This window comes from Panthera pardus, unplaced genomic scaffold, assembly GCF_024362965.1.
Source record: "Panthera pardus isolate Hobbes unplaced genomic scaffold, ASM2436296v1 HiC_scaffold_26, whole genome shotgun sequence".
NCBI classification, from domain to species: domain Eukaryota; kingdom Metazoa; phylum Chordata; class Mammalia; order Carnivora; family Felidae; genus Panthera; species Panthera pardus.
In genome coordinates, this window is record NW_026526832.1 from 2654268 (window position 1) to 2764824 (window position 110557).

General features: G+C 42.4%; 1 protein-coding gene, 1 long non-coding RNA gene and 1 pseudogene across 3 annotated transcripts; 1 reads left to right on the plus strand and 2 right to left on the minus strand.

Moving 5' to 3' along the window:
• Positions 1-3592: 3592 nt before the first annotated feature.
• On the minus strand, positions 3593-71750 carry EIF2AK3 (eukaryotic translation initiation factor 2 alpha kinase 3). Of its 2 annotated transcripts, XM_053890931.1 has the most exons (17): positions 71209-71749; positions 59146-59275; positions 40618-40812; positions 38766-38896; positions 36530-36764; positions 35204-35366; positions 33736-33876; positions 32923-33045; positions 31379-31599; positions 30924-31036; positions 27390-27512; positions 23408-23557; positions 21635-22412; positions 17452-17619; positions 11771-11872; positions 7854-7916; positions 3593-4817 (listed from the first exon to the last, which is right to left on the minus strand). In XM_053890931.1, exons 1-17 carry the CDS (start codon positions 71718-71720, stop codon positions 4617-4619), a joined length of 3549 nt encoding a protein of 1182 aa, XP_053746906.1. In that variant the 5' UTR covers positions 71721-71749; the 3' UTR covers positions 3593-4616. The 2 variants fall into 2 exon arrangements, with proteins under 2 accessions (XP_053746906.1, XP_053746907.1); XM_053890932.1 differs by lacking the exon at positions 11771-11872 and having other exon boundaries at positions 71209-71750.
• Positions 45403-53935, minus strand: LOC128773651 (uncharacterized). The gene is made up of 2 exons (XR_008418002.1): positions 50070-53935; positions 45403-49824 (listed from the first exon to the last, which is right to left on the minus strand). It is a non-coding gene; the product is annotated as an uncharacterized LOC128773651 (long non-coding RNA).
• A 391-nt stretch (positions 71751-72141) lies between the features above and the next one.
• LOC109254731 (eukaryotic translation initiation factor 4B-like) lies at positions 72142-82530 on the plus strand (annotated as a pseudogene).
• The last annotated feature ends 28027 nt before the right edge of the window (positions 82531-110557 follow it).

The following is a 110557-nucleotide window of genomic DNA, read 5'->3' on the forward strand; positions in this document are numbered from 1 at the left end:
TTGTGACCTTTCTGGATAGTGAGAATTTTCCCAGGATCCCCCCGGAGGCACCTGAGCTCTGGGCCTGCAAACTCTCCGTTGTTCTTTAACCTTTTCCTACCCACATTTTTCCTGCCAGCAAGACAGGAGTCGAGCCTGAAGTCGCTGTCATCCTGACGATGTTCTCTGGGTGCTCTCTAAAAGCTCATGGCATTTCAGATGAAGGCAGATAGGAAGCCAGGCACTGAAACACCCCCTTTGGAGAAATCCTTCAGAAGGCAACAGCACAGAGCAGTGGCAGAGGTCCTCCCCTGGGCTATTGGGGGCCAGCACCGCTGTAATGGCCGGACAAGGGATGTCTTTCAGCTCCCACTGACCTGGCTCAGGGCCTCTGACTCTTGCTGGATGAAGGCATCCTGCCTGGTTCTTTCTCCAGCCCCTTCTCCCTCCAGTCAACCCTCTTCCTCACTTGCCACGACGATCTTAAAATTTCAGCAGCTTCTTTTTCAGCCCAGCAACTTTCAACGGTTTCACATTTTCTCCGGAATAAGCCCCAAATTTTTAGCATTGACTCCTGGGAAACTCATCATTTTTCAAAGAGCACATCTGTCCCCAAACCACGCCCTTGTTCTTCTGGATTCTATCCAAGTTCCTGCACCTGAAATCTGGGAGCCATCTACTCCTTCATCTGTATTCATTTAAATTCCAGTGTCCTGGCCTTCCTGCCTCAAAAACAGTCCTCAAATTCATCTATTTTCTCCACTACCATGATTGAGAGCTCTCTTATTCCTCCCCTTCCCCACAAGTCTTCCCCTGGGCTGTTTCTGCTGCCTTCTTCAGTCTTTTCTTAGTGCAATCCCGGGGCGCAGAGCAACCAGAGGAAGCCACTCTGCTGCTCCAAAGAGAGGGTGCTCATGGAGGGATTAGGGATGCCAGGACTGTTGCAAGAAGTCGGCACATATTGTCCCGTTTATTGTTTTAAGTCATCGTGCACTTGAATTTAAAGGCAGTTCGTGGCAAAAGCATTATGAGACATGCAGTGGTTGAACTTTACCATATCTGGTATGTTCTTGTCGGTCATGCGTGGACATGCATGCTATGCTGTTCTTGTAATGTGTTGTCTCTTTGGGGGGGGGGGGGGGGTGATACCCTTACAGGTGCAAGAATGTGTTTTATCCCCACCCTCAACAATTTGCTTCCTGTGGGGGAAAAAGGTGAAAACGAGCCCCCTAGTGGCAGCTACTGTAGTTGCATGGGTAGAATCTGGAGGAGGACGTCTCCTTAAGCAGTGCCTCGCAAATCTAGTTGTGGAAGGAGCAAATGTCCCCAGAGGTGGACTAGAAAACATCCAGCGTTTCTGCTTACTCTTTGACTTCTCCAGGAGTAAGGCCGAGTCACTCTATGGCCCATGGTTGGATTGGAAACTTGTTCTGTCTCCACTTTGTTGTAGAAATAGATGCTTTTGGTGCAAAAGCATCCAGGGAGAAGGGATCAGTAAGCAACAACAGGGAAAAGGCAAACCACCCCAAACATCATCAATGTCTGCTTTCTAGTGGACCACTGGGAGGCAGAGGGCAGAGTAGGTGGCTCGTTGATGAAGTTCTCACATCCTCCCCACCTCTGGACCAGCACTCACTGGAGTACTGCTGCCTTCGGGGAGGGCAGAGCCTGAAAGATGTGCGTGAGCTTCCTCCTGGCTCCGTGTCAGTAGGCATGCGTGGCTCTCCCACCGGAATCTGTCCCATGCAGGCTTGGCTGGAGGTGGTGGGTGCACTCTAGTGACAGCTGAGGAAGGAGCCAACTGGGACAGCATCGGACAGAGCCACAAGGTGCCAAGTGTCCCAGCCCATTTCTCCTCTCATTTAAAGCATAGGGCCCCCCTTCTTTTCAGAAACTTCCAGCAACTGAGACTTCTGTCTTTAGCATTAGGATTGTTCCGCCATCACGTCTCCATTTTTACCAAGTATTTATTGCAGTGACTGGTACGTTTCTTTGCCTCCTCATTTGGCCACTTCCCGAGGGCTGCAGCTATGCCTGTCATCCCCTTACATCCTCCAAATTCAGCGCCACAACTGTGTGACCAAGTGCCGAGCTTTGTGCCAGATGTTGCTGGGGTGGCGGGGAGGTGCGCCCCTACCCGTGGGGACCTTAGCTACCAAAGAAGCCAGATTTGCACCCGAGAACTGGCTCATCTGCGGCCTGACAACGACAAAGTGCTGGAGGGAGAGGCGAGTGTGGAGGGAGGGGCCCAGAAAAGCACCAGAAAACACCAGAAGCAACAACTTGAAGGGAGAGGTAGGGTGTGGAGTCAGGACAAAGGGCTCTGGGTGAGGACGCGGGAGACTCTGTTCTGGCTACGCTGAGGACTTGCCAGGAGCCGCTGGCCCAGCCCCTAAACCCCCCATGCCTGCTTTCCTGCTGGTGGCCAGCGAAGGCACGCGCAGAACGAAAATGGAAGAAGGCCTGATTCTATCATAAAAGAAGTGTGCAAATCCTCAGACAGCTCGGTACAAGGGAGTAGACAAAACCCTGACTAGAAACCGTAATGCCTGTGTTTGGTTCCCGGGCACCTAGGTCCAGCACCTGTCTGGGACCTGAGCGTCACCAGGAGAGGGCACCGATGACAGCCGCCACGGCCAGCTCTCAGGGCTGTGAGGGAGGGAGGGTCCGCAGCTGGGACTGAGCGGCGTGCTGGGAGGATCTCAACAGGATCCCTCTCTGGGGTGAAGAGGCAAGAGGTAAGGGGACAACTAGGCCGGCCAAGAGACGAAGAAGCAAGAGGGCGGCGGGCTGGCCAGGGGCCAAGCGGAACCCAGGAAGGACGGTGATGTTCGAGCTGCAGCGTGAAGCGCAGAGGGTTGAGGAGACACACAGATGCCCGTGACGCGCTTTTCCAGCTTACAGATGGCCCCGAACTTTGTGGGGCAGACATTATTTGCATGCAAAACGGAAGTAATCCTGCATTTTGGCCCCTGAAAGTTGTGCCTGGCTGGCCGGCGCCTCATCCGCCCAGCATGCCATGCGCCTCCCCCTGGAACGTGCCGGACGGACATCCTGTGCCGCCAGCACAGCCGGCGTCTCCCGGCCCTGGTCTCTGCGACGGCTCCCTTCAGGGCGGGGTCCTCTTTCTGTTCCCAGTCCCTGGCACAGGGTAGGCCCCGAGCAGACGTCTCCTAGTTATGAGTCCAGTGATTTCTGAAAAAGACTAGGTTTTGTCAAGTCTTTGGGAAAGAAGAGAGAAAACACCGTTTGAAAAAGGTTAGAGAAAGTTTTCTTTCTTTTTTTTTTTTTTAACATTTATTTATTTTTGAGACAGAGAGAGACAGAGCATGAACGGGGCAGGGGCAGAGAGAGAGGGAGACACAGAATGGGAAGCAGGCTCCAGGCTCTGAGCCATCAGCCCAGAGCCCGACGCGGGGCTCGAACTCACGGACCGCGAGATCGTGACCTGAGACGAAGTCGGACGCTCAACCGACTGAGCCACACAGGCGCCCCCTAGAGAAAGTTTTCTTGAGAGTAGGGTTATGACCCTTCCTAGACCTAAGATCCTGTTTTATAAATTTGCAAAACTACCATTGGGAGCCAATTCCCCCCAAGAAGAGCCAACTGTAAATAAGTCTTTAAAGTTTTATTAAATCATTTAGACTTGAAAGAAGTCACAATACTTAACACACTTAAGTGCGTTCTGTACACCACCAACCCAAATGGATTGAGTTCAGAATTTTTATAAATAAAAAATAAACATATTTACAGTGAAAAATAAAAACATGTTAGCTAGTTAGATGATGAAACTGTTATCTATAATCAGTTTGGGGAAAGTACCAGCCTACAGGATTACACATAAAACATTTAAGATTTCATTAGGTTTAAAAAGTCCATCATTGAAGAAGTTAGTCGTCACATACGATTCATGTCTCACTACAGCTTTTTCCTTCCCCAAACCAGAACTTGTGGCCAATTTACACAAAAAGCTTCATTTTCCCTTTATTGGAGGTAAAAGTACAAAAAGCTCTTAAACTCTCCCTAGAACCATCTAAGGAATAAAGCTATTCAATACTACAAATGTCACTATAAAACTAGCTATGGACATAAACCATTATTATACAATTTGTGCCACTTGTCCTCCAAAATAGTGCAGATTCTCCATCCACCCACCAGGTCAAAAACGGAGTCAGCTTTTTTGGAAATTAGTTTCAAAATCACCACTGTGTCTCTAGAAAGCATATTTCTAGAACAATATAATTACCACATGTAGGAACTGTCATTCTTCTGAACTATAAAAATATTTCCCTTTAATTCTCTCTTTATATTTTAGGGATTGCTTCTACCCGCCCCCCCCCCCACCCCCAGCCCCCAGACAAAGATGAGGGCTATAAAGCTTGGCCAGCCAGTTTCAAGAGACCCACGAAGAACAAGGACCACACGTGATTTAGTGAGAGCCCTCTTCTGGACTATAGCAGTATAGAGTTGGCTCAAATTAGGTTATGCCCCCAAATCCAGTTTAAATATGACGTAGAAAGAGTAGTCCAAAATAAGACTGAGCGAAGAACAAAATTTTCAAGTTCACAATTTCGGAAAGCCACATTCCTAAGAGGCCATTCTGTGTCACCTGTTAGGGGTGTGAACATAAGTTAAGGCTAATTGCTTGGTAAAGGGCTCCAGGAGCTGCTGCAGTGTCTTGAATGTTTTGTTCCTGATGAACTCATGGAGCGAGACCTCTGTCTGAGTACAGTTTTTCCTAGAAATTCCAAGTCTTCAAATACAGCGTTTTCAATAATGTTGGTAGCTTCAGGCCGTTCCATGGGGGATGGAGAGAGCATGTCTTGAACCATCACATACTGAAATATAAAAATTGTCTTGTAACGAAGGGCCAGGTTTAGACCATGAAATAGTCTGCTAAATCAGGAATCAGAAAATTTTTTCTGTAAATATATTAAGTTTGTGGGCTAGATTCTGACGCAACTTCTCAACTTTGCCAGGAAAGTACAAAAGCAGCCACAGATCTTAAGTAAATAAATGGGCATGGCTGTGGCCCAATAAAACTTTATTATAAAATTAGACAGAAAGCTGCATTTGGCCTGTGGGACATAGGTTGCTAATCCCTGGTCCAAATAAACACGGACCATTTCATGGTAATTGAATTGATTGTTTTCTAACATATAATAAAGGGTCTTAAATCATATCCTTGAAACACAGACATAACCTGTCTTTAAAAATAATTCTATCTTGGGGCATCTGGGTGGCTCAGTTGGTTAAGTGACTGACTTCAGTTCAGGTCATGATCTCGTGGTTCATGAGTTCAAGCCCCGCATCGGGCTCCGTGCTGACAGCTTGGAGCCTGGAGCCTGCTTCAGATCCTGTGTCTCCCTTGTTCACTGCCCCTCCCCTGCTCATGCTCTCTCTCTCTCTCTCTCTCTCCCTCTCTCTCTCTCTCAAATAAACATTAAAAAAAAAAAATTCCATCTAGGGGTGCCTGGGTGGCTTAGTCAGTTAAGCGACCAACTGCTGATTCCAGCTCAGGTCATGATGTCGGGTTTTGTGAGACTGAGCCCCACACTGAGCTCCATGCTTACAGCTCCGTGCTGATAGCACAGAGCCTGCTTGGGATTCTCTCTCCCTCTCCCTTGCTCATGCTCACTCCCTTTCTCAAGCTAAACATTACAAAAATAATTCCATCTTATAACTGCATATGAATGTACAATTATCTCAATAAAAATTTCAATTAAAAACAATCACACCAGAGGGGCACCTGGGTGGCTCAGTCCGTTGAGCATCCGACTTCGGCTCGGGTCATGATCTCGTGGTTCGTGAGTTTGAGCCCCGCGTCAGGCTCTGTGCTGACAGCTCGGAGCCTGGAGCCTGCTTTGGATTTTGTGTCTCCCTCTCTCTCTCTGCCCCAACCCACTCACATTCTGTCTCTGTCTCTCTCAAAAATAAATAAAACATTTAAAAAAAAAATTTAAAAAAATCACACCAGAGATCAGTACCTAACCCCTTTCCTTGATTTTTTTGAGCTCCCTTAATGTGATATATATATATATATATATATATATATATATATATGTCTATCTTATAACACTTGTTAGTGTGGGTCCTTTTCTTTTTCTTTTTTTCCTAAAGTTTATTTATTTTGAGAGAGAGAGAAAGTGAGCGAGCAGGGGAGGCAGAGAGGGAGGGAAAGAGAGAGAATCCCAAGCAGGCTCTGCACTGTCAGTACAGAGCCCGATGCAGGGTTGGAACTCATGAACCGGGAGATCGTGACCCGAGCTGAAACCAAGAGTTAGATGCTTAACCGACGGAGTCACCCAGGTGTCCCAATGTAACATGTATTTTTCCAGGTGCCCCAATGTAATATATATTCTTATAAGCCACCTTGGAAATTGAATCATCAACTTTGAAAAATATATAACAAAGTAATTTTTAGTAAAATATATTTCATTTTAGCTTAGTGTATCTCTATATTATAAAGATCATTTTTTTTAAGTTTATTTTGAGAGAGAGAGAGAGAGAGCGGGAGAGAGCACACGAGCAGGAAGGGGCAGAGAGAGAGGGAGTGACAATCCCAAGCAGGCTCCACGTTGCCAGCAGAGAGTATGACCTGGGGCTTGATCCCACAAATTATGAGATCACTACTTAAGCCGAAATCAAGAGGCAGTCAGTTGCTTAACTGACGGAGCCACCCAGACACCCCTATAAAGGTCATTTTTAAAAATTTACTTACTGGGGCACCTGGGTGGCTCAGTCGGTTAAGCGTCCGACTCGGCTCAGGTCATGATCTCACGGTTTGTGAGTTTGAGCGCATATCCAGCTCTGTGCTGACAGCTGGGAGCCTGGAGTCTGCTTCGGATTCTGTGTCTCCCTTTCTCTCTGTTCCTCCCCTGCTCACACTCTCTTTCTCTCTCAAAAAATAGAGATTAAAAACAAAATTTTTTTTTAATTTACTTATTATTTATGAGAGAGAGAGAGCACAAGTGAGTGAAGGGCAGAGAGAGAGGGAGACAGAGTGTGGAGCCCAGAGTGGGGCTCGAGTTCACCCGAGAGGGGCTTGAACTCACAGACGTCGAGATCATGCCCTGAGCCAAAGTGGAACACTCAACTAAGCCACCCAGGCACCCCTATAAAGATAATTTTTTAATGCAGTTCTTCACTGACCGATAAATTTGGACTTTTTTCTAATTTGATAATTAACACCCAGTCTGATTTACTTCAGTTTAATTATTTAAGAAAATTCAAGATTTATAAAATGATGTGTGTGTGGACCAAATATATTATGAAATACAAATAACAAAAGTAGCAAAAACAAACTTCAAAGGTGCATTACATACAATTTCTTCCATCAAGACCAGCTTAATTTTCCCTCCCACTCTGCTGAACCATTTTACAGTGTTGCTCTGAGTGCTTTCACTCCAACACACATAATCAATGGAAATTAGTGACCCCCCGCCCCGCCCCCCCCCCCCCCCCCCCCCCCCCCCCCCGCTGCCCTGCTTTTTAAAGAAATCAGCCAGTTTTTAAGGTCCCTCCCAAATTCACTGAAATAAAGAGATTAATGGCACGGTCCCAGGAGCAGCTCTATGCCCGTGAGTGAGCTAGGAGTTCAGCCTTACTCAAGCCAAAGGACACACAGGATGCACACATAGGACATCACCCAGCAGGGAACACAGAACACGGGGCTGAGGGCCCCACCAAGGACCCCAGACCCAAGTTCAGTCTGTGATTTTAACAAGTTGTGTACGCTTGGGATCAGGTCCCTTTCTTCTCTAGACCTCTGGCTTCCTCATCTGTAAAATGGGAAACTGATGAATTAATGGCTCAAGACCCTTTAAGTTCTGAATTTGATTCACAAGAAAATAAAAGATTAGAATTATACAAACCTCACGAGGATATTTCTGAGTAAACAGTGATGGAAATTTGAGATTTCTTACATCAGTTAAGATCTATAAAGAAAGAAAAGTGTTACTGGTTTTTAAATCGGTTTTGACATATGAATTTATTTGTTTAAACGTATTTTTTGATACTCTCACAGAGTGACTAAGAAGAAAATTGAGTATTAAACAGACAGAAAATTTATCAATAGCTTTTCCTGACCTGACAATCTACAAAGAAGTGCTTCCAGAGCACAGATCTTACATGCCATCAAATCATCAAAATCTAGAAAATAATTCAGATATAATTATGCTTGAATTGTACATATTATACTGACACCTCGATTTTAACTGAAAACACATTGATTTGTGTAAAAAAACCCTCAATCATTCATGAATAAATATTTGTGACCTTACGTGGGTAACTTTTTCTATTTGTATCTAGCCTTTGTATTTGATATGAAAGAGTACATTCTTTCTTCCTCTCTCTCTCTCTTTTTTTTTAGTTATCTCTATCCCCAACGTGGAGCTCAACCTCATGACTTTTGAGATCAAATGTTTCACGCTCTGCTGACTGAGCCAGCCAGGTACCCCTGTTTTTCTTCTTCTTATTTTTTTTTTTGAGTGAAAACAAAACAAAACAAACAAACAAACAGTTAATTGTGCTAAATCCTGAGTATAAAACGAAGCTTTTCAAAGTTCATTGGGAAATTTTCATACATGTTATCACTCTCTTTATGTTCCAGAGAAAGACATAATAGAGAACAAAACTTTTAAAATAAGATTCTCAGATTTAAGAGAAGATAGTGAATCCACGTAAAAAGAATGGAATGTTCTAAAAAGGAACAATCTTGGACATTAAAAATTGGATTGTCAAAATAAAAACTTAGGAAATTGGAATAACGAGTTAAGGAACTCTTACAAAAGAACCGTACAAACAAATGGGAAATAGGAGGGAAAAAATTAGCCAATTATAGGATTAAGTCAGGAGTTATAGAAAAACAGAAAAGTGGAGAAGAATTTCTAAAGAACTAGCACAAGAAATTTTCTAGAACTGAAGGAGTCACATCTTCTAACTGAAAGGACCTACCGGTGTTAAGTACATTAAGTGAGGGGAAAAGAGATCAATGAAAGGACTGAATTTCGTAAGAGCTTCCAGAAAGGAAAACAAAACGGTTCCAAAGATTCCACATAAAAGAATCAGGTATCAGAGAGGCACCAGCTCTGCAGCACTGGAAACTGTAAGGCGGAGTCAATGCCCTCAAGGTTCTGAGGAAAATTATTTCCAATCCAGGATTAGAAGCTGGCCAATTCATCAATTACATTTAAAGATGGGAAAAATATTTTTTAGAAACGTGGAGACTCTAAAATTTCTCTCTCATACACTCTTTTTGAGGAATTGGCTGCAGAATGTGCTCTAGCAAAATAAGGGAGTAGTGCAAGGAAGAGGGGAAACGTGGAATCTGGGAGACAGGGAGGGACCCAGGCGGGGAAGGGCAAGTGTGCCCTGGGTGACACCTTATAGAAAGTCCAGGGGGTATTCAGTTCAGATGGGAGGACAAAAGCTTTGAGAAGAAAGACTCCAAGAAAAGGCAAACAAAACAAAACAAAACCCCCCAAAACCAGACAGATAAGCTATACTGAGCACTGAGAAAATACTGTGTGATAGATATACAAAATACTGTGTGCAGATTTTGAACACGTTAAAAATGACAATAAAGGTTCACAGAAAACGAAACAATTGAGAAAAGGCCATTCTGGGGGGAAAAAGTATCAGAAAGAAAACAAAGAGTATGTTATTTGGTGTAGCCCATAGAACAATTTTTCACGGTCAAGATAAATTCTGGCTTCATTTAACTCATTTTTTTTACATAACTACATTTTAAAAATATTTCTTATCGAAATAAAATGTAGTTTTAACCGCTTAAAAGTGCCTTCGGTGGTTCTTATTCTGTCCACAATGTTGTACAACTATCACCACTATCTAATTGGAGAACGTTTTCATCACCCCAAAAAGCAGCCCATTAAACAGCCCCTCTCCATCCCCATCCACCCCCAGGTCCTGACAACTACGGATATGCTTTGTCTCTATAGATTTACATATTCTAGATATTTCACATCAGTGGAATCCTACAACAGGTGGCCTTTTGTGTCTGGCTTTTCACTCAGTGTAACACTTTCGAGGGTCATCGGTGTTGTAGCATTCGTCAGTGTTTCATTTCCTTTCGTGGCTGAATAACATTCCATAGCACAGGCACACCACATCATTTTGTTTTTCATCAGCTGACTCACATTTGGGTTGTCTCTCCTTTTTGGCTACTATGAAGATGCTACTGTGAACACTTGCATACAAGTCTGTCTGTGGACCTATGTTTTCATTGCTTTTGGGGAAATACCTAGTGTGGGACTGTTGAGTCACGTGTAACTCTATGCTTAATTTTCTGAGTAACTGACAAACTGCTTTCCCCAGTGGCTGTACCGTTTTTCATTCCTACCAGCAAAAGTATGGGACTTCTAATTTCTCTATATCCTTTCTAACATTTGTTATTTTGTTTTGTTTTATTACAGTTGTCATAGATGGTGTGAAGTAGTATCTCATTGTGATTTTGATTTGTCCTTGTTTGTTGCATTTGATTTGTATTAACTTGTATTATTTGTATCCCTTCTTTGGCGAAATGTCTATTCGAGTCCTTTGCTCATTTTTTAATTGAGTTGTCTTTTTGTTCTTGAGTTGTAATAGTTCTTTGTATATTCTGAACACTAGACCTTATCAGATCTATGGTTCACAAATATTTTCTCCCATTCTGTAGGGGATTTTCACTTTCTTGACAGAGTTCTTTGATATACTTGTAACAACATAAATTTTGATGCCGTATGATTCTGATTCTTTACATATGTTGGACCTGTTTCATATCTTTCTAGAAGTTTTTAGAGTGTTCTGAAATTTAGTCATTCCGGTTTTTTAATTTTCTTCTTTTTTTCCCATTTGTTATGCAGAGTACTTGGTAGGTCCTTTTGGTTAGAAAATATGAGCCCTTTGATACTATGTGAGAACTATATCCTTTTCTACCATGGACAGGAGTCAATAAATAAGATCTAAAACTGATACAGAAATGGTGATAAGAACAAACTTTAGAAATACGGAGGTAAGTACTGGGGATAGCAGTTAGAAAAGTTGAGGGTGACCACTTATGGACAATGGGGAAAAATGTGACAATGGCCTCCTTTTAAAAGACTTTCAGTGGTTGGGGCACCTGGTGGCTCAGCTGGTTAAGCATCTGACTCTTGATTTCGGGTCAGGTCATGATCCCAGGGTCGTGGGATGGAGCCCCTCGTAGGGCTCCGCGCTGAGCGTGGAGACTGCTTGGGATTTTCTCTCCCTCTTTCTCTCTCTCTCTCTCTCCCTCTCTCACTGCCCCTCCCCCACTCGTGCTTGCCTGCTCTCAATCTAAAGCTTAAAAAAATTTTAAAGACTTTCAGTAGTCTTTCTTAAAAGCCATGGTCATGGCTTATTTTCAGAGAAAAAAAAGCATTAATTATGCTTAATTTGCCAGTTTTTAAGTGTATGAGTATGTGGCCACTTGCCCTCAGAAAAACTCTTTTCTGACCAAAGACCACCGTCACTCCCTCTCCGCCCCCATTACTCACGGTCCCCCTAGCTTTGCACTTATTACAAATTGACTGAGTGTAGGATATTGTTAATGATGAATTTAAGCAACAAGGACTAATCAAATAATTTTTGAAAACTGAGCTTTAAATGGAAGTAAACAGTCTACAAATCATCCCTGTAAAGCTCATGTGACCTTTTCCACTTACAGTCAACTAGTCTGATGGTATCCAGAATAAGTTACTCTCCTTTTAAAATCCTTTCTTTTGTAAACTTGAGTATTTTCTTTTTGCATCTTTTCTGAGTAGGGGGAACTTACCCGGACTCTCTCCATCTGAGTGCCGAATGGGTACAGCAGTTCAAACAGAATGAGGCCTAAAGAAAAGATGTCCACTTTATGAGAGTAGTTGCTTCCATGAATCTGAAATCCCATATAAAGAAGAAATATTAGAAAAAAATTAACAGAGGTCGTACAAAATTAATATAGCCTTAGTGAATCCCAAAGTTGACCTAGTCACTTCTTGGTTTAAATGTAATCGTATGGGTAAAAACGTCAGCAAAGAGTTAATAATCACTCCCAGCCTCTTTTCTTCAACTCACCACAGCAAGAGTAATTAAACTACTCAGCATTACAGAAGGAAAGCCCAGGTATAGCTCTGAGATATGCATCAGTAAAATAGGCCCCGAAGAAACCTGGAGCCTTGCGGTGCTAAAAAAGTTGGTGGGAGCCAGTAAGAGCTGCTCAACTACCCTCGAGGTGAAGATTTTCAAAGCCAACACTATCTAAAGCAGATCTCTCATTTCTAATCATCTTAGACCTCACCCATTTTTATGAGAAAATCTTCATTACTCCAAACCACTAATCAACTGTGGTTAGCCCTCATTATGGTACTTAATTGTGGACTACTTTGCATTCTTAGTTGTGTTTTACATGCGTATATTTCTTATTGTTCACGACTAGATTATAAAGTCCTGGAGGGAAGGAAACTGCCGCTTTTGTGTTCTCACCATCAGGCACTGGGCTAAGTATAGAGAAGGCCCTCAATAAAAACTTATTTGTTAAAATGAACAGACGAATTACAGCCCAACTGCTCTATAAAACAAAGCCTCATTCAAATTAAAAGTGACCTCCCCGGACTTAGAAGAACCCTTTTATGTGTGAAAATTACTCTAGGCAGAGAACTTCACGTTTGGCAAACATTAGAGAAGGGCGTTACTCTGAAAGCACTCCATGGTGGCATTTTTAAATTTTTTTTATTTTTTAACGTTTTTTATTTATTTTTGAGACAGAGAGAGACAGAGCATGAACGGGGGAGGGGCAGAGAGAGAGGGAGACACAGAATGGGAAGCAGGCTCCAGGCTCCGAGCCATCAGCCCAGAGCCGACGCGGGGCTCGAACCCACGGACCGCGAGATCGTGACCTGAGCTGAAGTCAGACGCTCAACGGACTGAGCCACCCAGGCGCCCCCATGGTGGCATTTCTTAATGGGGGACTCGAAGCCCTCTCCCACCTCCTAAGTGGCAGCTGACACCAGCCTCCCAGGCTCCTTCTACCAGCCAGCCTGCCTCTGTGTGTAAAGAGTATCAGCTCGGGAGAGTGTCAGTGCCAACATTGGTGACATTACCTTTCCCTCTTATCTTTGGGGGTTGGGAAGTATTCCAAACTCCCCAAACTCTTCAAAAACAGAGCTTATAGGGCTACAGTGAAAAGGACATCCTCACACACTATTTGGAAAATAACACACCTTCATGAAAAGCAACTTGCAGTAAACACTGACTTCCATTTAATAGTCCTATTTTATTTCATCCACCCAAAGGTAAGTGGAAATGGGGAGATTTGTACGCAGGGATAGTTATTTAAGTAATACTCCTAATAGCAAAACTTGTAAGTAAGTAACTAAAATGCCCAAAACGAATATTGAATAAATTGCTTCACAGAGAGAAGACTATATACCCAAAGCTATTTTCTAAAAACATTCAATAATGTGGGAAATGCTTAATTTTAATATTTTATCCAAAATCTTATGGACTAGAATCCCAAGTTTCTTTTCCAAAATAAAGTATGTATAAATACGTGTTGTAAAGGGTGTATACATATACAGAAAAAAGAAATAAGAACCACTGTTAATGTTTTAGAGATTTTTTAGTAAGCGATTTTAAATTTTTCTTTATACATTCCTATATTTCCTACATACAGAATAGATCGATATAAAAGGAGGGGGAAAAAGTACGATTACGTACATTTAAAAAACAATGTAGCTTCGTGATCTCTACAAAAAGTGATCATACAAAGTGATCTCTACAAAATATCTAAAAATTAAGGAATTAAGTGTAAAATCTCAAGAGGGGGAGAATATAATATAAATATACCCTTTGAGAGTTTAAGTTGATTGTTTTATCACTGTGCAATATTAGAACTTGGACCATATTTCTTGGTAATTACAACCAAGAAAAAAGTAGCTGGTCTCTGCTCACTTATTTTCTCCTAGAAGGGCAAAAAAAATTGAAAGCTTTGATAAAATATATTTTAAAACAATTCTTAACACAGCTTCTGAAACTTGGTTAAGACAATTCATACAAAGTATTCTGAGAGACTTTTAAAGGGACATTTTTTGTTTTTAAATTTTTTTAGTAACATTTATTTTCTGAGAGACAGAGCATGAGCAGGGGAGGGGCAGAGAGAGGGAGACACAGAATCCGAAGCAGGTTCCAGGCTCTGAGCTGTCAGCACAGAGCCCGACGCGGGGCTAAAACCCACAAACTGTGAGATCATGACCTGAGCCGAAGTCAGACAGTTAACTGTTTTTTGTTTTTATATATATATAAAGGGACATTTTAGGAGCACCTGGGTGGTTCCGTGGGTTAAGCGTCTGACTCTTGTTTGGCTCAGGTCATGATCTTGCAGTTTGTGAGTTTGAGCCCCACACGGGGCTCTGTACTGACAGTGTGGAGCCTGCTTGGGATTCTCTTTCCTGCTCCCTCTCTCTGCCCCTCCCCTGCTCTCTCTCTCTCACTCTCTCTCACAATAAGTAAATGAACATGGTTAAAAAAAAATAAAGGGACATTTTATAAAGTGACAGTGTCTATATTGAAGAGTGTATAATATAGAATAACAACAGGGTAATTGTTAAGAGAATTAAGACTGTTTTTAACTACCATATTTTCACTGCAGTGTCAATGGCAAAATTTCTCCGGCTATCCTTGATTTCTAGTATCTTCAACAACAACAAATATGGTATCATTTATGGTTGATCTCTTCCTTTCTTAGATGGCAACCCTTTCCTCCAGCAAACACACACCCACATGTGCGCACGTGAGCACACACATCAGCCACAAGCCACAATCCAGTCACAGCACAGCAGCGTGGGGTTAGCTGAGTCCATCTAGTGTCTATGTTTCCACTGACATTCACACTCACTCATTCTATCACGGTTGTAGGTGTCCGGGATAAAGTAAAACAAGAGAAAAATTAGGTCTCTCTTCTGATAGCTCGTATTTTAGAGGGGAGGAAAAAATTTCAGAGAGTTAGAAATGCTGTGAGAAGCATAAACAGTATAATGGGATAGATCCTGACAAGGAGTGGAGGGACAGTCATCTATTTCAAAGGGTGTCTGGGGGCAGGGGTGGAATGGGATATTGTACAACAGTTAAATAAAGTCTTCCTTCTCAAAGGCAATTCCTATGACTGGTCTCTGATACAACCTTCCAAAGATCATCTAATCCACAGATTCTCAAAGTTTGGCTACGGATCCCTGAGGATCCCAACATCCTTTCAGGAGGCCTGCAAGGTCAGGACTACTTCCATACTCCTACTAAGGCATGATTTGTCTCCTCTCTATGTTGACATTTGCACTGTGGGAAGCTTAGCGTGAATCAAGGCAGCCACACCGAGCTGTACCAGTGGTAATGATATTCTTCGGTGCCACATACAGTTAAACAACAACAAAAAAGGCAGTTTCCCTTAGAATGTCTTTGCTGAAGCAGTAAAAATCCTTAATTTTATTACATCTTGACCCTTAGGTACCTATCTTTATAATGGTCTGCATGACAAAATGGGAAATATTCATAAAGCATTTCTGCTCCACACCCAGGCCTAGTGGTTGTCTCAAGAGAAAGCGACTGTGCAGTTGTTGGAGTTATAATATGAACTGGTTGCTTTTCACCTGCCTCCTTAGCACAGCAGGCAGCGCGTCAGCCTCATAAACTGGTTGCTTTTCCCATTTTTTCACCATTTTGACTTGAAGCAACAACTGGTCGACAAACTATGGTTATTCCAACTTGGTTACCTGACAGGCATTTTCTTTCTTTTTTTTTTAATTAAAAAAAAATGTTTATTTTTGAGAGAGAGAGACAGAGTGAGAGTGGGGGAGGAGCAGAGAGAGAAGGAGACACAGAATCCAAAGCAGGCTCCAGGCTCTGAGCTGTCAGCACAGAGCCCGACACGGGGCTCGAACTCACAAATGGTGAGATCATGACGTGAGCTGAAGTCTGATGCTTAACCGGCTGAGCCACCCAGACGCCCGAGACATTTTCTTACAGGTGAACAAAGTGAGATTGGCACTTCAAGGAAAACTGACAGTGTTTGTGGCTAATGATAAAAACTGAGCTTTGATATGAAATCAGAGTTTGGGAAAATTCATATTCACCATGGGGGCTTCTTAATGTCTAAAGCCTTTTCTAGTGAGACTGGTAGAGATATTAATCCAAGTGATTTTTTAAAATACTAGATAATGACTTGTGACAACTTTTGGAAAAGTTGCATAACTTAGGGAACCGACAGTTTTCAAGTTACCAACACACAATGTGACAAAATCATGCAACAGCGAAAGATCCTTTCAAAGTACAAAAAGGACCAAGGATGTTATAGTAACAGAATACAAACGTTTAGTGACACGGTTTTAGACTCCACAGGGCAGATGACTTTTAAGAAACTATTATTTACTAAGTTTTGATGCACTACCAAAGACAAACCCTCACAATTACCTGAAAATGCTATTAAATACTCCTCCCTTTCCAACTATGTATCCGTGTGAGGTCTGATTTTCATTTCCTTCAGCCAAAATAACACAGTGCAACAGATTAAATGCAAAAGCAGATGTGAGAATCTGGCTGTTTTATGTCCGATAAGATTTGCAAAAAATGTACACAAATGCCACTCTTCTTGCTAACTTGTTTTTGTTTTGGTAAATACTTATTTCTCACAGAAATGTCTTTGAGATGCGATGGGTTCAATATTGCTATTTTTAGCTAGTAAGATTTTTATGAATTTCTCAATATTAACCTCTAACTTGGCAAATATTGATAGGTAAGATCCCATAAGAAAAACTCTTGGGTTCTCAATCGCGTTTACAAGTATAAACAGGTATCGAGACCACAAAGTCCTAGATCGGCTGTCGCAGAAGCATCTGTAAGCCTGTGAGTATGGTTAGCCTGGTGGTGGCTGTGCATGCTTCTCTGATGCTCTCGGGATGCCCTGCTCCCACTACTCTTCTAGGCCCTGCCCGTTCTCAGTGCGTGTCCTTGGGAGACTAAGCATACCACAAGGCAACACATCCTAGCCCATCTACCACTAGTTCCTGCCCTGGTACATTCTAGAAGTTGCTTGTGAATTACTGGAATGAGCAGCCCAGTACAGTACTCTGGCTCTGGCTGGCTCTGAAACCAGTTTCTACATAGTTTACACAAGACGAACTGGAGTTACGTTTGGGAGAGGGGCATTCCAAGTCTTTTTCTAAATTTCCGGTTACGGTCAGGTTTTGGTGCAGGGGTGAGTGTGTTTTATGCGCTGTATTTTTCTTAATTCATCCCCAACTCAGGTTGTAGAAATGGCACCCTAGCTGTGCTGTCTGTGAATACTACTACCAGTTTCCATGATTTTCAGATTTTATTGTATTGGGTATTTTAAGGAGAATGTGGATGGAGATTCCTGGGGCTCATCTAGTTTGTGGCCATTCTAACTGAAAATCCATTTTCAATTCGGAAAGAAAACAAAAAACTTGCCTGCTCTGGGCTCATATACAGTTTGGTCCCTACTTGTCCTGTGTGTCTGGCACACGCTGGCATTGGGGTCAGAACCATCTGCTCTTCCTCATCCTGGTCCATTGCAGTCACTAATCCAAAGTCTCCGACCTTGACCACATCGTCCACTGTAAAGAATATGTTGGAAGGCTGGAAAAAATAAGACAGACAAAGGCATGGTGGGTGTATATGGAGAAGAAGAGAAATGAAGAGAATTATTTAAATGACTGTAGAAGATATATACAAGAAACTAGATAGTCTCAAACATGTTTCTCTTTAAAATGGACTAATATAGGGGCGCCTGGGTGGCGCAGTCGGTTAAGCGTCCGACTTCAGCCAGGTCACGATCTCGCGGTCCGTGAGTTCGAGCCCCACGTCAGGCTCTGGGCTGATGGCTCGGAGCCTGGAGCCTGTTTCCGATTCTGTGTCTCCCTCTCTCTCTGCCCCTCCCCCGTTCATGCTTTGTCTCTCTCTGTCCCAAAAATAAATAAAAAAAAAAAAAAGCTCTAAAAAAAAATGGACTAATATAAAAATAAAAGCAATCATCCAATGTTGAGTAAGGAAAAGGGAGGGGTGACAAAGGGAGCTGGCATTGATTGAACATCTATTTAAACTCTTAGAGATTCACATTCTCCAGGACCCAGTCCTCAATCTCAGTATTCTAGACTCTCCTTGGGCAGGCTTTTTATGTTTATGACTTAAGCCATGATAGTTAACAGTAATAATAACAGCAAAGGCATACATAACACTGGTAATGCACCAGTTCTAAAGCAGTTCACCACTACTGGGGCGCCTGGGTGGCTCAGTCAGTTAAGCGTCCGACTTCAGCTCAGGTCATGATCCCACAGTTTGTGAGTTCGAGCCCCGCATTGGGCTCTCTGCTCTCAGTGCAGCGCTCTCTGCTGTCCAGAGCCTGCTTTGGATCCTCTGTCCCCCCTCTCTCTGCCCACCCACCCTGCTCATGCTTTCTCTTTCTCAAAAATAAACAAAAATTAAAAAAAATAAAGCAGTCTACCACTATTAACTCATGTAATACTTACAACCGTATTAGTCCTTTTAGACCCCCATTTTACAGATATGAAAACTGAGGCCCAGAACAATTAAGTAAATTGCCCAAGGTTACCCATCTAGCAAGTGGTGGAGCAGGGATTCAAACCCAGGAAATTCAAGTTCAAGTTTCCCTAAGAAAAAGACTTCTGGTTCACTGCCACATGGCCAGCATTCAGGACAATCATTGCCCTACGGTAGCTCATCACTTCTATTTGATGAATGAATAAAACAGACTGACCTTTGGGTTTGTGTTTGAGAGGGGGAAGGAGGCTACCAAGGAGAATAAGAGCTCTTCACTACTACCTTGTGTTGCCTCTTCTAATACCCTAGGCTCCCATATACTCCCAGACCACTGTCCTGAGTTCTAAACCCTCACATACAATTATTTGTGGGATATATCCAACCAGATTTCTTGCGGGTTCCTCCAACTGCCCGCGTGAAATACATCATCGTTCCTTCAGCACCTGTGCTAACCCTGGCTAACATAAACACTGTCGTAGCCCTTGAAATAAGGAGAAAGGAAGTCATTTAGCTCATGACATTGAATGTCACTGGGCCTCCAATACTGCTAAATAACATTTTACTCCTAAACTGCAAAATACGCTTCTACAGTTTCGACTCTGAAGCAGTAAGTTATTGCACAAAACCGAAAGTCTACAGTAATGGCATCCTGCTCTCCCCCAAATGACCCCATGTGAGAGACAACAATAGACCGTGCTGCCATTCGTTTCATCTTTCTCCCTCCCTGCTTCTTTTCTGGGGTCAGTTGTTATTTACTAAACACTGTAATGGACTTTTTTTTTTTTTTTTTTTTTTGGTCTTCCAGCATCTCCCCCTGTGCTTCCACCAGAAATATCCTGACTTGCCCTGGGGAACTCCCTTCTTCCCAAGCGTGCAGCAACCCCGTGGTTCGTGTGGAAGTTGTCCTGAGGCTACTACCCCAGAGGTTATATAAGCCAGTCAGCATGGTTCCATCCCCTGGCTAGGAGACTGGGTTAGGGGTGGATATGTGTCCTTGGCTTATCAATTAGAAAGAAACCCAGGATTTCTGATCAATATTGGGGGAAAGAGATACTTTTGTTCCCATGCCCTATCCAACGACCCTCAAAGACTTACAACATGAAGCCCTGAGGACTGCTGATACCTATCCTGAGACCGTGAAGGGAGACCATGCCTGAAAATGGAAACACGAAATGGCGATGGGGTAGGGCCAGGTTCTGGCTATACATCTCTTGATCCTAGATCAAGCTTTACCTGAATCTTGGATAGTTCAGTTATATGGCCAATACATTTCCTTTTTGGTTAAATCGGTACAAATGCGTTTTTCCCATAAACAAAAGAATATTAAAAATAAAATGGTATGAGCATACAGAATGTGCCAGACATTGTACTAAGGAACTAACAAGTGAACAAAACAGACATGGAAACCAAAGGATAAATAATACAAGTGTGATGAGAATTTAAAGGAGAAATACCAGGTTCTATGAGGACACAGTATACCTGAGGAACTGCGAAAAGCCCAGTGTGAAGCCCCAGCTAGAGAGAAGAGACTAGAAGCCTGGAGAACTGGGGGATGGGGAGCGCCAATGACAAAAACTGGGCAAGGAACAAAAGCTGGGGAGTGGAAGGGCCACAAGGTTTAACATGGCTCAGAGCCTTGGGTCAGAATGAACAGAATGCAGACCTTTTTAAACTGGGAATAAAAATTGTGGGAGTAATTTTTCTGGCACACTGGAAGTCTTTAAAAACAATAGGTCTTTACAAAGGAACAAACTTTTTGATTTCTAGAAAAACTAAGGGGAAATTGGAATTTTTTTGGTGGATAGACAAACGCAGAAAAAACCTTTAGACAACACTGTGGCATTAAACAAATATTCACTAATATCTCATTAACATTATAAAATCGGCAGAAGGATACATCATCAGTGAAAGCACAATTACATTGCCTTTCAACTTGGAATCTTGTGTGTATAGTAAGTGCTGAGTACAAGAAGAATGTGTTTCTAACCAGATGATAAACGTTTACCGTATTCAAATAGCCAGCACCCTTTGGTTAAGGGGATCTGGCTTCCTGGAAGTTGTCTTCTCCCTTCCAATCAAAAGAAATCATCTCTGAACTTTTCCTACAGTGCAAAATAACTCCTGCTCATCAGTTTGGGCCCACCCTAAAAATCACTGAAGCACAGTGATTATATATACCTCAATAAGGATTACTTTGGAAAATAGGAACTATTCCTAACTCTGATCCCTGTTATTCCAAACTCTTAAAACATATTCAAGGATTAAAAAAACTACTGGTGATTTGAGAAAATAACTTGTCCAAGTAGCTACTTTGGTGCCTGAAACAAAAGTGTGTGGTCACGTGCAACAAAACTGAAAATGCCTGCAATCAATAATTTCAGCTACTTCGTCATCAGGAGAGTATTTATATATTCCCTACACATGTGCTGATGATCGCTATGAGCGTATGGAATACGGCCGAAATTAGCCAGGTAAAAGTTCCATATACTTATTTCAGAGACACACGTTGAAGAAATATTGAGTATTTTAGCAAGAATCTTATATAATTTAGCATATCATATTGCCACAATATTCAATACCGTATATACCAAAAATAGAATCAAAAGTTTTAGAGCTACAAACAATCATGTGGCTATTTCCTTTCTTTCCCCATCCAGCTTCTCACACCCTTCCCCAAATGGCTAATGCGGAACCTACGTCTGCCCTTCCTTCGTGGGTCCTTTCACCATGCTACTCTGGGGCCCTCTGGAACTTATGTCAGGGTTACCCAAAGCCATAGGAAAAACAGGGTATATCTGCTCAGGGTGGATTGGTCCTTTTCATCAGGAGGACCGGGAATACTTTTTACTGTAAAATGAACATAAGCACATTATAGAGGACAGGGTATGCTCTGCCCGAAGTTTTCAAAACACAAGACTTCTTTTTGCAGAGGTTCCTTCAGGCTATTTCCCCTGACCTCTGCTCCCTTCTCTGATGCCTTTACTCTCCTTTGCCCGAGGGCACTTCAGTTAGAGACCGACAAATATCGAAAGAACTGCTCTCAGTCACGGAATGTCAGACTGAAACCCCTGGGCGGTGTTCCCCGAATACAGACCTTGAGGTCCCTGTGCATGAGCCCTTTACTGTGCAGAAACTCTACCGCCTCTGCGATCTGCAGGAAGATGTGCAGACACACGCTCCTCTCTCTCTCCTCTATGGTGCACCGACTGTTCATCCAGTCTTTGAGGTTTTCCTTTCTGCACAGCTGCATCTGAATGTAAAGATATACCTTCGGTGAACTGGGCTGGAGCTTCTCTGCAGTGTTTTTAGTGAGATCTAAACTCAAAGTGGTCGGTCTTGGAGGAGAAATAGAGAAGGTAGGTTCGGAAGAAGATTTGCTACTGGAATGCTTGAAAGGAGTCAGTTTATTAGCACAATGGTTGCCAATATGCAGGCGGTTAGTTTTGTGCTCTTCTTTCCTGGATGCATTATCGCAGCCAGAATCTTCAAACACTATAGAAGAGGATGTTCGCTCCCTTGACCTTCCATAAAGAGAAGCTTCAGAAGGACAAAGTTCAAAGGAGTGCCCCTCCTCATTGCCGTCCATGGTACCGTCTTCCACATCACACTCTGTAAGGCAACTGTCCTGGAGGTTGTAGGCTGCATCCACTGACTCACTGGTATCTCCGTGGTTCGTTCCTGATAATTCCAGTGGAGAGAACTGGCTCTCAGATGAACTTGTCTGGCCACAGGAAATCCCTACTGAAAAAGACCTCCTTTGTGAAGAAGGAGCTATGATCTCAATATGTTCCTTTGTAGAGAAAGGGTCCATTCTGCATATTTTAACGGATGGTCCATCCACTGGACTAGGAGAGCTGAGTGGCCAGTCTGTGCTAAAAGTGGGAGAGATACAAAGGGAAGAGAGGGAGTATGTGCTGATTAAATTATGTGAACTATACTCTTTATTCTAAAAGCTTCGTCTGTAAGAAAGCCAGTTACCAAATGACAAACAACACACAGATTAAATAAAAACATGCTATATGTGACAAAGAACAGTCATATTCCATCCATTTCTTCTAAGAAATTTAAATTGGAAAGCTTCGTTTTATACTCGAAGCCATTATCTGTTGTGCCAGAGCAGCCAAGGCCTTTATGCAAAACACAAGGCACTGAGGGCCCACCAAAGACAGGATTCCTCAGCGGCCGTGATTCTGAATCCCTCGTCCACACTGGGGCAGCAGCTCCCAGGGCCTTGAGCTGAGGATCACCTCACTGGGTCCTTCCATGGTTTGGCTACTGACTGCGTCTATAACAAGTGCCACCTGAATAAATGGCTTCATGTGGATCTGGGGTTGTGTTTGGCACACGTAGGCTGGGATTTAATCTCAGCTATTTGGTAAACAGTCTGTCTGCAGCCTGCCTCTTCTTCGTTCTCATTTAATCCTTTTTACAAGAGCCTTCTTTCCCAAGATATAGGAATTATCTTCAGTAAGTTTAAGTATTTTTAGCTGCAAATACTTGTAACCTACCTTGAAAAAGAGTTGTGAATTGTTAACTACTGAGAAATTAAACATCTAAAATTAAAAAAAAAAAAGGAGACAAAAGCAGACAATCTCTCTTGATGAGAAAAGCCACTGTAAATCCCTCAGTGATTTACAATTTGTAGAGCCCTATCTACAAATAATTTCAAAAATTCAGGTTCTAAAAAATAAACTTTTCAATTAACAAGTGGCTAGAGAACGTTCTAAAACATGACAGAGAACAGCAGTTTTTCCTAAAACAAACAAGACACATCTCTAGTTACAGAAATGATATTTTGTTCACAGAAGGAAAAACTAGCCTAAAACTAGCCTAAAAGAAGTTTTTAAGTTCTGTCTAACCAAGTTACCTTTCATCTTTCAGCCAGATTTCATCCATTTTTTCTTGCCACTTCTCTGGTGGTGCCTCCAACCAAGCATTGAAATATCTCACAATTCCTGGATGGTCAAGCTTGGCTAAGGCTTTAACTTCTCGCATTACCTTTTCCCGAGCCAATTCCCTGAAATATAGAAAAAAGACAACACGGAAGGTTGCTCTTATCTGAAAAAGTAATCATATCTAATAGTAAAAAATAAGAAAATAAAAATCTCTCTTGAATGTAAAATTAGAAACAGAGGAGTTAGGGGCTCCTGTGTAGCTCGTCAGTTAAAAGTCTGACACTTTATTTCGGCTCAGGTCACAATCCCAGGGTCATGGGATGGAGCTCCATGCTCAGCACGGAGGCTGCTTAAAGATTCTCTCTCTCCGTGTCTCACCCTCTGCCCCTCTACCCCATTCATGCACTCTTTCTCTTAAAAAAAAAAGAAAAAGAAAAAGAAAGAAAGAAAGAAATGAGTTAGCCTAGTGGCACAATTCTAAAAATCCACGTGCTAGGTTTTGTATTTTAAAAAATACATGTATTTTATGGGCACCTGGGTGGCTCAGTCGGTTAAGTGCCTGACTTCATCTCAGGTCATGATCTCACAGTTTGTGAGTTCGAGCCCCACGTCGGGCTCTGCGCTGACAGCTCAGAGCTTGGAGGCTGGACCCAGCTTCAGATTCTGTGTCTCCCTCTCTCTCTGCCCCTACCCCTGCTCATGCCCTGCCTTTGTCTCTCAAAAATAAATAAACATTAAAAAAAATTTAAAAAATACATGTTTTTAGGTTTTTTTCTTCTAAAAATAAATGCTACAGACATATCTATTGTCTCTTGGATGACTAAAAATGAATGACTACAGACCGTTAAAGATTAATGTTTAATGTTTGTTAAATCAATAAAAAGAGGAATAGGTGTTAAGTATTCAGAAAAGGGAGCTCAGAATGGCAGCTCAGGAGGATGGAGAACAAACACACTGGTACATACATAATTGGCACAGCACATATTATAATGCAAAAAACCTGTATTAGCATGTTTGTTTGAGGCAAGTCTCACATACTGAATATCACAGGCAATGAAGTGTATTAGAAAAGCGTCTGGTGGGTCGCCTGGATGGCTCAGTTGGTTAAGTGTCTGACTCTTATCTTGGCTCAGGTCATGATCTCAAGGTTCGGGAGTTCAAGCTCCACATCAGGCTCTGTGCTGACAGTGCAGAGCCTGCTTGGGATTCTCCCTCTCCCTCTCCCTCTCCCCCTCCCCAGCTCATGCTGTCTCTGTCTCTCTCAAAATAAATAAATAAAAGTGTAAAAAAAATTTTTAAAAAGAAAAGCATCTGGATTCGATTTTCTGCTGTGACAGCTTTTCTGATGGATCTAATCTCACATATCTAGGGATCCCACTATCACCTGAAACAACATAACGAATGCAAGTGACGTCCTCCTCCCTCCCCAGGAGATGGATGGCCACTCCCACTCTGCCCTCTGTGCTTGGCTGTTGTCCTACTCTCCCAATCTGAGAATCCTGCTACATTTTTGAATTCTTCAACTTCTAGGTCCCCACCTTCAGTTACCAAGTCCTATCAGCTCTTCCTTTTCAATTCATTACACTCACTCGTTTCTCACCCGTCCCCACTACTGCGCACAAATGTTCCACATCTTAGGACTAAACTTACAAAAAAAAACCCCCAAAACACCCAAACCAAAAACCTAACAAACATTTATCTCTGACCCTTTCCTCATGTCAGCCACTTATACGTACCACCTCCAGAGCCACCTCCACTTTGATCGCGTCACCTCTCTACTCAAAGACCCAACTGTCTACGAAACAAAGTCTAACCCCCCTTGCTTGGCATGTAAGGTCCTGAAACCCACATCTTACATCTCCTCCACACTCCCCCATCCTTACCCTTTACTCCACCCACGCCAGAATGCTCACTGTTCTCTGTGCCACCTCCAAGTGCTTTCCCTAGAGCCCTTCTCGGGCCATCTGTGTAGTGAGACATCCCTCCCTCACACATCCGTCTACTGAGAGACAGGCTACTCTTGAACACGCAGCCCAGATGTCACCACCTCCATAAAGCTGGCCTTCCTTGATTTCAGCTACATCTGCACGTTTGTCATGGGAAGCTATTTACTAATCTAGGCCACCAGGTGACAGTCTTCCTTGTATTGTAATTATCTGTATATACACAAAATTATTTTGTATGTACACAAAAGCTTCAAAGAGTTATTGGTTCTCGGGGACAGAAGTTTTGCTTAATTTCATATCCTACGTGGTAACTTACACATATGAATATGCAAACTACTCAAAAATTATATATCAAAGAGAAGAATTAGTCACATAGTACACAAATCCATCCCAGTCCTGTGTCCCTATCTGTTGGACAGAATGTTTAACTACCAGTTACAAAGACACTGAGCAATCAGTGCACATTTAATCAAGAACCAATAGGAGCCTGCTAAAATAGATGGAAAAGAAGGCATTACTCAAAGGCAATCATCTTAAGCATGACACTGTTCTGAGTCAGAAATCCTACTTCCGGCAATCTATCCTAAGGAAGCAGATGTGGTAAAACATTTATATTAATGATGAACATGGGGCGCCTGGGTGGCTCAGTCGGTTAAGCGTCTGGCTTCGGCTCAGGTCATGATCTTGCGGTTCGTGAGTTCAAGCCCTATGTCGGGCTCTGTGCTGACAGCTCAGAGCCTGGAGCCTGCTTTGGATTCTGTGTCTCCCTCTCTCTCTGTCCCTCCCCCACTCACACTGTCTCTTTCTCTTTCTTTCTCTCAAAAATAAATAAACATTAAACAAATAAACATTTAAAAAGAAATAAATAAATAAAGATGAACACTGCAAAGCTGTTTTTAACTGCAACAAATTTGAAACCCAAATGTTTAAAAAAAAACCAAAAAAAGGAACAGTTAAAATATTTCACATGTATCAGTTGGACTATCATCCAGCCCTAAGATACTTTTAGTGTATTTTAGCATTTTAATAAAATACTCTTAATAACATGGAAAATACCACGAATTAAATGAAGGAAGCAACAGATAAAACTGTACTGTACTGGTAACTATGCTACTAAGAAAGTAAATTTATGATCAGACAAAAAAATCAAAAGGAAACACCCTAAAATGGTAATAATATTTCTGGGGAGAAAAGACACAGATGAGTTTTAATACTTTCTCTATTTCCCACAATAAATAGATTATTTCTAAATGGTGCTATGTAGTAAAGTCTATAGTCATCATAATTCACTGTGGGAAAGCCCTGAGTGGTTAAGAATCAAAAACAAGGGCAGATTTTCTAAGTAGAGACAAAGCAATCTCAATAGATCACCCCAGGGCGTCTGGGTGGCTCAGCGGATTGAATGTCCAACTCTTGGTTTTGGCTCAGGTCATTATCTCACAGTTTGGGGGATCGAGACCCACACTGGTCTCTGTGCTGAAGGTGCGAAGCCTGCTTGGGATCCTTTCTCTTTCTCTCCCTCTCTCTTGCTCATGCTCTCTCTCTCTCAAAATAAATAAACAAACATTAAAAAAATAAATAGATCACCCCTTTTATTAATTTTTTTAAAATTTTTTTATTTTAATGTTTTATTTATTTTTTTTTGAGACAGAGAGAGAGAGACAGAGCATGAGCAGGGGAGGGGCAGAGAGAGGGAGACACAGAATCGGAAGCAGGCTCCAGGCTCTGAGCTGTCAGCACAGAGCCCGACGCAGGGCTCGAACTCACGAACTGTGAGATCATGACCTGAGCCGAAGTCAGACGCTCAACCGACTGAGCCACCCAGGCACCCCTAGATCACCCCTTTTAGACAGCTGGTTACCTGGTAGCCCTCAGAAGCTAAGATTCAATGAAGGTCAGAAACTATGTTTCCTATAGGATCTATCGAGTATAGGAAGAAGGATGTATTGCCTGTGGGATGAGTAATATGGTCCTAGCTCCAGGTTCACTATCAGTGCCCCTCCCTTACCTGTTGGGGAGACGGATTCTCTTGATAGCATAATTGCAGTCATCAACTTTATTTCTGGCTTCAAAGACAACTCCAAACCCACCGCGTCCCAGGCACTGAACCGGCTCAAAATCGGTTAGATATCTTTAAAAAAAAAAAGAAATTTTTTTTTTTTTTTAAATAAATTTTAATAAGGTAATAGTTCAATCTTATTTTATGATGTATAAAAAGTGTCTAAACTCTGTTAAGTCTTATAGAACTTATCTTAATAGAAAGTGCAGGGTTTTTTTTTTTTTATTTTTAATTATTTATTTGAGTAAATGCTAACCCCAACGTGGGGCTTGAACTCATGACCCTAAGATCAAGAGTCACGTGCTCCACCAACTGACTCAGCCAGGTGCCCTCAGAGTGTAGTTTAAATTCTACTACTAGCATTCTTTGTTCTTCTGTTTATATAAATGAAGCAAACCCATTCTAATTTTTTCCAAGAAAATATATAAAAAATAAAAAAGCTCCTGTTTAGTTGGGAATCACCTGTTAATCACTTGTTTTTATAGCAACCACACTACTGATCTAACCTGTCTGATACTTTCCATCACCTACCAAAATATTCCATCCTTAATTCTCTAAACTTCTGCCTCCTGTGGCATTCTGCACTCAATGAGAAAAACACAGTTTAATCCTATGTCAGTGCATTTTTATGGCAAAAATGTAATCAATCCTCTTATATTTAAGTGTTTTTTTTGTTTTTTGGGGGTTTTTTTTGCCAGAAATCTTTCTAGGAACCAAAGATGTCTGCAATTGGCTGGGATGCCTCCTGAGTCAGTGTGCTCATCACCGGCTAACTCAGCATCTGTGACTTAAAGGCCGGGCTGCACACTGTAGTCTGGTCTCCCTTCTGCGCCCGACCTCACCGCTCTGTGCTGTGTTCCAGCCAGCCTGCACGAGGTCTCACAACTTCGGCACTTCTGCTTCTGCTGTTTGCTCTGTTGAGATGGCCTACTTCTTTGTACTTAATGAAACTCTTGTTTTTCCTTCATTCTGCTCATCTCGCCATTGCCGTAGGGCCTTCCTACACCCCTGTCTTCATGTTCTCATAGCACTGTTCACACAGTACTCTGAACTACTTAAACGTAATCTCGATATTTTGCAGTTATTCGTACTCAGCTCACTCTCCCCACTGCCACTCAACTGTGGCGGCCTTGAATGCAGAAAAGCATTCTTGTTTCTCTTTGTATTTCCAGAGGCTGAGCTTACCTGGCAAACAGAAGATCTAACAAATATCTATCGGACAATATATGAAAAAATAAATGAATGCATGCATGCCTGCTATGAAGTTGTTCTCCAGGCAGATGGGGAGTAGTTGAATTAGATTAGATTATCTTTAGTGTCTCTCATAAGGCTAAGTTTATTACTTTATGATTTGCACACTCCTATTAATTTAGTAGCTGGCTCAGCTGGCTAGAGCATGGAGTTAAGGAGGAGAGGCAATTGATCCAAATCCTCCACGGGCCAATTACCTTCACAGAGAATGAAGAACAATACTCTGTATCCCTAAAAATAGCTAGTCAAGGCACTTTGGTACAAATCCATCTCCCAGCTACAAAGCCCATGAAATCCATACCCTACTTCTGAAGGGCCAATTGAATTTTGCCCTATATTAAAGAAAACATCCATATGAAAATAAATATATCATCTGAAACGAGAGACATCTTATTTAAGATTATAGACTCTGTAAAGGTAAGTATCATCATGCCTAAGGTCCCAACTGATAAATCACAAAGTTGGGTATTGAACTCATGACTGGACCCAGAGCTCAGGTTCTTTATAATGCCTACAATATAGTAGGCATTCAATAAACATTAGGTATTATTATAGAGCTTATGTATTTGAAAAACAATCAGCTGTACTCTCCATATTGAATAAAGTTAAAGGAAAATAAAGTCTAATTCAATTTCAGAGTACATTATTCTAATTCTCTTCACAACAGCCTTACGGATATATGCTTATTCACTAATCCCCATTCCTCCCTGTGTTTACCTAATTCTTCCTTACTCACAATCTAAGGTTCAATGAAAATGTGACCATATGACATTTGGCCAATGAAAATGGTCGTTTATGACAACCTCTTCTCCACTCACAGAATCATCACAACCAGACTGAGTCACTTACAGTTCACGGCTTTTTTCTTGTATGTTTCCGTTTTGCCCCGTATTATCTTCTCTCATAGATTTTAAGCCCCTTCAGGATAGGACTAGTCTTTTTGTTTTTCCTAAAGCCTGGAATACTTTCCTGTGCTCAGTTGTTTAGAGTAAATGTTGAATGAACAATGAATGGCTTCAGTAGTGGACTCTACCCGATGAAGAGCTGTTGGGTCCCTAGTTCGCTCCCTCTCTCTACCTGCTGGTGTTGCTGTCCGCTGACATATTGGTTAGCATCTTTATTAGAAGGGTACTAAAGCCTTTGCCATTTCTTAGTCACCTAGTAAATTCTCCTTTGGGCAACTTGTACCTAAAACAAATTGATTATAGTCAATTCTCCATTTGTCATAATACAGTATGAATGTACCGTAGATCAATTAGGTCCACAGATAAAGTATCACATATTTTAGCTGTAATTTTCAATCTTTCTGTCATCAAATCATTACCCTAGGTATTGAACAGTGAGGTTCTGTATCTCTTCCTTGTTTCCATATTACCAAGTGTTAAGTATGATATCAAAACAAAGGGAAAACATAGAAATAAACCATGTAATTGAAAAATGAACCACAGTACCATTCCCTGTACCACAAAGCATAAAAAACTATATACCTAATAGATGCTAACAGATTCTCTTTTATTTTACTTTCAAATTATTTGAATTGCCTACTTTTTAGGTGACTCACCTCCCTCTTCTATTTTTAAAAATGACCTATTGGTGTTTTCCCCCCATTTTTCTATTTCTTATTCTAGACAGAATAAGGATGAAATAAATAATTGAGGATTAAGTAACATATAGAGATTTATACCATACTCTAATAACACAATAACAATTTGGTACTATTAATGACGAGCCCAGTACATGGTAGATCCTCAATAGCTAAGTTAAGTTCTGGTAAGAACTTAATTTGGCGGCTGAAATTCTGAACTTCTATAACACTCTATTTTTATCTTTCTTAGGGTACATACCACTTTGAATAAGTTTAAGTTACTTGAGGGTTAAATCTATGTTTTACTTACCTGGACATTTGTGCATTAAAAAAAAAAAGTGAGGGGCACCTGGGTGGCTCAGTGGGTTAAGTGGCTGACTTCGGCTCAGGTCATGATCTCCCCGTTTGTGAGTCTGAGCCCCGCATCAGGCTCTGTGCTGTCAATGCAGAGCCTGCTTCAGATCCTCTGTTCCCCTCTCTCTCTGCCCCTCCCTCCCTTGTTCTCATTTTCTCTCTCTCCCTCTCAAAATAAATAAACTAAAAAAAAGTTCAACAGGATCTTAGTTTAGAGGTCATTTCTTCTTTGATTCCAACAGTTGCCACCAGAAGCTGCAGCACACACACATATACTTTATGGTAAGACTTACCGCGATATATATCCAGAATTTTTTATGTCATTCCAGCTACTGTCCTTGGCGTCTCCACTTACAGAATCGTATTTACTTTCAGTTTGACACTGAGTTTCCGATTCCTTCCTTTGCTGATAAGGTGGGGAGAAAATCACTGTCAAAGCTGAACTGAGGTTAGCTGACTATCTTAAACTATAAGTAACATTAAAAAAATAAACAATATGGACAAAAATAAGCGTATTGTGAGAACACAAAATACAGCATTTCCTTGGTCAGTGGGAAGTGAAATGGTAGGGGTGCAAGACAGATTGCAATGGGTTGAGGAGCGAAGGGGTCGTAGGTCAGTGGACAGGAAGGGATGGGCAATAATGATTTCATGGTAAACCTAAGTAAATGTAGTACCCTCTTCCCCACCCCCACACATTATTTACCCCACACTTTGAGACACATTAGAATTCTAAAAAAGGTCTTACTCTGTGAGGATGAGGATGGAAAAGCCTACGCACGATAAAAGTTGTTGCTATGATACAAAATAGAATAGTTCCGACTATTTCTTTCCACCAGTGTAAGAGGAGAACAGGATCCTTTTTGCGAATGTTCTTGTTGTAATTTGGGTTATCGAGAAATCGGACTGTGATCTGTGTGCTCCGTTTGCTCCTCTCCCTCTTGTAGTATGGTAGGTAATAACCATTATCTTCAAAAACAAATGTTAAAAAGTTTTTTTTTTAAAGATAAACCAATATAGAGCCACCTTTAATTGCTAAAAAATTCTCTATTTTCCTGTCACTTCTATTACCAATTCCTTTTATTAAAGTTTCATCTCTTCTTTAACACATTTCAATAGCCTCCTTACCCTACTTTTTCTTTTTTCTTATACAAACCTATTTTCCTTTATTCCATAAGCATCACAGATCTTCTTTGTACTGAATAATAAGACTAGAAAGAAAACTTAAGGGCCACCCCATTCATTACCTCATTAAATAATTCAATTCTTTAAATTCGGGAAAGAGTTAGACAGTACTCAGTCTTCCTCCAAGGATTTTAAACTTTACTTCCATTTAGACATCAATGAAATACCATCAGTCATTCTTCTCAAACTGAAAAGAAAACATCTCCAACGCGCTCATTGGTTCCTTTCACGCTGTCAGAATGAGGTTGTCCTGGGAAGCAACCTGTCTTTTTGGCTTCTATTTTGTACCACGTGGACAGACTACACAATTCTCTCTTACCTTGTGTTCTGATCAGCATCAGATAAAGACTGATGTTTCTAGGTCAGAGCCTTCTGTTTTTGTCAATTTAAATTCTACAGTAACTTCCCAGTCCAGCATCTGGGGTGACTGATGAGGAATCTATGCTTTGGCCTAATGCAGATTTGAGAGTTTTTCTTAACATATAACTGTTGGGAATACTTTCATATCTAAATACATCCTAACTTTAAATACCCAGGAATGTATTTCATGTCAAATTTTACCTCCTCTTACTTTTGCGCTAATTTCCCGTCGAAGGACAAAATTAACATCACCTCGTTTTATAGCATTTCACACAGTATTATGGGAAACGCCTGTTTTCTTCATTATCCAGGCTGATATTATGTAGTTTATATTAAACAAGATTTTAACTAAATGAGAGCTAATCACCAGAATGAATGCTTATTGAATACTATTTGCAGGACACTGTGCTAAGACTGTATGTGTATTATCTATCTCATTTAGGCCTCTAACAGCCCAGTAGATAAATACTAGGATTACTATCCTCGCTTTACAGATGAAGGAATGAAGATGCAGATAAGCTGGGTGTGCCCAACCTGGTGTCAGGGGCAAAACTGGGATTTGAACCCTAACCATCTAACTACGGAACCCGCACCCTTGGCCACCATTCACACTATGCCTCCCAAGATATCTTATTTTCTACCTTCCAATGACTACCTTTCATTTGAATTGCAACCATTCATTTCAAAGGAATAAATAAATGCAAAGAAACACCTCAGCATTTTCAATGCAAGCTTCCTCACACTCACCATATGGGTATTGCAAGATTGAAAGCGCACCATTGCTGTACTCTTCATGAGAAAACTTATCGTTGCTAAGACATTTGTCGAATTCATCAGACCCTACCAAGACAGGAGTTCTGGACGGGGAATCTAAAAGAAAATGGTAAAATCTTACATGTTAAGGCTTCAGGGCAATTGCATGAACCTCATTCATTCCAAACACAGATATTCAGCCACAGTTCTGTTCAAATATGTTAAGTCACACAAATGGCTCAAAGGTCTTTCCCCCCGAAAAGCACAGCCTTGTAGAGAAGCTGAGTCATTTGAACAAGTAATTAAAATAGGACGTGATGTATGTGATAAAAAACTACACAGGCTACGGAAAGATAACTGAAGGAAATAGGTGGTCTAATATCTGCATTCAACTCATTTAAGCGTCTCATAGAATATGCTGTAATAACCAGTAATGTCTCATAAGTATTCTTCACTTGATCTTAGCCAAAAGGCCGAGAAGCAATTTTTCATAAATATTCTTTACGTAAATATGTTAAAAGCTAAATGATACTCAGTCACAGTCAGTGAACGGTTAAGAATATTTCTCTGTTGTCTGGAGAAATATCTTAGTAACAACTGATTTCTCTAGAAGCAGCTGTTATTTCAATGAAATCATGTAAAAGATAATTAAAATTCACTGACATCTCAAATGCCTTCCTAGTTTGTCAGAAAATAAAGAGTACCTATGAGTTGTAATCTCTGTGCTATTCAATACCAGGACAAAGACAGTCATGATTAGGCCTCTGAACACCTCACTAATATTATAAAAGTTCCTAATTCACTTACGAATTAAGGGCTTCCATTTGATTGTTGGCAAAGGAACAATTGCATATTCATTATTGACAGATTCCAAGGCCTTGGGACTTGTAGGAAACTTTTCTGAAATTCTGACTGATGACTGCAGATACAGCTGACCTCTGTACATTCCTGAGTCAATGAAAACAGTATCAATTATGTTTAGAATCAAGCACCAAGGATTTTTTTCAAAAAGGGTCATTTTGATTTAATAAAATTAGATTAATTCCAGGTATTTCTTTATGTGCTACAAAATGCTTTTCAAAGAAGGATCAAGCCCGAAGCACTCAAATGTGACCCAAACAAAAATAGGGGCGGAAAGTTATATATAAGTTACAATGTTTCTCACTGAATAATAATTTTCAGCAATTACTGGAAAACTCTTCTAGTAGGGAAGTTCAAAGCAATTAATCCAGATGCAAATACAAACGTAGAAAGTTTTAGACTCTGAGGATATATGAGTAATTCACAACATACTGTATGATGGCAACATTTCTTTCTTTTTTTAAAGTTTTTTTCTCTCTTTTTTTTAATGTTTATTTTTGAGAGAGCGAGCACATATGCACGCACACGTGCACTCGAACGGGGGAGAGGCAGAGAAAGAGAGGGACAGAGGATCCAAAGCAGGGTCTGTGCTGACAGCAGAGAGCCCAAGCCGGGGCTTGAACCCACGAACCATGAGATCATGACCTGAGTCAAAGTCAGACACTTAACCAACTGACCACCCAGGAGCCCCAGCAACATTTCTAAGCCTTTTTTTTTTTTTTTTTTAATGTTTATTTATTTTTGAGAGAGAGAGACAGAGTGCGAGCAGGGGAGGGGAAGAGAGACAGGGAGACACAGAATCTGAAGTAGGCTCCGGGCTCTGAGCTGTCAGCACAGAACTCAACATGGGGCTCAAACTCACAGACCGGACTGCGAGATCATGACCTGAGCCTAAGTCAGACGCTTAACTGACTGAGCTGCCCAGGTGCCCTTCTAAGCCTTTCTGATATAGGTCTCAGAGGAAAAGAATATGCCATGGCAATTGAAAGTTTCAGAATTGGATAAATGGATGGGGCACCTGTGGCTCGGTCAGTCCAACGTCTAACTTCGATTCAGGTCATGATCTCACGGTTCGTGAATTTGAGTCCCACATTGGGCTCTGTGCTGATAGTGTAGAGCCTGCTTGGATCATCTGTCTCCCTCTCTCTCTGCCCCTTCCCCACTCATGCTCACTCGCTCTCTCTCTCTCCCCCAAGAATAAATAAACATTAAAAAATTAAAAAAAAAAAAGAAGTGGATAAATGGAAAAAAACAGGAATGTAAATCAAAGTGTAAATCTTAAGGGCAACCTAAGCCAGAGACTATATTTAGGAATTACAACTACTCTAGGCACCACTGAAGTAGAAAGGAATGATGTAGGAATAAAACCTAAATGTCAGTATGTCCCGTCACTAGATAAGAGACATCTACTCACCCAAGTAAACGCTATTTTCTGTGGCTCCTCGAGCAGCTTCTACAATGTCTTCTTCATCTTCTAAAACTTCATCATTAGATGCATAACTTGTATCATCAAAAAGACTGATGGGAATGACTTTTCCGTCCTTAACCAACCAGGCAGATGCAATGGGAGTACAAAACTAAACAAAAATGGACAAGAAATTTTATACAATTTCAAGTAGTATTTCCATAATTCAACTCCTAAAATGACATTTAAAAATCACAATTGTAAAAATTTTTCCAGCTTAATGAGGTATAATTGACAAATAAAAAATGTATATATTTACAGTATACAATGCCATATTTTGATACAGTATATACACTGTGAGACGATTAGCACAATCAAGCTAATTAACATATCCATCGCCTCACATCATTATTTTCGCGTCAACGTTTGAAATCTACCCTCATTTCACAACATATACATATATCAAATCATCACACTGTATAGCTCAAATGTACATAGTTTTTATTCATCGATTATACCTCAAGAAAGAAAAAAATTTTTTTAATCTACCCTCAGCAAATTTCAAGTATATAGGACCATTAACTATAGTCACACACTGTACATTACATCCACAGAACTTACTCATCCTGCATAACCGAAACTTTGTACTCTTTGACCAACATCTCTCGATTTCTCCTGCTCCCCAGCCCCTGGCAACTACCATTCTACTCTCTGCTCTGTGTGTTCAGCTTTTAAAATTCCACATGCAAGAGATCATGCACTGTTTACCTTTCTGGGCCTGGCTTATTTCACTTAGCATAATGTCCCCCAGGTTCATCCACGATTTCACAAGTGACAGGATCTCCCCTCCTTAAGGCTGAATAATAGTTCACTGCGTATATACACGCACCCTATTTTCCTTACCCATGCCTTACTATGGACACTTAGACTGCGTCTCTATCTTGGTTATTGTGAATAATGGTGCGCTGAACATGGCAGTGCAGATATCTCTTCGAGATATTGATTTCACTTCCTTTGAATATATTGAGAAATAGGATTGTTGGATCATATTGTAGTTTTTAATTTTTCAAAGCACCTCCGTGCTGTCTTCCATACGGCTGTGCCCATTTACGCTCTCAGCAGCAGCGCACGAGACTGCAAACACCCTCACCAGCACTTGTTTTCTGTAGCCTTTTTCAGAGTAGCCATCCTAACGGGTGTAGAGCCGCACATTTCTTAGGGCATAGAGAACAGGCTGAGAATCTAAAATGAGAGATATTTCCCTCTACCCAACAAGTTTGGTCAAACTGGGAAAGGAAAACAACGTATTTATCAATTCTCGGTGGGTTTAGGTACCTGGTATTCCCATTCCAGATGTCCTCCCTTCTTATTAAACGCCATAACCTTCCAGTCTGCAACCGACACCTTTATCACTGTGTCCATCATGGCAGCTTCCTGTTCTTCCACATCTGAAATAATTTTAGACCCTTCTTTGTTCCCACTGGGCTTTAAGGTGCTTTCAATAAATCCGGCTCTAGTTTCCATGTCTGGAATATACCGAAGTTCAAAGTGGCCAACACTGAAATTCCACCTTAAATTTACAAAGGTTTGTTTTAGAAATTCACACTTAAGGAAAGGGATCAAATCATAAAGAACTGTTCCAGATTCAAGAAGCAAACACTAAAATTTTGTGAGGAGACAACGAATAACTCAACACAATTTTCTGGGAGTGCTTTGCTGACTTATGCCACAAGAGGGCATAACCTTGTCCTGATCTGTTAGAAACCTGGGATCTGAGTTGTAAACTGACAATGGCTATGGGACAGATTTTCTCTCAAAAATTAACAAATGCTCACATTTCCAAATCAGAGCGATTTTCTCAACACACACCAAAGTTACCTTCAAATGAGGCCAGCAGCAGTGTGCTTTGTCAATTAAATTAAAGCCTGGGCACATTTCATTCAAGTGCAGAGAAATTAATTCGTCCCAATAAATCAATGTACACAGCAAGATAAATGCATCGGTTTTGTATTTATATGAAAACATAGCCCCAAAAGGCAATGTAATTCAGTGTACCAAGACTGAAGGTCATACCACCTCAGCTCCAATCTCAAATCTCTCCCGAGATCTGTCAAGTCATTGAACCTTTCCTGAATTTCAGTGTCCTCATCCATAAAGTGGCAGTAACAATGTTTCTTCTACAATTAATACACAGATCACTTAACTTTTGACAGTATAATGACTTGTCACTGAGATAGAAAATGACCTAATAATCCTGACATCTATTAAAAAATAAACTTAAGGAACATGGATCTTAGACCCCAGACTCTTCTTATTTTGGGAACTCAAAATTCTGTTGAGATGGACATCTGTTCCTATTGGTGGCTGGACACCCAGCAAGCACTCAAACACTTAAGGAAACGAAATCCCAGGGGCGCCTGGGTGGCTGTCAGCACAGTCCGCTTTGGATCCTCTGTCTCCCTCTCCCTACCCCTCCTCTGCCTGCTCTCTCTCTCCCTCAAAAATAAATAAACATTAAAAACATTTTTTAAAAAAAGGAAACAAAATCCCATCAGGAAAAAGAAGGTCAGATTGCCAGCAGATGCAAAGCCCTACTCACAGTCCAGTGAACATAGAAATACATTCTTAACTGATTTTAAGAAAACAGGAAAGGAAGCTGAATTATACTGCATCACATTAGATAATATCTGAAAGTCTGGTTCACTTTCAAAAGATAAAGATGAGATCTCAAATTATTTTTACTACAGAGGCAAGTTAAAATTTAAATATTAGGTAGGTTAAAAAAAAAAATCAAGCATGTGATTTAGGACCAACATAAGTAATCCAACCATCTTGGTTTTTAATCCCATATTTAAATGTAAAAATTACATAAGGAACTCATTATTTGAAAAGGGAAACAAAAAGGCATTTGACCAAATGAATTATACTTCAACGCTTTAAGAAAATAGACAAAAACGTTATTTTAAAATTGGGTTGTCAAACACACTATGAAACTACTGACTAGAGAGAACTACAGGGTCAAAGAGGCCCAAGTTGAAATGAAGTGCATTAACTTTGTCTTAAGAGCTTTTCACTGATCTGTATGATCAGTGAGGTTGCTACATTCATTGTATGGGCTTTCCTCTGGTTATCATCTCCAGAAGCATATGGTGGGAGTCTCGATTCAGGATTTGTTAAAAACCATGAGACCATTTTCATTTATTTATTTATTTATTTTTAAATGTTTATTTTTGAGAGAGGGGGCACGTGTTTTGCGCACAGGGGAGGGCCAGAGAGAGAGGGGGACAGAGGATTGGAAGCAGGTTCTGCGCTGACAGCAGAGAGCCCGATGTGGGGCTCGAACCCACAAACCGTGAGATCATGCCTGAGCCGGAGTCAGATGCTTAACCGACCAAGCCACCCAGGTGGCCCCCATGAGGCCATTTTTAATTTAGGGCCTACATTTCTCTTAAAAGAGCTGTATGTTTTTCGGGCAAGAAAATAGTTCAGGAAATTTCCATAAAGAAAAAAATCTGATAAATTTGGGTTTTGCTGAACTAATGATCAACAGCCACATCATCTGAATACATACTTCTCATTGCCACTGCGAGGTCCAACAGCTCTAACAGTTTTCTGGGAGCGCTGCAGAAGCAGGATGTCTTCTTGTTCCATTTCATCATTATCCCACTGGCGACAACCCAAAGCTGAACAGATATACCTCACCTGAAAAGACAGATAGAAATTTTGTAAAGAATACATAAGTTACAGGAGATCGGAGATATTAAAAGAATCTATATAATTTATAAAAAAATTGTGGGGATCTGTAATACCCAAGTATTAAGAAACATCGGTTAGACTACCAATTCCAAAGATGAGTTACTTAGAACTACAAAAGAAACAATAAATATTTCTGGAATTATTAAGGGAAAATCCTTATTTTAAGGATTTAGATAATTTTAGTTTTATTTGGGGGATTTTCAAGGATGATACACGAGAAGACACAAACAGTTGTGATCTCTTAGCAAGAATTTCATTAATAAAAGTCCAGGTGTATTAAAAAAATTGGCCTCAGAGTTCCCATATGATGGAAGAATTTGGTTTTTAAAGACGTAAATCTCTTTTAGTAGCTATACTATTTAAAAGTACCTCCTTCAAACCTTCATTAGAAAAACAAAGAAGGACTCTTAGTATGATCTGAGCTAAAATCTTCACAGAAAGAAGCATACGTGCTAGAATACCCGAATTTTGCAGCAGCACATTAAATAGAGAACCAGATGATAGGGGTCAATTCCACTGTCTTAGAGATGAGAATACTGAAGGAGATAGAGGGTCACAAGGCCTCCTAGGTACAAAGCAGATGTGGGTAGTGGAGAAGGCAGAAAAGCATCTGCAAGAGCAAGAGGGGGCTATGGGCCTAACACTTAAATAAGGAATCGTTAACGTGTGAAAAAGTCAAGGGGCAAAAGATCATTTTTCTATTCTTCCTTGTTCTAGTCTTAAGTCTGTATACAAAATATTCACATATCAAGGTTAAGAGTTAAAAAAAAAAGATTTTTACCTTTCTTTAAAAATAAATTTTTTTAATGTTTATTTATTTTTGAAGGAAAGAGAGACAGAGCATAAGCCCGTAAGGGGCAGAGAGAGAGGGAGACACAGAATGCGAAACAGGCTCTAGGCTCTGAACTATCAGCACAAAGCCCAACGTGGGGCTCGAACTCACTAACTGTGAGATCATGACCTGAGCTGGAAGTCAGACGCTTAACTGACTGAGCCTCCCAGGCATCCCAAGACTTTTACCTTTCTAAAAAGGATGTATTTAATTAGTTACTCCTAATAAGAGATTTATATTGTAAGACCAATCTTAGAAGCAGATGATGGTTATATCCTGAAACCTAACATTAGAGAGAGTCTAGGTCTTAATGGTATAACTTTATCTGCACACAGACCTAAGTCAAATTGAACCTTGGAAATTTCTCAACTTTTAAAGTTTCAAGTTTTCTCATCTGTAAAATAAACACAACTTTCCTCTTGGATTACAGGATCAAACTAGATAAATAAGTAGCAATTATTCTTATTGGGATTATTATTAATATTTGGAGGGTTCTTCATCTGTCCAAATGGAAACAAGAATGTGTGACCTCTAGGAACATCATGAAGATTTCAATATAATGTATGAAAAACACAACTGACACACACTAGACCTTATTGATTCATTCTCTTCCTCCTGCTTTTCCTGGCTCTGCTGTTTATTCTGTTGTCTCAGATACATTTAGTTTTCTTAATAATATTTTGCCCTTTCTACTTTGTAATTCATTTATTCAAACAAATAATATCCTCAGGGAAAAATAATAAACCTCAGCCAGTAATAGTATAGCTTATTAAGTTATTTCCTCTCGCCCTATTTATTCTGATTCCTCCCCAAATAATCCAACATTTTCACTCACCTTTCCACTATATGCACTGAGTCCGTATGTAGTGAGAGACTTTCCTCCAACCAAAACAACGTCGTCTCCAAATTTATAAGAAGATTCAAGAAGTGATTCAACTGTAAAAGGAACAGTTTCCATGCTCTCACGGTCCCGGTCCCACTGAAAGAGGTCTCCATCCAGGGAAGGAATGATCATCTTATTCCCAAATACCTAAAACAGAAGGCAAAATTTTAAAAAATATTTTTTATTTTAATGTTTATTTATTTTTGAGAGAGAGAGAGTGCAAGCGAGGGAGGGACAAAGAGAGGGAGACACAGAATCCGAAGCAGGCTCCAGGCTCTGAGCTGTCAGCACGGAGCCCAATATGGGGCTCGAATGCACGAACTGCGAGATCATGACCTGAGCCGATGTCGGCCACTTAACCGACTGAGCCACCCAGGCGCCCCCAAAACAGAAGGTAAATTTTAAAAGGGATCATAACTTTACAAGTAGTGACAAAGAGCTGGAGTCTTGAGCCTGATGTTCTCTAGCCTCCTTCTGAGCAGCATGTGGAGAGGCACAATTTATCAACCAAGAGCAACGTAAAAAGAGCTGCCAATCTCTCCTGGGGTCTACGCGTGATACTCTAGCACGGTTTTCTCAAACTTTGCTTGTGATGGGTGTCCCATAATGATACATGAGCTACCAAAAGAGAGTTTTGTGATCAAGTGAATTCAAGGAGAGGTTACAGCAATCCATATGCTAATATACAATACGTTTTTCTAGCAAACAGATAGTATATGCAGTATTTTCCAGACCTGTTTCATCCAGGGCAATTACTATCATAGGCTCAGATCCATGAAACACAGGTCAATTCAAGCAGTATCCCATCTTTTATTTATGTTCTCAAATCTGCTATGAGCTGGAACCCTGGTAACAAAGCTTACTGATTTTATGCTCTTAGTTGTCCTTCCTTCTTTTAACAGTGTGTATCGAGAGCCTACTATGAGCTGGGCATGAGTATGTTGCTTGGGGAGAGACCGCTGAGCAAAACAAATTTAAAAAAAAAAAAAAAAAAATCACTGCCCTGTGGAGTTCAAACTCTGGTGTCAGGAGACAAACGACATAATGAATAGTCACAGTATATGAGGTGATAAATAACACAGGAAAAAATAGAACAAGATAAAGGGAGACTAGAAATGTGTGCGGGAGGGGAGGGGGACTGTCAACAGGGAGCACAGGGTAGACCCTACTGAGAAAGTAACATGTGAGCAAAATCTAAACTTGGGCCAGTTAACCATGCTGACATCTGGGGAATAGCCTTTGCAAAGGCCATAAGGTGGAAGCACGCCCTCCACTTTGGAGGAAGCACAAGGAAGATGGACAGGCTATAGCGGGAAGGGCCGAGGCATGGAGAGCAGGCCGAAGGCAAGAGATGTGATGGCTCCAATTAGGTTGATAGCACCAGAGGTACGGCAGGGTGTCAGATCTGGAAGGCCAAGCCCAGAGGAGCTCATGGGGGATTCCCTGTATAGTATAAGCAAAAGAAAAGAGTTCAGGGTAACTCTTAAAGGTTTTGGCTATGAACACCTTGTTTCTTGAGAATGGGTATTAGTGCATGGCTTTGTGACACTGACCTTTTGGTATTTAAAATATATACAATTTGACTTAACTTCAGCTAAGGACAACACTGTTTTCCTGATCATCCAGGCCCAAAACTTGAGAAAAAGAGAATATAAAAGAAGTATGGGTTTAATCAACAACAACAACAAAAAATTGCAAATAAAATGTTGACCTTAACTTTTTTCTAACAAAATTTCTCTTTGTATTTCTTTGTTCCTCAATCCTATCATTAAAGAGATACTTACTTGAAAATGCCCATACTGTCACTAAAAGTGCTCACACATCCTCCCTCCCTCTAGCTCGGCCCCACACCCTGGGATTCTAAAGGGCTGGTAGAAAACCACTATTCTAATCTACTTCTCTCTTTCGTTTCCTAGTTCAAATCCTTGTACCTCCTGCCTGAACTATTATAACAGCCTCTTTACAGTTCTTAACTGGCAATTTCCTCAATCCAAACTCTACCTATCTTCTAGATTAATCTCTGAGTCAGAGTTAAGCTTGTTATGACATTATTCAAAAATCTTCAACAGTTCTCTATTATCTTATAAAGACCCCAAATCCTAAATCTGATATTCAAAGTTCTCTAAACATGACCTCAAACAACCTTTTCTTCTTCCTTGTCTTCTACTATTCCCTACATGGGCAGAAATTGGGCATCACCACTTAAGTATATTTGTTACTGTTACTGTTTCAGTCATGTCATTGTCAATGTCATTTCTTCTTCCTGGAACACCTTCCTGTACCACAAATGCCCACTGAAATCCTATCTGGCCTTCAAGTTAGCTTCACTTATGTTTTTGCTTTGAAAACCAAGAAAATTTTAGCAGTGTAAGATCGCTGACAAAAAACTGCCCATTCCTTAGTACTGTACCTTGCTTTCCACTGTAACTATGAGCTGAGACAGCACTACATTCTCAAGAACTGTTTATTGTACCTCTAAGAAATACTTACCCCATATGCTAATGCTTCTACATTTATGTTTACAATGTGTATACAGTGGCTGTGAAAGCAATACACCCAAACCTAGTGCCTGGGTTGTGTTATCCAATTCTACTTCCCACCAAAGGAATCAAGGCTCCTCAGAGAAATGTCTGATTCCAAGGGCTGGGGCAGGGTAGGCACAAGATGAGACTTTAGAATCTTATTATTCTAGAGAGTAAGGATGTGTTCAAAACAGATAGAAGTATACCATTCACCAAATCTGGTCACTGAGCAATTTAAGGACCAAAATAATTGAGTACTGAATTATAATGTACTGAAGAAGAAAACAAAAAGAATTCGTGAGTCCATACTGATAGCAAATAGATAAATCATACATGGGGGAGAAGGGAGGGCTGTTACTGCAATAAAATGCTAAGTGTCTACTGGCAAATATGAAGGGAGGGGTGAAGTTAGAAAAGTTAGCATTTCGCAACCATCACAGTAAAGACTGCATCAAGCAAAATTCAGCAATGGTGTTAAGTCTAAGAAGGTGGAAATTTTGATGAGGAGTAGGAGATTTGCACGGTCTTAAAGTGTCTCCCCACGGACTGCTTATTAGTTACAAGAAACTAAACATAGAAACAAAAGCAAAAAAACTCCAATAATTATAGAGTGGAGAATTTAGATAATACCTTGACCAGATGATCAAAATTAACATCATCAATAAGTGACAGATGTGATTCCCTAGGAGAGGACACATCACCTACTCAGTATTCTAAGCCAAGAATGTACAATCTAAATAACCAGGAAGCACTGGATAAGCACAAAATGAAGAAATGTCTATTTTTTTTAAATAAAAGGGCAGAGAGACTGTATTCTTCAAAAATATCAATGTCAGAAAAGACAAAGTCTGTAGAAAAATCTAGATTAAGAAAGCCTAATGGGACAAATAAATGAACTACCTGACCCTAGACCAGAGGCTACCCTAGAGGTAAAGGACACTATAAAAGGCATCACAGGTATCTTTCGGAGATATTGTGGGTTTGATTCGACACCACCTCAATAAAACAAGTCAAATGAACTTTTGGTCTTTCAGTGCCAATAAAAGCTATGTTCACATTGTACTGTAGTTTACTAGGTATGCAATAACATTATGTCTAAAAAATAACATAATACCTTAATTAAAAAATACTTTATTGCTAAAAAATGCTAACCATCATATAAGCTTTCAGCTAGTCACAGTCACTGATCACAGAACACCATAACAAATACATGGCAACGTTTGAAATATTGCAAGAATTACCAGTGGTGACACAGAGACACGAAGTGAGCAAATGCTGTTGGAAAAACGGTGCCGACAGACTTGCTCAATGCGGGGTTGCCGTAAACCTGCGATGTGTAAAAACAGTATCTGTAAAACACAGTAAATGAGGTATGCCTGTACCAGGTCAACTGATAAAATTGAAAAATACAGACATTAGATTAAAGTATCGACATAACTTTACGAAGTTGATAACTATGCTGTGATTATGTAAGAGAATATCTCTATCAGGAATACAAGTGAAGCATTTAGAACAAAAGGCCATCATGGATAGCTGATTTATCTCTACACGTTTTAGGGGGAAAAAAGTGTGTAGGAGGGGTAGGGGGAGGAAAAAAGAGAGAAAGAGAGACAACTCAAATGATAAAGCAAACAAGATTTGGGGTAAGTAAATCTGGGTATATAAAGGCCCTTTCTTTTTATTGTTATCATTTTTATTCGTGCAACTTTTTGTAGTTGGAAATTATTTCTAAAGAAGAGGTCAAAAAGAAAAGAAAGGTAAAAAAAAGTCTTGCAGGAGCTCTATAATTAAACTCAGAAGGCGATCCCATTAGCAAAGGTTCATCTTGATTCTGGGTATTTAAAGATCTCCAACTCTTACTCTTTATTGACAAACATTTGATTTTAAATAAATTCTTGAATGGCACCAGTATGTATACCACCTCATATGACCTCAGAGTTTTCACATTACTATTTTATCCTTTTTTTTTTTTTTAAGTGTGTTTATTTTGAGAGAGAGCAAAGACACGGGTGTGCGTGTGACTAGGGGAGGGGCAGAGAAAGAGGGAGAGAGAATCCCAAGCAGGCTCCTCACTCACTGCCAGCACAGACCCTGACATGGGGCTCGAACCCAAAACCGTGAGATCATGACCCGACCCAAAATCAAGAGTCAGACGCTTAACCGACCAAGCCACCCAGGCACCCCTATTCTTTGCTTTCTTATTTTACTTTTTAAAAATTAAAACTTTCCTTTTTATCTTTTGTAGAATGTCCAACTTGAAGTTGTCATTAAGAGAGATTTAGGTCATTAGTATACATACCCTATAAAAACAATATGTAGGCAACATGATCTCCCATTCTCCGATTTTGAATTACCTATCAGTTAGAAAATCAAGTATTTACTGTTGTCTCCCTTTCGTATTATGTTAGGTATTCTCTATCCTATTTACTAGAATAGTAAATTCAAATTATGATAAAGTTAAAAAATGGGTAGTTCGGTTGTCTGGTCAAGTCAACAGCAGCACTAGTTAAGGACAAACAGGGAAAGCAGGTGTGCATCACTACAAGAAAGAGGAAGAGGGGCTAGAAGGTCTGTAGTAAACAGATAACACTTATTTTGACTTGTTTCCTCTTTCATTAACAACCTCTTTTCTCCTAAAACACTAGCAGATCCTTAAGAAACACAATGGCTCCTCAGTGCAAAAAAATCAAAAACTAAAAAACCGCTAACAAAAAACTGTCCAACTAATACAGATTAAAATTCGTTTCTGTTTTAAAGATGATCTATATATATGCCTCCAAATGTAAAAGAAAACAAACATCCTGCTATTAAAAATATGGTTTAGGGGCACTGGGTGGTTCAGTGGGTTGTGTCTGACTTCGGCTCAGGTCATGATCTCACAGCTTATAAGTTTGAACCCTGCATCCAGCTCTGTGCTGACAGCTCAGAGCCTGGAGCCTGCTTCGGATTCTGTGTCTCCCTCTCTCTCTCTCTGCCCCTCCCCTGATTGTGTGCACTCTCGCTCTCTCAAAAATAAATAAACATAAAAAAATCTTAAAAAAATATGGTTTAGTGCTCGCTTTGGCAGCACATATACTAAAAAAATTATACACATATATACATATATATATGGTTTAAACAACCAAGAAGATTTGAGGTGATTGACCATATTGAGAAGAACTGCCTTATTTTAAAAGTTAGACGTTCAACAGCGTTAACTCAGTGAGAAAAGTGCAAAACCCAAAACAACAACAAAAAGCATTCTATGATTCAGGACATCATGTCGTATTTCTAGATCGTGATTTTAAAAGCTCACTTTGAAAAAGCTGCTCTTCACTAATTGGCTGCTGATGAGTCATACCCATGGCCACTAACCTTTGCACTGATCTTTGTAGAGTCTTTCAGGCTGCATATGTGAAAGCAGATGGTGCTTTTCCTTGAGAGCCACAAGAAATGATGTATGCATGCGGTTCAGGTAGTGAGATGACATCACCCCTCACAAGAGCATTACCTCACCCTCCCAGCATAGGAATGAGTCACTCGATAGTCAGCTGCAAATCTCTTGGTAGAAAAAAATGTAGGTTACGGTGATGCATTTTTACATCCCACTGATTCGTCTCTGCAAGCAGCTATTTGTTCTGATTCGCTGCTCTGCTTCTCACACCAATTGCGTGACTTGCTTCCTCCATCAGTCACTTTTTAAAAATATAAATTCTTGTTGTTTTATGGTTTCCAACCCCCCCCCATTTGTTTTTTCCTGTGCATAATTTTAAAATGAAAGGTTGTCACACTGGTGGGCAAACTCAGTACCAAAGAGCCAATCAAGATCTTTATCCATGCAATCGCAAAGCAGTATAGTGAAATAATTCAATTTCTATTTCTGAACAAAACCTAAATGGCATAATGAATACCAGTGGCACATGTAATCAGGGAGTGCTATTTGAAATCAGAATGTGAAAATAAGAATTCCATTTCCAAGTGACAGGAGGAACTTCAACTGAGAAAAATGTAGGAAGTGCTACTACTCCAACGAATATAACCAGAAATAAAAACAAAAATTCTTCTAATTATATAAAATATATTTTTTAATTTGGTTCTTCCTTCTTTTTCTAGGTACCACGCACCCACCACCGCCATGGACACATCATCTATTTTCTGGGGTACATTCAACTTTAACTTATTCTGAACATTTTGAAACATGTAAAATAGAAAGAGACTAATAACCCCCCATGTATCTATCACCCAGTTTCAACAATTACCAAATTTTGCCAATTGTTTCGTCTGTTCCCCACCCACCCACTACATATACTTGTTTACTAGAATGTTTTAAAGTAAATCCCAGACATCATGCCATTTCATCTACAAATATTTCAGTATTTATTGCTGAGAAGTAACTACCCTGCCGATATCACATTTAACAGAATTGAGAGTAATCCCTTAAAATCGTCTAATATTTAAATCTCCTTGACTGTCTCAAAGATGTACTATACAATTGGTCTGCTCCAACAAGGAATTCAAACTCCACATATTACATTTGATTCTTTTTTTTTCCCCACAAGAACCCTTTAACTCCCTTTTTCACGCACTGATTTACTTGAGACACCAGACTATTATTCATCCTATAGAATGTCCCACAGCCTAGAGTTTGCATGTCATTTAATTTGTTCTTTTGTCCCATTTTCTGAAAAGTGTGTGATTAGACCTGGCGCTTTGATCTGATGCAGGTTGGATTTTTTCGATAAGAGTACTTCATAGGTGGTGCTGCATACTTCCTATTATATTGAAGGCCAGCAAACTCCAGTTTATAAACCAAATCTGACCCACTGCCTGTTTTTATCAGTAAAGCCTGATGGGAACACAGTCACACCTATTCATTTATGTACTGCTTTCTTACTACAACTACATAGACCATCTGGTCCACAAAGCCCAAGATATTTACTATCTAGCCCTTTACAAAAAAATTTGCCAACCCCTGTGTTATGTCCTATTTGTTACTATTATTCATCAGTAGATTTGGAGGAGTCAGCCTGACCCCTCCATTTTAAAGTGTTCAATCAACTTTTCACCATTTTAATATCGACTGATGACCTATTATTTCAATAAAGGGAATAAAAGAATGATTTCTAATTTTACATTCTTTCTGAATTTATTAGCAAGAACTTTCCCTCGTGTAGTTTTGGAAATGGGATTTACATGCACTATTACTTTCTCAAGTAGAGAACATTAAACACTTTCAAATCCAAAAAGTTGCATCCAGTGTGTTCCCTAACTCTGAAAGAGGGAAAAAGAACATGCTGGCCCTGAGAGCTACAAAAGCCAAGTCCCAAGTACAAGTTTAAGAAGCAATAAAGTGAAAAGGGAGGAGAGGGTAAGCAAAAGGGGTGATAAGAAGCATGTGGTAAGACTCAGGCTTATCAACAGTAGAGATAAGGAAGAATGAACACAGCCTGTAAGGGAAAAGGAAAAGGAAAAAACGATTCTAGAATATTCACTAAAAGGGCACACATCTCTCTCCCACCTCAAGAACTCCAAGCATGTCCAGAATAATACAACAGCTGATGCTTCTAATGATGACCTCAAGGACTAAAAAGAGAAAATTCATGAAGACTGGGAAGATGTAAAATACATGAAAAACACTCCTTTGGAAGCGTTAACTTGTTGACTTTTTTTGTTATATGGAAACCCCTTTTTCCCTGAACAATTCCTTTCCTGGCCATGCTAGCTGTTTTGCTAACCTAGGTAGGGAGACAACAGCAGGCATCCAACATATGAAATGGAGCCGGGTCCTCGGGGTGATGAATGCACCTCCTCCAGCCTCACTCCTGGGTCCCTGCCTTCGCCTACTGCTTGCTACGTGACCTTGGACAAAAATTAACACTGCACCATTTTACAAAACTTCTCACGTTAACTTACTGCACTTGATCTGCAAATTCAGTCTCCCCAGCTGTTTTAAAAGGTGTGCCTTTTGGTTCCCAGACCACCGATGTTTCCACTGCTTTGGGGATCTACAGGCCTCCTGCTTTTCCCCACTCCTGTCCCTGTTCCCCCCAGTTCCTCTACAGTCAAAACAGAAAGGGATTTGGACACTCTCTAGAATTCAATTAAGACCAAAGGAGGATGTCATGGTCAACGAGGAACAGGTACAAAGAGGAAGAGCAGGAGCGCATTGACACGTGGTGAGTTCCCAGAGACTGAGAGGGCTCTCCAGGTAGAGATGTTAAGGAGGCATTTGCCTGAGTCGGTCTTCAGCTCAGAGGAGAGGTCTGAGCTGAAGAGAGAACTTAGAACTGCTGCTGTCATGGGAACAGAGGCACAACCCCCTTAAAAGAGAGTAGGGTGAGAAGATGACCCACACCCAAACTTCTAGAATTCTAACATTTAAAAATCCCAGCAGAGTGATGAGTCAGGGGAGACTGAGAGAAAAAGGTGCCTCAAGTCTACCGGCTTTAGTAGGATTTTAGGGACTCTCCTGTTTTCTTCCAGGTTCTGTTAGTTGGTGTGAATACTTTACGAATGTTTATATATATAAATACTTCCCCAGTTTGAGATGACTGGATTGAAATACAAATGCCTCACTGAGACAACCTTTTGATTCATCAGAGTCTCACTGAAAGTCTCAAAGCAAAAAAGAATGTCAAGAAATGCTTTCCGGGGGCGCCTGGGTGGCTCAGTCGGTTAAGCAGTCGACTTCGGCTCAGGGCATGATCTCGCGGTCCGTGAGTTCGAGCCCCGTGTCGGGCTCTGTGCTGACAGCTCAGAGCCTGGAGCCTGTTTCAGATTCTGTGTCTCCCTCTCGCTGACCCTCCCCCGTTCATGCTCTGTCTCTCTCTGTCTCAAAAATAAATAAACGTTAAAAAAAAAAAAACTATAAAAAAAAAAAAAAGAAATGCTTTCCGTTTTGACTATGGAGGAATCTCTCCCACTTAAAATCCATCAAGGGCTTCTGATGGCTCAGGATAAAATCCAAAATGCTCAACACAGCTTACTAGACCCAGTATGACCTGGCCCTGGCCCCGCTCAGCAGACTCATCTGCGACTGCCCACAACCCTTGTCTTTGCTGCCTTTCCTCTCCTTCTCTCAGCTCCTTGAGCACACTGTGATAATTCCCACGGCAAGGCCACCACACGGGCTACTGCCTCTCCCAGAGCAGTCTCTCCCCACCCCTCTGCCCATCTCTTGCCTGGACAGCTCCTTGTCCTCTTAGATCTCAGCTGTAAACTGAGATCCCTTCCGGGGAGACTTCTCCAGCCTCCTATCCAGGTAGGTCGGGCACCTTTGCGAAGGCTCTTTAGGTTCCACCCTTCCATGTGGCAGTTACCACAACTCAATTACATTACTTATGCTGTGATTATTTCATATCTGTCTCCCCAGCTGGCTCCACAAAGTGCCACATGAGTTCCACGAGGGCAAGGGTCTCATCTATCCTGGGCACTGCTGTACCCCAGTGCACACCCTGTCAGGCTCCCATGGCACTAACGATGAGTTCTGTTTTGGATGTATTAAGTTCAGGTACCTTTGACTTTTCCACTAGGGATGTCTAAGAGGCAGTTAAGCGCTCACAATATGCTGAGCAGCATGCAAAGTCTGCTACGTACATGATGTCTTTCAGCAATTATTCTGGATAAAGCACATTAAGAATTATGATTATTAGTACACAAAACACAAATACATTGGTAAGTACTGAAATATTTCAAAAAGCATGAAGCATCGGAAAGAGGGCAAGGAGAAGTCCAAAGATCTAGGGTTGAGTCTCAGCTTTACTTACTACATCAGACACATCTCTGACCCATTGTGAGCCCTAATTTTCTAATCTGAAAAACAGAGGCTAGTAAGAGTATTTATTTTACAAGGCTATGTAAGGCTGAAATATGAATGGGTTTGGCATCACTTTGCAAACTACGAAGTACTAATCAAACAAGACTTGTTATGTAAACGTAATGTTATTTTGAACCTCTAATGTAATTCATGTGTGTATGCGTATATACGTATACTTATTAAAAGTGTTTAAAACAAAAATATAAACTCTTAATCTGAATACTTGTAAATTCATCCTGAACCTTCTTTTATTCTCTATAAATAAACTTCAGAAATAACTAAGGTTCATGAACACCAGATTTCAAAAGTTTCAAAAAAGCCTTTAGAATTTAAATAGCGGCTCCAAAAGTAAATTCACGGAGAAAGTAGAGAGCTTAATTATGCCATGTCAATTATTTCTTTCCCAATCCTGGATTTACAACCCCTATTTAAAAACAAAGCCTTGGGGGGCGCCTGGGTGGCTCAGTCAGTTGAGCGTCAGACTTTTGACTTCAGCTCAGTTCCTGATCCCGAGGGTCTTGGGATAGAGCCTCCCGTCAGGCTCCATGCTAAGCACGGAGCCTGCTTAAGATTCCTTCTCTCTCTGGGCGTCTGGGTGGCTCAGTCAGTTAAGCATCCAACTCTTGATTTCAGCTCAGGTCATGATCTCACAGTTCACAGGTCCGAGCTCCATGTTGGGCTCTGCGTTGACAGCACAGAGTCTGCTTGGGATTCTCCCTCTCCCCCTCTCTGCTTCTCTGCGTTCTTTCTCTCTCTCTCTCAAAAGTAAATAAACATTAAAAAAATAAGATTCTCTCTACCTCTACCCCTCTTCCCTGCTCTCTCTCTCAAATAAAAAAACAAAACCAAAAAACCAAAACCTCAAAACTAACTAAAGATGAATTCAATATAAGAATTAAATATATCAAACTCTTACCAGTCTTAAATTTACCAGAAATCTCTATCAACCCTAAAATTCTCTTTTATCACATAGACATTCTGAAGGACTGTAAAGTACTTTATTGATCACAAAGATGAACAATATTAAAGTTAACAGGCATATTTTTGTATATTTTAATTCTTCAAAAATGATATACTATATATGGAACATAAAATGATAACTTTTAATAAACCAAAATGAGCAACCTACCAAATGACTAGGTACCAGAATTAAGTATTTGTGACTTTAAGAGAAAAAAAATGTTGAAGCATTGTGCTAAGGAAACCCTTTTTTTTTTCCCCCTGAAAATACTGAAATTGCTGTGATGGGGAGAATGAAGGAATCTTTTTTGCTGAAAGTGTTCCTGGGCATCGTACCTCACAGACTAAGGAAGGGGGCATGGTTAACAACTAATTAGATGATCTAACACGAGGGATTATGAGAACTTTCAGCAGATCTGGGTATTAGTCAGAGAAGGCATCCCACGTGACATGCTTAAGAGGAAATGTTTTGTTTTTTGCTTAAAAAAAAAAAAAAAAAAAAGGAAATGGAGAAAAAAACAAATCCCGAAGCAATGTGTTATTAGTTATCATCAACAATTGTGAATTAATGCCCAAGAGCATTGAGATACTACATAGATAATTATTTAATTCATTCATTCTTTCTTTCCTCAACCTATAGTGAACCTATAGAACAAAATACCTCAAGGAAAACTATCAGACTCACTTTGTAAGTGTACTTTTTGCATTCATGATGAAAAACACAGATTTCAGTAACTATCTCTGCCTTCATTTAGATCATTATACATTCATGAAGTAGATAATGTGCATGCAAAGTCAATTTCCTAAAAAATAGGGTCAAATCAATTTCTCACTCGGCGACATGCATGCTAGAGTAAACTAGTTTACTTCACAGCAATGCTTTCAGCCGTGCGAAGGGATTAATAAAACAAAATTGAATCAAAGCATCGTTTTATTTCTATAATTAAAAGAAAAGCAATTAACCTAAGCAATTATTTACATATTGGCTTGCTACATGACTGAACAGTGACTTTTCCAAATAAACCGCAATCTTCAATGACACAGTCAGGCTCAAAATATGCTAGTTTGTGTACAAATGAAAAACTGCAAAATGACCAGACATCTTTCATTGTAAATTAGAGAACCTTTAAAAGAGATCACCGATCCTCTTTTAATAAAGCACCACTCAAAGGGTCTACTGATGAATTCTTTGTGAACAAATCAAGTTAACTATTAAAAGTATGCCTTTTCTAAAGGATCCCCCTACCTACCAAGGCCTTTCTCAATGAATGCATTCTGATGAGGGGTGGGGAGGAGGCTGGAAAGCTCCAGTATCATAGCTGTCTGTTTCTGCACCTGTCTGAAACAGAAAGGCGGTGTCCCTTGGGGAGAAACATGCCAAAAATAAGATAAAACCCCAAACTCTAAGTATAGACTTATAATAGGGTTGTTTGTTCTTTGTAAGAGGGGGAAGAAAAAAGGCATTTTAACAGAAAACTGAAACAAAAAAACAATTATGGTATCTCTAAATAAAGAAAAGGTAAAGGTATTATCTAAGGAGAAACGAGTTACATGTATACAATTATGCATCCTAAATAAAGATAAGGAAGGTCTTTGTAATTAGGAATATGTTCCAAGAGGTAGACAAATAGATAGTTCAAGGATATTATATCTACTTAGATCTGGTGAAGTGTGATCCAAGTGTCACCCAGATACCCCAAAGCAAAACTATGCTAATACGCTACAGAACAAAATTTAAGACAACCAATGAGGAACCACAGGGAAATCTCTTTAGTGCTTTTTCAAGGTTTAATCTGCATATAAATAACCAGAGGAAAGCAAATCAGACTTCACTTCAGGTGGTCCTTCGAAAAATTAAAAACAAAATTCTTAGCTATTATCATAAGCATTAGGCTTAGAACCTAGGGCACAACTGTTAAAGCTGATGGAGTGAACTTAGGTTTACCATTTATTCTCTCTCTCTCTCTCTCTCTCTCTCTCTCTCTCACACACACACACACACACACACACACACACACACACACACCAGTTTTAGCTTGGTTTATTATCAGTATTCTTTTGAGAAAGTTTGTAAATTACCTAGTCAAGAGGAAATAATGGTAAATCAGATCAGGCATCTCAACCACCCTGCAGCACACAGGTGATCCTAAATATTATATAATATTGTTTTTAATGGAGCTGTCAATCTCTCCTATCCTGTATGTCAATTTTTTCATTGACATAATAAAAACACAACTAAAAGAATGTAATATACTATTTTATATGCCCTTTACATTAGAAAAGTTTAAGGACAATATCATCAGAGCAGGCCAGGAGGCAATGAGATATGCACCTAATGGCAATTTCTAATGAATTTGTGCTTTATTTTTTAAAGCCTTAAATGTGGTTAAAAAAAAAAAAAAGGGGGAAGTTGAAAACTTCCTCTCGATAATTTGGGAGTTTCATGTATTTGATGCTACCTAATTCCTGAAGTTACAACAATCTTTAGGATTTAGTGTAGTCCCATAATTTTACAGAGAAGGAAATTAAAACTCTGCTGAACTGAAGAATTTAGCCAGGCCACATAGGCAGTGAACAGAAGAATCCAAAGGAGAACTCAGGTCCCTGAATCCCAGCCCCTCCTCCACAATCCCACACAGCATGAGAAGTTCCTGTGTGGCTTTATTTTATTATTCCAGCAAAAGTGCATGTGATTCATCACTGACTGCTCTATCATTAATAACTTTAATATTATTTAAACAGTCAGGGCACCTGGCTCACTCAGTCGGTAGAGTGTGCAACTTTTGATCTTGGGGTCATGAGTTTGAGCTTCACGTTGGGAGTAGAGATTACTTAACACATAAAAGTTAACAAAAATTATTATACAGTCTATCAAATTCTCTTCATTAGATTCATAAGTAGCTTTACCAATTGCTGTACAGGTGATACATCTTCCCTGGCCTTCTGGGTTTCATCTGTTTCTTCTTCATACCACTCTTTTTTTTTTTTTAATTTTTTTTACATTTATTTATTTTTGAGAGACAGAGAGAGACAGAGCGTGGACAGGGGAGGGGCAGAGAGAGAGGGAGACACAGAATCCGAAGCAGGCTCCAGGCTCTGAGCTGTCAGCACAGAGCCCATGCGGGGCTCGAACCCATGGACCGTGAGATCATGACCCGAGCTGAAGTCAGACGCTCAACCAACTTCATACCACTCCTCGCCCCTCCTTCATACCACTCTTGATGAAAGCTTAGAGAGACTGCCATTCTAATACAGGAGTCCCCACATGGAGTCATGGATCTATCTATTGTCACCTGGGTGGCTTTGGCTCTATCTCCAGGCCAGTTCCTTCCGCCTGCTGTATCTACCCCTCCTCCCTACACTACCCTTCCCTACCAAACGCTGAGCTTCAGAAAGAGAAAATTAACTATTGCTCACAAAAAGTTAGGGACCTTCGTAAAATATTTTATCAGATGCATTTAAAAAGGTATAGTAACTCTATGTGTCATATTTAGGGCATTTCAAATAGCAGTTTTTGAGCCTCTTTTTGCGGTATTTTGTCCAACTTGTGAACACGACTTGTAGCTGTTGAGCAACGCACACCCTACTGAGTACCAGAGGACTCAAGCTCACGCTACATTCCTGTTTGCCTTCCGAATATTCTTATACTATTTCTATCATACACTAGCTCAGCAATTCTCAGACTGTGGGCTGTGGATGCTTTTACAAGTGCAGAGAGTCAAAGAGTTCTGCTGCGAAGGTGTTACTTGCTTTCTCACTGGGGTGATATCCGCACTGATGGTATAAAAGCAATGGTGACTAACACTGGCAGCGCCTTAGCACGCCATCGAGCACCCAACTACTGGTCACTGCGTTTCTCACCAGCACACACTTGCGGCAGAGAGAGAGAGAGAGAGAGAGAGAGAAGTTTCACTCAGGAATGTTCCGGTGAAGCGATAAAAAGTTGATTTCATTCATTTGGGACCTGAGTACACGTTTTCACTCTTCTGGCGTGACTGTCGAGGACACACTAGCACTTTAGCCACACGCTGAATGAAACACGTCTTGAGGAAAAAGCGCTTGTGTGACGGACTTTGGGGGCTGTTTGTTCACAGGGCGCCATTTCTACTCGAAAAATTGAGGGGATGTGATGGTTATGAGAGCTGGGTACCTGTCAGACGTTTTCTCAAAAATACACAAAGTGAACCTCTCACTGCAAAGAGAACAACCGACCATATTTAAAAAAAAAAAAAAAAAAAAAACAGTTTTCAAATGAAAATTCGAATTTTGGAAAACCTGTATCTACCAATGTAAGCTCAATACTTTCCCAGTACTTAACTATTTTTCTGATGAGATCAGTGGTGACAGTAACACATTTAAAAAAATTTTTCTTAAATTTACATCCAAGGATAATAACGAATTTGATCTTTAAATATTCTATAAAGAAATGTGTCAACATCTGGAAGATCTGTATAACTCACTGAATCAATATTTGCCAGATGATGTTAGAACATCATGCATGAGTAAAAGGCAAGACAGACAAATGGATGTTAATGTAAAAGAGTACAAAATGTTCATTGATATGGTTTCAGATTCTACAGTGCAACTAACCTTTAAGAAACTTCCATGTGTTTTGGTAGAGTATCAAAAAAGAATGACCCAATCACCTGAAGAGGCTTCTAAAATACATCTCCCTTTTCTAGCCACGTATATGTATGTGCCCGGATTTTCTTCTTCATATAGTTCAGCCAAAACAACAATGCAACACATTGAGCGCAGAAGCAGATATGAAAATCCAGTTATCTTCTACCAAACCGGAAAGTAAAGAGACTTATAAAAATACAAAACAAAGCCATGCTTCTTACTAAAATATTTTTAAACTGGAAAATATTCTTTATAAAAATGTTATTTATGCTCTCATCCAATGGGTTCATTTTTTAAAATGATTTAATAACAACTCTTTTTAAAATTTCTTTGAGCAGCCTGAGTTTGTAAAGGGGAGGTGCACACAGGATGGAGAAATGGCTCCAAAGCCCGAAGAATGGAGTACGGTCAGGCAAGGCTCGGTTTAATCCCAGCTTTATCGTCTAGTTGGTCTGCAATTTCAAGCAAATAACTTCTCTGAGCTTCAGTTTCCTCTTCTACAAAATGACCCTAACACATCCACCACAGGAGGATCTTTGTGAGGATCGCACTGTGTGTAAAGTACCTAACGTGTATATTACAATGCCGGTAACGGTGTTGTTGTCATTAGCGTTATCTACATAGAGAACATATAGTCTCAAGAAATGGTCTCAAGAACCTGGGGCAGCCGTAAAGTCTAGAAAACCTATTATGTTATCCCAGATGGGCAGTATCTTTCGATTTTCTGTTTTTTTCCCACAAAATAGAAAATGAAAATCTAGGTCTGAAAAGAGGCCTCAGGCTTCTTCTCCTGCATGGAAGGTGGCCAGTGAGCTTTTGATTTACTGTTTCAGGGTGACACAGTGAAACTTTGGGAATATGCTTGAGATTCAACATTTCAAAGTATTTTATCCAAAGGGTCTAGGGTTTGGGGTACGTGGGGAGGAAAGCACTTAAAACAAGAGAGCCCTGATAAACCACAGGAAATGAGAAAGTTGAACTGTACCTAAGAAAACAGCTAACATAACTTAAACCCACTCAATAACACGTAGGGCATCATAACTATTTGCATTCTACTTTGTCATACCATGCAATTTATCTTTCGTTCGTGAGTATATTTTAGTTTGCAAACACACACATGCTTTGTACCACCACAACACACTGTAATATTACCTCAGATGTAAACAGCTTACAATCTTCTGATTTTGCTGATCATCTTTTTATGTCTAGTTTAAAAATAAAGCAAAACATGCATACCCAAGCATAATCCCAGCAGAACACAAATCAATGAATGTTTCGCTTGAGTAGTAATTCATCTGAATGTTATACCTGATTCACATTATTGTAATTTATAATAAAATTGCTATTTATATTAATAATTCACAATACAACAGAAGTTCAGTATTCTCAGATTTTTTTCAGCACACTGTACCGTCTGATAAATGGTAAGCACTATGAAAACCCAGTGAGGGCTCGGCACACACAAATGTGGAGGCGGGGCAATTTCCCAAAGCACCTGCCTGGGTGCTCCAGGAAGGAATCCAGGCTGGGTTTATTAGAGTGTAGCTGGGTCACTGGTAGCAGTTTTTTCATCAGAAAATTCCATCAACACTAATCAGGTCATTCTTAAGCCCCTCATGTTAGGTTTTGTCCTTTCCAAATTTGATACCAACTGGAAAGCTTTTTGAAAGGGAACAGTTGGTGACGAAAGAGAAAAAAGAACACCCACAGGGAGTGTCCCAGAGGAGCAGCCTGGTAAGATAGGAGGCTTGAGAGTATTCTGGAAAACAGAGGTGACTGCTTTCGTGTTGGCAGTCACAACTCAAGAGAGGGGCTTATTTTAAATGACTTAAACAAGAAAGCTCTAGAAAAGGACAGAGACTTAATCTATCAGAGTCAAGACAAAAGGTGAGAAAAAGAAATTTCCCTCATTTAACCCGCACCACACCCAACCTCATCAAAGTAAGCAGTGTCCTCACTTATTGACGAGGACACTGAAGCTCTGCGGAGCTGTGTCGCCTGCTCAAGTCTTGGAGTCATGTGCCATAGGAGTTTCAGAAGCATGGTTTCTTTTTTGTTTTTGCAAGTAATCAAATTTGTCTAAAATTACATTCAAAGAAAATGTCATGCTTACCATTAAGGTATACACTTGAGGGAAAATGTAGGGAATAATTTATGGGATTTTGCCGCATGTATTTCTAACTATTAAGATGCAGTTAAGATACTTATATTTGTTATTATTCCTAGGCACCTTGTGACAATAATAAGGCAGAAGAAACGGTGATCATGTTATAGCTCAGATAAAGAGCTATATTGATACAGCAGACAGTATTCTCAGTTACTCATTTATATGATTAACTCCTTTAATGTTCAAAACAATCCTAAGAAGCAGAAGACATTACCCACTCATTTTACAGGAGGGGAACTGAGGAACAGCAAAGTTAGGTAATTGCTCCGAGGGGACACAGCTTGCAAAAGGCAGGTAGACCTCACACCCGGGCCATCAGGCCCTGAGCCCCAGCTCTCTAAGCAAATGCAGACTACAAGTGTCAGCAATCATTATTAACTGTTTCCAATCAATATGTAACAGAAGATCCTTACCTCTGGTTTGCTGAGGCTGGATGAAACCAAGGAGCCGGATCCCACGTCCAAATCCCACTGTTTTTTACCACGATTCTCAGGATCCAAGGCAGCAATTCGCCCATCTAAAGTGCTGATAATCACTAATGATCTATAAATGTAAAAAAATAATAAGACAAAGTTTAAAAGATATGTACGATATCGGGCACTGACAGCATACGCTGGAAAGAACACCAGGCCGTCTCAAGGCCTGGGGGAGGAGGGTCCACCTCCTCACAAACACAGTCTTGCTACTACTATCTGTCTAAAGCCCACCAGGCACCCTGCAGTAGGTCCTCTATCGGTTTCTATCCCTTGTGAAGAGCTCCAGACTCCCAGGTCACCCCTCGTCCCCACACTGTAATCCCCACATGGAACTCAACATTCCCGGTTCTGCCGTCTTTTTCCCTTCCCTGAGCCCTGAAAGCCTTAACCCTGAAACACAGTTCTCCCTGAATGTTCACTTGCCTTCTTGCTGGAGTAGAAAGCCAGCTCTTCCTGAGGACATTGTTTCCGGAGCAAAGAGAATTCTTTTTTCCAAAACCCTTGACCCTTGGGCCCCGTGACAGGGCAGGCGCACTCCTTGCGCCTCATTGCCATTTCCACACTATTTCTCTCCTCTCGAAAACTCCTCAGGATCAGACTGTCCCACCCATTACCCCTCCTAGTAATTGTCCACTGACCCTTGGGCCACTAGCCTCACTCTTTGAGGATTTTAGCTCCTGGTTTAACTGTCATTGTTAACACGTTCTTTGGGTTTTCATTATCTGTTTACCTTGCCTCAACCACTGCCAAGGTGAGACCCTAGCCCTTGGCATTACCAATCACCGCATCTCCCCTGCCCCACTGAAATTTCAAGCATTCCATCCTCTGCCACCAACCCCTCTTTCCCGCTTATTTCCTCTACTTCCCCGATTCCCACAAATCTCTGACCCCACCAGGGATCCTGTCACTTTGACCTTGAGCTTCACTACCATTATGCCCTCACCTCTTTCTTACCCAGTGTAAATTCCATAGGCCTTCATTTTAAGCACTTCGTAGCTTCCTAGCTCCCCCCACCTCTACTCCCTGTCCCCTCTCACTTGTCACACTTGACTGGCAGAACTTCAACCCTGGTTAAATCCAACGTTTTGCATTTTCTCACTCGCTTCTGCGCAGTTGAATGTGGCCAAAGAAAAACATAACCATGCTGACTGGGCTCACTTTAATCACGACCACCAACGTGGAAGGGGCTATTAATGATGCTCTGCCATCACAGCACACTACTCTGGTCTGTATACTCACCCACTGTCCTAGGTTGACAATGTCATTTCTCCTTTCTCCTCAACTTCTAACACTAGCTCTTCTAAGCTCAGGCATCTCGGGGACAGATATAATCAAAAGAAATCCCACCATCACACCTCTCAGTTTATCAGCAAGGGACCCAAGAATTCTACCTACCCGGCTATCACTGCAGGTGAACTGTTCATTCATGGTTCCACTCACTACCGACGTTTCTGTTTAGAAAACAGATCTCTATTTGCCAGTCCTCACATCTCCTGTCTTGCTCTTACATCAATCATTCCCCCTCTACCAGAGCATCGTTGTCAGCATTCAAACCTGGTATTATTTCCCCCAACTTAAAAATGAAACCAGTTAAACAAAATGAACCCTTTCTCCTCTCTAGCTTCCATCCACTCCTTGCCTGCCTCTGGAAAAAAACTCCTTGAAAGAGTTCTTCTATATTCTCTCTCCAAATCCTCTCCCCTTTTTCTGTCTTAAATTATTCCTAATCAACATTTTGCTTCTGCCGCTCCACTTCAAAGATTCTTGTTGGGGTCATTAAAAACCTTCATACTGAAAAACCCCATGGTCAGGTCTCCGTTCACTTGACCCTCTAGCAGCACCCGACCAGTGCCTTCTCCTTGCCCTTCGTGAAACGCACTCTTCATGCGGCTTCTAAGATCTGATTTTTTTTCTTAGTTGTACGCTACTCTTCCTCGGTTTCGTGTTCTGGTTCTTTCTCATCTCTTCTAGCTCTTAAAGTGTTCTCTACCCCCATGTACTTCATCTGATGGTCTCATCCAGCCTCATAGCTTAAAATACCAACTATATGCCGGCAATTCCCAAATTTGTATCTGTCCCTGAACTCTGGACTTACATGTCTAACTGCCTGCCAGATTCAGGTGGTCTTACAGGCTTCTCAAAGTTCGCACATCCAAAATCGGTACCCCCGGAATGACTACCCCAATTCCTCAAACTCATCCTGATTTTCCCTCAGGGCCTTTGCAGCTACTGTGCCTTCCATCTGGAACATACACTCCCAGATCCAGAACTGGTCTTCAATAAATATTTGTCGAATGAAAGACTGTGTTGTACACTTGTTTTAGGAATTTGTTAGGTATGTTTGTCTGCTTCAAAGGCCATGCAAATTCCACCTACAGATAGTTATGTTCCACTTTAGGACTATAAATACAAACTTCTTCTTTTCTATTTCACTTGAAGTACAAAGCATACAAAATCAAAGTGAAGCTAGAAGTTGACCATGACAAAAGAGCTCAATAAACTCGTTGGAAACCTTTCAAAGCACTTAATTGTTTATCAAATGAATAAATGTATCAAGTGGATAAATAAAATTGTTAATTTATTTCCCAAACTATACACCAATTCTCATTTTGAATTTTCCAAATGGTAACTCATAATCTAATTTATGAAAATAAAGATTTTTGCTGCATTACGAACGCTACTGACTTTAGATAACTAACCAAAAGAAAGAGAACAACTTAACTCCCCTCCCCACACATTACCCTGCTTTTGAAAGAGATCTGTTGGGAACTGGGGGAGAGATGGATACAACGAGGAAGAATATTATTTTATAATGAAGGGTATAAAAAAACCCATACCTTAGATGTGCCAATTTACAAATAAAAGCAAGAGAATCTATAATTAAGCCAGCATTCCAAGGTTCACAGCCAAGTTACCTCGTTCCTAGTGCCATTGTAGAAATGTCTAATTCTGTTCAGTAATCATTAAACACAAATAGCGGAATGAAAGCCACTCTAATTTAAACAAAACTTAGTATAAGCAAACAGTGTTAACCCATGAAAAATTAAGGAGACCACTGGAACACTTCAGACACTATTTTTAAAGTTCAGAACCAACATTGTTTATCACCCCTGACATTCTACTTTAACAACAGCAACAAAAACCTTTATTTTTTGAGTATGTAGGTATTTGGGCTAGAGGTATATAGCGAAGAATGGTAAAATTCTAGGTCTGATCTTCAAAACAAAGAAAAACCCAACAATAAGATATGCATATGTGTATCTTAGGTGGATATAAAAATACACTTTAAGAAGTCACTTGGAGTTTAACATCTAACTGTTCTTTCACTGAAAACCTATCATATGAGGTGCATTTTAACTGAGTCAAAGATTCTGTTTTTAAAAATTTTTTTAATTTTTTTGTTTATTTATTTTTGAGAGAAAGAGAGAGAGAGAGAGAGATGGAGATGCAGCAGGGGAGGGGGAGAGAGAGAGGGAGACACAGAATCCGAAACAGGTTCCAGGCTCTGAGCTGTCAGCACAGAGCTGGACGTGGGGCTCGAACTTGGGAATGGCGAGATCATGGCCTGCACTAAGTCAGACGCTAAACTGACTAAGCCACCCAGGCGCCCTGATTCTGTTTTTTTTTAAAACAAGATATTTTCAGATTATATACTGTATCCAGAGAAGAAGTGTAAATTTGGGCAATAATTAGAAGAACTACAAACCTGTGGGCAGGAACAAATAAGTATATCACTTTCTTAACTGCCTTTTGATATTTAATGTAATCTGGTTCTTCTATGTGAATGCAGTACCCTTAATTATTTTAACCTGCTTGATAGAAATAACAGTAAATCCCCTACCAACTCTGTTAAGTGTCAACACACACACACACACACACACACACACACGCACACAAAGTCCTTCATCCGCTCGTCTGCAACCCGCTAGCCATAACATTAACTATGGGCTCCTTCCCAAGCATGTCTCTGGAAGCAAGTATCCCTTCTGCTGTGGCTGAAATTGAGCAGTGGTACGGGGCAAAAAAGAGATGCTATCCTTTGGACTATTGTATCTAATCACATTCTAAGAGAGAGATGCTCATCCATATGCTATCGATTGAGAAAAGCATCCAGTAGACAGATAATGCTGAACGCACGATAATCAGAGAACAGCAGTAAGCATTTAGAACAAACATCAATCAGAGCTGCAAAATGAATATCCTCCCCAAATAGGGAGAATATAAAGCCATTTTATCTCTCCACAATTCACTCGTGCTACTTTCAGGTTTCTATGAACAAGAATGATAACCCCTTAACTTATTCAAGAATTGAAGGGAACTGCAGACGCAGCATTTCCTGTGGAAAGAACTGGAGCGTTTTCTTCTTCTTTTTAGGAACGGGAGCTTTGTGCACATCCCCATGGCTCTGCTCTTCTGCTCTCAGCTTCATTCCACTTGCTTTTTCACAGGTAAGATACAGCTATTTCACCAGTTCAGAATAACTCAGACTTGCCTGATCATAAAAATAATCTGGGGGTGCTCGTTAAAAGCCATTAAACATTCATGGGTCCCATCCCCAGAAGGCTTGGGAGCTATAGCTTGACAAGCACCCCAGGTTGAGTCTTGCTATAAGGCCAGTTTGGCAAACACTGACTTCCCTCAAAGGGCTATTTCCTTAGCATAAAAAACTAATCTATGACATGGATGAAGAAGGTCTATTGATCAACTCTATCAGTTAATTCTCTTGAAACTTCTATCCCTCACTTACACCTTGCTTTAGTTTACAAAGACATTTGTTTGGAGGATTCAACAGCGAGCACTGTTCTCTTATGCATCACCCAATCCTTGGAAGCCACTCTTTTTTTTTTTTTTTTTTTTAAATCTTTATTTCTTTTTGAGAGAGAGAGACAGAGTGTGAGCAGGGGAGGAGCAGAGAAAGAGGGAGACACAGAATCTGAAGCAGGCTCCAGGCCCTGAGCTGTCAGCACAGAGCCCGACTCAGGGCTCGAACTCACGAACCGTGATATCATGACCTGAGCCAAAGTCGGATGCTCAACCGACTAAGCCACCCAGGCGTCCCACTTGGAAGGTACTCTTAAGAGAGGTTTTCAACAATCTCCTCCTAATGCCAGACCCATTCTCCTCATCAAGTCTGTCCTGCAGCAGCAGCTGAAGGCCGGGTCTTGCTTCTGGACCTTCTCTTTCCCTGGCTTCCACAAGGCCACTTCCCTTCACCCCATCATTCCTGGTGCTCTCAATCTCCAGCAAGCAGGCCATGGAGTTCTAGCTTTAGCCAATGCCCATGGCTTTGACTTCACGTGGAACATGACGGCTCCCAAACCTATATGGTATTTACCATCCACCGTCTCTCTACCTGCTCTAGTTCCATTTCCAGCAGGGTGCACCCGTTATCGCCACAAAGTGTTCAGATGAATCTTCTCTCCCACATCCTTCTCCATTTGCCTTGTCACTTAACACTTACATGAGACATCATGTCTACCTTCTCCCTCATGTTCTACATTTAGACAACAGTCGGGTACTATTGATTCTATTTCTGAAGCTTTTAAATCGTCTTCTTCTTCTTCATTACCGATGCCCTTGTCCCAGAACCGATTCTCACTTGTCATCAGAACACCTTCAAAAGCCTTTCTGACGTATTTTCCTGCCTCAGGTCTCTCTCCCCTGTGCAGTTCCAACAGTTTTGTTTCTATAATAGAGATCTGATAAAGTCCTGAAGCTCCCTGTGCTCACCAAATAAAGGCCACACTGCTTGGTATAGCACATACAGCCTTTCATAATCAGGCATAACCCCCCATCCCACTGCCACGTGCATGCACGCACACACACGCAGGCGTACACAGGTTTCTAAACTTTTCAACAAAGTTCCCTTTTATTTTTTATCTTGCATCTTAAATGATTTCATTTGCACAATAAACATCATTTCTAATAAACTCTCCCATTTGTAGAGGAAATACTTAAGTACCAAGCAAAACACTGAACATTTCTTGGGGCGCCTGGGTGGCTCAGTCGGTTAAGCGTCCGACTTCAGCTCAGGTCACAATCTCGCGGTCCGTGAGTTCGAGCCCCGCGTCGGGCTCTGGGCCGATGGCTCAGAGCCTGGAGCCTGCTTCCGATTCTGTGTCTCCCTCTCTTTCTGCCCCTCCCCCGTTCATGCTCTGTCTCTCTCTGTCTCAAAAATAAATAAACGTTAAAAAAAAATTACAAAATACTGAACATTTCTTAAAAGTCATAGCTAAGATTACTACATTAAGTTTGATACAATTCTAGTTCAAAGCCAAGAAACTTGACTGTTTAATTAGGCTTCTCCTCACTGGATATCCATTTCCCATTTAGTTATTTAAAAATACTGATAATTTCATGGATCTCCACTTTTGCCTTGGAGATCCAGGAGCCCTGGCTTGGGAATCACTGCTCTGGGCTTTGCAGCCTAGAGCGGCCTTGACACTTCACATTCAAGGACTCACACACTCGATATCCCCATTGGCTTTATTCTCAAACTACTCTTATATCACTCACTATCCATTCTAGTGTAGTTAATTCTTCAACACAATGATCACCCTGTCACAGCTGGGGCTTACAGGCAAGCTGAGCTGCCCATGCATCCACCCGTGGGCCCTAACAGTGCCTGGCCCCTACATGAAATGCAATGTTTGTTGAATGAAACATCTTCGCAGGGCAGCCACTATTATACATATAAAAGAAAAACAAAACAGAAGCTGAGAAAGATGTGACTTGCATAAGGTCATGCACCAAACAAGAGGTTTTGGACAGAAGCATGAATTTAGGTTTTTAAACTCTATCGTTCTGTTAACGATAAGTTTTCATAAATAGCAACTACTGTATTACTATAATGTGCAGCTTTTACTCATTCCAGAAATTTCATCAAGATGCCATCTATCCTGTTATTGCTCTGATTTGCCCTCAACTGAGCAGAAATGACCTTACGCCACAATGAATATCCAATTTTGAAAAACCGTTTGCTCTGACTTCAGACACCCAGAATACCCGCCTATTTACAATTAAGTTTATCAGAGTCTGGTAAGTAGATGCTAAATTCTTTCATACAATAATTTTAAAGGAGGCTTACTACCTGTAGACATTTCCCATGTGAAAGAGAAGCAGGTGACAGGAGAACATTATATTGAGTGAATAGTTTCTACATTAACAACTGCTTATTTTTAAATTGCACATTTCCTTTCTTTGAGGGAAGGGAGAGGGGAAAAAAACTCTACAAAATTAAAAATGCAATTTGGCTCTCTCTTTCTGCCCCTTCCCCACTCACGCTCTGTCTGTCTGTCTCTCTCTCTCTCAAAAATAAATAAACATTAAAAACAATTTAAAACAAAAAACAAAAAAACAAAGGGGCACCTGGGTGGCTCAGTCAGTTAAGCATCCGACTTTGGCTTAGGTCATGATCTCAGTTTGTGAGTTCGAGCCCCGCATCGGGCTCTGTGCTAACAGCTCAGAGCCTGGAGCCTGCTTTGGATTCTGTGTTTCCCGCTCTCTTTCTGCCCCTTCCCCACTCACACTCTCTCTCTTTCTCTCTCTCTCTCTCTCTCAAAAATAAATAAACATTAAAAATAAATAAATAAATACATAAATAAATAAATACATAAATAAATAAATAAAAATGCAATTTGGTTAAATATGCTTTAATGTAGCCAGGAATCTTCACCTAAACATATGCTCTTATTCAAGAAATCATAGGTTCTTGTCCAAACACAAACTAGTACTAATTAGACTATACTTCTTAGTCCTCACCTACTAAGTAAATCTTCAAATCAAACCTCCTTTATTTAAACATACCACAGGACTAGCCCTGCCCCAAATCAAAACAAACGATGCCAAAAATCACCTGCTATACTTCATAGCTTTGCCACATCAGCTAAACCTTAAAGAATACCATTTAAGTTTTCAATGTTATAGACAACATGAGTACCGGATATCCTTTCTCTATGAGATTAGAACATTTTTGGACACACTCTTTCTGCTTTGTTCTAGGAGCCATTTTTAATCAAAATGGCCATTTACAAATGGAAAAGGGTGAAATATAAAAAAATAAAATTAATTCCCCCCCCTTACATTTAGTTCTGTGACCTACAAGTTCTCCTCTTTGTATTTTATAATATTTTGTAGTAAAAATGTCCAGCAGCAGCTCTTCTCTTACAAAAAGGGGGGAAAAAAACAGATGAAGTTCCCAGGCAGTATTTAGGAAATGGAGAAGCACGCTGGAGTCACAGCTCACAGCAGCTGATGAAAACCCAGGCCCTTTCTGCAAAATGCCTCAGTGTGTAAAGGCTTCTGAGTTCAAATAAAGAAGAGTATCCTCAGGGCGCCTGGGTGGTTCAGTGGGTTGAGCATCTGACTTCGGGACTTCGGCTCAGGTCATGATCTTGCAGTTTGCGAGTTTGAGCCCCCCATTGGGCTCACTGCTGTCAGCCTGTCAGTTTAGAGCTCGCTTTGGATCCTCTGTCCCCCTCTCTCCCTGCCCCTCCCCTGCTTAGGCTCTATCAAAAAATAAATAAAACATTAAAAATGTTTTGGCTACTTTTTAAAGAAAAAAAAAGTTTATTTACTCATCTACATGCTCTTGAGATGTAGAGTAAGCAGTTTGGATAAAACCAATGAAAACTCCACAAAGAGAAAAAAAAATGAACCTATGGGTCTCATATTGCTTCTTGGGCATCAAAAGACAACAAGCAAAAATAACAACCTTAATTCCCCACCTCCCTCTTTTTAAAACAGTTTTGCAAGTACCATACTTCTTCTTCACAGCTGTTTGTAATAAACGCTTGGTTAATTCAAATCTGTTCCTCCTCCTTTAAATAAACAGGATATTGGTCTATTATTATGCAACGCCGATATTGTCTGGTTTTTCACTTTTTTAAAGAGCACTTAGGAAGAAGTTTTATAAACCTGGCATATGTCTCTTTTGTTGACTCTATCAATTTACTTATCCAAGGCTTCTCCAACTTTCCATACTATCTCAAGCTACCAGGAAGACTCCTAACCACGGGCCTATCTCTTCCTAGAAGATTCTGTTTGCCCAAGATCACTTACTCTCTGCCAGGCAAAACTCCTCTATTTTCACTCTCCTTGTGTCTGAGAAAGAAGTGGTCCTCCTGTTTGCCAAGTAGATCCTCTCCAACGACTTCCATCTCCTCCTCTATTCCTTTCTTCTTCAACCTGTCTCTACAGGCTCCCTCCTCTGAACGGATAACCACTCCTAGAACTTGCCTGCGGTCAAGCTGAGCAGTGCAGGAAGGAGGGAGTGGGGCTGAACACCATAGATGAATCCTTACCATCTTGCAATCTGAGCACTCTGTTGCTTGACTTAAATTCTTTACCCGTGCTTACCACCAAATCCCTCATTCTTCTCAGTCCTCACCCTACACCTCCAACCCAACCCGTGGGATTTGTCTCCTCTGCTGGCTCATCTTCTCTAAAATATAAGGCATTTCTTTTTTTTTTTTTCAATGTTTATTTATTTGAGAGAGAGAGAGCAAGCAGGGGGAGGGGCAGAGAGAGAGAGGGAGACACGGATTCCGAAGCAGGCTCCAGACTCTGAGCTGTCAACACAGGGCCCGACGTGGGGCTTGAACTCACAAACTGTGAGATCATGACCTGACCCGAGGTTGGACCCATAACCAACTGAGCCACTCAGGTGCCCCAGATGTAAGGCATGTCTTAAGGTCTATCACAAGCCTCCTCTTTCTTACAGCTTCAACTCTGTACTCTGATTTCTCTCCAACTACAGGCCATCATTTTTAGCTGCTTCCCAAATTACTCCTTCTGGGTGGCCTGCCTGTACCTCCAAGTCACCATGCCCCAACACCGTGCCCCTTACCTTTTCTTCCCTGCTCTCCTCAATTTCCCCACTTCCCCACGTGTACCCCCATCTTCTGACCACCCCGCCTCAACTCAATCTGTGGACAGGGGTGCCCAGGGAGGAGGAAATCAATTCATTTGCCAGGAACCAAGATTCTGTCTCAAATCTCTCCCCTCTGTTCTATATCCACTTAACAACAAACTTAAACAGACCTGGCATTCAAGATACTCTACATGCTTCTCCAACTGTAATGTGCATGGGGACCATATGGCGATCATGTCAAAACCCAGATCCTCCTTCAGTGGATCCGGATGGTGCCTGATTCGTATTTCTAACATGCTCCCAGGGCATGACGAAGCTACTAGTGTTAGACTCTACATACACAATCTGGTCCCAACCTATCGTTCTAGCCTCATCTTCCACAACTCTCCACCCAGCACACATCATATGTGCATGTCTGTATCTCCCTCATACACACAGGACACACACACACACACACACACACACACACACACACACACACACACACACACAGAGATATACAGACAAAAATGTTCCCTAAACATCCTTTCCAGCTTCTGTGCCTCTTCCTGTTTCCTCAAGTCCAGTGTTTGTTCACCATGATCCTACTCACATTTCACAAACCAATTCACTCTGCCATGGCCTTTTCTGAGCTTTTTACCTACTTCACCCCCAAAACTCCACCCACTGAATATCACAAAAACCGTGGGACACTCGGGGCACTCCTTCTGTTCTGTAATGTCATTACGGGTCTCCTCATCTAATCCTCACTGCTAGACGACACGCACCTCCTGGAAGACAGGGACTATCTGCCTCTGACCTCTGTTAACCCCAGGGCATCCTGGGGGCTGTCAGTGCCAGTAAGCACCTGCTGCAGTGGACCTGTACCTAAGAAAAATGAAACATCTACTTTACTTCATGTAACTTACTTCGAACAGATGCCTCAGAAGTTTAAGGAAAACAAAAACACTCTTCCAGGAAAATTAATTCATTAGCAAAATCTATGAAAATTTTGTCAAATGTTTGCTATTTAAAAAGAAAAAAATCTACATACAAATGTTGCAATAGTGCCCAGAAAATTTTGGTATTATCCCAGGCGTATAGATTGAGGTTCTGATATTTAACTGAAAATGAAATCTAACTTGTTAGGATCTAGTAATTGGTATATTACAAGCTTACAATACTTTCTAATACAGTTCCTCGCCCTCCCTGGTTTAATTTACCTAATGCTCCTTCTATCACTCGGTTTGTTAGAGGGGACATCACTTTTTCCCCCACTTGTGCTGACATTAGCTGCCTGCAAAATACTTTACTATTAAAATGTCTTACATTTGTGTACAGTCGTTGAAAAGTGTTTAAAAAGATGTAGCCTAACGTAACATTTTTAAGGAGGCTAAGCAAATCAACCAAGACCGTATCTTAAATGTTTACATCTCTTAAACCCTCTAAATATCAAAGAACTGCCAAAATTCAAGACCTACCCACAGCTCTTAAACTTTGGTGTGTACAAGAGTTGCCTGGAGTGCTTGTTAAACCTGCAGATTCCAGGTTCTTAGCCCAAGAAAGTCTAATTTGGCACAACTGGGGTGGGGCCTAAAAATCTGTACAGTTAAGCAGCATCCCAGGTGATCTGATGCAGATGTTCTGCAGATCTCAATTAGAGCAACACTAACCTCACCCCTGGTCCAGGGGCCAGCCACTACAGGGGTGTGTTTAAAGGGAATTACAGAAACCTCTTTGTAAAGTCCTTTCCCCGAACAGCTATCACCCCAGCAGGGATACTGGGGTGATCCACAGAAGACAAAAAAGGGGAGGGAGTCCCTGCAACATGAATCAAGTTCGAAAACAATGAAAGAGGGAGAGTGCTGTTTCTTTCCCACCTTTGCGCTCCATTCCCTGAGCATCCCCCAGACACCTTCGAGGATGCTGCATTTGCCCGCAAGCGAGGACGGGGGAGAGGCCAGTCGCTGGCCTGGGGGATGGGAACGTGGCTCTGCGCTCACCCCTCCCCCCCGGGTCACCGCACGTCTCCGTGTGCTAGAGGCCACTGCCGAGGGGGAAACCACGGACCCCATAGCCTCCGCGAAGCGCATGCGTAAACAAGTGGACTCCCGGGTCGCCGGCCGGGGCGCTCAGCCCGCGCCGCTCACCTGCCTCGCGGCTGTAGCTCGGCCTCGTCGTCGGGATCCGGCTCCCGCGGCTCCTGCTCGACCGCGGCCGCCGGCACTGCCTCGGCGTCCTCCACCGTCACCTCGGCCGCAGCCACGGCCCCCGCAGCCGGCACCCGCGCTGCTGAAGTGGGAGCGGCCGCGGCGCCCAGGCCGAACGCCGCCTCCACCTTCGGCGCGGGGAGGTCGGGGGCGCGCCCTGCGGTCACCGTGCCAGCCGCGAGCCCCAGCAGCAGCTGCAGCAGCAGCAGCGCCCGCACGAGCGGCCCCGGGCGGGTGGCGCGCTCCATCAGCGTCCCACCCCGCGCGGGGACATGGAGGTGCAGCCGCCGGCGCCTGCTTCTCCCGCTGCTAAAAGCCCCTGACCAGGACGAGGACTCACTAGGGACCCCCGCCGCCTCCCCGACCGTCTGGGCTGCCGAGTGGAGCTGGCCCGGCCACGTCTTAGCCCGGCCTCCGCCACCGCCACCCGAGTGACAACCTCCCTCAGTCATCGCCCATTGAACAAACTTTCAGCGCGTCTCTTCTCTGATTGGCTGCGGCCACCGCCACTCTGGAGACCTAGGTTGGTCCTGTTGGAGAAGGTGGGCTTTTCCCGGATGTCAACATCACGCCTACCAATCAAATCGTATTGCCGTCTTCCGGCGCCCGGCCCACTCCCGGACGCGGTTACCAATGAGAAACGGCCCTTCCCGCAATCTTCTTACCTGATTGGTAGGCCTCTCAGTACCCGGAATACATTTCCCCGGAGCAGATTGGCCATCGCTGTGGTTGGCCTTGCCCCTCAAAATGAGGCGCTAGAGCAGACTTGAAGATCATTGGTAGAAGTGGATGCTCCTCAAAGGTCTGAGATAACTTCTTCTTGATTGGTTGGAAGCGGCACTTAATACGTGGCGGATTCTGACTGTGGAGAGGATGGTCCCAAGTGAAAGGAAGAGTGGGAAGCGAGTCCCTGGTGGCCGGGAGGCGGCCGACCTTAAAGGAGCTGCCACTGTGGCTCTTCTAAAGCCTGGTCTGTTTGGAAAAGCAAAAGCGAAGTAGGGAAAATGAGTGGCGGTACAAGACGTGTGGTCCCCAGAAGTGGAAGGGGCAGGACGGGCTCAGCAGAGTATCCTGCTTGTGGTCGTGATGGTGCTGAGAATTACTGCCTGCTAGAGATGCCGGCCTATAGAGGATCCAGTCTCCCTGACACGCCCCCTTCCCTGTTATAAAGGAGAAGGAGTCCAGGCCCTATGCGTCGACTAATTTCTCTAAAGTCACACACCTACTACTTGCGAAACGATGACTTTAATCCAAGCCTTCTGGCCCTGGTCTGGCATGCTTTGTACCTCGCTTATAGGGCTCTGACGAAGAAAGATAAGACTGCAAAAGGTCAAACTGGAGAAAATTTGAATGTTCATCTCAGGCGATGGACCTTTTCATACGGCAGTTAAAGAGACCCTGAAAATTTTTGAGCAGATTGATGAAACGGTAAGATGCGTCCATCAGCAGTGTATTCAAAAGAATAACATCAAAGATGAGGAAGGTAGCTGGGAGGCTGTAGCTGGGAGGCTGTTGCCTCATCAAAACTCTGAAGTTTTTTTGAAAAATATTGGCATACAAACATTCTCTAATTTCTTCCGTCCTAAAGCAAAACAAACAAAAAACCCCACTTCCTCTTCCACCTCCTGCCGCACTTCCTTGCTCTTCAATACAGCAAAACTCTCCAGCATTCTAAACATCTTGTCTTCAATTCTTCTCTTCCTCCCAAACACACTACAGTCAGGCTTTCAAGCTCAAGTCCACCAAAACTGCTCTCACTGAAGCCATCATTGCTAACTTAAAAGGACAACTCTGTCTTCATCTCATCATCTGTATTTAACCCAGTAACTCAGTGTTTCCTGTGTAAAACACTTTTCACTGGTTTTCCTGCCCCACAGGCCAGGTTATGACCCTCATTAGGCCTCATTTTATCTGAATCACCTCATTAAAGGCCGTATCTCCAAATACAGTTACGTTCAGAGGTACTGGGGGCAAGGGCATCATAGGAATTTGGAAATGGGGGAAGGTACACACTTCAGCCCCTAACACTTGGATGCTCAAAAGACTTGTTCCTTCACTTCTTTCCAGGCTCTGTTACCTTGCCAGTGAAGCCTCTCTGGACCACCCTTTTAAATATTGAAACCCCTCCCACAGGTCACTTCCTAAACTCCTCCCCTGATTTATTTCTCTCCTTAGACCTTAAATACTGTCATTTTTTTTTTAATTTATTTATTTTTGAGAGAGACAGAGACAGCATGGGTGGTTGAGGGGCAGAGAGAGAGAGGGAGAGAGAGAATCCCAAGCAGGCTTCATGCCATCAGCACAGAGCCCGATGTGGGGCTCGAACTCATGAAACTGAGAGATCATGACCTGAGTGGGAACAAAGAGTTGGACACTTAACTGACTGAGCCACCCAGGCACCCCAGGACTATCATTGATATATCTGTTTTGCTTATCATCTGTCTCCTTCCACTTCTCTGTAAGTTCTAATGAGGATTTGCTCTTTGATATATTCCTAAATAGAGCCTAAAACAATGCAAGGTGTTTAGTAAATGTTTAAAAAATATTTATTGAATGAATGAATGAATTCATTCAATAGAAGGGAAAGAAACAAATGGACAGGAAGAGATTGTAGTTGCTGTAGATAGAAGGGAGTCATTAAGGAAGCAAGATCCCAGAGTATCAGGGGAAGCAAAGGTATGCCTTCCATGGTGAAAGGTGAAGAAATACCCCTAAAGAATAACTTATTTTGAAAAAAGAAAATACATGAGAGAGTTCAAACTAGCTGACCATGGTTTATTCAACAAAACAGGAAATAAAATCTCTTGCCAAAGTGAGGAAGGTGTGAAAAAATTAACTTGAGATGAAAAATGATTGTTGACTACTTGTAATGGCCCATTTGAAATTAGCTAGTGTATATATGTTAGTGAACCTTATCTTCATGGTTTTTTAACTTTTTCAAAAAATGATCATGGCACGAACAGCAATCCAAGCTAATGAGTTAGGAGTCTGCTTGCCACCTGCAATTGATGTGGAAGTTTTGTTCCTTCACTTCTTCATTACTATTCAGGGAGTACCATGGGAGTAAGGGTGTGAGCAAAATAGGCATGGTCCCTGCCCTTCTGAAGCTTAATATTTATCTGGTTAGGGAGACAGCCACTATTTTAATAATCACACATATATTTATATGATGAAAACAAGATAAGTGCCAAGATGAAAAGGCACAGACAGAAGAGCACAGTGGTGGAAAATGCCAGGAAGGAGGGTCAAGCTTTATACTCAGAAAAAAAAAAAAAAAAAACAAAACCATGCAAATATTTCCATTTTGGAAAAAGAAGAGTCATGATCATGAGTCATGGTCAGCTGACTAGGAAAATCACTTGAAGGAGGGAAGAGAATAGCTGCCAGTTGGGGGACAGCATGGAGAGTCATGGTAGCTGCCTGGGAACCTTGGCCTATAAGTGTGAGTTCCTCAGGGAAGTGTAAGAATATTTGGGACCAGGAAGGATAGCTGATCAATAAGTCTGAGCCACAAAAGGAAGCTGGTGTGCTTAAGTATCATAGCCTGGGGTTGCCCAGTTTAGAATTGACATTCTAAAACTGAGCATGGTCCAGAAGGTGAGCAAGGCAGGCCAGCGATTTAGAATCCGAGGCTCAGTCTGTTAGCAGAGAAGCCTGTATCTGGTGCTGCCTGAATTTGCCCTCTGTCCAGAGCTTTCCTAAAAGCCCCACTGAGGGACTTCTGCTTACCTTTCCCAGGCCAGGACCATGTCAAATCGTCATCTGGAGCCACAAAGGAATCCTACTGGCACTCTGAACAAAACTGGGGTTCTGCTAGTGAGGATGAAGGAGAGAATTGGTAACCCACTTCATCAAAGTATAATATGTGTACCTATGGAAAGTGCCTGCTTGGGTAAGTTTCAACAGGTGTATACGCCAGTCAAGATAACCGAACATTCCCACCTTGCCTGAGAACTTCTTTGTGTCTCCTCACAGGGTCCTTCTTCCACCCCAGGCTGCAGGTAATCAATGATCTGTCTTCTGTCACAGTAGACTTTCTACAATTTTTAATGTAATTGTACAGTATATACTCTTTTTGTGTCTGGCTTCTTTCACTCAGCATAATGTTTTAAAAGTCAGGCATGCTCTTGCATGTAGCAACATTGTATTCATTTTTACTGCTGAGTAGTATTCCATTGCATATTGTTGTAACATTGGGAGATTTCCAATTTGGGGCTACTGAAAATAAAACTGCTATGAACATGCATGTAGAAGTCTCTGTGTACATAGGTGTAGTTTTTATTTCTCTTTAGTAAATGCCTAGAAATGGAATATTGGCTCATGTCGTTGATGTATGTGAAGTTGGTAAGAATCTGCCAAACAGTATTCGTGCTCTGGCTAGATCAGTCAATCCCCGAGTGAAGGATGTGAGAGCAGAAATTTTTGTTTTAAGCCATTGCATTTTGGGATGGTTTCTTACACAGCATTATTATGGCAATAGTCAACTGATATGGCACTGTGTAGTTCACTGTGTGGCAAACTCTGTTGGGTGCCTACCCATATAAATTCTTCTCTTTGCAAATGCTTTGACTAGCAATTTCACTAGAGAAGATGTGTCAATGTCCAGGGCTGCCTGGGTGGCTCAGTTGGTTAAGCGACCGACTCTTGGTTTCTGCTCATGATTCATGAGATCTAGCCCAGCGTCGGACTCTGTGCTGACAATGCAGAGTCTGCTTGGGATTCTCTCCCCCCCTTTCTCTCTGCTCCTCTCCCGCTCTCACTCTCTCTCAAAATAAACAAATAAACTTAAAAGCAAAGAAGATATGTAAATGTCCAATAAGCCAAACTGTGTTCCACCATGGTTTCACTCTATACTCCTACCGGTGGCATACGAGACTCCCAAGTTGTTCCATACCCTTAACAACACTTGATGTTGTCAGTCTTTTAATTTTTGCTTTTCTTGTGAGTATGCTGTGATATTTCATTGTGTTTTTGGTTTGCATTTCCCTGATGACTAATGATTTTGAGCGTCTTTTGATTTTGTGCTTGTGAAACATTTATACTCATGTGGAACTCATGCCCTTCACCTGGGGGTTTGATCTAGCCAGAACACATTTTTCTTCTGGCCATGGCAGAAACACAAGAAGGATGAATGGACATTACAGGGCCTCTTAAAACTGGAGTCAGGGGGCACTTTGGTGGCTCAGTTTGTTGAGTGTCCAACGTTTGATTTTGGCTCAGGTCATGATCTCAGGGTTTGTGGGTTCGAGACCCACCTCAAGCTCTGTGCTGTGTCAGAATTCTCTCTCTCTCTCTCTGTCTCTGCCCCAACCCCACTCATGCTTTCTCTCTCTCAAAATAAATAAGTGAACTTAAAAAAAAACAAAAAAAACTGGAGTCAGAACTACAGTACTGTTGGGCACATGGGTGGCTTAGTTGGTTGAATACACAACTCTTGATTTCAACTCAGGTTATAATCCCAGGGTCATGGGATGGAGTCCTACATTAGGCTCCACACTGAGCATGGAGCCTGCGTGGGATTCTCTCTCTCTCTCTCTCTCTCTCTCTCTCTCTCTCTCCCTCTCCCTCTGCCCTTCTCCCCTGTTTGCATTCTCCCCCCCCCCCCCCCCCCCCCCCCGCACAAAACAAAAAATAGGACTGCAGTACTGGCACTTCCACTCGCATTCCATTGGCTAAGGCAAGCATATGGCCAGGCCCAGTATCAATGAGGCAGGAAAATATGCCTCTTGTGAGAGAAACTGCAAAGTCACTGACAAAGGGCATGGGTACAAGATTTCAGAGAGCAAAAATCCAATCTACCACAAGTGCTGTACATGAGAGTCATCGATTAGATCTGTGCCTGAATCTAGCATGAACAGTTGCTTCAAAGCAATACACACAATGTAGATATCACTCCGTATCTATTAGGAAAAATACTATTTGGAAAAAAAGTATCAAGTGCTGGTGATGGTGTAGAGGAACTGGAGCCCTCATCTCTGCTGGTCTGAAGGCAAAAATGGTAAACTGTTTTGGAAACACTTTGGCCACTTTTTATACAATTAGACATACACTCACCAAAAGACTTAAGGGTCCATTCCTAGGTTTTTACCCAAGAGAAATGAAAACATTTGTTCACACAAAGACCTCTATGTGAATGTTTAGCCGGGTTCCTCATTAATTTCCCAAACTGGAAACACTGAAAGTGTCTATCAACTAGTGAATGGATAAACAAGTTGCAGTTCCCGCCTTGTGATGAAATGCCACTTAGCAGTAAAGAAGAACACCACACATGTATATTTCAGACCTCTGCTTTTATATGTCTGCTAACATCCCTGGAGCCAAAGTATGCCACACTGCCAAGTGCAAAGTCAAAGGGCAGAGAAGCAGCATAGCCATATACCAAGAGGCCACCACTGGAGTGGAGATGTGTATTAGTACCGCAAGGCAGAGAAGATTTGTGACCGTGCTTTATTCTACCACACCCACCATGAATTCCCTTATCTGAGTGACTGAGTCTAAAGAAATGCGTTGAGGCTTTCAGCGGGATAGTAACTGATAATTATCAACTCCTGAATTTACACAGTTCAGTCCAGTCCTGGACAGATATAAACGATTGTTTCTGGTCCCCTTGGAGATCTTTCCAAAAGTGGGATCTGCAGGCATGTGCACATAAACGCAGAAACAAATCCCTACGTATATACCCACACATGCAAATGTATATGGGCTGTGTGTGTGTATATATGTCCAGTGTCCAGTTATACATGCCTGTCCTCTAAAAACAGGTGAGTCTCAGATTTTCAGAGGCTAAACTCTTAAGGAGAAAAAGGAGGGGCGCCTGAGTGGCTTAGTCGGTAAAGCGTCAAACTCTTGACTTTGGCTTCAGGTCATGATCTCATGGTTTGTGGGATCCAGTCCCACGTTGGGCTCCATGCTGACAGTGCAGAGCCTGTTTGGAATTCTCTCTGAGCTGAATTCAAGAGGCAGACACTTAACCACCTGAGCCACCCAGGCACCCCGCATTTGTGTTTATTGAATTGGCACCAAATAATACTATTTTAATAGTTATAAGCAACAGAGAAAAAGTAAGTTGCATTTATATATATATATATATATATATATATATATATATATATATATGATTCATTCCTGTCAAATAAAACCCAAAAAAACATAGTATCCTCTAAAAGCAAGTGTTCTACATGGTTCAAATAAAGAAAAATGATGGGAGAATCAAATCCTCATACCACATATAATTTTATGAGTGGGCCAGACTGAAAACTGTATCTTAGCTATCAGTATTTGGTCAAATGCTTCCAGCTCTGATCTAAGAGCTGGTTTTAGACCACATCTCTCACTGAGAATGATGGTAAATTAGATTAAAAAAAAACAAAACAAAACAAAACAAAAAAAAACCTTTGAAGGTATCAGAAAGCAACCAAGGCATCTAGGACTCAAAGGGCTAAGAATAGGAAAGAAAGAAAATATGAGATCAGAGGAGTGACATTCTCCATCATTCCCCCCTGAGACATTTGCTGAAATTATAAGCAAAAAGTGCAGGACCTAGACTCAAGCAGAGAGGCACATCTTAGGGAGCTTTTAGGAGTCTCAAGGCAGAACACAACGTGGAGTTCAGGGCTAACAAGAGAGCCAGGACTGGAAGGGCTCAGATTTCAGAGAAAAGAGAATTATTGAAAAGTGAGTTAATATTCCACCCCCTTTTCCCACCAAGGCACTTGCTGGTTCCTTAGCCATGCACCATGCAGGTAAGGTATCAAAAGCCTGAGCAGAAAGAAGGAGATAATAGGCTGACAAGTGAAATGGTCTCATCAGGCTTAGGGAGTCAAAAAACAGAAGCCAAGGCCCAGCAAGAAGTGGGAAATCTGAAAAACACCTCCAGCAGAGACTCTGGACAGTCTGCAGATGGAAATAAAGATAAAGTGGAAATAACTTGCCTTTAAAAAGTAGCCTCAAAATACTATATACCCTTATTGGATTAGGGTGACCTGCCCCTATTCTTTCTGCCAGGAGAAAGTTAAATGATCTTTGGAGAAGGAAAACATATAGAGCTCCTACAATTATTCATACACAGTGGTTAGCATTTGAACAAAAAAAATCTATCAGCTATGAAAATAATTATGATTAATATCCTACATGCTGTTGTTTCCTCCATGTCATTTCATGGTTCGATAAATAGTTCGTTTCTTTTTTCGTGCTGAATAATATTCCATTGTCTGGATGGACCACAGTTTATTTATCCATTCACCTACCAAAGGACGTCTTGGTTGCATGTAGGTTTTGGCAATCATTAACAAAGCTGCTGTTAACATCCATGTGCAAGTTCTTGTGTGGGCATAAGTTTTCAACTCCACTGGGTAAAAGGTAAGAGTTTATTTAGTTTTGTAAGAAACCAACAAACTGTCTTCCAAAGTGGCTGTACCGTTTTATATTCCCAACAGCAACGATTTAGAGTTTCTGTTGTTCTGCTTCCTCACCTTTGCCAGAATTTGGTATTGTCATTGTTTTGGATTTTAGCTGTTCTAATAGGTATATAATGGTATCTCATTTTAATTTGCGTTTCCCTAATGACACATAATTTGAGCACGTTTTTATATGCTTACTTTGCCATCTATATATCTTCTTTTTTTTTTATGTTTATTTATTTTTGAGAGAGAGCACAAGCGTGGGAGGTGCAGAGAGAAGGGGGACAGAGGATCCAAAAGCAGGATCCACACTGACAGCAGAGAGCCGATGCGAGGCTCCAACCCATGAACCGTGAGATCATGACCTGAGCCAAAGTTGGATACTCAGCCAACTGAGCCACCCAGGCGCCCCTGTATATCTTCTTTAGTGAGGTGTTTGTTCAGGTCTTTTGCCTATTTTTTTTATTGGGTTATTCTTTTTCTCTTTGTCGAGTTTAAGAGTTCTCTGTATATTTTGGATAACAGTCATTTCTTAGGTATATCTTTTGCAAGTGTTTTCTCCCAGCCTATGGTAATGACAAGTTTAAGGCACGAAAGATTACTAAAAAAGAAAGGGGGGCATTTCATAATCATAAATGGGCCAATCGCTCTCCCTCTCCCAATGTGACAGCCCCAGCAAAAAAAGAGTAAGAAGGGGAAGACTGTCTCCTTAACAGACTTTCTGGCCGAAGATGGGGAACTGGTGGAGGAAGCACCTATGTCCCCAGACCAGTCGGCTGGGCTGAGGAGACAGATAACCTGGAAGGAGATATTTCAACCACTCGACACAGTCATGATGACCATATGTATAGGATTCCTACAATTGACCATTCTATCTGCCCACTGCTCCAAGGGCTGCTCAGGAACCCAATATCAAGCAGGCCCATCTTCCCAAATTTCCACCTGCACTGTTTTTCTAGGGAACTTGCCCTGTGCTGTGACAGAAGACTCCATTAAGGAATTCTTTGGAGGATTCGATATCACTGCTGCTGTACCTTTACCATGTGAACCCAGCAACCCAGAGAGGTTCAGAGATTTTGGTTATGCTAAGTTTGAGAACCTGAGTTTGAATTCCTTGCTCAGTGCCCTGAGCCTCAAATGAAGAGTCTCTATGTAACAGGAGAATCTGAGGGGATGTTGCTGCTCAAATGCAGGCTAAAAACAGGAATGGCCATTTTTGGGGTGGAGACAGAAATCAGAATTCTGACAAAACAGATACACACTGGAGGGCCCATCTTGCAACAGACAGCTTTGATGACAATCTGCCTAGGAGAGGTGATGATAGCTTGGAGACAAATGTCAGGACCGTTATGATGCAGGCCAGTATTGTGATGGGCATTGGGATGTGGTACCGTCATGGCCCGCACCAGGATATGGATTGATATGGGGGCTGGCATCACTGTATCACTATGACGACGGAAGCACCGGAGACTATGACGGAAGCTATGATTCCAGGATAGGCAGGACAGAAGAGCATTTGGTAGTTGGTACCATAGGGATGATATCCACTGAGGAAGAAGGGACCGCTATGAAAACAGATATGACAGAGGAGATGATGGGTCATGGGGCTCCAGAGATTATTGCTCTCAGGATGGTTATAAGCATGATGCCTTTAGGCACACAGGTTCCCCCAACAATCTGAGTCAATGGCCGTGGGGTACTTCCAAGGAGGCTAATTCCTCTGCCAGCAGCACACAGTCCATTTGAACAGCCTATGGGATGGCAAAGCCTGTTGACATAGGCGCTAGAGAAGTGGAAGAGTGGCTACAGAAGGGGCAGGAGAGAGAAGGAACAGAGGAATGTCAGCTGGATGAAGCAAAACTAGAAGGTCAGCCTTAGGAGAGATTCCAAGATGGCAAGGTGAAGAAACTCAAGAAGGAACGGTTGAGGACAGGAAGTGAGTCATCATGGACTGGGAACTTAGCCCCATTTGGCAGACATGCACAAAGAACAGAGCATGAGAAGTCTCTAGAAAACAATCAAGAGGAAGATTGTCACTCTCCAACTTCGAAACCTCCCAAACCTGAACAGCCTCTGGAAGCAGAATGCTCCAGTGCAGTGAAGTTCTAGCCCTCCTGCTCCATCTCAGAGCTCAGATGCCGCAGCAATCCCCTACTGGGGGTGGGGGGTTCCTGCTCAACCATCTGAGAAAAGATCACCATGGAAGGATGAACTTGAAGCACGTGGGATGAATGTCCCAAAAGGTCAAAGTGGGAACTCCAGCTGTGGTTCAGGAGATGAGGGAAGAAAGACCACTGGAAGGAGTCACATAGGAAAGACGGCAAAATGGGTCAAGTTCCCCGATCTGCACCTGAGCCAAAGAAACTTGAAGAAAATCTGGCCTCCAAGTTCAGTTCTGCTGTCTCTGTTGTCTCTGTTGCTGCTGTCTCTGTTGATGGTGGAGATGAGAATGAGGGAGAACATTACACGGAATAGACCTCTACATTCTGTGCTTCCTCCTACCCTTTCTCCACCCTGGGACATTCAAGAACAAATCAAGCCTCTACCTAGAAAAGATAAAATAAAACTCACCATTTCCTGGGGAGAAAAGAAGGGGGATCAACTTACCAGGATGATTTCATATTCTGGGACTGGGGGATTTTTTGGGAGTTGGGACTTCCTGTTTTAACATAGAAAGTCCTGGGGTGCCTGGGTGACTTTGTTGGTTAAGCATCTGACTCTTGATCTTGGCTCAGATCATGATCTCACGATTCATGAGATCGAGCCCCACATTGGGCTCTGTGCTGACAGTGTGGAGCCTGCTTGGGATTCTCTCTTTCACCCTCTCTCTCTGCCCCTCCCCCACTTGCCTCCTCCCTCCCTCCCTCTCCCTCTCTCTCTCAGAACAAACATTTTTTTAAAAAATAATAAAATAAAGGGCACCTGGGTGGCTCAGTCAGTTAAGCGTTGACTTTGGCTCAGGTCATGATCTCATGGTTCATGGGTTTGAGCCCCACATCGGGCTCTATGCTGATGGCTCAGAGCCTGGAGCCTGCTTCAGATTCTGTGTCTCCCTCTCTCTCTGCCCCTCTCCTGCTCATGTTCTGTCTGTCTGTCTGTCTGTCTGTCTCTCTCTCTCTTTTTTTTTTTTTTAATTTTTTTTTTTTCAACGTTTTTTATTTATTTTTGGGACAGAGAGAGACAGAGCATGAACGGGGGAGGGGCAGAGAGAGAGGGAGACACAGAATCGGAAACAGGCTCCAGGCTCCGAGCCATCAGCCCAGAGCCTGACCGGGGCTCGAACTCACGGACTGCGAGATCGTGACCTGGCTGAAGTCGGACGCTTAACCGACTGCGCCACCCAGGCGCCCCTCTCTCTCTCTTAAAAATAAACATTACAATTTTTTAAAAAATAATAAAATAAAATAAAATAAAATAAAATAAAATAAAATAAAATAAAATAAAATAGAAAGTCCTGTGCAAACTGGGATATGTTGGTCACCTTTTATGGTGGCAAAAGACCAGGGAGCCTGGGTTCCAAGCTAAGCAAAGGCTTCCTTGCAGTCTCTGGTTTCCTCCGTCTTCCATGCTTACATCAATACAGCCTCAACTCCGCTCACCCTGCCTAGTAACCTGGCTTACAGCTCTGGTGCCTGCCTGCCCCTCCCTTCAATGGCCACACGGCCAGTACATCTACTGTCCTGGCAGCTGGACTCCATCTGTCTCTCAAGGGTTTTGTATTCAAAAGAGGGAGAAGGTACAGCCTTTTCCTGCTAAAAAAAAAAAAAGAAAAAAAAAAAGGAAAGGAAAGAAATATATGTATATATTTCTATGCCTCTATTTCTGTATCTCTATATCTCTGGAAGAAGAAAACTGGTCACAGTTTTTGTTTCTGGGAAAACAAACAAGGTGGCCAAGGCACAAGGGTAAGAGATTAGGAGGGAGGCTTTTCCCTTTTTTAGTAGCTTTATTGAGATATAATTCACATTCACCTATTCACCTATTTTAAGTGGACAATTCAGTATTTTCTAATTTTTGACAGATCTGTGCCACCAGGAAGGAGACTTTTTAAAAATATATTTATTTTGAGAGAGAGAGAGAGAGGGAGAGGGAGAGAGAATGAGTGGGGGAGGGGCAGAGGGAGAGAGAGAGAGAGAGAGAGAGAGAGAATCTTAAGCAGGCTCCACACCTAGGGCGGAGCCTGACACGGGGCTTTGATGCTTCCGGGATACATGCAATGAAAAGTCACATGGGGCGCAAGCCACACCCCAAACAGCAAGACCCCTCAGTGTTTTCATTGGTTGGGTAACTTTTGTTGCCAACCATCAGAGAACCGAGGGGAGCTCCTCCTATGACTGGGATCCAGTCTTCCCCCTCTTGCATCTCCAGGGACCTGCTTCTTTGCAGAGCACTGATTTCAGCATAGCACTAGATCAGGATTTTCAGTTACTTGTCACCAAGCATGGGTTCCTGGGATAGCACCGTGTACAAGGGGGTGATCATACATTTGGTCTCACAACTCCCTCCAACACGGCACAAGTTAGAACATCTTCAAAAAGGTGTTTATGTTTATCTTAAGTGTTCTTTCTAAATTCACTCTGATTTGCAACAGTGAATCTATGTTACCTGTGTATTTTTTAAGTTAAAAATAAGTTAAAATTTAAGGCCTCCTACAGGAAGCCTTCCTGACTCCTCCCTCATTTCCTCATGATAGTTTTGGTTCCTTTAGTTTCCATAAAATCCACCTCTAGCTCACCTCTAGCACAGAGCTTATTCTAAGGCATTTTAATCACCTGTTTAATTACCTAGGTCCCCTTTAGACTGTGATTTCCTTAGGGTAGGTGCTGTGCCTTTCATAACTGGGTCTCTAGGGTCTTGCATGGAGCCTGGTGCACTGAGCCTTCATCTTTCCACCTCCCCTAAAGTGTCCTGCTTTTCACACCCAGCTCTGTCAACAACTAACCTTACCACACCGATTCTCAAAGAACCCAAAGAAGACTTCTTCTCTTCAATCGGCTGGCATATCTTACTAAGCCCTGAGTACCCAACTGTATGCAGTAATATGAGAAAGTGAGGATTCCAGAGGGACTTGAACACACCCATCTTAGGAATGCTAGAAATTAAGGCAAGTCCCAGGCATGTTATTTAGGTGGGAACTATATTCATTCATATGTTCATACCTCTGGAATGAAAGTTAAAGGAAGGGAAGAGGGTGGTGAGTTAGGGGCTGGAACTAGATCTTGAGACAAGATAAAAATTGGAGGGAGGAAGGGCAGGGAAGGCACAAATCTCTGCTTTGGAAAACAAATTGTTGGAGGAGGGACAGAGCATCATACAAACACTGAACTTACACAAATTCAATTAGGTATACTTGGAAGAAAGGAAGGGAGGAAAAGGGAAAGAAGAAAAGGGGGAAAGGGTGGAAAAAAGATACAAGAGGAATAAATATTTAGATGATACAAGCTTTTATAATTTTTTTTAACATACCAGAGATCCTATATAACATTTCACACAGTTGTTTCTAAAGAGCTTGAGAAGGAAGACGTGACATCTATTTTCCAGTGGTGTGTAGGGATTCAGTTTTGACCACTTAGATTATTAGAAAAGGTTTTTTTTTAAAGTTTATTTATTTTGAGAGAGACAGAGCGCGAGTGGGGGAGGGGCAGAGAGGGAGAGAGAGAATCCCAAGCAGGTTCCATTTGCTCAGTCAGCACACAGAGCCCGATGTGGGGCTCTAATCCATGAAACCATGAGATCACGGGTTGAGCCGAAATCAAGAGTCGGTCACTTAACCGACCGAGCCACCCAGGCAGCCTGGGGATTATTAGGGGAGCTTTAAAAAACAAAACAAAACAAAACACAAATGCCTGCATCCCACCCGCAAAAATCTGATGTAATTAATTGGTCAGAGGTGCAGCCTGGGCTTCAGACTGGTTAAGAGCTCCCAAGTAATTTTCTTTTCCAATCTTAAAAATTGTGGTAAAATGCACAGAACATAAAATTTAACATCTTAACCATTTTTTTTTTAATTTTTTTTAACGTTTTATTTATTTCTGAGACAGAGAGAGACAGAGCATGAATGGGGGAGGGGCAGAGAGAGAGGGAGACACAGAATCGGGAGCAGGCTCCAGGCTCTGAGCCATCAGCACAGAGCCCGACGCGGGGCTCGAACTCACGGACCGTGAGATCGTGACCTGAGCTGAAGTCGGACGCTTAACCGACTGAGCCACCCAGGCGCCCCTTAACCATTTTTAAGGCTATAGTTCAGTGGGGTTTAAATATACTCATAGTATTAGGCAACCATCACCACCATCCATCTCCAAAACTCTTTTCATCTGTAAAACTAAAACTCTATACCCATGGAACAATAACTCGCACCCCTCACCTCAGCCCCAGGAAATCATCATTCTACTTTCTATCTATATGATTTTGGCTATTTAAGTACCTCATAGATGTGGAATCATACAGTACTTGTCTTTTGTGTCTGGCTTAGTTCAACTAGCATGATATCATCAAGGTTCATCCATGTTGTTAGCATGTGTCAGAATTCCCTTCCTTTTTAAAAAATTTTTTTTAAAAAATGTTTATTTATTTTTGAGACAGTGAGCAGGGGAGGGGCAGAGAGAGAGGGAGACACAGAATCCGAAGCAGGCTCCAGGCTCCGAGCTGTCAGCACAGAGTCCAACACGGGGCTCGAACTCACGTGCCACGAGATCATGACCTGAGCTGAAGTCGGACGCTTAACTGAGCCACCCAGGCACCCTGGAATCCCCTTCCTTTTTAAGGCTGAATAATACTCCACTGTATGTGTATAACACATTTTGCTTATCCATTTCACATTGTAACTATTGTGAATAATGCTTCTATGAACATGGGTGCACAGATATCTCTTTGAGACCCTGCTTTCAGTTCTTCTGTGTATATACCCAGAAGTGGAATTGCTGGATCATATGGTCATTCTATTTCTTTTCTTTTTTTTTTTTTTTGGTCATTCTATTTCAAGTGTTGGAGGAACCTCCACACTGTTTTCCATAACGGCAGCACCAATTTACATTTCCACTGACAGTGCATAAGGGTTCTAATTTCTCCCCATGCTTGTCAACACTTGTCATTTTCTGGGTTTTTGGTAGCGGTCATACTAATGGGTGTGGGGTGGTGTCCTCTCGTAGTTTTGGTTTGCATTTCCCTAACGATAGTGATTTTAAGCGTCTTATGATGTGCTTAATGGGCATTCATATACCGTTTTATGAAAAATATCTATTCAAGTCCTTTCCTTGTTTTTGAGTCAGGTTGTTCAATTTTTTGGCTGTTAAATCTTAGAAGGCCTCTGTATATTCTGGATATTAATCCAGATCCCTTATCAGATACGTGGTTTACACATATTTTCTCCCATTCTGTGGGTTGCCTTTTTATTCTGTTGAATAAATCATCAAATGGGGGCACCTGGGTGGCTCAGTCAGTTGAGCATCTGACTTCGGCTTAGGTCATGATCTCACAGTTCATGAGTTCGAGCTCCATGTCGGGCTCTGTGCTGACAGCTCCGAGCCTGGAGCCTGCTTCGGATTCTGTGTCTCCCTTTCTCTCTGCCTCTCCTCCCCTGCTTGTGCTCTGTCTCTCTCTCAAAAACAAATAAACATTAAAAAAAATTTAGGGTGCCTGGGTGGCTCAGTCAGTTAAGCATCCTACTTTGGCTCAGGTCATGATCTCACAGTTCCTGGGTCCGAGCCCCGCGTCAGGCTTTGTGCTGACAGCTCAGAGCCTGGAGCCTGCTTTGGATTCTGTGTCTCCCTCTCTCTCTGCCCTTCCCCCACTCTCTCTCTCTCTCTCTTTCTCTCAAAAATAAATAAACATTAAAAAAAATTTTTTTTAACCGGAAAAGGTGGGGGGAGGGTGTGAATCAAGCATTTCAGTACAAACTATACCACTGAGTAATCAAACATGATGAGGGAGGCTTCTCTTTATAGAAGTATTCTACTAATGAAGAAGTAAGGATAGAATTAGAATTCTGCCGTTTTGTACCTCTGATGAATTAATGGGTGTAGACCCTAGAGCCAGGCAGTGGCATCACAATAGATAGACAACCATATGTAATATACCACCGGATAAAAGTATATGGTACTACTTATGAAGTCATCTTGCTACCAAAGAAATGTTAAAAACCAATCCTAAATTGCATCAAGCCTGTAGATATAACTACCCGTTCATGGGAAAGACAAGGGACAGAGGCATATTTCAACTAACTCCACGGGGATGCCATAAGCAAAATCTGAACTATGAGAAACAACAAACAAATTACAAGGGGTAAAAAGAGATGGGGGTGATCCTGTAGATTAAAAGAGATTAAGAGGGGCGCCTGGGTGGCTCAGTCAGTTGAGTGCCCAACTCTTGATTTCGGCTCAGGTTGTGATCTCACCTTTTGTGAGTTTGAGCCCTGCGTTGAAACTCCCCATGAGGCTCCGTGCTCATCATGTGGGGTCAGCTTGGGATTCTCTCTTTCCTTCTCTCTCTTTTCTTTCTGCTCCTTTCCTGCTGGCGCATGCACACATGCTCGCTCTCTCTCTCTCTCTCTCAAAATAAACTTAAAAAAATAAAATAAAAGAGATTTAAGAGATATCAATCAGTTGCAGTGTGTGCACCTGTGGAGAAAAGAGTTAACACAGCAGGCCTGAGCCTGCTACCCTAAAAACACCTGCTTGCAAGGATGGCCCTTGGCTGGCATCTGGGAACTTAGATTGGGGTGGGTTCTCACCATTCCCTAATAAGAATGTCTCACTTTGCATAAACTATAAAAACAATGTAATTTGTGCTGAATACCTGCTTTCCTACTGGGAGTCTGGAATTTTGGTACATGCCAAGCAGTGGGTGCCCAAATATGATCAGCCCTGAGTAAAAACCACAGTCACTGAGTCTCTAGTGAGTTTCTCTAGCAGACATTTCACATGTGTTGTCCTAATTCGATGCTGGAGGAATTACATCGTGTGTGGCTCCTTTGGGAAAGGACTTTTGGAAGCTTCCTTCTAATTTCCTCTGGAATTCATTCTGTACGCCTTGTCCCTTTGCTGATGTTGCTTGTGTCCTTTCTTTGTAATAAATTATAGCTATGAGTATGACCATATGCTGAGTCCTGTGAGTCCTCCTAATGAATCACCGAACCTAGGAGTGGTCTTGGGGACTCTAGACATAGTACCTTATTTGGAGGCTGATAAAACATACAAAAACAAACAAATAAACAAACTAAAAAACAAACAGTGGGGGGGGGTGCAGAGGATGGGAAATGAGAAATGAGGAAAATCTGAACTCAACATAATGACACTGAAGAATTAATTTTTAGATGATGTAATAGTATCATAGCTCTGTTTAAGAGATACGTATGTTAAAATATTTGTGGGTCAAACGATATGAAGTCTGAGATTTGCTTCAAAATAATCTGGAGGGAAGGGTTGGAAGTAGGTAAGCGTATAGATGGAAAAAGATTGGCCATGAGTTTAAGGGTCTTGACGCTGGAAGTATGTCTATGGCATTTCATTGTGCTATTTTGTCTACCTTTGTATATGTTTGAAATTTTATGCAATAAGAAGTTTAAAAGATATATATCTTGGGGATCTTTTAATTTCAGCTCAAAGACAGCTTCCTTGTTTGTTTGTTTTTTTCACTGCTGCAGAATATCTCCTTATATAGGGTGGTCTCAGTTCTATGTGATTTGCCTTGCCACCGTCTTTAGGACCTGACCCTCAGGTCACACGCAAGAAGGATGTTGGATATTGGATAGCTCACGGAATTAAAGGAAAGGCTGAATGAACAACCAAGTCTCTGAAAGTACAGGAACTGTGGCAGTTTGGGGGGACTCGAGAAAGGAGATCCCCATGGACAGGCTCTTAGACATAAGTCATCAGGAGAGAGCACCTCAGTCATTTTTTTCCACGGAGTCACACTGTCAAAGTTCACCTTCCTTGGAGAGAGGGATCTTTGACCGAGCTTGGATTATGAGTCCCTTCTCAGCTGGAGAAGGGCAGGGCCCCTTGGTCAGCAAGCCCCTCAAGACAGCATTCAGTGGGTGGGAGAGGGGTGCGTTCCTACCGGGAAATCAGAGTTCCTCTATCAGCAGATGGGGGGATGGATGCTGGCTGAACAAAACAACAAACGTCTGATACTGAGGAGAGGAAGAACTCTGGGTGGGGCCTTCGCATGGCCAACTAGGGAGCTGGAGTTACCAGAAGATTGGGTAGGCGGTAACAGGTCAATCTCTTGGGCTATAACCCATACCCTTGATTTTCTTTTCGTTGGCGTAGCCTGAGAAACAAGGGCTGCACTAGAGAGGCAGGGGACCAATGACGTTTAAACAGGTTTTAAACACCCTGGACATTAAAAAATATAGTTCAGGGGCGCCTGGGTGGCTCACTGGGTTGAGCGTCGGATTCCGGCTCAGGTCATAATCTTGCAGTTTGAGAGTTTGAACCCTGCCTCAGGCTCCACGCTGACTGTGCGGAGCCTGCTTGGGCTCCTGCTCTCTTCCTCTCTCTGCCCCTCCCCCACTTGCAGTCTCTCTCTCTCTCTCAAAATAAATAAATAAATGTAAAAAATATATAGTTCAAATGAACCAAAGAGAAGAAACAACACAAAAGATTCCTGAGCAGGAGGACTCGCTGTATCTCAAGGCAAGAGTTCTGCTATGTGCTGTTGACAGAGAAGTTTCCATTTGTCGGTCCAGTCAGCCAGCCTTGTGTTTAGTTCCTTCCCAATTCACCTGTACCACCATCTCCCACAGATCCCACTGCTTGAGAGTCTTGTATTGCCCACTGAGGGTTGTCTCACTGGGGATGCTGAATTGTGAAAGCAGAGAATAGTAACACTCCCGATCACAAAACCAGAGCATATAAATAAACCCAGGAGAGTGGATTTAGGGAAAGTTAAAGAAGTTATTAAACAGTGGAGTGATTTATCCAGGAAGCTGTGGAATTCCCTTCCTGAGATGTCTTTAAATACACAATAAAATACATTTGTAGCTAAATACCAATTTAAAGATGGCTTTTCTGGGTGCTTCCGGTTCTAAAGTTTTATTCTCTCGAGAGCCAAAATGTAAAAATAAAAATATAATGTGTCTTGGGGCGCCTGGGTGGCTCAGTCGGTTAAGCGTCCGACTTCGGCTCAGGTCAGGTCATGATCTCGCAGTTCGTGGGTTCGAGCCCCGCGTCGGGCTCTGTGCTGACAGCTCGGAGCCTGGAGCCTGCTTCGGATTCTGTGTCTCCTCCTCTCTCTGTTCCTCCCCTGCTCACGCTCTGTCTCTCTCTCTCTCTCAAAAATAAAGATTAAAAACAAAAATTAGGAAAAAAAGAAAATACGGTGTGTCTTTCTATTATCATTTTGATGCCTCTTTGGGCACATTGCATAATTGCTGGCTTCCACGTTCTGAAGCTTGGTAGCTGAGATTTGGAGAACGAGCGGCTGTTATCTCTACTCACCAGTTTTCAGAAAGATCTATATAACCTTTGGCACAGTGGTTACGAGAGGCCCAGGAGGTAGCGTTATTAAATTCTAATCTTGCTTCACTCACAGTGGCACTGAGTCTCTCTGGCAGGTTCCTGACTTCTTTCTTAGTAAGCTCCACTACTGTCTCCTCTTCCTCCCTGCCTTTTTGCTTCCTATCACTTGTACATTTATTTTGATCAAGCCAAGGCACTGATGGTATTAGGGACATTATTTAATTCTTGGTTATCTTTTGAATGTGCACCGCAGGGAAAATAAACACTTACCCTCCCTGCCTCTATTCTATTGGTTATAGAATAATTCCCATTAATTTTCTCTCAAATGAGTGCAGTCGGGGGGCACCTGGGGGCTCAGTCGGTTGAGCGTCCGACTTTGGCTCAGGTCATGATCTCGTGGTTAATGGGTTCGAGCCCCGCGTCAGGCTTTGCGCTGACAGCACAGAGCCTGCTTGGGATTCTCCGTCTCCCTCTCTCTCTGCCCCTCCCCCCCTCAAAAATAAATAAACGTAAAAAAAAATTGGAGCGAGTGCAGTTGGCTGGTGAAAAGAGTTTGAATCAGTGCTGATCCAGGACTAGAAAAATAATTCAGCGTTCACACTCTTGATCATGAGTCAGTCAGTGCCATTTTCCTGGGTGGAATAGAAATAGCACCGGTAGCTGGAAAATGAAGAAGGCAAGAGGTAATCCTGACAGGCTGGTGACTGGGTGGTGCTGTCCGGTCTCCTGCTGCCCCCACCGGCGTGGGGGCCCTCTGGCTGACTGCCATCCCACAGCACCTGTGCCTGAGCAGGCACATGATAGGATCTCGGTAAATATCAGCTAAATGACAAGTGAATAAGTGAATGGTTGAACGAGCAGTGTTTGCCTGGACTTGTTCTCTGGCTGGGACCGTAGGGCTCTCCGCCCTCCTCTGAGTGCCGAGTCTGGACGACTTGGAGGGAAGGGAGCTGCTGGGTAAAGGCCAGTGCCAGCCCATGCCTCACCCTTCCTCCACCAGCCGCGTTCCGCTGTCCGCCCACTAAGTCTGCCCCTCTGCTCTGTCCTTGGGACACAGGCTTCCTCTCCCGAGGCTGCACTTGGAGGTGAGAAGATGTTTCCATACTTTCCCCTTGCCGGCACTCCACAGCTCCCTTATTTCTCTTTGAAAGCAGCTTCCTGGCAGGGCCTGAATTCGAGAAGCAGTTAGTGTGTGCTGATGATAAGCTCTTCCTGTTGGCTTGGTAATTGTGTTTCCAGTGGGGTGACAATCACCTGACCTCGGAGCCCAGCCCCCCAGTTTCACTCAGAGAGGCCAAGAGTGGCTCTGATCTGTATCTGCTTTTCTGAAACCCCAAAGGCAGAAGCGGCTGTGGCCTGGCTGCTAGTGGGTGGGGCCTGGAGGAGCCGTGCCTTTATTTACCAGTTTGTTCTGGGAGAACGGGCAGGACCTGGAAAAGCCAGACTGTGAGGTGGAGGAGTGGCCCTTCGGCCACCGCACTGATGACCCTCCCCCTCATTGCTAAATTAGGGGGCAAAAGTGCTGTTTAAATTTATTTTTTTTTAACGTGTATTCAGTTTTGAGAGAGAGCGTGAACAGGGGGAAGGGCAGGGAGAGAGGGAGACACAGAATCCAAAGCAGAAATCAGGCTCTGGGCTGTCAGCACAGAGCCTGACACAGGGCTTGAACTCACAAACCGTGAGATCGTGACCTGAGCTGAAGCTGGACCCTTAACCAACTGAGCCACCCAGACGCCCCAAAAGTGTTGTTTAATAGAAGAATCTTGATCTTGGTTCTGAAAAGAAGGTAGACAGAGAGGCGTTTAAAAACATTTTTTTAATGTTTATTTTTGAGAGAGAGAGAGACAGACAGACAGAAGGTGAGCAGGGGAGGAGCAGAGAGAGAGGGAGACATAGAATCCAAAGCAGGCTCCGGGCTCCAAGCTGTCAGCACAGAGCCTGACGTGGGGTTCGAACTCTCAAACCGTGAGATCGTGACCTGAGCTGAAGTCGGAGGCTTAACGGACTGAGCCACCCAGGAGCTCCAAGGCAGTTTTTATATATAGCTCTGGTCTCCCACATTCCTCAGAATTGTTTTTTTTAACTTTAAAGGCCAAGTACACCATGGACTTGAATGTGCAATAGGTAGCCATAAACTGCTGAGCTCAGCAGGGAGGAGAAGAGACAACCCCCAACTAAGGGTTCTTGGAGGATGGCAGAGAGAGAATATTCTCTCTGAAAGGAAACTCTTGAACCGTAGTACTGTAACAGGTCACCAATGTATCTACTTAACTCCCAGCCAGCCTAACCACATGGTACCACCATTCTGCACAGGCATTTGAGTCTATTTCTCAGCTTATGGAAATACCAGAGACTCGTTTTGTTTTGTTTTGTTTTGCTTTGCTTTGCTTTGCTTTGCTTTGCTTTGCTGTGTGGCTAAAGGAGGAAACTCTAATTGGTCCTATGCATAACCAAAGCCTATAAATAACCAAAATCATACAGAAAGGAAACTTTCAGAAAAGCCCTTTCAATATAAACCCTGGCTGTTATGACTGGTTCTTAGTTCGGATTCAGTTTCTCAGAGGTGTAAGGGCCTCAAAGAACTTAGTAGCTCCTCACTTTTCTTATTTAAATCCAGAAGGCCCTTTGTGCACATGCTAGGAAGAGACCTGTGGACATAGGCCTTTATTGTCATAACAACACAACAAAGCCTCTTCAGTGAATGAAAGATGGGCTGGGACTTGATGGGTTCAGGAAGGGGGAGTTTGGCTGAAGAAGCCCATTACTGTACAGAAAGTGTGAGGGACATGCCTAGAGAGGAGGGGGCCAGACTGCAAAGAAAAGAGCCTTCCACATCAGACTAAGGGATTTGTTCTGCAAACAAAAGAAGCAGAAAGGTGGGGAGTAATAGGAAAAGCATGTTTAAAAAAAATTTTTTTTAACGTTTTATTTATTTTTGAGACAGAGAGAGACAGAGCATGAACAGGGGAGGGTCAGCGAGAGGGAGACACAGAATGGGAAGCAGGCTCCAGGCTCTGAGCTGTCAGCACAGAGCCCGACGCAGGGCTCGAACTCATGGACTGCGAGATCATGACCATGGACCGCGAGATCATGACCTGAGCCGAAGTTGGCTGCTTAACCGACTGAGCCACCCAGGCGCCCCAGGAAAAGCATGTTTAAATTTTTGTGGGGTGGGAAGTGCCTGGGTGGCTCAGTCAGTTAAGGGATGGACTTTGGCTCAGGTCATGATCTTGAAGTTCGTGAGTTCCAGCCCCATGACGGGCTCTGTGCTGACAGCTCAGAGCCTGGAGCCTGCTTCGGATTCTGTGTCTCCCTCTCTCTCTGCTCTGCTTGTGCTAATGCTTATTTATTTTTGAGAGAGAGAGAGAGAGAGGAAGAGAGAGAGCATGCACGTGAGTAGGGAAGGGGCAGAGGGAGAGGGAGACACAAAATCTGAAGCAGGCTCCAGGCTCTGAGATGTCAGCACGGAGCAGACGTGGGGCTGGAACCCACGAGCCACCATGACCTGAGCCGAAGTTGGATGCTTAACCGACTGAGCCAACCAGGCACCCCAAGCACATTTGTTTTAAAGTCTCTGAGAAGTCACAAGAAACTGACTTGACTCTGCTTAACCCGGGAGGAGATTGTATTGCTGAGAACCTGATTCCATTTTTCTAGCCAATCTCACGACAATGAATTTGTAAGTAGCTTCTTCGTACCAGAATACAATCAATCAATCTAGTACCAGACAAATATAGTACCAAATTTAGTACCCGGAAAACCCCACTAGCAAGTGACCTCAAAGTAAAGCCCCACTGATGGTAATGTTACAACGCTCAACACTCAGTGCTTCTAACACAGTCTTGCACAAAAATTCCTGGGATGCTCACAGGTATAGTCCCCATGCTCCCTAGGCTTGGCCAGTCTGCAGTTCTGGTTAAGTTTCTTTCCTCTATAGTTTGAAGAACGAAGGGGCTGCCTTGCTCAGACCCACACCCTGCTCACGTGGTCCTGTTTTGTGGGCTGCCACTGCTCCCCGCTGCTCACTCACTGCCTGCCAGCATTCATGGAGGCCTTCTACACGTCTCTTCATCAGGTTTGTCTCCTCTCTGGCCAGCAAGGAAACTCATTTCAGGGGGGTTGCTCCTCAAAGAGCTGCGGGGCCTCTGTGCCGTGGTTTTCCCTTTGATGTTACACTTCTCCTTTTCTCAAAGCCCAAAACCCGCTGGCTCACTGGATGTGTGTCATGGGGAAAACTGGACCCGGTGGGTAAGTCACCTCCTGGATTAGCCAGGGTTCTCCAGAGAAACAGAACCAATAGGAAGTGAGCGTATGCGTGTGTGTGTGTGTGTTTGTGTGTGTGTGTGTGTGTGTGTGTGTGTGTGTGTAGAGACAGAGAGTAAGAAAGAGACTTATTTTAAGGAACTGGCTCATGTGATGGCAGGGACTGGCCAGTCTGAAAATTTTAAGGCAGGCTGGCAGGCTGGAGACTCAGGGAAGAGTTGATGTTCTGGTCGCAAGACAGTTTGGAGGCAGAATTCCTTCTTCCTTGGGAGACCTAGGCCTTTTCTCTTAAGGCCTTCAACTGATTGGATGAGGCCCACCCGCGTTATGAAGGATAATCTACTTTACTCAAAGTCTATTGCTTTAGATATTAATCTCATCTAAAATATACCTCACCATGACATCTTGGCTGGCGTTTGACGAAAAACTGAGTACAATGGTGTAGCCAAGTTGACACATGAAATTAACCATTACACCCAGGTGTGCTGTGGAGTTAGGCTCACTCTGCCAGGCTCCGGGGTCACTTGCAATGCCTTTCCTCTCACGCTGCTTGTCCCTCTGTGCAGTCTGGGTCCCTGGGGCCGGGCCCTAACTAAACACTTAACTCACGTACAGTCACATTAGTGTGTAATGTGGACAGAGCCCTTCTCTTAAACGTATCAAATCAGCTTTAGTTTACATGGCATTGTATAGTTTTGTCTTTAAAGTCCCCTTGCCAAAGAGTTTCTCCATCCTTCAAATACTAAAAGCTTTAAGTACAATTATTTAAAATTTTTTTTAATGTTTATTTATTTTTGAGACAGAGACAGAGCATGAACGGGGGAGGGTCAGAGAGAGAGGGAGACACAGAATCCGAAGCAGGCTCTAGGCTCTGAGCTGTCAGCACAGATCCCGACGCGGGGCTCAAACTCACGGACCGCGAGATCATGACCTGAGCCGAAGTCAGACGCTTAACTGACTGAGCCACCCAGGCGCCCCTTAAGTACAATTATTTAAACACCGAACAGAATGACAGCATGGAAATGGAGAGTTGCTGGCTACCAGACAACAGAGGGAAGGCGACCATGCCATTCAATACCTTGATGGTCAAAGGACTAGGTTTGGAGCCAGGGAAGAGATTTGTGGATGTCGATGTGTGGTGGGGAAAGATGGGTTGCACACAGTCAGGGAACTTGTGTCATGCTCTACGGGTCCAGATGAAGGCAGAGAATATTTGCAGCCATAGTGATTTGGTTAGGCCTACCTAGACCCAGCCTCAGATTCATTAAGACTTGTCTTTGTTTTTGCGATTTTATGGTTTCGTCTACTAAATAGCTTCTAAATTTCACTCTTCTCCTCTCTTCCCATTCTGAAATCTTACCCTTGCCTTTTTTTTTTTTTTTTTTTTTCATCTTTCCTTTTTAGAGATGTCAATACTAGGACTCTTGGAAGCTAGGCTTCTGTGCCCAGACGGTACCTGGTGACTAGCCATGCAAATAGACTTTGAAACTTTGTGTTCATTTTACACAATAAACTAGCTCAAGGGTCATAGCATTGAGAAACGTCAACTTTTCTAATACTAACAGTGTAGAAGAGGGGTCTAGGTGGGTGGAGCCACTTAAGTCTTGTCAAAAATGAAAAACTGTATCTAATCCAAGATGGCCTCATTATGGACTGTGGAAGCCATGGCAATGCAAATGCCAGAAGGTGGAAGGAGAATGCATATACACTTTGGGAAATGAACAACGCTGCTGTTCATGCCTGTAGCTAATTTTTCAGTCTTTGTAGGTGGGATATATCCAGCTCTGAATGAAAAAGCATATGTACCTAAAGCTAGAAAATATTTTTGGCATATAGCCTAGATAAGACCCTCTATTCATATACATATCCTATAACATATAACACCACATATCCTTGAATACCATTATGCTTAAAGTTCTTTGTTATAATATGGGTCCATCTCGGAACTAAACCAAGGATTTATCTGCTATAGAATACAGTGGACCACACTAGGCCCCAAGATGTGGAGCCCGAGAGTATCATCGTAATGAACATTGCTCTAATCCAAAAGTACAATTGCGTGTACAATGCATATTCTTAGGAATATGACTGGTCTGAAAGCATTCGTATCCATGATGAAACAGGATGTCATCTATATCCAATTCATTTCTGTGACCACTTAATGAACATGTGTAACATGGTGGCTATTGTGTCAAGTATGTAAGAAGGAGACTTTAAGAAAAGGGTGTAGAGGAACCTGGGTGGCTCAGTCAGTTAAGCATCTGACTCATGATTTCCACTCAGGTCATGATCTCACAGTTCGACAGATCGAGCCCAGCACGGTTCGAGAGATCGAGGGATTCTCTCTCTCTCCCTTTCTCTTTGCCCCTCCACTGCTTGCATTCTCTCTCTCTCTCTCTCTCTCAAAATAAATAAATAAATAAATAAATAAATAAATTAATTAATTAATTTAATTAAATTAAAAATAAAAGGGTGTAGTCCAACCTGCAACTCCCTTGTCTTGGAATATAATCCTCATGGTAATTTGGAAACGTTAGTATTTAGCACCATCCTGATTTTCATGGTCTCTCCAACTAAAGAGCAAGTCCTTGAAATAGTATCATAGGTCTGTGATCGCTTGAGACCCTTAGCAGGGTAAGAGAGTGGGAATTAGCATGTAATCTCAGTGAGGCCAGTGCAAATGCTCAGCACTGGCCAAAGCACAAAGCACAAAACGAATGTTTCTCTTTTGGGGGGTTGGTGGTTTTCTAACTTTACTGTATATTTGATTTTTAAAATCCTAATGCTCAGACTATACCCTAGATCAACACAATCTGAATCTCTGGGAGTGGGAAGGAGGCATCAGTAATTTAAAAATCTCCCCCAGTGATTCCAATGTATGGCCAAGTTTGAGAACCAGTGTCTGGCCAGTACTGCTCAAACTTTAATATTCATACAAATTACTCGGGGATTTTATTAAAGTGCAGCTTCTAATTAAGTACGAATAAGGCTTGAGATTCTGCATTTTTCAAAGCTCCCAGGTGGTGCGGATGCTATTGGTCCATAACTCACTGGATTAACGAGGTACGAGAAACTCTGAGTAGGATACCAAGACTTCCACTGGGGGTAGAGTCAGGATGAAGTGCGACCAGGTACAGTGAATGCTGTGGATTGTGTCCCTCCGTGTCTGTTCCAGCCTCTTCTAATGTGCCTTCCTGCACTATAGAGGCAAGAAACTAAAAAACTTCATTTCCCATTGCATCTAGGGCTCTGAATCTGATTCCCATCCCACGAGTTGTAAACACTCAGGTGATATTTGAATTCAGGACTAAGTGAGGGTGGTGGCAGAATACGAGGTCCCCACTTTTCTGTGTGGATTGTAGCGAAAGTTCTAGAGCTGGATGGATTGGGGCGGCACCTCCCAGTGCAGCAGAGCTCCTGGTAGACTATGTCCTCAGTATGGGCTTGGGGATTGTTCCTGAATGCTCAGCCTTCTAGATTCTGTGTCTTCAAGCCTTCCCACGATGCCGTAAGTTTAAGGACACGGAACTCTCTTATATGTGAAAAAAAAAAAAACAACCCATGTTTTGTTTTATTTAGGTTTGTTTTTTACTAGCCAAAGCCAAAGACCTTTGAACTGGCATCCAACCTCCAAGAACTACTAGAATTATTAAATGCTTATTTGGAGGACTTTGAAAGAATGCCTTTCTGGAAGGGTGGGGGGACTCAGAGCTGACACTGAAGGAAGAGTTGAGGGATTAAGAGAGGGAGACTCCCTTATTTTCCCAGGATCCCAACTGAATGGGAGTTTCCCGAGTCTGGGATGAGGTTGTACCTGGGGGCCAAGCTGCCTTCTCTTTTGTACATGTTGCATCCCAACCTTAGGGACCAAGGAATCACTGTAAGGTGTCTGACAACCCACAAAGGCCTTTTATTTATTTATTTGGGAGGGAGGGGCAGAAAGAGAGGGAGAGGGAGAGAGTCCTAAGCAGGCTCTGCACAGTCAGTTCGCGGGGCCCAATGCAGGGCTCCAACTCACGAACCGTGAGATCATGACCGGAGCTGAAATCAAGAGTCAGATGCTTAACCCACTGAGCCACCCAGGCACCCCTACAGTAGATTTTTAATTATGAGTTTTGTTCAGTCAACAAATACTAGAAAAACAGCTGCTAGCTAGTAGAGGTCTACAAGATGTTTTCTCACATAAGTTAAACAAAACAAAACAAAAAGGGCGCTCATACTCAGAGACTGGGTATCCCTGCCCGGTCCTTCTTGAAGTAGAGATTGGATGTTCCCGCTGTGATACAGGTATGATAAGAAGAGTTTGTTCATAGCTAGGCAAGCAGAAGACAAAGCCCAGAGGGTCTGAACAAAGGGAAACCTCACAGCCCCTCTGCCCTCACTTCGCGTGGAGATTCTGGGTCTGCTGTTCAGTTTGGGGGCTCTGGGTTTTGTTTTTATTAAGAAGCCTCCATTCTCTCTCTGATTCAAGGTCACAGTGGGAGAGAAGTCCCACTTGGAAGCAGCCTGTGGTAGCAGCGTGAAAAAAGCCAGAAAATTCCGGACCGTCGTACAATTATTCATTCATTCAACGGTCTTGACTCTCAATTATGTGCCAGGAAAAATACTCGACTCTGAGGGTGTTTGCTACCAGCCCCGTCCTCAGGAAGCTCATAGCTGAGTGAGGGAGACGTGCAAATATGTGGGTGACCAAATGCAATGGTAAAAGTGGCAGGATGGGGTGTTTTCAGTCAGGACCATGCTGAAAGTGATGGTGGCCTATCAATACAGAGAGTCAGTCATCTATCCTTCATTTTATACAGACTTCACCTCAGACTTTACCAAAGAGTCAGCAAGGGGAAGCTCATCTTTGTAGATATCTGTCTGTCCCCTCAGAGCCTACCCCCCTAAGGCTGGAGGACAGAACAACACTGGCTGACCATGCCTTGTGATTGGCTCAGACGAGGTTTGGGCCCCCCCCCCCCATGCTCACCTGCCCTCCCTCACTGCTGCCCTTCTCAGGTGGCCCCGTTCTCAGGCACGGTCACTAGCACAGCTCTGAGTCATTACCACGGGACGTCTGTCTCTGCTCCCACCCTGGTCCTGCCAGATCAAACACACTGGCCACGGAGGCAATTAGCCATGGAGCCCTGAGCCCTGTTTGCCTTGACCACTTATCACACCCGCCGCCCCGTATCCATGAATGATTTACGGGCCGTGTCCCAGGCCACAAGCCGGACTCCACGCTGGCGCCTGGGTTCTTCTGCCCCACTGTCCCTCTTTGTTTCCAGTATCGCCCACCCAGGTGACAGCCTTTCTGGCCCAAGCAGTCTGCCTTTGCGCGATCCTCCTCGCTTGTTTTAAGCCCTCATTTTCGTGGCTGCTTTAACCATGCTGGACCAAATGCTCTTCACAACAGAATGCAGAGCTGTGTGCCTCCCGTGCTCCTTGGCCCCGGAGGGGAGGGAGGTGGGGCATTGCTGAAGACTGACCGCGTGTAGTTGAGCGTTTTCGTTAGCACCCCCTGACCCGCCTCGGTCTGCCCCAAGTTTCATTCCCGAATCACAGTCCGTCTGCCTCGGCCCAGTCCAAAGGTGAAATGGGGTTTCCAGAAACCTATAGGCAGCATGACCACTTGGGGAACCTGCTACGGTTCATTCGCTCTCTTACAGCTCTCACCTTTGCTCCCCAGATTCTCAGCGCTGCCCTGCGGCTGGGGGGTGCCCCGTAGGCTCCGCTGCTCTCTGGAACCTGACCCCTCCAATGGCACATTGGGGCTGAGTATCTGCCATGATGGGGAAGGCTGGTCCTGTGTGCCCACCCCCGTTCATTTCAAGGGCTATGGCGGTTGCATCCTGAGATTCTACAAGAAACTTCCAATGGTTTTCTGCTCAGCTCCTGCATCACATGGGGCAGAAGGGGAAAACTGGTGGGATCGGGCAGCAATTGTGCATGTCAGGACTGAGAACGCTACAAGTGTTCATTGCTTTCGTGTTTCTCTCATTTTTCCACCACAGATCCTCACTGTCTCGTCTCTCTCATCAGGGTGAAGTAGTGTGGACATGTTCCACATGCTTGGCATCTATCTCTGGGGGCACCATCCTGGGGCCGCACCGCAGACTCTTGGTGAGGTCGCAGGCTGGGCGACTCAGCTGCTTCTTAGCTACAAAGTAGGGAGTGGGAAACCAGGGTGAGATTCTGGTGGAGGGGATGTCCTTGGTGGCGGTCCTCTTTCCTTGGACCATGCTCTGTGCCTCACATGGCAGTGTGTGTGTGTGTGGGGGGGTTCTTCCCTGTCCAACACGGTGAGTTTAATCCAAACTGAATGGTTTCTCCACTTCTGCTCCAGCTCCCTCACCATCCAGTCTTCCCACAGCAGCCAGGGAGATCTTTTTACAATGCAAACTGGGTCATGTCCTCCCCCCGCGTTAAGACTCTCCCATGGTTTCACTTTATCAACGACAAAATCCAAACTCCTTCCCAAGACCCATGAGTCCATGCCTGCACTGGCCCCTGCCTGCCCTGACACACTCACCTCTTTTTCCACTTCCCTTTTCACTCTGCTCCAGCCACACTGAGAGGAGTTTGCTTTCACCAACACGTGTGTCGGGGTCTCGGCACATTGTCTGTAACGCTTTCCCCCAGAACTTTCGATAGCTGCCTCCTTGGCTTCATTTGGGGCTCAGCTCAAATGCCACGTCCTCAGAGTGACCTTCTTCTGGCCCGACTGCATTCTCCTGGGCTTTGCTGTCTCAGATTTTCTTGTGGACGCTGCCCCAGGATTCAAAGTGTAGCTTAGGTCTACCGACGCGCTAGATGTGGTGCCGTGGTTGGCAGGCCACCTTGTAGGACTTTATACAGGGGGATTTAATAGAAAAACACCTTGCAGTAAGCATGCACACACAACCTAAAAGCAAATGTGCTGTATAGCGTGATCATTTAACATGGTTCTGGTCCCCAGCCCTTCACTGGTATCTGTCATATGAGCCTGGATAAATATTTGCTATATTGTTAAATCAAGTTTAATTGAATACATTATTGGACAACATTCAAAACCCCAGGGCCAGAAAATCTGGGGAAGTTGGGCTGCTCCAGAAATTCTTCACAGCAGGAAACAGAGAAAGACTTCATAATCTAAATATAGCTGGTTACCATCGCCTCCAGTGGCTAAATTGACCCTTCAAGAGAGAGGATGGTCTGCCACCTGGTGGTCCCTTTTAGCATCGCTCCCCCGTAAACCACCATGAACTCCTGCGTTAGCTCAATGTATCATAGAAGGTTAAGAGCAGAGAGAGTCCCTATGTTACGACTATACTTCTAACCACTAAAATAGAAAAACCTGACAAAGAATTTAAAAGGTTTTAATTTCGGTATAGTTGACACACAATGTTACATGAGTTTCAGGTGCACAACATACTGACTCAATTTCTCTATACATTATGCTATGCTCACCCTGAGTGTAGCTATTGTACAACGTTATGACAATATCATTGACTATATTCCCTATGCTGTGCCTTTTAGCCTCGTGACTGATTCATTCCATAATTAGAAGCCTGTGTCACCCACTCCCCTTCACCCATTTGCCCATCTCTTTACCCCCCCAAAATATCTTTAAATGATTTGTGAATTCTTTTATATGAGGTATCTCATAACAGGGTAAGGAAAGAAAGGAAACAAAAGTCTATGGAATATATATGTTAACTAGAAATTCCACATAGATTACTTCTCTTCACCACAACCTCGTGGTATAGTCTTATATCTGTTCTACAGATCATGAAATGGATACTCAGGGACTTGAAGACATTTCTCTGAGATTAAACAAGAAAATAAAGGGCACAGCACAATTCTTTATGGCTCCAAAGATGAATTCAGGCTTTAACATTGCATCTTCCCACACATTTAACAGATCACCTGCTAAAAAATTAACTTCATTGCTGTGTAGTTTACATATAATCTAATTGTATGTTTTAACATTTTATGTTGAAACATTTACACATATAATATAGGAACAGGACGTTGCAAACATTTTACATCTACAACTACAGGAAAATTCCAAAACTGGAAAATTGATATTGGTACGGTCTTTGTGTGTGCTATTTTAGCATATGTGTAAATTCATGTAACCACTACTGCACTCAAGAGACCGACTGTTCCAGCACCACAAAGACCCCCTTTATAGTCACACTGTTTTGTGCTAGTCTCAGCCTGTCGACAGCGATGTTATTGGCTAGAAATGCCTGTATCGCCTGTACTGTGAGCCCCCACAGACCTTTCCCCTTTTGGAGCCGATGATGTGGCTGGACTGGCCCTTGTGGTTTTTATTATGATCATTGGACACACCTCATCAACAATCACTAGGGAACTTTGAAAAAACAAGGTTTGTTACTCCCAAGTCCTGGAGGGTACCCTGCTTGTCCGGGGCCACACAGTGAGGTTGTGGGTAGAGAGAAACAGCATGGACTTGGGGCTCTGCCTCTATTGAGGTCAAGGGTGGGGTGCCTGGGGTCTCAGGTTCACCCTTTGGGAGAATGAAGACGCAGAAGGGGAAAGCAGGGTCACTCAGATGGTCAGTTATCTGGGTCAACCAGGGCTTTCTAAAAGGGGAACTTCATGGGTGGGGCAGTTTGGCTTTTTATCTAGTGGTGTAGTTGGCAATGTGTTTATTGGAGATGGACGTCTCTGAAGTGGAAAAGCTTAATGGCAGGCACTTACATTACAGTAAAAAAAAGGTGTTAGGCATCGACACCACACATCCTCACACCTCTCTTGCCCACCGTTCCTAAAGCCTGTCACCATTAACCTGTTCTATAATGTCATTTGACAATGTTATTTAACTGGAACCAGGCAGTATGTGACCTTTTGAGATTGGCTTTTCTTCATTCAGTATAAAGCTCTGAGGTCCATCCATGTTGTTATGTGTGTCAATAGTTTGTTCTTTTGTATTGATGAGTCTAGTGCCATGGAATGGATGTACCACACTTTGTTTCACCACCCACCCACTGAAGGACATTTTAGTTGCTTCCAGTTTTTCTTATTAGACGTAAAACTTTTGTTGGGTGCCTGGGTGGCTCAGTAGGTTAAGCGTCTGACTTTGGCTCAGGTCATGATCTCATGGTTCATGAGTTCGAGCCCTGCATTGGGATCTCTGTTGTCAGCATAGAGCCTGCTTTGGATCCTCTGTCTCCCTTTCTCTCTACTCGTATCCTGCTCATTCTCTCTCCCCTCCCACCCCCTACCCCCTACACATACAAATAAACATTAAAAAAAAGAGAATGCTTTTGTGAACGTTCATGCATAGGTTTTTGTGTGTGGACACGTTTCCATTTTTCTGGACTAAAAGTCTAGGAGTGCAATTGCCGGGTTATATTATAGTTGCATGTTTAGGGTTTTTTAAAGTTTTTTTTTAATGTTTATTTATTTATTTTGAGAGAGAGAGAGAGAGAGAGAGAGAGAGAGAGAGTATGTGTGTGTGTGCACACACGAGTGGGGAAGGGACAGAGAGAGGGAGCTAGAGAATCCCAAGCAGGCTCTGCGCTGTCAGTGCGGAAACTAATGCAGGGCTCAATCTCAAGAACCATGAGATCATGACCCAAGCCAAAATCAAGAGTTGGACACTTAGCTGACTGAGCCACCCACGCTCCCCACATGGTTAGTTTTTTAACTAAAGTAGTTTGCCAAACTCCTTTCCGGAGTGATGTACTATTTTATTTTTCTATTAGCAGCGTAACAGAGATCCACTTTCTCCACATCCTTGTCAATGTTGGGTATTGTCACCCATTTTTATTTTGGCTGTTTTAATAGATGTAAAGTGATAACTCTAGGGAGGGTCTTAATTTGCGTCTCCCTAATGGCTAGTGATGTTGAAAATCTTTTTGTGTGTTCATTTGTCTTCAGTATATCCTCTTCAGTTAAATGACTTTTCATGTTTTCTGCTCATTTTCTAATTGGATTGTTTTTTTCTTCTCTCTCTCTCTTTTTATAATTTTTAAAAATATTTATTATTTTTGAGAGAGAGAGAGAGAGTGCAAGCAGGGGAGGGGCAGAGAGAGAGAGAGAGAATGGGACACACAATCCAAAGCAGGCTCCAGGCTCTGAGCTGTCAGCACAGAGCCCAACGCAGGGCTTGAACTCATGAACCGTGAGATCATGACCTGAGCCGAAGTCGGACACTTAACCAAAATGAGCCACCCAGGTGCCCCCCTTTTTTATCGTTAAGTTTTGAGCATTCTTTTTTATCCTAGATATGTGTCCTTTTTCAGATTGGTGGCTTGCAAATATTTTCTCCTAGTCTGTAGCTTGTCTTTTCATCCTTTTCATCATTGACAGCATCCTTCACAGAGCAAAAGTTTTTAATTTTGATGGAAATCAATGTTTCGATTTTTCTTTTATGGGTCATACTTTGGTATCATGTTTAAGAACTCTTCACCAAGTCCTAGGTCCTGAAAGTGTTCTCCTATGCAACTGTGGTATTGTGATACAATAGGAAATATATTTTGGTCTTTATCCATTGGCACGCAACTCCTAAAACCCTTGTGATTTCCCAAGTGATACGAGCTGTAAGAGCAGCCTTTGTCATAGTATTTAACTTTTGTTCCCAGCTCCTGAAATAGCTTGAGATCATAAAGGTGAAAGCAATGTCTTGTGTTATTCATTACAATCCCCTTTCATCAACACCTGAGGTCAGGTTAATGAGGTGACTTTTAGAAAGCCCTTAAAGATGGGGTTGGGGGGAGCAGGGCTGGGGAGAAGCTGGTTGCTGGGGGGAACCAATCTAGTGATTAGAGAGTTGTAACTTTCAGCCTCACTCCCACCTTAGGGGAGGGGAGAGGAGCTGGAGACTGTTTAATCACCGATGGCCAGTGATTTAATGTATCATGCCTATGTAATGAAGCCTCCATAAAAATCCCATAAAATAAGGGGTTTGGAGAGCATCCAGGTTGGTGAACAAATGCAGATCCTGGGAGGGTGGTGCCCTGGAGATGGCATGAAAGTTCGGAGCACTTTCCTGCATACCTTGCCCTATGCATCTCTTCTATCCGTCTGTTCCTAAATTGTATCCCTTTATAAGAAACTGATAGGGGCGCCTGGGTGGCTCAGTCGGTTAAGTGTCTGACTTTGGCTCAGGTCATGATCTCGCGGTCAGTGAGTTCGAGCCCCGCGTCGGGCTCTGTGCTGACAGCTCAGAGCCTGGAGCCTGTTTCAGATTCTGTCTCTGTCCCTCTCTGACCCTCTCCCGTTCATACTCTGTTTCTCTCTGTCTCAAAAATAAATAAATGTTAAAAAAAAATTATAAAAAAATAAAAAAAACTGATAACCTAGTTTGTAAATTGTTTTTGTGAGTTCTGTGAGCTATTCTAGCATATTATTGAACCCAAAGAGGGGATTGTGGGAACCTCCAATTTATAGCCAATTAGTAAGAAGCTTAGGTGATAACCTGGGACTTGTGATTGGCACTGAAGTGGGGGCTGTCTTTTTTTTTAAGTAATTTTTTTTTAGTTAATTTTGTTAGTTTATTATTTATTTATTGGGGGGGAGGGCATGAGGGGGGAGGGGGCAGAAAGAGAGGGAGAGAAAGACTCTCAAGCAGGCTCTGAGGTACTGTCAGCACAAGAGCCTAACGTGGGGCTCGATCCCGCAAACTGTGAGATCATGACCTAAGCCGAAATCAAGAGTCAAATGCTTAACCAGCTGAGCCACCCAGTGCCCCTGAAGTGGGGGCTGTCTCTTGGGACCGAGCCCTTCACCTGGAGGGTCTGCGCTTACTCCAGATAGATTGTGTCAGAACTGAATTGAATTATGGGATGCCCAGTTGGTATCTGCATAGAGTCAAAGTACTGGTTGGGGTAGGAAAACACCCACATATCTGGTGTCAAAAGTAAAGTATTGAGAGTGGCAGTAGAGCAGAGAGGAGAAAGGAGTTTTCCTTTTTATCTTTATTTTTGAGAGAGAGAGAGAGAGAGAGAGAACGCAAGTTGGAGAGGGACAGAGAGAGAGGGAGACACAGAATCCAAAGCAGGCTCCAGGCTCTGAGCTGTCAGCACAGAGCCCGATGTGAAGTTTGAACTCACGAACCACGAGAACATGACCTGAGCCGAAGTCGGACGCTTAACCAACTGAGCCCCCCAGGTGCCCCACTCACCTCCCACTCTTAACCACCTGGCATCACTCTCTTGGCCACATACTGGCCCCTCAGACCTGATGGCAGGTGTGAATGCTCTGGTTTTGACCTGGGACACGAGACTGCATGGGGTGGGTGGCAGGGGAGGGGGCGAAAGGAGTTTTCCTTTTAGTGATCTTTTAAACAATTGTAGTTGTATAATTTACACTTAAATCTATGAACCATTGTGAATTAATTTTTTGTATGATGTGTGAGGGTTAGATTGAGGGTCTTTTTTTTTTTTTTTTTTTGTCTTTTTGTTGTTGTTGTTGTTTGTTTGTTTTGCTTAGGTTATTTGTGGTAGGCTGAATAGCGGCCCCTCCAAGATGTCCAAATCCTAGTATCTGGAACTTGTGAATGTTACCTTATATGGCAACAGGGATTTTGTAGATGTGATTAAGTTAAGGTTCTTGAGAGGGGGTGATTATCATGGATTATCCACGTGGGCCAGGTGTATCCACAAGGCTTCTACAAAAGGGAAGCAGGAGATTAGAGTGAGCAGTAGGAGATGTGACTGTGGACCAAGATGTTGGAGGGACACCTGGGTGGCTCAGTTGGTTAAGTGTCTGATTTCAGCTTGGGTCATGATCTCATGGTTCATGAGTTTGAATCCTGCATTGGGCTGTCTGCTGTCAGCACAGATCCTAGACCCCATCTTGGATCTCTGTCCCCCTCTCTCGCTGCCCCTACCCTGCTTACACTCTCTGTCTCTCAAAAATAAATAAACATTAAAAGAAAAAAGATGACGGAAAGATGTAGGAAGCAGCCATAAGCCAAGAAATGCAGGCAGTCTTTACCAGTGAGTACAAAGACAGGACTAAAAATTAGTTCTTCTAACTCAATTCCTTTTTCTTTCCATTACATCATATAGTTCTATATGATGTTATATGTTAATCATGTTATATATGTTAAATCATATTTTAATAAACTGTAAGCAATTATATAATTTCTGGGTTGTACAAAATTTTAACATGTTAATTTTGTTAACATCCATCCATTCATCCATTCACTCATCCAATAACCATACACTGAGTGTCTACCTTGTGCCAGCATAAAGCCCTGAGGATATGGACATAAGAAGGGCAGTCTCCAGGCTCTGAATCAAGAAGCTTGCCCTCTTAGTGGGCAAAAATAGGCCTAGGCATATACTGTGTTTCAGTGTGAAAAGTAGTGATGTGGTAAGTTTATCCAGGAGGCAAGGCCTGAGCTGGGTCTTACGGGATGAGTAGGAGTTAGTCAGATGACAGTGCAGGCTGGGGGATGACAGGGCTGTGGAGAGGACACTCTAGGTGGAAACACCAGTCTTGTAGAGGCATCGTGGCATGACAGAACGTGGTGCCCTGGGGAAACTTTGTTGGCTGGCTATGATGGATGTTTGGTCACTGAGGATGCTAGTGAGGAAGGACAGTGCTGAAGGAAAAGGCAAAGGTCAGCTCATGGAAAGCCCCTGCACACCTTGTCAGGAAGTTTGGAACTTAACGTGAGCACAGTGAGGGGCCATTGTAAGATTTAAGCAGGGATAATGCGATCAGATTTGTTTTTTTGAAATTGCTCTGATGGTCACGGAAGGGAGTTGAAACTGGGGAAAAGGACAGAAGTTATGAAGCTTCTGTGGTGATCTAGAATTGACAAGAGCCTGACCTGGGTAGGGGGGGGGGGGTGGCTGTTGAACATAAAGACAAGGTCTGGGCCGACAGTTACAAGGGAGGCAGGACACATAGGTAGAAAGTGGTTAATTGGATATAGTGCAAGAGGGGACTGTTCCTAAAACCCTGGCTTGGAATTTGTTCATTCATTCATTACAATGGTTCTTGTTTGTTAGTTGCCTAAATATATCATCTGCAGGGAAATAGAGACATTTCCAATGATCTGGTGTTGGTTATGATAGTACTTAACTAGAATAGCATTGTAAGTCAACTTTCCCTTGCTTTGTGTCAAATATCTAGAATGAAAATTGCCCACAAAAATATTTTAATTCCAGCTATTTTTTTTCCTTTACCACATTGCTCACTCACAGACCGTGTCCCTGACAGTAGCAGAGGGTAGTTGTGTAAACAGTAGCTGCCGACTCATTTTAATATTGTATTGATTGTTTAATGTATTTATAACTCCACCTGTTTCCAGGAGGAGCTCAGAACAGTCTACTTTGAACCACAAATACAGTAAGGGTGAACGCGATAGGAGAAGATGGACAGTCTTGGCCCTCCAATGCACAAGTGTCCCTGTGCTGTTTTCAGCTTCCTAGCATCCATTTCTTCCTCCCACCCAGTAACAGTACCTAATTTTTATTCTACCCCTCCTTTCCATAGTCCTTGGGCCAAGGCGACTCTAGCTTCTAAGGAATTTGAGGTTCGAACTAAATAAAATCCACCCCACCTCCCACCTCTACCCCCATTGGTTCTGAGTGGGCATATTCCCTAAATTGGTCTAATTAAAGTCAAGCTGAGGGCTTTTGCTCAAAGGGTAGGAATGTCTGGAGACACCATTGGTCACAACTGCAGAGTGTGGGAGTGCTACTGACCTCTAGTGAACAAAGACCAGGGATGCTGCTGTTCCTTAAAACAAATAATTGTGTGGTTCAAAATGTCCACAGTGCTGAGTCTGAGAAATCCTGTGCCAGTTCCCCGTAGCTTTAGAGAGATAGCATCCACGGGAGCCTTAACTTTAGCATTGTAGGGAAAATTTTGTGCTTCGGTGGAAAATTCTGCATTGTCTACATCGCAGAGGACACTCCTCTGGGTTATCTGATTCTATGAAAGCTATTTCAAAGGTCTGTAAGCTATAGATAACCAACAGCAATACAAAATTGTTCTTGATGGTAGTCTGCTCGTCTATATTCATTCTTCTCTAGGGTCATGGAAAGTCTGTCTAGCAGAGGTTCAATTGACATCCCAGTCCCACTGTGGAATAAGTTTGTTTTTCCCCCACTGGCATGTTCATTTCAATATCCCAACTCCATATAAATATATGATTTTTTTTTTTTTACTTTAAACTGGTTGTAACACCTTCCTAGTTTCCCTCATTCACAAGCG

Bases quoted from the DNA above. Each gene is read 5' to 3' on its own strand.
- EIF2AK3 (XM_053890931.1), bottom strand. From the start codon at position 71,720: ATGACTGAGGGAGGTTGTCACTCGGGTGGCGGTGGCGGAGGCCGGGCT. The intron at 17,620-21,634 runs GTCTGTATTCGG...TATTTTTTCCAG, and splicing joins TCATGCACAGGGACCTCAAG to CCTTCCAACATATTCTTTAC. The intron at 7,917-11,770 runs GTAAGTTCCCCC...CTTTCTTTATAG, and splicing joins CTCAGATGGAGAGAGTCCGG to ATCTTAACTGATGTAAGAAA.